This window comes from Carassius auratus, chromosome 39, assembly GCF_003368295.1.
Source record: "Carassius auratus strain Wakin chromosome 39, ASM336829v1, whole genome shotgun sequence".
NCBI lineage: Eukaryota > Metazoa > Chordata > Actinopteri > Cypriniformes > Cyprinidae > Carassius > Carassius auratus.
In genome coordinates this window covers 12,188,783-12,310,769 of record NC_039281.1, presented here as the reverse complement: position 1 = coordinate 12,310,769, position 121,987 = coordinate 12,188,783, and the positions used below count along the sequence as shown (strand labels likewise).

At 38.9% G+C, this 121,987-nt stretch overlaps 6 protein-coding genes and 1 pseudogene across 12 annotated transcripts; all 7 read left to right on the top strand.

Annotated features, from left to right (window-relative positions):
• Nucleotides 1–3,327: 3,327 nt before the first annotated feature.
• On the top strand, nt 3,328–46,169 carry LOC113057955 (glypican-6-like). Its single transcript, XM_026225590.1, has 9 exons — nt 3,328–4,048; nt 31,787–31,945; nt 38,547–38,944; nt 40,570–40,735; nt 41,274–41,404; nt 41,529–41,675; nt 41,796–41,920; nt 43,297–43,469; nt 43,585–46,169. The coding sequence occupies exons 1-9, from the start codon at nt 3,892–3,894 to the stop codon at nt 43,800–43,802; spliced, it is 1,674 nt and encodes a 557-aa protein (XP_026081375.1). The 5' UTR covers nt 3,328–3,891; the 3' UTR covers nt 43,803–46,169.
• A 2,701-nt stretch (nt 46,170–48,870) lies between these two features.
• On the top strand, nt 48,871–53,002 carry LOC113057954 (heparan-sulfate 6-O-sulfotransferase 2-like). 2 transcript variants are annotated; one of them, XM_026225589.1, is made up of 2 exons: nt 48,871–49,755; nt 51,499–53,002. In XM_026225589.1, the coding sequence occupies exons 1-2, from the start codon at nt 49,196–49,198 to the stop codon at nt 52,334–52,336; spliced, it is 1,398 nt and encodes a 465-aa protein (XP_026081374.1). In that variant the 5' UTR covers nt 48,871–49,195; the 3' UTR covers nt 52,337–53,002. The 2 variants fall into 2 exon arrangements, with proteins under 2 accessions (XP_026081374.1, XP_026081372.1); XM_026225587.1 differs by having other exon boundaries at nt 48,874–49,755; nt 51,496–53,002.
• A 1,279-nt stretch (nt 53,003–54,281) lies between these two features.
• mbnl3 (muscleblind-like splicing regulator 3) lies at nt 54,282–100,218 on the top strand. 6 transcript variants are annotated; one of them, XM_026225581.1, is made up of 10 exons: nt 54,282–54,580; nt 66,399–67,484; nt 77,573–77,737; nt 77,837–78,037; nt 79,069–79,302; nt 86,519–86,669; nt 88,427–88,462; nt 90,171–90,278; nt 91,179–91,273; nt 93,760–100,218. In XM_026225581.1, the coding sequence occupies exons 2-10, from the start codon at nt 67,311–67,313 to the stop codon at nt 93,775–93,777; spliced, it is 1,182 nt and encodes a 393-aa protein (XP_026081366.1). In that variant the 5' UTR covers nt 54,282–54,580; nt 66,399–67,310; the 3' UTR covers nt 93,778–100,218. The 6 variants fall into 6 exon arrangements, with proteins under 6 accessions (XP_026081366.1, XP_026081368.1, XP_026081371.1 ...); XM_026225583.1 differs by lacking the exon at nt 90,171–90,278; XM_026225582.1 differs by lacking the exon at nt 88,427–88,462 and having other exon boundaries at nt 54,283–54,580.
• A 2,711-nt stretch (nt 100,219–102,929) lies between these two features.
• On the top strand, nt 102,930–106,719 carry LOC113057952 (ras-related protein Rap-2c-like). The gene is made up of 3 exons (XM_026225580.1): nt 102,930–103,875; nt 104,756–105,060; nt 106,038–106,719. The coding sequence occupies exons 1-2, from the start codon at nt 103,603–103,605 to the stop codon at nt 105,032–105,034; spliced, it is 552 nt and encodes a 183-aa protein (XP_026081365.1). The 5' UTR covers nt 102,930–103,602; the 3' UTR covers nt 105,035–105,060; nt 106,038–106,719.
• Nucleotides 106,720–107,989: 1,270 nt separating this feature from the next.
• On the top strand, nt 107,990–110,104 carry LOC113057951 (UDP-N-acetylglucosamine transferase subunit ALG13 homolog). Its single transcript, XM_026225578.1, has 4 exons — nt 107,990–108,167; nt 108,320–108,479; nt 108,967–109,105; nt 109,206–110,104. Exons 1-4 carry the CDS (start codon nt 108,042–108,044, stop codon nt 109,315–109,317), a joined length of 537 nt encoding a protein of 178 aa, XP_026081363.1. The 5' UTR covers nt 107,990–108,041; the 3' UTR covers nt 109,318–110,104.
• On the top strand, nt 109,565–116,232 carry il2rgb (interleukin 2 receptor, gamma b). The gene is made up of 8 exons (XM_026225577.1): nt 109,565–109,737; nt 110,179–110,266; nt 110,519–110,697; nt 111,073–111,212; nt 111,292–111,442; nt 111,539–111,626; nt 114,066–114,147; nt 114,223–116,232. Exons 1-8 carry the CDS (start codon nt 109,650–109,652, stop codon nt 114,664–114,666), a joined length of 1,260 nt encoding a protein of 419 aa, XP_026081362.1. The 5' UTR covers nt 109,565–109,649; the 3' UTR covers nt 114,667–116,232.
• A 1,107-nt stretch (nt 116,233–117,339) lies between these two features.
• LOC113058162 (uncharacterized protein CXorf65 homolog) lies at nt 117,340–120,052 on the top strand (annotated as a pseudogene).
• The last annotated feature ends 1,935 nt before the right edge of the window (nt 120,053–121,987 follow it).

Genomic DNA, 121,987 nt, shown 5'->3' with positions numbered 1-121,987 from the left:
ATCGATATACAAAAATCTCAGTTTAATTGAAACAAATAGCTTATTGCCACAGTATGCATTAAATGACGGATGTGCTTCTGCCAGTAATGGAATGTGTTGAGTGCCGTAATTAAACTCTGAATTGTGTAATACTGTTTATACTGGTACTGATTGCACAGTGGGTGTGCATTCAAGGGCCATTTGGCACGTCTGACTACTTGAGCTTGGCCTGAGCTGTTCAATAACCAGAGTGACAGGGGTGGGGGATAAAATGGAGCCCTTCATTCACGCCAGGGTACAGTTACTCAGACCTTACATTAATAGAACTGTCCTTCCTGTACCTGCTCTTCTGGGTAACCCAGTGTACAGAATGTTTGGTGGTCAATACTGAACGTTCAGAGTACAAATGCTGTTTATTTGCGACGCTAAAATACATGTGTTTTAATTTTAAAAGTTTCCATGTAAATGATAATCAAATAAAATGTTAAAGTTGCAGTTGTGGTGTTGTTTTTACAGTTTGTTTGTGAAATTCTGTTTTTAATGTTACGCACTAGTGCATAAGGTGAGTATCTGTATGCAGTTCTCATTCCGACCAGTCGAGGGGTGTCTTTTCGACATCCAGTGTCTCAGTAGTATCAAAAAATGCATGTTGACCTAATTACAGAAAGTGAAGGCAACTGAAAAGCATATAATTAACTCATCTCCATTTTGTCTTAATGATCTCCTCTGACTAAAGCTGTCAGACACACCTGTGGTGCCTCACACCTACAGCTGCAAATTAAACCGTATTTAGTCTGCGTGTATTTTCTGTCACCCCTTCCCACCCACCCAAAACACAAACACAACAATCCCCCTGGTGTGTTTAACACACTTTATCTCGTCAATAACCTAATAGACTTCAAGGCTGCTATGCTCTTATTTTCACACTCATGTTTTTCACAGAATCAGATCATGTTGCATGCCTCTGGTCTTTTCTGACCTAAAGCAGTGAAGGGAGGCCAGTTATCAGGCGAGAAAGCAGCAGAGGGGCTGAGCAGGGCTGTTGGTTACTCTGAATGTTAAAGGACGAGTAAGAATGGGCAAACAGGCCCATTGAAATGTGCAGGTTGAATGTTTTCTTAGGGTAATACAGTGCATAATAACCCCTATTTTTAGGACCAACTTGTCTTTTTTTATTTAGAGTGGCACAGTTAGTCTGACTAATTGTGTTCTACAGAAATTGTTAGTAGTTTATTGCTGTTTTTGTGATTCTGTGGGTGAAAATCATCTCTATACTAATGGGCCACCATGATAATGCACTCAAAAAATTGATTTTCATCCATTTTGATAATTAAAACAAGCTAAAACATTTCTTAAATGATTTATCACAAACTCACTGTGCATAATCAATTTAGGTTTGTAAAATGGAAATGTACTTAATATATCGCCATTCAGAATCCATAAATAGGTTTTGTTGTCCAAAGTTAGATGTACAGAAAATGCATGAAATATTAATTGAAGCATTATATTTATTTTAATCTAATTAAGAATTATTTATCTAATACACAACTAAATTAAAATAGTTTGCCAATTATTTGTCTATATTTGTATGTCAGAAAACCCAATAGACAATAGTTGGTCAAATCCAGAAATGGAAAGAAAAATAATAATAATTATAATGTAATGTAGTAATTTAAAAGTAAATAATTAAAAATTTATAGTATTTACTGAAATAATCAGATTTAGTGAACTTAATGAATTAAAATGTATATTATTTCAGAAATATAATGTAGTTAAAATGCACTTTAAAAGTAAATCATATAAATATACTAATTTAGTGACTTCATCACATCTATACTTTATTCATAATTTAAAATGTCAATTTAAACACAAATTTAATACCCACTTTTAAATCTTTTTTTAAGTGTGATTCAATATGGTTTATTTAGAATGTTAAACACTGATTGAAATGCATTTAAAAAATTTACTAACAAAGTTATATTTTATTATATTTCAGATAAAGCAAAATGTTTAATATCAGGAGTATTAAGTGTAATCAGTCAGGGATGGAGGAACTGGCAGGAAAATGAAATGCATTTGTACAACCTTCACTGCACAACTTTTCATGCAGTAACTTCGAGCTATGGATCTGTCCGTTTATAAGTATTCTGGGAAAAAAGTGCTCTCACCTTTTGTTTTCTATTGAGTTTAACATCGGTCCACTCTCTCATATCCACAATCAACAGACCCCAGAACCCCTCCACAGATTCTCATTGGCCACTGGCTTTCCCAGCTTTGGTCACACAGTATGAATGGGGTAGGCTGAGGAATGCGGGGACATAATAGTTGGAATGTCAGTTTGCTAAGAGCTCCCCCTAGACCATACACACACACACACACACACAGCCACAACAACACATAGAAACATACACATGTTCCAGCACATACAGACATGTCAAAGTGTGCTCTCTGTGCTCATTCACTTTAAGATTAACAATGAATGGAAAACAATTAGCAATGTTAATGAGATTAAGAAAAGAAAAAAAAAACAGCATATAATGAAGGCCCCATTTCCACATTTAAAGCATTTGAGAGAAGACCATGCATCATTACTTAATATAGAACAATCTGAAACTCTATGACTTTCTCAGCCATAATATAAAGAACAATAATTGCAAATATATGTTTATCTTAAAACAGATTATTTGCATGCATTATACATAGGGGCCTATATTTGCCACAAATTATCTGTGGTTTAACATCCTTTGCGAAAGAGCTCAAGTCTCAGGAGGTTCAAAACAACCACACTTAAGCACAGTTCAAAATCGCTCTAATTATGGCCTGTGTCGTTGTTGGACAGACAGGCTGCTGACCCTGAGGACTGTCATCATTTAAGTGAGATGTTTTGGTTTTGTTGCTCGTCATGGGAGCCGGGCTGAGATTGCAACGTATGTGTGTGTGTCAAGAGTCAAGAGACATTTATTTGTCATTTGCATAGTTATCACTGGGGAAAACTGGGCAATGAAATGCTTGTAGTTGCTTGTGTGAGGTTAAGTTCTCATCTATGTTTAAAGCCCTTCTTGTGAGCTGTAAATAATGACTGTAATACGAAGAGACTGACTCTATATCTATCATCTATCTATCTATCTATCTATCTATCTATCTATCTATCTATCTATCTATCTATCTATCTATCTATCTATCTATCTATCTATCTATCTATCTTAACCATCAATTAAAGTGGCAAAAACTCCTTTGAAATGTCAGTATTTAAAGGCAGACTGCAAATTCTCAGTCAATGTAACCTCCCGCGCGCTCCATGCTCCACCCCGTGTGTTTCGCGTGGCCAGCTCTTTGGCGTGCTCGCGCAGTACTGAATCTATAGTGAGATCTCGCCGCGCGCAAGCGACTACTCAATCTGCACTCTGCGTCCCGACTGCTCACCAGCGCGACAGGGGGAAAACTTTCTTAAAACTTTTATCGCCATTTTCTCTCTTCTCCTCCTAGAGAGCAGACTGCCTCCCGGATCTCTTAAACCAAAGAAACTGATTTAAGAAGTACCTCACCTTTACAGCACTGAAAGTGCGCGCGTGCATAGAGCTGGACGCAGCGCAGATTTGCTTTAGTTTTTCGTAAATAAAAAAAGTCACTACAAAGAACGTAAAGTCTTGAGTAGGCTACTTTAATGCTTGTTGCGTTTGGTCGCTTTTTATTTGTTTTACTTGTTTCGCTCGTTATTCTTCAGAGGCCCGGTTTTATTGCTCAAGACAATCCAGTTCGCGAGATTCGAGCGACTAAAAGAAGTTGAACAGAAACGCCGCATCCTCATGAGGAAATCAGAAGTAGGCTACGAATCTAAGAGATTTCGTGACTTAACCTTTTAGTTTTCTTTTACTTTGTGCTGTTGCGGCTCGATTGCCCAAGCAGTCCGTGATGAAGAAGATGTTGGTTGTATTCACTGTATGTCTGTCGCTGGTGGTTTTGGCGTCGGCTCAAGCTGATCAGAAGGCAAAGAGCTGCAATGATGTCAGAACTGCTTACAGTTCAAAAGGTTTCAACGTCAACGATGTCCCCAACAAAGGAGTCCATGGTGAGTTACACAGTTTAAATAGTTTTTTCATCGTCAGTCATCGGTCAGTGATTGTCATCCAGAAGCGCTAATGCTCATGTAAATGCAGTGATTTTATCTGGAGCGGGGATGAGGCGGAGGAGTGGAACAAGGTAGCGTTTTTATCTCCACTTCAAGCCTGAACGAGGGGGAGAAACTAGCCTCAGGACACAGTTTGACTATAATCACGGTCTTATTTCCCCGTAAATAAAGGAGAAAGTTTTCCTGATTCGGACGCCAGTTAGGGAGAGTCAGGAAAGGAGACCTTCTTTTATGTTCCCATGTATTTAAGGCTTTGAATCTACACGGAATTGTGCAAATTCGATAAACAAATGCAAAATGCAAAGATATTAAGGAAACTCACTAGATAACTAGCATCTGAAATTGGCATGACATACTCTTTGCTTTATAAAGTGTTATGAGCATGAGGCCACAGGTAATCACAGCCATGCTGATTTTCAGTTCAACAGCACGACTGTATAATACATCATGTAACAAAGCATTTACAATTTAATTATATCCCTGAGAAGAGATGATGCCAACACCTCAGATGATGCCAACCTTCATACAACATACAAAGCAACCAAATTTTGCAATAAGTTTGATAGCAACATATAGTCATTGCTAATAGTGTGCACCATGTTTTTGATTATATGACATTAACTAACGGCTTGATTTTTACCGTAAGGACCTCAACTTGAGATAGTCACCACTGATAAGCTTTTACTAAATATAATGTAGAAACTTTAACTTTCTGTAAAGCTGATTTGCATAGAGAAAAGCGCTACACAAATAAACTTGAACAGAATATTCAGGGGCCTGCAAACAGCTTATCAGTATCACAAAATAATGTGCCTATTTTAATTTTTTTATGATCTCACAAGTGTAACCAAAATATAACATGAGCATTTAATTAAATTCTATAAAAAAAAATTGCAAATGCGTTATCCCTATAAATGTATCAAAAGTGGGTTTTCATAATGAAGCCATAGAAGAATCATTTTTGGTTCCTTAAAAAACCATTCAGCTAACAGTTCTTAAAAAAGCATTTTTTTTTCTGAGTGTGAAAAACATGAATAATCCAAAGAACCTTTTTCCACCATTAAGAACCTTTTGTGCTGTGCAAATGTTCCATATAATGTTCTACAGGTTCTACATGGAACCTTACATGCCAATGAACCTTAATTTTTAGAAGCGGAATATAGAAAAATAATTAATGGAGAAAAAATATCGACTGTTTAATGCTGTGCATCTGTCATATCATTTGTGATTTGTTTGATTTTAGTGTTTTGTAATCAATCCCTTTCAGACACGTTCCGCTCACATACTCTGATCTAGAACGCAGGGAACACATGGTGATATAAACTAAATATCTGTACTCTTGAAACTTTGTTTAATCAAATTTAAAACCAGAATGAATTGTTGCATAATATATAGTGTATTCCTGTGATTCTTCTAAGTGATGGGAAACAATTGAGCCTGAGTCTTTCCTGTACTTTACACCAGCCCGACAGGTCCATTGTCTTCCCAGAGGTGTCATTGTGATGCAAACTTTGAGTGTTCCCCAACATGTCTGCATTTCTCATGTTTTATTGTGTCAAATTTTGTTGTGATGGCTTTAAAGAATGAATTATAAAGGCTCGTTTAGAGGTTTAGTTGCAATGTGCGTGTACCTCTCACAATGGTGCACAATATGTGTCGGGACCCTGCACAAGGCTAACCTTAGTTAGCATGCCTCAGTAAATAAAAGACTGAGATAATTGATACACAGAGAGTGACATGGTCTGCTGTCACTGAGGGGTGGAGGTCCTTAGAAAGCAAAAAAGGAAACATAAATAGCCCTGCTTTGGCTTAACAACGTCTCCTGTTGCCAGGGAGAAATGGTCCACAGGAGAACCTAATAGAACCGGTAGTGGCCCCACGGTTCTGGCTTTCTGAGGTGGCCTTCTTCACCTTGTAGTCAAAACATGTCTTCTTTTTTCTTCTGTAGTCCGGAAGCACAATTCCATCCTCATGGTTTGAGCCAGTCCTACACTTAGCACTTATCAGGCAAATAGTCAAAGTTACATCCCATGCATGATGATTTTTCAGTGTTTCCAGCAACTCATCAGCAAGAAAGGCTGTTTGAACCGGCGGAAATATCAACTTTCTAACTTGAGATCTTATGGTTAAAGGCTTTTTGTACATTATATGGAAGTGAACCTAAAATGAGGGATTCATTTGGTTGCTATCATCATGCATGTCCTACCACAGTTTCCTTCCTGTAATGTTATTTGTCTATTTAAATGTAAGTCAGGAATTTTCAGAAGAAGCCTTTTCATAAAATTAATTATCAAAAAAAAAACTGCTATCATTTACTCACCTTAATGTTGTTCCAAGCCTTTAAAATGTTGAAGGATGTTCTTTTAATTTCACTGTTTGTTCAAAAGTGTTTTTTTTTTATTATTATCTTTAAATAAAGAAATGCATGCAGGTATGGAATGACCCCTTTAAAGCTGTGGCTCTTACAGCCTCTAGCTATTTCTCCAACAAATGTGCTTAATTAAATATTTTAAAATCTAATTGTAAAAGTCAAAGTATCATGTTTAAGACCCCTAGCAAATAAGTTTGCTGAGACCACTTACCACTTGATGCTGCCATTTCCACTAAGCTGCACTCAGGTGGAGGTTGTAATGTGAAATTGGTGTTGGAATCTTTCTGTGTATTTCTCTGCTGGATGAGTCTGGTTTTGAGAGCAGGGATATTTTGGTTGAGCAGAGGTGAGATCTTTCTTCATGCTCCAAGTGCCTCTCTAGATCCTCTCAGTTTGAGAGGACTGTGGATTATTGCACCTTAGGAAGCTTCATAGTTCTTAAAACCGTGAAGTACATAGATCCCTTTTGAGGTCTAAACTGCCCTTATCCTCCAAACCTCAGTTAAACCAAAAGCACCGCCTGGCCCTATAAAAAGCTTCACTGCTGGTGATGGTTTGATTGGCCTAGATGTCGTAAAACACTTGTGTCAAGTGATTCTTGCCCAGTGGTGGCAGGCGGCCCATCTTCAAAGGTTTCAGAGGAGGGGTGGTTAATACTGACCAGATTGGTATCTTGCCTTGTCAACAGCTCCTCATAGTGATCCAGCAGATTGCTTTTCACCGCACTGGAGAAATCTGCTTTGCTTTATGTTGGCGCTTTGCTCTCATGTCATGCATCAGGTATGGACAATGGCAAAGATCAAACACGTTTCCTCCCCCTTTCTCCTGAAAGATTCATCCCACTCTTAATTACTTCAGTAAATTATGAGACTTGGAAAGGCGATGACATCACCTCGCTGGCCTCTTGATATTGTACAGATCAGATCTGAATTGGACATACTTGATCTTTGGCCTATATCTTGGATGCATCAGCATAATATATTTATCTTTGCAGGCCAGTCTTTTATTACGGTTATTATTATTATTATTATTGCTTGCCTTGTATTTTCACTTTAAGAGATAATTGAACGATTGTGTCATTTCATAGCAGGTCTACACTGAACTTTCCAGGAAGTAGTTCTGCCCTTTTCCCTGTCCCTTGTGTGTCTATAAACTACTTCAGCTACTACTTCTTTTTTCAGCTATTGATAGAATTGGTGAACTCTTAACTCTTGTTATTTTTGTGTGTACTTTAACTATATCTGTAATGGAGTTTTGCAGATAAGATTGTAAATGAGATGTAATTAAGCTGTTTTATTTGGGTAAAACATGTTTCCACTGACAGTCAGATGGGTTGAGAGTCACAAGGAGTTGATCATGCCAGTAAGAAGTTAATTTATGCTGTTAATAAGACCTTTGTATGCCACTGTGTCAGATCAGAGCATGCAAGCCCCCTCCTCACCACTCCGGCTAATCAGAGGGTAATCGCTCAAGTGCGATAATGAAAGAACAAATCATGTTTGTTGTCACTATTGGCAGCTGTGTGTACCATGATCAGGGCAGATGTCACTCATTAAATTATATGTTACTGGAATAATAAAGTGAAAATACTTCAGTATTTTGTGAATTAAGTTTTTATTACACATTAACACCTTTCTAATTCTGTTTTAAAGTAGATGACAGGTAACACTTCCATTAACTATTTCTAATGAGATATTACAATTTAAAACAATTGTTCTATGCTAATGTATTGTAAAATGCAATTTATTGCTTTGATGGCAAAGCTGAATCTCTGCATCATTCCTCCAGTCGTCAGTGTCACATGATTCTTCAGAAATCATTCCAATATGCAGATTTGCAGCTCAAGAAACATTTCTTATGATCAGTGCTGAAAACAGTTGGGCTGCTTTATATTTTTGTGGAAACCGTAATTCCAGGATTCTTTGATTGATTTGATTGCGGTTCACGTTTGCCCTGCTGTGGGACAGACTGAAGCGGAGCTGATCTGTGGCAGTGCTCTCAGTGACCTGACCCCTGTGGATAACTGCCTGTAATTGAGTTTGGCTATCAGGAGGAAGTGGTCTTGTGAATGAGAACAGAGCAGTGTTTGGTAATGAGCAGGCAGGAGGAGTAGTGCCATGCGACCGGGCCAACACACTCTCATGGTAATTTGAAACTATTTTAAGTTATGGAAAATTCAAATGAAGTTGTACAATCTCATTAGTACATTTTTGTATGATCTGCTTTGCAGATTTAAGAGTGAAACATCATGCTTATGTTTTTTTTTTAAGGTCATACTTTCCATATAAATCACATCATGATTTTCCTGATCTGTGACTTTTCTCCACACATTTTAAAATGTGTGGAGAAAGTCTCTCTTTCACTGCTTCCTCTCAATCCCCCTCCAAAAATAACCCTGAGAGCGACAGCCTGTGCAGTGTGTGGGAACAATGGGATGCTCCTTTTAGTCTGCCCCCTCTTTAGCGCAGTCCACGGGGGGACCACCAAGACCTCCTCAGTGGGACCTTAGAGACAGGAGCAGCAACAAAGTCTCAGCCGGAGGACCTTCAGCAGAGGATTGACTGACCGTTGAATGAAAGAGAAAGGAGTTTTGACTGACAGAAGAAGGGCGGCAGACAGTGGCAACTTAACATGTTACTAGGAGAAGCTGCCCCCACATTTGATTGAGCCAAAGCGTGTGAACCGCTCACAGGCAATGTGAGGAACGCTTCGGAAAGTGTCCAGGGGCGGGATTTGTGGGCTCTGACTCACCCTGAGTCATCGGTGCACTCGGAATGGGGAGATGTGCACAGACATGAAGAATAAAGCCCCACACTTCTTTTGACATTGTTAGTGTAGTTTGTGGTTTTCCCTGAATAAATCTGGCACAGTACAGAGTGATTTCGGATGGGTGCTGTGTAAAATCCGGCCGTGTGTTTGTGGCTTTCCACACTTGAAGGCAGATACAGGCTGCCACTGAAGTTCCTTGTTAACACTTCCCATTTCCATGCTGTTAAATCGACACTCCCTGGGCTCCCAAACTTGGCTGGTGGGTCTGTTCCTGTTCCTTTGCATCCTGCTGGATAGGGACGGCATTGTATGCAGTGTTTGTATCGAAGCAGCTTTTCTACACTTTTACTTTGGATTTCTAAGTAGTCTTGTCTAAGAGTTATCCCTCCGTTCCTTTCATTTGTCCCACTCTTCTCACCTCCCTATCTGCTCTGTGTGTGGGAAGTTTTCCAGATGATTTTAATACCAAAACAGACTGCTACAGCGAAGGCTGCTGTTTGCTCAAACCTTTCCTCCCATGGCTTTGTTATCAGGCATTAGCATGGCAATATGTGCTGGAGTTGTCGAGCAGATACTGACTAGAGGCTTAAGATTTGGATACAGTTTTCCACTGGGACATTCCCTTAACCTCATTCTTCTGCAGAACTCCCCATGTGTGTTATTTGAGAGCTGGTGGGTCCTTTTTCTTTAGCTGGTTTCAGTCACATTGGTGTTGGTCCCCCAGCTTTGAGCAGATTAATACTTTTATTCTGGAAATGGACATTGAATTGATCAAAAGTGGTAGTAAAGACTTGTATTATATTATTATTCAAATAAATGCTGTTCTTTTGAACTTATTCATTGAATAATCGTGGAAAAAATACACCAAGGCTTCCTCAAAAATATTAACCATCAACTGTTTTCCACATTGATAATTCTTGAGCAGTAGATGGACCACGTGACACTGAAAAATGGAGTAATGATGATGATAAATTCAGCTTTGCCACCAAGAATAAATTACATAAAATATATTCAAATGGAAGTTATTTTACATTGTAAATATTTTTCACAATATTTTTCCCCCCAAGTAAATACAGCCGTGGTGAACAAATAAGACTTCTTTCAAAAACATTACAAATTCTTCCTGACCATAAACTTTTACATGGTTGTAGAAGACATTAAACAAAGCAATATGAATGCCCATACAAATACATATTGTGTTGGTAACACTTTAGAATATAGTTTCATTCATTAATTTTAGTTAATACATTGTCATAAACCAATAATGAACCATTTTACAAGCATTTGTAAAAAAACAAACAACATGTAAAAATATTAATAAATACAGTGAAATTATTGTATCATCAACTAACAGGGAAAATGCATTGACTATTGTTAACAAATGGGACCTCAGTTTTAAAGCGTTACGGAAACATGATATGATTGTATCGTAACTGCCTTAATGTAAATCAGTAATGATAATTTGACTATTATGTCTGTGGTTTTTCTCCCGCCTCTCACAATCATTTGTGGGTTTTGGGCAGAAGCCCTTCACTCTGGGAATGTTCCAGTTTTCCCGTAATCCCTGCTAATTACTCGCACGGCCACAGCCGTGCCTCAGAACAAGACGTTTCAGCCCGCTTGTATGCAGCCAGTTCGATTACCTAATTCTGCACTTCATACACATGAAAAAAAGCCTTTGGAGAGAATGGAGAATTGAGATGGTGTGTTTGGGCAGACGGGTGAAGGTGGTTAAAGAGTTCCCTCGCAGACCTCCATCCCACCTCTGGCTCAAGTTATTTTTTTATTTTCCCCTAGTCTAGTTTGACTGTTCAGTTTGCCACAAGTCACTCAGACAGACCCTGGATAAATGTTTTTGAGGTGGGGCAAAGTCATAGTGATGATTTCACTGAAACATAATGGAAGAGCGGCCTGAAAACCTTAAAATGGCCACATTTGATCTCCTTTCATTCTTTGAGAGCAGAAGATGTCATGATTCTGCCCTCGTGTCCTTGATTTTTCCTAGTCTTGAGGCAGGATCATGACAGACCCATGTTTTGTGTACAAGCGCATGGCCTTGTCTTTGGGCCATGTGCTTGTGTTGTCTCGTTCCCTTGCCCCGCCCCCTTGTTATCCTAGTCGTGTCGTGATTGTCCTATCTGTAACACCTGTTGTGTCTTGATTAGTACCCCTATTTAGATCTCCTAGTGTGCTCTGTCTTGCGTCGGTTCATTGTCATTGTGATTGTACCTCCACGGTGTTCTACAATTGTGATTGTGTGTGAGATTGTGCCGTACCTGCTGAAGTCCTTGTATTACCGTGAGTGTTTATAGTTAGTATTTAGAGTCCTTGTTTATCTTGTCAGTCCAGTCCTGTTTTAGTTATTTAGTCTTTACCTTGCTCCGTGTTTTCCCCCTCGTGGGTTTTTATTTTCCCCTTTTTGTAATAAACCTGTTTGTGTTGTAAATCCTGTCTGCACCTGAGTTCCTCCCTTACCAAGATCCTGACAGAAGATCCCCTTGTTGGTTGATTTATTGACATTCCTGTCCGTATATAATATTCTTGATGGTCGAGATGTCAGTCAAATGCATAGTAAGTTTACTCCCGCTACAGTCACTTATTGCCACCGCTCTTCCCACCAACTTCACGTCTATCCAGTTTCCTAAGCCCAACAGGTCTATCAGAATCATTGTTGCAGGGTTGTAGCTTTGAGGACTTGAAATATGATCTTTGGCCTGACCTCATCCTGGCCATGGGCCTTCTTTTCCTCTGTCTTTCACCATCCCCTCTTCTTTCTTGTGCATTACTTCAATGCTTGTCCGTCAGTTTGGACATCTGCTGGTTTTCAGCCGCTCTTAGATGTCGGTTATAAACACTGACAGAGAACGGTTCGGGCTTCTGCTGCTTTGCTGTACCAAGGGGGATAAGGTGTAGGGCTCCTGCATTAAAACCTTTCATATGCTGAAGGTTAAGGTGATGTTTTGTTTTTAAAAAGTGGATTTTGAGAGTTAGGAAGAATATAAGTGTAAAAATGAAGGGGATCTAGACTTGGAGAGCCACACAATGAGCGCGTTTGTGGTTTCAGTCATATGCGGCTTATGGTGGGCTTGCAAATTTCCAAACAAGACATGCTTTGACCTAGATATAGCCCCCTTTTGAAACTCATATTGTTTGTGTGGATCTATGGCAGTTTGAAGTTAAAAAGCTTTGTTTGGTCTGTTCTGTATTGTAGGAGACTATAACACAGACAGAGAAATATACAGAGTTGAGTTGTGTGGGAAATGCCCTTTTGGTGACTCTTTATACACATTATGATGTACACATGTGCTCAACTAAAACTTCATGTGGTTGGATTGTTGAAAGTAGGTTTCTGTTGAAAGAAACAGTGGCTTTTTAATAGGTTTTTGTGTTGAATATTTAAAGCAATCATAATCGATTGCTCGTAAGCAGTTAATAGCCAGTCACCACTCTATTCAATATTTATATCATTTGCTAAAATTTACCAATTAAGCTTTATTCTAGGGATGCACCGAAATGAAAATTATTGGCCGAAACCGAAAACCGAAAAAGAGAAAACCAAGGCCAAAAACCGAAACCGAAACACCGAAAGAAATTATGCCAATTATTAGCACCATTGCATTTATTGCTATGACCGTGTACTAACTTTACTAAAATTAAGACATTGCAATTGTATAAATTAATATTAAAGTTTCAAAGATAATTACAATTACATAACTTATTTAAAAAAAAACAACATAAAAATAAATAATTACAAATGATGCAAATATTTATTAAGCACATTGCAACAATGCACAGTATAAAATAAAATTCAAACTAAAAATGTATCCCACTCATGTGTATATTTAATAATAATGTACAGGCCTACTGGCCTGCAGAAAGGTTTTTAAATGAACAGTTCTCTCATAAAAACAAAGTGCATTTAGGTGAAGTGCATTTGAAATTTTTCTATGTAGGACTAGAAAGTGCATTACTTCTCCAGTAGGCAAGACTGTTATCACTTCTGGGGATCGGGACTTCAGACAGATAAGGATCTAGCTGTTAAGCAGTTGAGCTTGTCATCTGCCTGACATTTGAGAAATATTTCAGAGAGTGTATTTAAATAGGGCCAGGGCATAAATAAACATTTTTTATCAAATTAAAGCAGAAATCTAGCAGAAAATCTAGCATAAATATGACTACAATCTGATATTATGTATGTATATATGTTTGTGTTTGTGTGTGTGTGTGTGTGTGTATATATATATATATATATATATATATATATATATATATATATATATATATATATATATATATATATAGTAGCCTAAGAACAAAATAGCCAACGTATTATTATTATTTTTTGCAGAATTCCAATGAACATATCAGACAACGATGGTGCATGCCACTCATCTGGTGCAGAGACGAGTCTTTTTTTCTGCGCTCTGATCTGTCTCCTGCGCTTGGCGCTTCTCCGTCTCCACGCGGGTTCTCCGCATCCAGCGCGGCCTGGATCATTTCTCGTGCGCGCTGCCTTATTTCCGCATCCAAGTAATGGTCTTTATAACGCGGATCAAGCACATTCGCGATGAAGTGCAGAGGATCCGACAAGATCTCAGTGAGACGTGTGCTAACAGACTCTATAAGACTGTACTTTTCTTTGTTTTCACTTCGTGGTCCGTCTTAATCTCGTTGTAAGGAGACGTTTTAGTGCTGCGAATAAAGGAATACGAAGAGAGAGAATGTTCTCACTGGTGTTAAGTGAATGTCGCGTGGAGCTCGTGGTCTGCGCTATGCAGGTGCACGGGCAGGTCGCGGTTTCTGTTTGCGTCATCACAACATTTCGGCCGTGTTGTTTCGGTGATAAAAGTCTATCGGCCGAAAACCGAAAAGGCCATTTTCGGCCGAAAATTTTCGGTGGCCGAAATTTCGGTGCATCCCTACTTTATTCACTTTTTCACACTTTTTGTTGCAAAGGGTTGCCAAGAGGTGGAACATTTCTGGAAACTTTTCAAAATTCCTTGGAATATTCCAAAAAGCCTTGGAAATTTTCCAGAATTTATAACATTGTCATGAACAATTGCGAGGAAAGATGTGCTTGAGAAGAGCAACGAACATTATCTTATTACATTTTGATGAGGTGCATTGTGGCATTTTTCTTTTCCCAATGAAGGTTTGAGAAAAAAGTATTTTAAAGATGTATTTTCTTGCCAGAAAAGGGCTACATTCATACAGCCATTCAGTGTTTTCTGTAGATTGCAAGAGAGAAAATATTTTAATTCAGTATTTATACCCTACTCAAATCAGGATACTTCCATCTCAGCTAATCATAATGCATACTCAAGATGCCCATTTAAGGTGTCCAACTGTCCCCTAAATGTGTTTCTAAGTATTTTATGCAAATCATTTAAGAAGCAATGTGTAAAATTTCACACTTGTCTTACACACTAGTACAGTGAAGCAAATAATACCAGTAAAAATAATATTAATTAAGATAAAAATTTAATTTCCTCTACATGCATCAGCCTAGGTTTAGTACTTAGCATAACTTTCACGTTACAGCAAAGCTTTGGTTTGGGATTGTTGATATTTAAGGGGAAAAGTGAGTTTCCTGCAATCCCCCAAAGCGTTTGTTACCATTTGACTGATTATTTTAGGTAATGCATGTATTGTCACTGCTCAGCCAGGCCTACAGTTTTTTACTTTGGACCTTCCCACCCCCTGCCAACCTCTCCACTGTCTTTCATCTGTGTGAGTCTTCATGCAAACATGTGGACAGATGTTCATTTTTGGAGAGGGATTGGGGATTCATTCATTATAGCATCCGAGTGAGCTGTGTCATCAGCTTTTCATGTGTTTGTTTTTCCCCCTTTTCAACCCTCTCTTCCTTCTCGTCTCTTCATAGTCTGTACCTTTTGCCCTCTTTTTCCTCATGGGTAAACATACGGTGCATTCCAGGCTGTCAGTGTCTCTGCTTTCATACAGATTCATTGTAATTTCTTTTATTGTATCTCTGGCTGAAGGTATTAGTTGGAGTTATGTAATTGCTTCCAACTGAACATTGCTCAATTTCATGGAACCGGGTGTGTCCGTTTCTTCACCACGTCCCTTGCTCAGTGGATGAATCAATTATATTAATTGTTATAATGTTGGCTGTTTTTCAACAAAAATGCACCAAATTAAATCATAAGTCATTAGTGTCAGCCAATAAATGAGATTTTGTTAAGTTTTTATTTGATAAATTTTAAAGTCACTGTGACGGACAGATCGCTATGTGGAAATTACACTAAAACAGTCAGGATTATGCAAACGTTTGTCAAATGTGGCTTATCAAATGTCTACTTTAAAACTAAAACAAATACCAATATTTTCAGATGTTATCTAAGCCTTATGAAACATGCACATCCAATGTGGAGATGACGAGTCAGTGTCGTTGACTTCCTCACTGCAGAATTATTATAATTATAAGACAGTCCTCTTGCAGTTTTTTTTCCCTGGCACATTCATAATCATTACTTCTGTGGCACGCATTGGTAAGCTTTATGCATGTGCTTAAACAATTAAAAGCTCATTATTATGAATTATATGGTTTATTAATATATACACGTGACTAATTGTTTAAAATGAGCCACTGCTAGTCCACCAGAAACATCTTTAGTCGAGTGCAGCCCTAACTCAAAACCTATGAACTTTTTTACACTTATCTTTGTGCCAACACTTGATTTTCTCATCACCATGTTGTGCTTGTCTAGTTTCGCCCATGAGATCTGACTCTGCTCAGCCATGAACTGACTTCCATGAAGTTTGTATTAGGATCTTCACACTCCAGCATTCATGAAAGCACAATATAAGTAATGAACAACGGAGATCCGCCGATTCCTCTGTTAAACTCCAAACATGCAGTGTCCTGACTTTTAATGTGTCGTTGAAAGAGCCATTGCAAGTTAAATGATTCACAATGAGGTGACCTGGGAAGTGGTGTAGGCAGGGAGCTTTTGTGAGCAGAGACAAAGCTGGAGACGGCTCGCTGGGGCGGGAGAGGCAGACAGACCCGGAGTGATGTTGTGGAATCTCCCCAGGGACTTCTGGGTAAATGTTCATGGATGGCAGCCTTTTGGAATGCTTACCAGTGGGGAGTTTTAATTGGCCAGAGGCCCTGCTCTGGTTTAGCAATCAGAGATTGACTGGTACAAAAGGATGAGAGCTTGTGGGTGATCACTCAAGTGTGTACATCAATCTAACATATGTGTGTCTCACTGCACCGATTCAGAGTTTTTGAGGATTTACGTGGTATTAAGGCTCCCTGCCTGCCCGGCATCATACCTTACATCTGGTTTATGTTTTGTGTAGTTTTGATGTTGCTCTGCGCCTAAGTGCACCACAGAAGACCAGGAGATTGTTTAACTGCTGTGCTCTTACCCTGGTTAATGATCAAACAGCCGTCTAGACTCATAAGCCTGTTATTAAGAGTCAAACGTTATGGCTCAGTAGTATACGATCGGGACCTTGACTTTTGATGAAAACAACCATATTGCTTTGTTTTCTGTGCATTTATTTCCTCTTCATTAACCCACGTTCCATCTGAAAAGAAAGTGTTGGTGGTTTGGTGTTTTGACAGCTGTGTGGGAGAGCTTTTAATCCCTGATTAATTTAAGGAAGCTTCATTTCTCACACATGCTTTCCTTGGCCTTGTGGCTGACTGCCATGTGTCTTCAACTCTAATTCTCCTCAGATGAATCTCCTAATCTCTGAACCATTTCAAAGTGAATTTTGAGTGCTTGTTTTATACGATTAGAATGAAAGAGCTCAGCAAGAAGTGGATTTAAACATTTCTGTGGGCCCAAATCTTTTTTTGGATGAGATTTATGTGAATTCAGAGTGCAACCAGATGTATGTAGCACAGACTGTAACTCTTGTTCTAAGATGTTTCTACTGAAAACAAAGGTAGTTGGCATTAGATACTTTTTTGGTATGTTAGCACGTCCTTCAGTGCAACATGAAGTAGTCCATCTTAAACTGTTTGTTAAATGTAATTCTAATGCTGTTTTTATGAGCTTATATTAACTGAGAGACTGTGAGGAATATTAATATTTGTAAAGTTGTGATGTAGCTGAAATAGAAGACCTTTTGTTCTGTCAATCGTTTGTTGATCAGATGAAGGCAGATTGGCTAGGCTAAATACAAGTTTAAAGCCCACTGCAATAAAGGGCAGGGTTAAAGCACACTAAATAATTGGAGAAGTCAAGCATACGTTTTAAAACTTTTTAAACTAAATTTAAACTTATGCCTCGATCAGCTGTTCACAATAAGCTTTTAGGAAACAGATAATGCCAACTTTAAAAATGTATTGTCACACTGCAAGGCCATTTCAAATGTAGGTAGAGTCATAAAAAAGTAAATAATCATTTCTTAAAATATGCATTTTCCACTATGCATTAATGTAAAATTGAACCAAAAAAAATTCATGGACATGTTTTGCATCAACTGACCCATAAACCACTGTTGAACATTTGTCACGTTTTTGGCTGCACTATTACCTTTGTTAAACCATTATTAACCATTAACTATTTGAAGGTGAAGGAAAAGTCTCTCTAGTCTAAACTTGTTGTCCTGTTGTGAATTTAAATGTAATATTTTAGCCAAACCGTGATTTGACAGTGTTTTTTTTCACTCTGTGTTGCTTCCTTTATTTCGGCCTTACCGGACACAAGGGCCATAGTTTGCTGAATGAGCCATGTGTCCCTGCTTGGCTGGACTGTACCGTATTATAACTGCACAAGTGTCAGATGGGCCTCTTGGTGTGGGATATCCTGCTCGTTAACTCAGTTCCTCATTAATATGACACTTGCCCCATAGGGCTGCAGAGAGATGTTTCTATCAAGGGATATCACTCGTACCTCCAGATTAAAGACCAGAAGGGTTCAGCTGCACTTGTTCCAAGCGAAGTCTGGTTCATGACCTCTGCGGACGGATCAACCAGATGGAGCAACCCACTATAGAAAATGCCCAGCTTTGGATCAGTAGCATAGCCTGTGAAGTTAGCCTCAGAAGACCAGGGAATAGTTGGTGCTCTCTATGGAGCAAGAGGAGAATGTATCAGGAATGGGAAGGGATGCTGGATTAGAAAAACATGACCTGTGAAATGAATTTTTTGCTAGTGTTTTCATAGTGTTAGACTTGAGGAATGTGTCCTTGAGCACAGACCCCGTTAACAGCATCAACAGAACACGCATGAGTGCATATTTGGGGGAAATAGAACTTTCTTTGCTATATTGAATCAGAGATTGATCTATGTAGGCAAATTCTAAGGTTCATCAAGCTCATTTTTGGGAAATAAGTGGAACAAGTGGGTCATTATAAATGCATCATGGTTATGATGACAGAACTATTTGGCTGCATTTAAAATGGCACAAAAAATCTGATTTGTTTGCTCACATCTAATACAGATTGGATTTTGTTGTGTAAATGAAAAAATCTGCATGAGATACAAAGTGGTTTTAAATCCAGATAATATCTGGACATCCGACCTATGTCTAAAAACTGATTCCCCACAGAACTCTCAATGCGAGGGCGACACATTTGCACATAAAGACTGTGTTTAAATGCTGGTGTGCTGTATGCACTTTGAAATTTAGATTTATACATCATCTTAAACAAGCTGAATAAATAAGTTTATAATTTGTTAGGATCTGAAATATTTTGGCCAAGATGCTGTCAGGAGAAATGGGCAGGATTCAGATGCGGGTTTACGCAAGGCTTTATTTAAAGCAGAGGAGGCAGATCAGATGAGTCACGTTCACAGGATTACTCGTAGTGACTGGAAGAATAGTCGAAGCAGATGAATCAAACCGATGAGTAACGTTCCACAGTTATTTGTACGACCACTGAGACCGGAGGGATGACACTGAAGCTTCCAAGAGCTCTGCACTGGGGAACAGGGGGCAGAGAAAACAGCTAAACACACTGGAGCCTGAGGACAAGACACGACAAAGGTGAGTGCTAAGAACAGCTAGAAGATCCGAGCTATTGAAACGAGTAACAACAGTCTGACAATAGGCAGAGAAACACAGGGAATGATAAAGGTGTAAAATTAGAAGAACATAGAAAACAGGTGGCGAGCAATTAAGGTTCATAACACAGAAACAAGGAGGGCGGGGAAAACTCAAACAGGTACACACGGTGAGCTGACAAGTGATAAACACACACACACACACCAAAAAGGCAGGTGATTAGCCCCGAGACCCGACAGTACCCCCCCTCCCAGGAGCGTCACCTGACGCTCTAGGAAGGGCCCTACCTCGATGTCGCCGGAAGTCCTCAATCAACGAGCGGTCCAGAATGTCCCGGGACGGCACCCAGCACCTCTCCTCTGGGCCATACCCCTCCCAGTCCACAAGATACTGAAACCCCCTGCCGCGGCGCCGCTCATCGAGTAATCTCTTAACCGTATAGGTGGGAGATCCATCCACAAGACGAGGGGGCGGGGGGGTGGGCCGACTACAAGCAGGATTAAGGGGGGAAGAGAACACCGGCTTGACCCTGGAAACATGAAATACCGGGTGAACCCGACCAAAAGTTGGAGGGAGCTTGAGCCTGATCGCCACCGGACTAACCACCTTGGTGATGCGGAATGGCCCAATGAATCTGGGTGCCAGCTTACGAGAAGGCGCCCGGAGAGGCAGATCCTTGGTAGAAAGCCAAACCCGCTGACCACACACATAGGCAGGAGGAGAGGATCGGCGACGATCAGCTGCAGTCTTGGTTCGGCCAGAGGTTTGGATCAGAATCCTCCTGGCTTTCTCCCAGGTGCGACGGCAGCGCTGGACGAAAGCCAGGGCGGATGGAACCGCTGCGTCGGGTTCCTGTGAGGGGAACAAAGGTGGGTTATAACCAACAGAACACTCAAAAGGGGACACACCTGACGCGGCCACCGGAAGTGTGTTATGAGCGTATTCTGCCCATGAGAGCTGCTGGCACCAGGAACTCGGATTGTTGGATGCTAGACAGCGGAGCATTCTTCCTAGATCCTGGTTGGCCCGCTCACACTGCCCATTGGTCTGGGGATGGAAACCCTGAAGACAGACTTGCGGAGGCCCCAATCTGTCTACAAAATTCCCTCCAGAACCGGGAGACGAACTGGGGACCCCTATCAGAAACCACATCCACCGGAAATCCATGGAGACGGAAGACGTGGTCCACCACCAGTTGGGCGGTCTCCCGGGCGGAGGGCAGCTTGGGCAGGGGGATAAAATGAACAGCTTTGGAAAAGCGATCCACCACCGTGAGAACCACAGTGTTACCCTTCGAGGGAGGAAGCCCAGAGACGAAATCAAGGGCAATGTGTGACCAAGGACGGGAAGGGATAGGGAGAGGGGTTAGCAGACCATCAGGAGGACGATTGACCGTCTTACTTTGGGCACATGTGGGGCAGGCCAACACAAACTGTCTAACATCGGCGGCCATAGTAGGCCACCAGAAACGCTGTCGGATGGCAGACAACGTTCTCCGAATACCTGGATGGCAGACTAACCTGGATGAGTGACCCCACTCAAGGACCTCAGAGCGCAGCGCAGCCGGCACCGACAACCTGCCCGCCGGGCACTCTCCTGGCACCTGCACCCCTCGACCGGCCTCCTCAACTCGCTGCTCGATACCCCATGAAAGAGCCCCGACCACCACCCCCTCAGGAAGGATGGCCTCGGCCGCAACCTCCCCCCCTGGAGCATCGAACAGACGAGAGAGGGCATCAGGTTTGGTGTTCTTAGAGCCCGGCCGGTACGAGAGGGTGAAGTTGAACCTGGCAAAGAAGAGCGCCCAACGGGCCTGGCGCGAGCTCAGCCTCTTGGCCGAACGGACGTATTCCAGGTTCTTGTGATCCGTCCAGACCAAGAAGGGCTGCACTGACCCCTCCAACCAGTGACGCCACTCACCCAAGGCCAATCGTACCGCCAACAGTTCTCTATTGCCGATGTCGTAGTTACGTTCTGCAGGGCTGAGACGACGAGAGAAGAATGCACAAGGGTGGAGCTTCCCATCGTGGAGGGAACGCTGAGATAGAACTGCGCCAACCCCGACGTCCGAAGCATCAACCTCCACAACGAATTGGGCCTCAGGATCTGGAACCAACAGAACAGGTGCAGAGACAAAACGGGACTTTAAAATGTCAAAGGCTACCTGCGCCTCCCGGTTCCATCTGAAGGACACCTTGGTGGAGGTTAAGGCTGTGAGCGGTGCAGCGATCTGACCAAAATTTCTGATGAATCGCCGGTAGAAGTTGGCAAAACCCAGGAATCGCTGCAGAGCCTTCCGGGAGTCAGGGACCGGCCACTGGGCGACAGCTTCAATCTTAGCGGGATCTGGCTTGATCCCCTCCGTGGAAATAATGTGGCCAAGGAACGTAACTGACTCAGCGTGGAATTCGCACTTCTCCGCCTTGACAAACAACTGATTTTCTAGTAAGCGCTGGAGAACCCGTCGGACATGCTGGGTGTGTAATTGGAGAGAAGGGGAGAAAATCAAGATATCATCCAAATACACGAAGACAAATTGATTGATCATGTCACCCAACACGCTGTTGACGAGTCCCTGGAAAACGGCTGGAGCATTGGTAAGACCAAACGGAAGAACCAAGTACTCGTAGTGTCCCGAAGGAGTGTTAAACGCCGTCTTCCACTCATCCCCCTCCCGAATGCGCACCAAGTGGTAGGCGTTGCGCAGGTCTAACTTGGTGAAGACGCGAGCTCCCTGTAATAACTCAAAAGCAGAAGACATTAAAGGTAGGGGGTACCTGTTCTTAATAGTAATGTCATTCAAACCTCTGTAATCAATACAGGGGCGCAGGGAGCCGTCCTTCTTCTGAACAAAGAAAAAACCTGCACCAGCGGGAGAGGAGGAATGGCGGATGAGCCCAGCTTGAAGTGACTCACGTATATATTTGTCCATGGCCTCTCTTTCAGGACCCGAAAGGGAATATAAACGACCCTTAGGCGGAGAAGAGCCCGGGAGAAGATCAATGGCACAGTCGTAGGGGCGATGCGGGGGTAGCGAGGTGGCCCGGGCCTTACTGAAGACCGCCCGAAGATCATGGTACTCCGCAGGAACACCGGCCAGGTCCGAGGGATCCTCCTGAGGAAGACAAGACACAGAGACAGGAGGAAAAACAGCACCCAAACATGACACGTGACAAGACTGACTCCAGGCTAACACGGAATTGTTGACCCAGTCAATGTGAGGATTGTGTTTGTGCAGCCATGGGTGTCCCAGAATTAAAGGGGCCTTAGGGGAATCAATAATAAACAACTCGATCAGCTCGCTATGGCTATCAGCAATATGAAGGTTTAACTTGGGGGTGATATGAGTGATGGTGGTAAGGGGACGGCCAGCTAACGACCATGCTGATACGGGACTAACTAAGGGGATAAGTGGTATTCTCCATCGTTGGGCAGAAGCAGCATCGAGGAAGTTCCCCTCAGCCCCTGAATCCACAAGGGCGAGTCCAGCGTGAGATTGACTCTGGACGGAGAGTTGGAACGGCAGCTGAGTCCGTGCTGCAGGAGAGCTTGAACTAAGAACCGTGCCCACCAGGACGCTCCGCCTCACTGGTGGCCCCTGGCCCTTTAACGGACAGTGAAGAGCGAAGTGACCTCCCCCGCCGCAGTATAGACACGCCCCCGACGACAGACGCTCCTGCTTCTGTTGTGGTGTAAGCCGTAAACGACCCAACTGCATGGGCTCCTCCGAGGGCTGTCGGTCGGCTGAACTGGCTGAAGAGGACTCTAGGTGGCGCCACGGGGCGGGAGTTTGCCGTTGCTTGCGGCGGCGGCTGAGACGGCCCTCAATACGGAGCGCGAGATTAATGAGGTTATCCAATTCCTGCGGGAGCTCTATGGCCGCGAGTTCGTATGAAATGGCGAAATCCAACCCCTCAAGAAAGCGGGCGCGCAGCGCGCTCTCATTCCAGCCACAGGCCGCCGCTAAAGTCTGGAACTGGATGGCGTAGTCCGTGACAGAGCTCCTCCCCTGAGTCAGACGCGATAACTGGGCCGCCGCCTCGTCTCCCTGAGCTGAGCGATCAAATAGTTTTGCCATCTCATGACTGAAGTCCGCGAAGGTTGCACAACAGGAAGCCCGCGATCTCCATACGGCAATCCCCCATTCGCGGGCACGGCCCGAAAGAAGTGTAAGTACGTACGCAACTTTGGCCTCTTCTTTTGCGTAACGCCGGGGCTGCAGAGCGAACACCAGCGAGCATTGGGAGAGGAACGCTTGACAGGCGTTAGGATCGCCATCATAGACCGGCGGATTGTTGGCATGAGGTTCGGGCTCGTGGAACATACCGGTGTGAAGAACGGATCCGCTCGTTGCCTCTCGCCGAAGACCGTCCACCCGTGCGATGAGCTCGGAGACCCGGGCAGTGAGAGTGTCCACTTTCCGCGCGGTGGTGCCGAGCTGGGTGGCATGCTGTCCCAACAAAACTCCCTGCTGAACGAGAGCCGAGCGGAGCGGATCAGATCCCGCTGAATCCATGATCTGGTCAGACTGTTATGTCAGGAGAAATGGGCAGGATTCAGATGCGGGTTTACGCAAGGCTTTATTTAAAGCAGAGGAGGCAGATCAGATGAGTCACGTTCACAGGATTACTCGTAGTGACTGGAAGAATAGTCGAAGCAGATGAATCAAACCGATGAGTAACGTTCCACAGTTATTTGTACGACCACTGAGACCGGAGGGATGACACTGAAGCTTCCAAGAGCTCTGCACTGGGGAACAGGGGGCAGAGAAAACAGCTAAACACACTGGAGCCTGAGGACAAGACACGACAAAGGTGAGTGCTAAGAACAGCTAGAAGATCCGAGCTATTGAAACGAGTAACAACAGTCTGACAATAGGCAGAGAAACACAGGGAATGATAAAGGTGTAAAATTAGAAGAACATAGAAAACAGGTGGCGAGCAATTAAGGTTCATAACACAGAAACAAGGAGGGCGGGGAAAACTCAAACAGGTAGACACGGTGAGCTGACAAGTGATAAACACACACACACACACCAAAAAGGCAGGTGATTAGCCCCGAGACCCGACAGATGCAACTGTTTGAAAATCTGGAATCTGAAGGTGCAAAAAAAAAAAAAAAAAACTTTAAAGCTGTCCAGATAAATTTTTAATCAATGCATATTACTAATCAGAAATTAAGTTTTAATACATTTACAGAAGGAAATTTACAAAATATATTTGTGGAACATGATCTTAATATCCTATTGATTTTTAGCATAAAAGAAAAATCATGTATTTTTGACACTTGGTACAAAAATACACCAGCAACTTGATGCATGGCATCAGCTGAGCCTGATCTTAAAACTCCAACAAACATAGCAAAGTTTTGATAATGCCTCAGTGTTTGAGGGGAACCTTTTCCAGAAAATCAGCCTACAAATTGTTTGCTTTTAGTTTAAGCATTATAGTTTCTTTTGAGTATTTTATTTAAACTTCCAACAATAATCATATATTTCAGCTTTAATTTTAGGTACAACAGCAAAACTGCCTTATCATTTTTAAGGGTTAGTGAAAGCAAAAGTAGTCATTAAAAACTGAAAAATTATTGTTTATGGTGCCCTGAAATAAGAAACCTTGACTAGCCTGATAAGTACACTAAAATAGAAAAATTAAATTTAAAAAGAGGTAAAATATGTTAAGAAGGAAAAAGGGTAGTCATTTTAACTAACATTGAGCAAATAAAACCTTGTCTCATTAAATATAGTGAATGTTACAGGAAAATATGGCCTACATGTTAGCGTTAAGTGTCTCCTTACCAGGCCGTTCTGTTTTTTCAGTACTGCACTGCAAGTGCCAATAGTGACCGTACGCACCGGCCAGCTCTGCTGTCATTTCCATTTAGCCGTCCCACATTTATTCCGAGTCTCTGAAAGGCATCATTGTGCTGGCAATAGTGTTGTAAACTTGTCATGGCAGTGTTTGAAAGATGCTGGATTTGATTTGGAGAGAAAGAAAGTAATTCCCCTCTTTATAACCACCATATGAGTAGTTGCTCTGTAATAATGGGTTCCTGTTACAGTTTTCCCATTTGAATACGCACCCATTGCGGTGGGAACTGCACAATGAAAACCAGAGGAGTTGTATCTTTTACCATAAATAGAGAGCGCCAGCTGTTTCCTCATGAACAAGACGCCAGTTGTGGCCTCTCACACTCGTTGAGTGAACCAAAGTATTTAAACTTTTAGGCTCGATTTTAATAAAGAATCTGTGCTAACGGTGAACAAGTCTAGGTGATATAGCTCAAATAAATAATGGTCTAGTTCGGTCTCTATAGATATTTCTTCTGTTTGTTTATTTTTTCATCAAAGTAAATGTCAAATGTTTAATTTTAAGTTAAACACTGGAAAACATGGCTTGGTTTTTATTTATAATTTCTAAGAATAAATGTACACTTTTTTTATTTAACTATTTATCCACAGCTATCAGTTGTAACTTTTTTCACTAAAATGTTTTAATTTAAAAAGTGATTGCAAACAAATAGTCAGTGTTGGGAAAGTTCACTTTCTACATGAACTAGTTCAAAGTTCAATTCACAAACTTTAAAATGAACTAGTTCAGTTCATAGTTCAAACTACAAAATTTTGAACTAAGTTCACTAAGTTCACAGAATGAACTAGTTCATAGTTCTTTTTTTCCATATGTTGCTGCGAACTATTATTTTTCTAAATTATTGCCACTGCCCATATAGAATCACAGACAGCAATTATTTTATCAGTTTTAACAATGAAGCTATGCATCAGATTTCATCTTCATATCCAATTTTGAATCCTTATCCAACCAGGGTTTACATTACCATTGAGGGGACAGCATTTCCCCATTGTTGCTTTAATGCTTTGTCTCCCATTCTCACCGACCTTGTCATAAACATCATAAAATTCTTTTCAATGATCATACGCCTTCTTGCTACATGCTGCTGTCACCTCGATGCTTTTTTTTTTTTTGATGACGTGTTGCGCTTGCGGCGGATGGCGGTGCGACCGGGTGGCTGGTGTTGCCAGATTGGGTGTTTTTCCGCTACATATTAAGACCCGTTTACGGTGTGTTTTAGCCAGGTTTTTGCCTGGAAGGCTCTATAGAAATCTGGCACCCTATTGAACGAAGTTAACCTGAGAGAGCATGCCGTTCACAGACACCAGAATGAACGAGTTGATAGTTACGTTCGTCAGGCAATAATACAGCACGTTCAGTTCACGTTCGCCCAAAATATGAACGAGTTCATGAACTATCGTTCAATGAACGCGTTCAGGCACAACACTGCAAATAGTTGAGTTTCATTGAAATGGGTGGTTTAAATTACCCAGCTCATTCTGGCTTTTGAAATTTACACCAAAAGACTTTATTTGTAGATTGTGGCACAAGGAAAAATTTTCAATTTTGTAACAATATTTAATTACGTCAAACTTGTGTAATGAAATGCACTTTTGGAAACTTAATTGTGAAATAAAAGATAATCACTTTACTTTCATTTTACATTGCCAGCAAATATATTGTGAAAACTCAATATCACCCAGCGCTAGTGATTAACGAAAGTGAAATATAAAACAGTGTTGTCTGGCTCTTGTTGTTTTTGTAAAGCACTGTAACTCTTAAGTAAGTGATTGTTTTGTGTGCTTCATAAATGCTTTAGAGCTGTTTGCGTGATGTCATACTTGTTGATATCGAGGCCCTTGTCCTTTCAGGCTGGTAGACAGAATTCAGGATAGGACGATTGTCAGGAGACATTGTGAAAGCTGTCCTTCCTCCACCCTGTATTCATGACTCTGTAAATGAAGGATGGACTGTCCAAAGATAGCCTCAGGCCACACAAAGAGAGGAGTGCTGAGATCTGCCTTCATGCAGATGGTGTGAATACAGGAGAGTGCATCAGCAAGGACATGCCTGAACATGAAAGGCACATTCTGGAGGAGACAACCATATAATAGAAAGGCTATGATTTTGAAATCAAATATCTAGCTCTGCCTTTTATCCCATTAAAACCGCTCTCATCTCGAAGCTAATAGCTATGCACGAGCGTCCTCTGCCAAAAGGAGGGAGTGTACTCATTAAATGCTCATTCCACAAAGGTTTCAAGCAATACTCATTTGGAGCATTTTCCCGCAAGGTTTGATGTTTTATCACCATCTGCAAGTTGTTGTTTTCCTTATGAAAACTAGCCAAAACAACACATCTGATTTAGTTGGGTCGGGCTGCCTCGAACCCCAGGCCTCACCAGAGAAAAAGCTTCTTGTCAAATAGCAGTTCCCCTCCTTCTGTGGTTACTGAAGCTTGTGTAAAGATGGATCTGGTTTTGGGATGTAAGCCATGTTGTTTTGTAGTCAACTCTCACGGGAGTGTGTGAATCATGTTGTCACTTCCATTTTAAAAGTCTTCCGTCACTTTTTTGCACCTTAAAACAAATGTTTAAACAAGCAAAAGGTATTTTCTTCAGTTTACTATAGTAAAATTAGCTTAACATTCAAGTTTTGACATTTTCAAGATTACAAAATCATCCACTGACTGAAATTTTTCATCTTAACAATTCAAAATAATATGGGCAATTGAAACTACTAAATTTAATTTTTGGTATTTGAAATAATATATAAATATTAGATGAAAAACTTTACTTTCAGTTAGTTGTCAAGGCTAGAACTCTAACTAGAACAATGATGATTCGTCATAACCACCGGAAATGTGTTATTGACACTCGTGCAGGCATGTGGAAATTGACGCATGTGTTTTATTAGGCAGACAACAGTGAAGCCCATTACTCTGTTTCTTTTGGCAACAGCATGATGATGTGGTGGCCAGAGCAATTTATAGTGACAGCCAGCCTGAAATAATCCCCCGGAGAATTTATGACTTGTGACTCCGAGGGTCCGGCCTGTGATTGAGTGAGTGTGTGTGTGGGTGGTGGGACTGCTGGTGAGTCCCTTGCAGGGTCACAGTGCACGACCTGTCTCAGAGGAGTGGCAGTTAACCTTTGACCTCTGTGGTTAATCCTGCTGGCTAGTGGCGTGGGGTTATGGGGGGGTTATGTCTGTCTGGGGCCAGGGGCACATCGTGGTCGGGGCAGAAGGAGAGAGGGGAATGGTGGGGGGGCATCAGGACTAATCTGGGTTTTGTCCACAGGGCAGTTTCCATCCCCTCATCCGTCAGCAAAACAGAATATTCTTGGGCCTCCAGAACAGCAATAGGAAGTGACTTATTGGAGACAGTAATAACAAATCTCTTTTTCAGATATATAGTCAAGTGCTTTAGTCCTAAGGATCACATGGAAATGGATCTTATTGCTGTCAAAAAGTTTGGCCTTGTGTTAAAGCAACATGAAATCAAAAACCTCCCTTTAGCATTTGTCTGCCAAGATTAGCCTGTGCATGCAGCCATACTGAACTCTTAAAAGATGGGTGTATTGATTTATAAATCTATTGAGTAAAACATGAAATATGGTGACTGTTTGTTTCAGCAGGCTGATGTGTCAACTTTGGCATCAGCAAATGACACACTTAATATGTTTTGGATTACATATTAACTCAAGAAGGCTGTATTTTTATGCAAAGCTTAAAATTAGTTACTAAAATCACGTTTTCCCTGCGTTGATTGTTTTGATTAGTTAATGGTCTGTATTGAAATGGTTAAAGGTTCAAATTTGTTTTCCCTGTCCAGTAATTTGCAAAAGCTTTACATTTGGTTCCATTTTCTGTGTTTTTAATAGAATTTTTGCTTTGCTTTTTCAGGTTAGGTTTTCTCTCTCTCTCTCTCTCTCTCCAAATGCCCTTATACAAAGAGCTGTCTGTTGGGCTGAGATATGATGTACAGGTCTTGAATGTACCTGATGCCAAGTGTGTGAAAATAAGTGAGTGATTTGGACGAGGTCCCAGTTGAGTTGAGGGTTACAGCTGGTCTGGGGCCCACGGCAGGGTAAAGGTGTTGCTCTTTTTTAGCTTTACAAACAAATTCCTTAAGACTCCTTATGTATAAAGCCGTAACTTCTGTTCATATATTTTTTGGGGAAATCTCCTTCAATGCAGGATTGATAAGGGCATTTGACATCCCACTGATATCTATTAAAAAGCAGACCATTGCCATGCACAAGATGCCCCATCCCTCACATCAACACACGCTGCCTCTCCTTCCTGCTCCGCCTGTGTAAAACAAGCCCTGGCTGTGGTCAGTGACAATTCCTCTTGGATATTTTGTAAGATGTGATTATGATTATTTGTAAGCTCTCAACAGCTCCTCGCTTTTCACCCACGCCAATGTTTTCAGCAGATGCTCCGATACGAGTCATGCCACAGATATCATGGTGCACATGACAGAATGCACTGCATCCGTTTAGAGACAGAGTAGTGTCAACCCAGGGGCAACCATTATATATAGTCGCTTTTAAATTTTTTTTAAATATTCTTCCACTTTGCTGGCCAAAATCTAATATAAAAATAGTTTGGCTGCTGTGCAAAATAAATTAAAATACATGTTTACTGTTTGCATCAGTGCATTCATTTATTAGATTGATCAATCAATTGAATGGTTCTAATCTGTTTTTCAGTAAATCACTTATGACCATCGGGTGTGCATTGTCGTTTAATTATTATTACATTCCCTCCAGAAAAACGTGGATTTTTTTGTGATTGTTGCGGGCAAAAATCCTTGGTTTTACGGCACGTTTTCTTAAAAAATGCGATGGAATATGCGGGATATTTTTGCAATTTTATGCGATGAAATTGTGTGAACTTGCAAAAACTGCGGTTTGATGAAAAAGAGAAAAAAAGGTGATTCCCCCAACACCTTTTTCTCACTAGGCTACTACCTTAATGTAAAGAGTAATTTCTTATTACTTCCTATGATAAGCGAGCATACTAAATCAAGGAATATTTAAGTTGCAATCTCTTAACGTAAATTATTTTACATAATACTAATATAATTACAACTGTAAGTTTTTGATACTGTTCTGTAACAAAAAAAGTGCAATCTTACAACTGTAAAGTTGCATCAACTTCTGAATGAAACTACAACAGTGTTAGTAGCCTAGTGAGAAGGGGGTGTTGGGGGAATCACCTTTTTTTCTCTATTTCATCAAACCGCAGTTTTCGCAAGTTTTCGCAATATAATTTGGCTCCACTGTCATGTAACAAATCGGGAAACTGCTTCGCGCGTTTTTTTTAGCTTATTTTTTTTTAGCCAAATATGAATGATTTGCGTGCTTCAAGTTTCACCCTGGTTTCACCGCGGGGTTTGCAGATGATTATTCACGTCACGTAATTACGTCACTTCATAAGGTTCCCAAGGCAATAGGGGGACAATGTGTTACTTGTGTGAAGTAAACGCAACATTTTTCAACTTTCTGCTAATATGTTTTTTGCAACGAAAATACAGGGATTATGAAATCATGCTAGTCCCGCATATTTTGCTTTCTGAAATTGGCAATTTATGCAGCAAAAGAGCAACGTATTTGAAAAAATGCGACCCCGCATAAATATGCGGCCTTTGGCTGATTATGCATTAAATCAGGTGATCGCATTATCACGTTTTTCTGGAGGGACTGTTATTAATGCGCAATGCTGATAAGAATCTTTTTAGATTGTTCTTGTGCCCCTATCATCCCTCACAGGAACACTGACCTTCAAAATCAACTACATTTCAGTTAATAAATATAAAATGCATGGAGTGAAATGTATAGCCACACTGAGAAATGGCCCCGGTTTGCAGTATGCTGTCCAAGGTGGCCAGTGTCACTGAACAGCAGCATGGGTAGCCAAACCGCTGGTCGGAGTCCCTTCTACTGAAAGGACCCTTGTGTTCTCTTGAATTCCTACAAATGCATAAAAAAAAAGAGAAAAACAAAACATTATTGCAGCTGTGACTTCACAGTGCGCCCTTCTCACACTCCCAGTGTTAATGTGACGCCTTGTTTAATCCAGCCGCTCGCTGTCCATCTGTGCCGTTCACTTGACGACCGCAGCGCAGACTTGTTTTCTGAATGGACGAATCACGAAGAAAGCCCAGGTTTCCTTAGAAGTACTGAAACATGCGTCCACAGGGTCTTGAATATTCAGTTTTTGCTTTTTCTCTAGGATGACTGTGGCTTGTCAGCTCACTTGATACTGTGAGCACTTTGTGTTCAGTTCTGTTCTTTGTATTGGAAATGAATTTGACGTTAGGTTTTCAGCTTTCAGTTTTCAAAACGTCTAGACATAATTCAATAAAGAATAAGTAAATAAAAGGACTTGCTCTGTAACATTTAAGATTCAAGAGCTTTATTGGCATTGTAAAACAGCTGTATGTTGTCAGTGTTATATTACATGAAGTGAGGTCCAAATGTCTGAGACCACTACTAGAAATGCCTTTCATTTACAAATTACATGGCAAAGCAGTGAAACGTTGGTTTATCTATACTATAATACAATTATTAAATACTATTATACTAATACAATATTATTGTTGTAATTAAATTGTATGAAGGCAGTAAGAAAAACAATGTTTTGTTAGACTGTTTACATTTGGTAACCTTCTCTCTGTTTGCCTTTTCCAGGAAATCATCTGAAGGTGTGTCCTCAAGGTTTCTCCTGCTGTACTCTGGAGATGGAGGAGAAACTGAGTCAGCAGAGCCACATGGACCTGAAAGCCCCCGTTCATCAGCTCAGCTCCAACCTGCGGAAAACCTTCACGCAGAGACACCGTCACTTTGACCGTCAGTACAGCTCTTACACACATTCACGCATGCAAATCTACCAAATCCAACTGTTTTGCTTGTCATTTGCATTCAAATGAGTTGCGATATTGTCTGTTAATCAGTTGTTGATCCGCTCATCCTGCTTTTCCATACACTGCTACAGCTAATTTGACAGACACCCCCGACTGCCAGACACAGTCTATACATCCATTTCTCCACCTGTCCCTCAACATCCCACTGTCATCTGTCATACACACATGCGCGTGCACACTCTCATGCTTGCAGACAGACCACACACACACATGCAGAGGCCTGGCTTCCTCTCTGAGTGCATGTGGCAGTGAATATCAGGCTGGGAGAGAGGGGTCAGGTTTCCCCAGTGCAGGGCAGAGGGGTGCATGGGAACATGCATCGACACTGCTGACTCATTCAGGAGGGGAAAATCCCACAGATGCTATCATACACACACACACACACAGAGAGACACACTCGCCTGGTTTATAATGCATGTTTTATTTGCTCCCTTCTCTTCATGCTATAAAAGTGTGTCAAATGAGGAAAAGTGAGACAAATTAGAGGCCTGGTCACATGCATCTGGATAGACCCAGCTCAAGTTCATCAAGGGAACATTTTAAGGAAAAACATCCCCCTGGGTAGCTGAAAGAGTTAGAATCCAGCCAGGAATGTATTGGGCTGTTGCCTCTGAGATGAAATGGTGAGATGGTGTTTGGATTGATGGTCAATGACTAGACAGACAAGGAAGGATAAATGAAGTGCTGTTGGCACATCTTCCTCCACTTGCACACGATTTGTCATCCATTTGCTCTGAGCCACAGCTATTTATAAATGAGACCCATGTTGACTCTCATGTGGCCATCCAACTTTACCAAAGCCTTGTGTCTCTGGCAGAGCAGCAGGGTGGTTTTAAATGGTTTTCTGGCAAGTTCTGTGAGAGTTGGGGTGTGTTATGATGTAAAAAAAAATTTATTACTATTGATGTTGTTTAATTAATAATAAATTAGGGATGCGATGATACCATTTTTTCAGAACCGATCCAAAAATCTGAGTGTATACATATACACACACACACCCCCACAACATGTAAAATGAAAAGACATTTCTTTTAAATGCCCTGTAAAGTAATGAAGGCAGCAACATATGACTGCAGTAACCAAACTCACACGCAGTTTGAATGCTGAGTGGAGGATGACAGACAGTCACAGCAGGGAGAAGAGTTTGTCAACTTTACTTATATATTAATCTATACTTCACATTAAACTATGGAACAGCTTCAGAACACTTGAACTATAGTGCGCAAAAATGCTTAAAAATAACAGAAAAGTATACGCACTACATCGCATTTGGATCGTTCTCGTCTGACCGATACTGATCTGGCAGAAAATGGCAATATCGGAACCGATACGGATTATCAGATCAATACATCACTATTAATAATATTTGTTGTTGTTTTATCAAAAGTAATTAATAATATTGATATAATCAAAATTTTTAACAAGACAAAATAGCATTTTTACTTATATTTACAAAACTGTATTAATGGAGTGTTTTTTAATTGGTCATATAATGTTTTATTTAATATTAAAAATTAATAAAATAACTGTTTTGTCAATAATTATTATTATTAGCAACTCCATTAACAATAAAAATTAAGTAAAATTTTTTTTTTTAAAGATTTTTAATGTTAATGATATTATTAAAATAATATTTTTTCTATCAGTAATTAGCATTATTACATTAACAAAAAAAAATTATAAAAAGTACTGCATTTTTTACTTTAAAAAAATATTTTATTTTTATTATTTATTTATTTATTTATTTTTTACTGTTAGGTAAAAAATGTTAGCCCGATTGCCTTGTAAGTCGCTTTGGATAAAATCATCTGCTAAATGCATTCATTTAATAATTTTTTATACTTTCCTTCAGTATCATATTGGTTTCACTATGTGGTTTTACGCATTTTTCTTTTTCTTGTCAGTGTTTTATAATAATAATAATAATAATAATAGACAGGTCTTTTAGGCATATTTGGTTTATTATGCATTTATGTTTTAGTAGAATCTTGGTAGTGAAGTATCATCTTTTTACATCCTGTTGCGGAGGATGGGAACAGAATCCGAGGTGATGTCTTCCAGGGAACATTGATGGAAGTGAGAGGTGACCTGGTCGGCTCTCAAGATTGCCTGTTTGTGTGAATTTAAAAAGAAAGTGAGACTTCAGGGAGTAAATGGTAACAGGGATGGTGTGTATTGCAGCCAGATGTGAGCAGGAATGTGACGTGTCGGAATGCGGCAGTGACCAGATCCATCCGCGCCTCTGCTCTTTTTTTTTCTGCTGCCTTTTGTCCCCCGTTCTCCCCCTTTTCTCTCTGCCATAAGTCTGTTATGCCTTTCATTTCTCCTCCATCTCCAGGTTCTCAGGTCTTTTGAACTCTTACCGTGGGAATACACATTGAAACGTCAGTCTGCGTAAAATGTGCACTAGACCCTGGCATGTGACTTAATGAGCTAAACAGCCTTAAAATACCAGTAGCTTTTATGCTTGCAAACCAAGACACTCTCAATGCGTTCTTTCATTAAAACCTAAGTATTTTCTTCGCTTTAGAAATGTCTGTGTAAATGAGATCGCTTTGAGTCTCTTTAAGAGTGTAAAAGAGGTTTTTGCTACAAAAGAAACAGATTTTTCTCGTTTACGCACAAACAGACGTTTCCTCTGCGCTGGACAGGCCTACAGGATGCAGAGATGAATGTATTTATAGTAGTTGGAGATTGTAATGAAGATTTAATGAATTACATGCAACTTGTTCAGCAGGAAATGTGGTAGAACATGTTCGCTATCAACACAGCAGCTAGATGTCATTAAGATTAAATTAATTTCAGCACACACTCTAAAGCGAGTTTGGGTGTGTTTGCACTGGAAGCAGCCTCTGCTTTGAAATCCTTGATGTTGGAGTCACGGGCAATTAAGTCCCTTGCCAGAAATAGTTTTCCTCTAGCGTTTGGTGTGTTTGTTCCTTCCCGTGTGTCCGGTCTGGGTCTGGGTGACCCTGTTTGGAGGAGCTGTGATTGCGCTGTAAGAATTAGGATTTACCCCCTAGCAAGTTCTTATCCTTGATGCCTCTGCAGGGGGGTTGAAATCCCACAAGGACAGAAAGAGGCTGAGCAACTAATTGGCCCAAATGGGGAACAGTAAAGTAGAGTTATCAAAAGGGGATGAGTAGAGGAATAAGCTAGTGTGGAGGGCAGGATAGCGAATAATGGATTTTCCCTCCTCTAGATGTCTGAGGAACATGTTTGAGCGCTCTGGGATTTGGGACCCGTGTTGAGTCCAAACACCACTTTCCATTCCTCCTCATAGATATTGTAATTCTCTCGGCGAGCATCCTCCCAGATAACTTTTCACACACATCTCTAAACCAGTTGTTTTAATAGAAAAATCTGAAGGGAGGTGCGCAGCCTGCTCCTGTGTATCATAAAGTCTTTTAATGACGAAGTAGAATGCCTGAATAACGCCCCTCCAACTGTAACCCTGGGTCCCAGAATCTCAGAAAATGTGTTGGGAAGGATGTAGAGAGGAAGTGGTGTGGGGGATGGTGGATGTTAAGTGAAAAACTTTGCTTTATGCACAAAGAGTCAGAGACAAGGTGTCCACGATAAAGAAAAGGAAAAATCTTTACTTTATTTTTAAGAAGTCCAATAAAAATTCAGTAATTTAAAGTTTTAAGTTGTTTTTTTATTTTTATTTTATTTATTTATGTTTCTGCAAGTTGATTACACCACATGACTTAAGTTTGGCTAACAAAAGTTTTTGGAATAGTAATATTTTAACAAATGTGATTTACAAATTGCATTTAAATGTATTTAAGTCAATTGGTGTATTTGGACCAAAAAAAAAAACATCATGCCATTGACCCATAAACCTTTGCGTTTTTTGCATTTCACTGGGGTATAACTATTGTCTAGTCAAGTCATATATGTCAAGTCATGCCTTGATGCATAAGCACAAAAATCTTCCAAAAACTACAAAAATTCATTTCACTTGACTATGATTTAGCATGCATGTCCTTGAAGTGGTTTTCTAACAAGTGGCTCGTGTAAATTCATGTTTTCTTTGGTAGTAGCACACAGACTTGAAAACCTGGAAAATATTCTCCTCCTCATCCTCACCTCTCTCTCATCCGTTTCCCTCTCCTCGTTCTTTCCTCCTCCCTGGCTTTAAACTTGTGACAGCTCTGGCATTCCTCGGGATCTGGAGGAAGGTGGGTGCGTTGGCCCTTACGGTTTAATCTCTGTCAATGGAGCGTGGAGCTGGGTGCCTTCTATCTCTCTCCCTGTGTGGGGCCAGGGGACGAGGGCCACTCGTAGGAGGGGAACTAAATGCAAGGGCTGCTGTGTTTCCGGTATCCGTGGTGGATGGGGGCATTTAGAAAAGCCCTCAAATACACTCGCATTTCCCTGTCCTTCTCTCACACAAGCACACACACACACCTCTTGCCATTCACCTGACTGGGTGTTAGCTTGAGGTGGAATTGACAGCAGCCTTGTTTGTTTCTAAACCTGAGGTGTCTTGTTTGTGTCGATGAAGCCTGTGGGTAGTGAAAAGACAGTTTACAAGGACACCAGATGACGCTTTCAGATGCATGAACACTTAACACTTCAAAGTCTCACTCATTATGCGCAGGGCATCTGTGCTGCGGGCTGGTGGGCTTCTAGCAAGAGGAGTAAATGGTGCACTTTGCAGGGTGAGCATGTGTGAGAGCGGGATGAGAGGGGAAGCACTTCTTTGGAATTCTCATTTTATTCAGATTAAGAAAATAGGGTTTGGCGGCCCAGGAGAGAGAGAGAGTTTCATGGGAGAGAGGGGCTGGATTATTTTGGGAGGCTGGGAGGGGAACGGGGCCTGACATTCCTCAGGAAGAAATAGGTTATTGTTCCCCGTCTCCAATGAAGAGAGCCTTCTGAAGCCACTGATGGACTGAAAGCAGGAGAGAGTCAGCGAGTGCGAGGGGTTTCAGGGGGGTACAGGTCCGTTTTCAGGGAGGGGGGTCAGCATTATTCAGTAATCCTATTGAAAAGCCTTCTGAAGGATGGAGCAAGAGTGGTGCAGAAAGAAAGAAAAGTGAATGGAATGTGACAACAGGAAAATGCCATTGATAGCGGTCAGCCTCAACCGGCTCGATGGGCGAGACGTTACCTATTGGAACCACGAGCTGCCCTTCATCCTTTCTGCACTCTCAGCTCTTTCTCTTTAGACACAAAAGTTATTTTTCTGGAATGTAGTGAGTGAAAACCTTGCCTTGGGTCAAATGAAATATGCATTAATGTGCTTTTCTAGCCTCCTTGGCAGTTCTGGTAGGTTTTCCAGTCAGTGAGAGCAAGTTAGGCCCAGGGATCTGCGGAGCACTAAACCGCTGTCTCTTGAGTGTCATTGTAATGACAAAGTCATGGACATGATGCCAGCTGACGTTCCACAGTTAACAATTCATTTTATATGTGTCGAAGTTGACAGTCTGTGTGCTTTCTTTCTGCATGCAAACTCTGTTCCATGTTACGCATGTGATCAAATTCAAATCTGTTATGTTTGTGTTCATGGCCAGTATGTGCACATTCTTTTAAAGATAAGATGTAGAGATCTCTTATTTGTTTCTTATTTCTTACACGAGAATTCTTTAAAGATGAGGGCTCACCAACATTACCAATTTGCAAATGTTTCTTCTGAGTGTTAAAACAGTAGTTCTCTCAAAAATGAAAAATATCATCATTTACTCCCAGCTATGTTGTTCCAAATGGAATTTTTAATTAATCTTCTTAGAGATCTTTTCTGACATTGGTCTCATCAGTCTGGATGACTTTGTCTGTATTCCAGGTCTTATGAAGACATTAACTTGTAATAAATTAACAGGTTGGACTTCATCAGTTGTTATAGGCTTATCAGTCGGCTTCAGAAGACTAAGAATATAGTACAACAATTGTATAGCCTACTACTTGGTGCTTTTTACTATAATATTTAGCTATTAGTCTTTTATGGACATTGGAAGTTTTTAGAACATTTGTAATCCTAATATTGAAATGTAGTATATTTAAAATATACATATTATGTCTATTATGAACTAATCTAGTATCAAGTAACAAACTACAGTTTTAAATTATAATCACATACTTTACATGTGCTTTAATATGTTAGTCAACAAGTGTGTACCAACAAATTATTTGACATGATCACAAAGTGCAGTTTTTCTTGTTTTTAAGTGTGTATATAATATATAGTCATATAATTTATAATAAATGTTCCTGTGGCTCAGTGGTAGAGCATTGCGTTAGCAGCACAAAAGGTTGTGGGTTCGATTCCCAGGGAACACGTTAGGTAAAAAGTTTTAGCCTGAATGCACTCTAAGTAGCTTTGGATAAGTGTCTGCTAAATGCATAAACATAAATAAATATATATATATATTTTTTAATTAATTAATTTTATACATTTTTTAATAAATATTTGAAGTACACTACAAGTGCATACTCCACAAAAGGAATGCACCTGAAAACCTTCATCACCATTGACATATTTAAAACTAAACAACTCCCTCGTTATTGTCCTTTGTTCTCAGAGTTCTTCAGAGAGCTGTTGAGCAATGCAGAGAAATCTTTCAAAGACATGTTCGAGCAGACCTATGGCTTGATCTATGTGAAGAACGCCGACCTCTTTGAGAATTTCTTCAGTGAGCTACAGCGCTTCTACAATCATGGTAGCAGCGCCGTCAACCTGGACGACATGCTTACGGATTTCTGGAGGGAGCTTTTGGAGCGCATGTTCCGTCTGGTCAATGTGCACTACGAGTTCAGCGACTCATACATGGAGTGCGTCAGCAGGCACATGGAGCAGCTCAAACCCTTTGGTGACATTCCACGCCAAATGCACCTGCAGTTGACCCGGTCCTTCATCGCAGCTCGCGCGTTCTCCCACGGCCTGGCGCTCATACCTGATATAGTGGGCAAAGTCTCCACGGTGAGCAGATTTGTATTCATTTATTTTTAGGTTTCTTTGAATAGGGAGGGATAAAATTTTCCATTTTCCAAATAATTATTGAATGTGATGCTATAACAAAATAATGAAAATACGTGTCCTTAAGAGCTGCATTCAATAAAATATAAATTAGAATGTTACCAATGTAGTCTGATCCATAAACGAGTGTCTTATGATCGGTTCTTGTAGTGAATTAAAAAAGCACCAGTGTAGTTTTTCATGAAGATGTGAGTGAAAATACAGCGTGATCAGCGTAGCTTGATTCATGAAATGAATGACTCTTAAGAACAGTGCTATTTTTGTATTATTTATATACTAATATAGTTTTATTTCATATTTTGAGTTAGCATTGATTTTAGATTTTTAGTTTTCATTTAACTTTTCTTTTTTTACTCATATTTTTCAGTAGTTTGTGCTTAAACCTAAAGTTAGATTAGAAATGTTGCCTTGGCATTATTATAATATAATCATCCAATAAATTAATTTCAGCTTTATTTCAATTAACAAAATTTAATCTAATAGCTTTAGTATTAGTTAACTCTGCTATGAACAATTTTATTTTATAGAATGCTTCAAAAGGGTCCGTTTGAATCAGAACAGCTTTGTTTGTTACAACAATAGCAAATAGAGAATATTTTTATGTAAGAAATTATAACTGACACACATTCTAATGAATCAGAATCAAATCAAACTATCAAATCTTCATCAGTACCAGCCCTAGAGCTGACTTTGGTTAGCATGGCAACTTATGTTCCTGAAGCAAGTCGGAGATATATGGAATTACATTTGCTTCAATAAAAATGAACGAAACTTTATGAAACGGAACGTAACTTTTTCAGAAACTATCAAAAATATGCCATTACAAAAGAAGAAAAACACAATTAAAATGAAAAAAAAAAGAACTCAGTTGCACAAATGTAACAGGCTCTTCAAATATGCTTCATTTTTGTTAATGTTTTTCAAAGTTTCGTTTTCGCTGATCGTGGATTCTGAATGCATTGCCACAGCTTTCGCTTTTGCTTCACAGTTTTTCGTTTGTAGTTTTGACACAAACTTCTCATGGGGGCGGGGTTAACAGTGATCTACTCTCATTGGATAGTGAGCTTTTGATGGACAGGTGCTCTCTGACCGGGATGAAATGAAGAGCATGTTACATTTGTGCGACTGAGTTCTTTTTATTTATTTTTTTCGTTGTGTTTTTCTTCTTTTGTAATGCAATATGTTTAATAGTTTCTGAAAAGGTTACGTTCAGTTTTATAAAGTTACGTTCATTTATTATTGAACTAAATGTAATTCCATAGAGATAGAGAGTAAAGGTTTTCTGTAGGGTTTATCAGTTATGTGAAGGTGGGCACCTTGATGGACCAATCAGGGCTTATCTTCCAGCATTAAAAGATCAGAGGCCAAGGCTTCTCGGTGTGTGTAGTGAGGTTATAGAAGCAGTTGAAGCTGCAATGACAAATTGAGCAAACAGAACATTAGCAGTGACCTTATAAAGGTTGCAGGGTCGCTGATGCTCTTTGTTCAGAGTTTTATCAGCAACATCAGGCATATGAAATAGGTTACGGACTCATTTGCTCAGTATTCTTATTCATGCTCTCTTCCAGGTTGGTTCCTCTCCGAGTTGTGTGCGTGCGGCTATGAAGATGTTATACTGCCCGTACTGTACCGGCCAGGTGGCACTGAAGCCCTGCAAGAACTACTGCCTCAACGTCATGCGAGGCTGCCTGGCCAATCAGGCCGATCTGGACACCGAGTGGAATAACTTCCTTGGTAAGAGAGTGTTAAATAGCTCAAGTAACTGATTTATCACTGAACCATTCCTAAATGTAATGGAGCCAGCTTTCCACCCTAAGCAGAGGAGTATCATAAGTAAAGATTAGAAATGAACAGGTCACATTAAAGTGGTTTCCACTTGCTCTGAGGCCAAAACAATTTATGTGAAGCATCAGCTTGAAAGCAGAATTGGAGTTGACTTGGAATAGGGCCTCTTGTGACTCTGAAAGGCCGTGTTGTTTAGGTCCCGTCACACTTTCTTATGCACTCTTGCAAAGTGTTCCTGGCTCATGGGACTCTGGGACTGGCTTTGCTCACCCTGCCTGTAAGCTTTGGGGTGAACCTTAATTGTGAGGTGCCTTGTTCATGGCCTCTAACTGTTTAACAAGTCGTTTGCACAACAGGCTTCAGGTTCTTCATGAGCTTAGCCTGGACAAATGACTGTATGCTGCCCTCTAGTGGAGGAAATTACAGCAACTTTTTTTAGGCACGGTTAATTGAAATAATTAATGAAATGGATTGCTTTGAATTTTAGATGCCATGTTGGGACTCGCTGAGAGGCTGCAGGGACCCTTTAACTTTGAAGCAAGCATGGGTCCCATAGCCGTGGAGATCTCACACGCCATCATGAACATGCAGGAGAACAGCGGGGATTTCTCAACGAAGGTATGCTTTTAATTCAAACATGACATTTTGACATTTAAATCAGAAATGCGTGTTTTATTTTTCTCAATTGTGCTATTCTATTTGTTTGTGGTGCTTGTGTATTTATATTTTTTGTCTGTTTCAGGTGTTTCACGGATGTGGGCGGCCCAAGTTCAGCACGGAACAACGAACTCGGCGCTCTCCTAAAGACTCAGGCTTCCCCGGGCGTTTCCGACCCTACATTTCTGATGGAAGACCCACCACTGGTTTTGACATGACCCTGTCCCGAATGGTAAGAATAATGGGCACCCTTACCACTAACATCCCCTCCAGAAACTTTCTTTAAAAACATGTTTATTTATTATACCAGATTAGAAAGGAATGATTGTAAAACAAACTGTTTGTTTCCTAGTTAACAGATGTCAAGAAGAAACTGAACCACACCAAGAAGTTCTGGTCCACACTGCCGGACACTGTGTGTGTTGGAGAACGGATCGCCATTGGTGATGAATGCTGGAATGGTACAGCCAAAAGCAGGTGGGTCACTGAGATGATTTTTTTGAGCAGATCTAAGTTTTTCACAATCACTTAAAAATGCAGTTTATACTCGCTCATCATATGAGAAGTCATTGCATTTTTTTATTATAAAATTACAATGCATAATGTCAAAAACTTCAGTGCGCTAAATCTGTACCCATACCATAATAAGAGAAAGACGCCTCAAATTCAAGAATTTTATTTTTGAAAGGGAAACCTTCATAATGAATCCTAATCAGGATTAATGTTTCTTAGAAAAGCAGCACAAATAAGCAGTGTAGCAACATTTGGAAAACTTTTTGTTCACTAAATCAAAATCAAATGTAGCTAAAAAACGTAAAAATAAGAATAAAAATGAAATTATGTAATGTAGACCCTCATGGCTGTTACTAAATATCTTAAAATATAATTGTTTAAAATTATAAGTTTAATTACATTATGTAAAAATATAAATAAAAATAAAAAATAAATTAGAATTAATTATGGTTGTGCATCTTTTTCTTCCACACTTTTTCGTTCCACTCTTCGTCTGTTAACATGCTTGGATACAGCACTCTGTGAACAGCCGGCTTCTTTGGCAATGAATGTTTGTGGCTTACCCTCCTTGTGAAGGGTGTCAATGATTGTCTTATGGACAACTGTCAGATCAGCAGTCTTCCCCATGATTGTGTAGCCTAGTGAAACAAACTGAGAGACTTTTGAAGGCTCAGGAAACCTTTGCAGGTGTTTAAAGTTGATTAGCTGATTGGCATGTCACCATATTCTGATTTGTTTAGGTAGTGAATTAGTGGGTTTTTGTTAAATGTGAGCCAAAATCATCACAATTAAAAGAACCAAACTTAAACTACTTCAGTCTATGTGCATTGAATTTATTTAATACTTCAGTTTCACAATTTGAGTTGAATTACTAAAATAAATGAACTTTTCCACAGCATTCTAAATTATTGAGATGCACCTGTAGTATTATTTTTTAATTGGTCTTTTTAGAGTCATTATATTACAGTTTTTTTCGATTGCTAAATGACAGTGAGCACAACTGAAAACTGTGTTCAAGCAATGACAAACGAACTAGAGTTTGGTCCACATGAACTGCTGCTGTGCAGACTGTAGTTAGAGTTTTGCACATGTGACTACAGTTGTGCTCACTGTCGTTTGGCAAACGAAAAAAACTGTAAAATACTTCTTGGAAATGGTATATTTAGTTTTTGTAAACCATATGAAACCAATAAAAGTTCAAAGAGTAGGAGCTTGACTGTTTTAAACTAGGTTTTGAAAAGACACTTTTATCGGTCGCTTAACCAGATACAGTAAAATTCCTCCATTTCCTTCCTCACTCAAGCTGCAACTCAAATCTTCCTTCCTTTCTTCGCGTGCAGGTACGAATCTGTCGTCATAGGCAATGGCTTAGCCAATCAGGTGTCTAATCCAGATGTTGAAGTTGACATCACTAAACCAGACATGGTGATTCGGCGGCAGATACCAGTGCTGAAGGAAATGACCAGCCGGCTTAAGGCTGCTTACACTGGCACAGACATCTCATTTGTCAATGGTACAGTGGTCAATTACAATTGTGGTTTAATTCAAGTGAAATTCAGTGTGAAGCATCAAGATGATGTCATACGATCCTGTTTTCAACTTTATCTCTTTCTTTCCTGGCTCTTCAGAGGATGCTGGCAGTGGAGAGGAAAGCGGAAGTGGCTGTGACTCGCCCCCTTGTGACAGTGACATCTACTTCTCCACCCCAGCACCCATTGAACCTCGCATTTTCAATGTTCAACCTAACAGAAAGCCCTCTAGTGGTGGGACACGGTTGGCACCTTTTAGCCTGGCCCTGGCTGTGACAGCGCTTCTCCTCGCCCTGCTCTCCCCACACATGAGATAAGACCGGCCAGGAACAGGAAGTGTGCTTGTACGAATTTGAACAAGAGAGCAGAAAACTGCCATAGGACATTAAAGACACTGCTTTCAGGATCTCCGTCTCCTTGCCATCTGGAAAAAAACAATCAAGCTATTAATATTCAAGTAGCTTCCCTTCAGTGTATTTTTGTGTTTATAAGAAAAGACTACATTTATGTAGGCCACATTTCACATCAGCTGGGTTTCATTCCTCCGTGTCTGTAGTGTCCAGAATCATTGACGACTCATGTTTATTTTGGTTATGGTTTAAATAAGTGTTCATTTGAAAGTAAGACAGACTGAGTGTGTGTTTTGGTGGACGAGTATACTATTGTTGTATATATCATCCGAGCACTTTTTATAAAACGTCAACAATCAACCCATATAACACGCACGATTTCAGCAAATCTGTATGAAGCACTCAGATTTGTTTAAATACATTTTGAGCAGGTGTGTTGGTGTGCATGGAGGCTTCGGTTTGGCTGCAGATCACATATATGTTCCTGAATGTCAGAGGATGATAAAAACTTCACGATGCCTTAAGTACTTCGTAAATGGGCCCTTCGTCTGGGTTGCGACTGACAAAAATGTATACAATGCTGCCTTACGAGAAAACTAGAGGATTTCCAGAGACAAATCTTTGTTTTTTCCTCTATGTTTCCAACTTTCACAATCCCTGTATCATCATCCCAAATATTTTCAGCAGCATAATATATAGTCTTCTGTAATAACTTTATAGTGTGCGATGATGGAGGAGTTTTGGTTAGGTAAAGTCTGTCTGAAAGTTGATTCTTTGAATATCCCTGATGGTTCCCTCAAAGTTGATCCTGTGTTCTGCGTGATGTGGAGGACTGTGTGGCCTGAGTAAAGTTGTTTTTACTGGACACTTCCAGGAAAACCAGCTGGATACGAGTGTATGCTGAAGATGGCTTAAGGCTGAGGTTTCTGGAGGAATTTTACACAGGGTTTTATGGGGAGGTGTTTATTTTGCTTGCTTAAGGTATAAAGCTGTATAATTGGTACTGCAGCAGATTTCACTACACAGTGACAGACCGTGCTGACCGTGGCCTTTTTTAGTTTTGTTTCTGTAATTTCAGTTTGTAACATAAAATGTCCAGCCCTTTCCCCTTACCCGATTGATAACCATAGAAATCGGTGCACATTTAAAACCATTCCTCATTTAGAGAAATATAACAGTGTGTGTGGTACGTTACAACACCAGTTTCAAAAATGGCTATGCATTCGAGTTCCCTTTCATATGGCTGTGTTTGTTGGTTGGTTTAAAAGAAAATCTCTCTCGGCCTCAAGGGCTTTCCACCCACCTCTCAGAAAAACTAGCTCCCCTCGCTCTTGTACAGTAAGTTATTTAACCACATGTCTCTTTGAAAGGCATTCGCAAGCATCGCTTTCCTAGGCGTCTTAAATTCAGTATTCAAAATATTTGTGTCTGTTGATGAATGCATTTTAATGAATTCACAGTTTAACTGATGGTTTTATTTTGTCTTCAGATTTCATGTTGCATGATGTTTCGATTTTGTAAGCCGAGGAACCGTAAGCATTTGATTTGTCGTTACGGTTTTATGTAAGGGATTGTGAAAATTGTACAAGCTGATGCAAGGACAGGGCTGGCCATCGGTCCTTGAGCGTCCCTGATGTCACGTGCACTTTTAATTGGAGTTCAGATACCTCACAGCAAGAGAGTTTTAAATGATGCTTTAAATTGTATCTGCAACATGCATACTTTTTACGTTTTTATTCATTTGAGATTCATTCAGTATCGATGTATGAATGGCCAATCCTCAGAGATGAAAAGGATCGTCACGAGCCTGAAATGAGTAGATATCTATAGCAGCATCTCAGATTGCTTATGTATTGTCTGATGTGCTGCCATGAATAGAAGGCATTGTGTTTTCTATAGATTTGATCCAAAGCTTCCCACTGTCACATGTTAAGATGGCTCTGATGTAATGACCAGGAAAGGAAGTGTCTTTTGCTTAGTATGTTAAGCTACTCTGAGTCAGTGTGAAGATGACATGGACTCTTGAATGAACCTCTGCAGTGTCATCTTTAGATTGATCGCTGACTTCAGGAGGACAGATCGCAGGGCCTGCAGGCCTGTACATCAGTGGAGTCCTCGCTGATGAGGAGTGAGAGAGACTGAAGAAAGAAAACAAATTGTAAATAATGTGCAGTCGTTTTAGTGGTCTCTGAGAGATGTTCATCAGATTTTACCCATTCAGAGTATGTGCTTAATATGGGCGAAAAAAAAGAGATAAATGCTAAAAATGTAAGAGAAAGGTTATATAAAAAAGTTTTTTTAGTCTTGTTGAAATAAAGACTGCAGATATTTAAATGTGTTGTCATTTCTGCTCTGTTGTACTTCACCAGGATAAGTTCTACAAAAATGCTTTGAAAATTAATTTGAGAGACCAATTAGTAAAACACATAAGAAAACAAAGGATGACTTAAAACAATCATGGACACTGATTAATCACAGCCATTAATTAAGCTGCAGTGTTAAATATTCCTTTAGTCAACAAACCGTCAAGATGAGATGTTGTTTTCTTCCAATAGTACAGAAAATAAATGTGAGAGACCGTGTATGGACAGTTCTACACCATCAGAGACCCTTTATTACACAAGATACAAAATGGTCAATTCTAAGTGAAATATTAATCAATTTTAACTTCGATTCCTGGTATTGAAATATTCTCAGATTAAAGAAAACAATATCTAGTATGGGACATTAATAACTTTATATATCCAACAGTTAGTCAATGTTGCTTTCTGATATGCTATTTTGAAGATTTATTTATTCTAACACTATATATACAATATAGCACTTTAAAGATATAATAGACGACAATATCAACCAGCAAAAAATAACTGGTTTTGTCTGTAAAGCAATACTGTCATTCAAATCGAGGTGTGTGCGTGCGTGCGTGTGTGTCTGTGTCCGCATGTATCTGTGTGTGTGTTTGTTCCTAATATTCTCTATGGGGACCAAATTTAGTAATAGCAGTAAATTTTGACCTTGTAGGGACATTAATTTGGTCCCCATGAGGAAACATTATAAATCATACTCAATTATCCTTTCTTTTTCTGTTTTTGCATAAAAATGCATAATGTTGAATGTGAGACGTAGGTTTAGGGGTAGGTTTGGAGTAAGGGGAATAGAAAATACAGTTTTTACAGTATAAAAATCATTCCACCTATGGAATGTCCCCATAAAACATGGAAACCTTTGTGTTTGTTAACAAATATTGTTTTATCAGGATAAATTGTTTTAGCCAGTTAAATGTCTAGAGAGTTCAATTTAATTTCACTTTATTGTTGGAATTTCTTCCAAAAATTGTCTCGCATCCCATGGTGTTTACTGTTTAATTTACATCAATACACATTACACAATTTAGTACACACACACACACACACACAAATAGAAAAATGCTAGAAACTTACGTACAGTATGTTAATGCCCATCCATCTGCAGTGCAAATACCCTTCCATTCCTCAGAATCCCCAATTAGACCCCCAATTCTGATTAATTCATTTTACTGACTGATGAACAAAAGATTTCAGTAATCTGTTCATTCTAGCATATGGTACTCTCAGTCTTCTAGTCGGTGGCAATAATTGATATTCCTCATACATAATTTTACCTGTCAAGGACAACATTTTTTTCTTGTACAACTCATGAAAACTTGGCTAAAGCATTTTACCCACAATCTTAGAACAGTTAGATATCAATCTAGCCAGTCGAACTTTGACTTGAACAGAGAGACAGCTATACCATGCACATATTCCATATTACAACACTCTTTATTACAGATTGAAAAAACATGAGCAAAATCTGTTTGCTCCAGAAGAACTTAGTCTCATGATGAAAATAAATACACTGTTGTACTTTACAACAAACACACGCTATATGTGCACTCCATGATAAAGCAGCGTCCACATAGACACCCAAGTATTTATATGCAGACACTACTTCAATCAGTGTATAATGTATAGACAATCATGTTTGATGCATGTTCTCTGAAAGTCCATAGATATTTTACTTTGTCTTCTTTTCAGTCTTTTCATAATTCCCCAGCCCCAGATTTCTCTGAAAGAGGTATTACATGTGAAGTCTTCCACATATCAGGGATAATGTGAGCATTTAAGGATCTGTGAAAAATAGGCTTCCATACAGGTGCAAGCTCATCTGCAAAAATGTTCTGAATGAATGCACTAAGATTATCTGGTCATAGCCTTCCTCTGATTTAATTGTTTAAAAGTACTTCTGCCCTGTTCAATAGACCAAATCTGACCACTCTAGTAGTCTGACCGAATTAATAATACTCATACTCTGATATGAAATATTGCCTTTATCAAACCTGGAGGAAAATTTATTAATTTGTTTTGCAAGCTTATTGTCTACTAATCTGTGTAGTTGATAATCCAGTCATTCCCTTCATGGTATCCCATACTTGGCTGTTTAGCACAATTGCTTTTAAAAGCATTTTCCAGTTTTTACCCATATGTCATCTTCGCCTCTCATATTTTCCCCTTTAACTAATTTTCTATACACTTTATTTGTTTTGTATCCTTCTTCTTAAAGGCAATCTTTCTCACATGTATCACATGCTTAACTCCTTTAGATATATTCATCTTATTATATGGATAGATTTTTATCTCCTTATTAGTTGCTATATTTCTGATTGCACACAAAAATCTAGTCTGTTATTACTGTGGATATTTAATTTAAGGATCCATGGTAAAACACAGCTCACATATTTCTATTAAAACATGCAAGTCGTTCAATGTTGTCAGAAGACCAAATTCTGATTACTTTTCCCCCTCAGGTTCAATGTTTTTCAGTGACCAGAATGTGCAATTGGTGGCCTTATCCTCGACACATACTATCCACATCTGCAAAACATTTATTCAGTAGATTACTCTTTTTGTTTGCCCCTTCACATATTGCTTAAAACCCGTTATTCGTATATCTATTTGAAAACAGAATTGAAAACAGAATTTGTAAATTAGTTCCAAGTGGGACTTTTATTATGAAGAGTGAAGGGGGCGGGATGGACTACTGGGAAAGAAAAACGAGGAACTGGGAAGAGCGACTACGAGGTAAACAGCAGAAGTTATCTGAAGATCTCAAAGCAATGTGATGCTAGTACGAGCAGGAAAGCATCGTGGAGACATGTAGACTTAAACTATGTTCGACACGAGCAGACCAACATCCAGAATAAGCTCTGGGCGTGTTCATGTTTTGCGGCGCTGAGGCTCGAGTCACAGGTCCTGGTCAACACTCCTCCCGACCGACGCGACGACGCGACGCGGTGGAGGAACCACACAACTGAGGAATGCTTTCACTTTTCCAGCAAGAAGATGGATGAAAAATCCTACTACAGCCGGCTCCTCATCGTACTCCTGATGGTCCTGTGTTTCGGCGTAATTGTATTACAGTACATCTGCCCTACGTCCGACTGCCAGTTGCTTCACCTGGTATCATTGTCCTCGAGACTGGGAAGCCGCGCGCCTGGGAATCGCATGAACGGAGCCGGTGCGGGAGATCCGTACAGCTCGGAGGACGGTGCCTTGGTTCGATTCGTGCCTCGTTTTAATTTCACATCCAAAGACCTTAATCGCGCTGTAGACTTCAACATCAAGGGGGACGATGTTATAGTGTTCCTCCACATTCAGAAAACCGGGGGGACCACGTTCGGCCGTCACCTCGTCCGCAACATCCAGCTGGAGAGGCCGTGCGAGTGCCATGCGGGCCAGAAGAAGTGTACCTGCTACCGGCCGGGCAAACGGGACACCTGGCTGTTCTCCCGGTTCTCCACCGGCTGGAGCTGCGGGCTGCACGCGGACTGGACGGAGCTCACCAACTGCGTGCCCTCCTTCATGGTCAGCCGAGAGTCTCAGGAGAGACGCAGGACTCCCAGGTGAGTTTAAAAATATATATATATATAAATCAGTATATCAAGCTAATTTAGTGTCTATAATGGACTGAGACGCGTCTTGATAAACAAACATATTTATTTTGTTATGGTGCGCTTCGCCTCTCGTTCCCCTCATATTGTTCTTGTTCAGTTCAGTGCTGAAGCCTTTTTTTATATATATATAAATAAGTATATCAAGCTAATTAATGTCTATAATGGACTGAGACCCGTCTTGATAAACAAACTTTTTTCTTTTGTTATGGTGCGCCTCGCCTCTCCTTCCCCTCATATTGTTCTCAGTTCAGTGCTGAAGCCTCTTAGCAAGTCAATTATGGGGCGACAAAAGACTCCAACAGGTCAGGCTTAACCCTAGAGAGTCTGCTTTCATTCAGCGCATTCCTGCAACAGGGGACCCATCATCATCATAATCATTCACCCTTTCAGACACCCGAGGGCAGACAAGCCTGCTGGCACCAGAACATCTGCTATTTTCTCAGGCTTGTCCTTTAAATAAACTCCCTGTAGCATTAATGTTTGAATTCGGAGACATAGGATTTGATGAATAAGTGTTGAGTCTGTTTTTACAATAATGTTCAAATGTTCTTTTTATTCATCAAAGTATCCTGACAAAATCAGTTTCCACAGAACTGTTTTCAACACTGCCGATAATAAATGTTTGTCGAGCAGCAAATCAGCGTATTCGAATGATATCTGAAGGATCTGAAGACTTAAGTAATGAGACTGAAAATTCTGCTTTGCTTTCACATAAATAAAATTCATTTTTAATTGTAGTAATATTTCATAATATTAATGTTTTAACTGTGCTAAGTTCAAATAAATGGCATTAACCATTAATCACTTTTAGTTTACCCTAAGCCTTGCTTGATGATTTCTTTTTAATGGTAAAGCTTGGAAAGAGTTGGGGATTCTGATTTGGCACGTTCCCCATGTTAGTTCATTCTGTAAGCTGTGTGCATCTTTATTGTTTTTGTGCAATCGCAGGGAAAGTGATTTATTAGGAAAGTAAAAAGACAACATTGTAGATGACCTTTTGATTAAATATTCAAACGGCAAATAAAACATCAAGAACTAAAACCAGCTGTTTTAAATTCTATTCTAAGTGAATTTTGGCATCACCACTTAATAAAGGATGCATATCAATTTTGAGATCTGCTTAATAGTGTTTTAAAATGCTAAGTGTTAACATTAGGGTGGGCGTATAGTCTAAATGTATAAATAAAGGAAATTAGCCTGCACAGTTAATTATGCAGACCATTATATACAGATATAAACCACATGTTCTGCTTTTCAGATGGACACAATTAGATCAAATTAAAATCTCATGGGCTCATTGTTGGCTTGTAAGTAAAGGAAAAGTTGAGGCTCTTCAGAGACTTTCTGTCTGCTGTTGTTGAATGCATTTGTCCAGACAGTCTTAATTGATATTCATATGGAAAGTGTTCTGGATGTGAGTTGAAAGATGATTCTTCTCATTCGCTAATTATGCTGAAATGCCCGTAATTAGAGTCAACCAGCAATAATTCATTCCGTTTTCCATCAAGATCGCTCCCCTGACACGCTCCAACAGAAACTACACCATGAATAAATCTGTCAGTGTGAACAAGCACAAAATATGACAACTTTACCCAACTTCATGATTCATATGTGATATTAAATTTCATTTTGTTTCAAGTCAGTTGTGACTGCGTTAGTTTGAACTCTTCTCTTTCCTGTCTCATGTAGTAGAAACTACTATTACATCACAATCTTGAGGGATCCGGTGTGGCGGTACCTGAGCGAATGGAGGCATGTTCAGCGTGGTGCCACCTGGAAGGCCTCTAAACACATGTGTGACAGCCGTTTACCCACTGTGTCTGAGCTGCCTAGCTGTTACACTGGTGACGACTGGTCGGGTTGTTCGTTGGAGGAATTCATGGTGTGTCCTTACAACCTGGCCAACAACAGACAGACCCGTATGCTGGCCGACCTCAGCCTGGTGGGCTGCTATAACCTCTCCGTCATGAGTGAGAGCCAGCGGTGGGCCATGCTATTGGAAAGTGCCAAGCGCAACTTGCGTAACATGGCCTTTTTCGGTCTGACTGAATATCAGCGTAAGACGCAGTACCTTTTTGAGCACACGTTCCGCCTGTCCTTCATCACACCATTCACGCAGCTCAACGGCACGCGTGCTGCGAGCGTAGAGGTGGAACCAGAGACCCAGCGCAGGATTCGAGAGCTTAACCAGTGGGACGTGGAGCTGTACGAATACGCACGGGACCTTTTTCTCCAGCGCTTCCAGTACGCCAGGCAGCAGGAGCGCAGGGAGGCCCGGCAGCGACGCCTCCAGGAGAGACGCAAATTACGTGCCAGGGTGAAGTCTTGGTGGGGGGTGACTGGAAAAGCTGTTTTTAAACCCACCAAGGAGCCCCCAATGACAGAACAATCTCCCGCTTTCTTGGAAGAAAAACAGGCAGATGCTGGACAAACACTGGAGAGCGAGACAGAAGGACAGGTCAACTGGTTAGAGGACGATGACAGTGAAACTATATTGGACTATTTAGAAAACGTAGAGCAGTGGCGGTAGCCACCAGCTATTTGTGAAGAGGTTTGAACTTAATATTGGACTAGAAAATGGTGATTCCATTTGATTACTTTGGGGTACCTATAATCCTTTAAGCCCAAATCACGGCTAAATATTATCGTATACGGGTTGTTAATAAGTGGGCTGCTATATCTGTGACAAATGTATTATGTGGAACGCACATTAAAATTCTCATAAATATCGATTCTTAGCACCAGTTCTCTGTTAGATATCATATCTGAATTACCGTCTTGCAGACTGATGTGTCTTGTGAACTGAAAAGATGATCAAATCCACTGTCCCGTCAACACTATGACCTTGAGAAAGGGCATTTTGACTCCAGGTTACATCTACTGAAAACACTATGGATGAAAAGCATCTGCTTATCGTGAAAGCCAAAGATTGGAATGTTTCAGAAATGCCATTTTCAGACCTTGCTGTTCTGAGGAAGAACCTGATTGCAGCATGTTTTTGTTTACATTCCTACAATGTTAGAATTCAAATATTGCCTTTTTTTTTTTTCAGTGTCCTCAACCATTACAATCCCATGCACATAACAAGTCAGCCTTATGGTGAAGTCCAACATTATTTTTTGATTTAAGATGTTTTGTTATGGGTTAGCTCATATTTTGTTACTTGAAAATAAAAAGCCATTGTGAATCACTTCAACTGCTGAATTAATACCTCACCATAGGTTACATTGAGGAGCGCTGATTGCGTTAAAGGAAAATCAATTACATTTGTGAGTACTGATGAATATGAATATATATATATATATATATATATATATATATATATATATATATATATATATATATATATATATATATATATATAATTATTATTATTTTTTTACAATAATTCAAGTTGGTTGTGGCTAGTTAAACAATCTCAGAGAGGGTGAGTCTTCATTTTTGCTTTACTTTCTCTCTACAGCAGATGGAGCCAAAGTAATACCCGTTGCTTATGAATGAAACCTTACATCCGTGATCTGTAGAACACAATGCTCATTTTATTGGGTTTGTTTAATTTAGTTTGGCCAGTCTATCCAATTAATCCCACTGGTAACATTTGTGACATGTATTTTTTGGGCTTGCAGGTTCTTAAAGTTGTCAGTTGTCAAATTCAAGACCAGTGTGAAAACGTAGTGATACATTGTTGCATTAAATGAAACTATCAAACCTAAAAATAGATTATCATTCTCTTTCCCTAAAATAAAAAAAATGTTCGGGACTTATAGAGCAACGACATCTAGTTACAACTGTGATAAAGTATAAAATATGTATTTTCACTGACCTTTTAAAAACATCTTTAGAAAAGGGTGTAGTTTTATTTATATATATATATATATATATATATATATATATATATATATATATATATATATATATATATATATATGAGTTGTACCATTTTTTTTATTTTTTTCTGGAGCAGACCCATGTTTGTGAGTTTTTTGTTTGTTTGTTTTTTATGCAATGTGTTAACATTTAGTATTCATAATAATTAGACAAATGTATGACACCTCAGGTCACGTGATGTCGTCATGGCTGCGTCCACGAGAGGGCGACCCGCTCCACGTACAGTAAAACGGTCTTTTCTAGAAGAATTATGTCATGTTTGAATAATATTTAGATTTATCTCATTGTGTAAAGTTTTTTCATTAAAACAATTCGGAGTGCCCATTTAAAACGCCCGTTACTCATAAGAAAAATATAATTTATAGAGTGAGGATGGACCTTCTGGTCTAAATATTTACATAGGTCCAGTACTTTAACGATATTTATTGAATGCATTTAAATCCACCCTTCCTAAACCCTTCACGTATTACTTATTATAGGTGTCCTCATCCATAAAGCGCAGTTTGCACTGAGTTCGAGTGGGAATCCCCCTAAAATGGAAGCAATACATGGGAATGCACGTAGTGCCGTGCACACTTTCGCTCTACTCCTCCCTTCTACCCTCCCTCGTCTCGTCTTCTGCCTAGCAGCAGCTAGCAAGTTCGCTTCTCGCTTCCCCACCGCTCGCTTCGTCGTTAAACTCAAAACACCCCGCAGCCGCTGGTCATTGTCTTTTAAAGCAGGAAACTGCGCAAACGAAAGCTCTTGGTTCAACGCGGGAACTTTTGCAACCAAAGCGCGCGCCTCACATCAGCCAATGATCGTGACGTAGTTATTGACAAATCTACATTTCGCTTTGCGCTGCAATTGATGTCACTCGAGCTCTAGTCGCGCGCTGTCTGCACAGGTGAGTCATTCGCTCTCGTAAAGACCAATATTTCATATTCTTTAACCTATCTAGCCGCACATGATAGTGCATTAGTGATTGGTGTAATGCATTGCTCGCTGTCACGACTGACGCTCGCTCGTTTATGGGTCTCCATAGCTAACCTTGCTTTTGCGCACATGGCCTCTTCTCACTGTGACGCATAAGTCTAGAATTTGTATTTCTCCTTATGCTTAGTAGCAAAGTCTCTCATTTGAACTTAAAGCACAAGCTGTCATTTATAAAATAACGCCAGTAACGCAGCTGGGTGTCACGCATTGCTGACAGCTGTTGAGCTTCCCATCAGTGCTGTGTGGTGCCCTGAGCAGCGCCTAGTTTGTAAACAGGTTGGATGGAGATCAAACTCTCCCACGTCAATAGTCAGGTGCAGTGGGCTGTATATCTTTTCTGATGCTGTATTTTTGTGTCTGGCATGTAAAACTAGCAGTCATGCTGACATTTCAAATTGCATGGCCAGGAGTGGGTGCAGTCCCAACCTTAAGATGTTCAGCCACCATGGGAGCTGAATTTGTCCTTGGCTTCCTGGAACATGTAAAAGTTGGTCCTGGAAAAGTGTGTGAGGGTGGTTTTGTATCTTGGTGTGTTGAAGTTAAATGTCCTTTGTCCCGCTAAACCTTAACATCATCGGACATTTGCCAGCACTGACAACTGTCCAGAGCTTTTGTCATCCATCCAGTTGTTGCATAAATTGATAGTCGTGTGTATTCCTTATGCCAAAAAAGGGAGTCTTATGACCTTTATTTTGCACTCCCACACCTGTATATGCTACCTGTTTAGTAACAGGGTCCCACAATCATATATATGAAGACGTTATTAAAAGTTATAGACATTTGTGCACTTGATAATATGGTTCTGTATGACACTAGCTATAATGCAATAGCAAATTTGCGAAACCGGAGAATGTTATATTTACCTGTTCACAAATTAGAAGGGGTCTGGACCTGCCAGTTGTTTCATTGCACCTCATATTAATTTTTTTAATTCATTTTTATCTTATTTGGTTGCATGCCATCGATTTTGTGCAAATAATATAAAAGTTTACATACACAGCAATGCAGTTGCTTTCAGGTCAGTTGCACAACAACGTAGACCCTAGAGTCGTGGTGCGAGAGCACCTGCAGTTGTGTGAGTGACGGTTGACATTCTGTTTGATTTCACACCTTATGATGTGCACTGTCAAAGGTCAGGTCGCAGGAGTCCTGCTGCTTTAGATGCCTGGTGTCTGTCTGACTTCAGTGGCATCACTGCCCTTTTGTTATGTCTGCGATTTAAAGGTCCTCACATAGCTGACAGGTCATATATCTGGTTGGCAATACCTTGGCAATACTCTGCACGTCCCCTGCTTCTCCCTGAGGGGTCTGTTTATCCTCTCACTTCCTGATTTAAACTACAACTAGATCTACATACAGTGAGACAGAACGCTGTGTGACGACAAGCTCCATTAGTTCCCGGTGGTCACGACTGGTCAGGCAGTCGCAAACGTGCGAAATTGAAGCTATACCCTTGTTGGAGGTGTGGGGTTAAATCAGGTGAGCTGCTAAAGACGGCAATATCCCTTCACCACACAAGGAGCAGATAGGGAATAAGATATTAGGAAGCCCCTTACAGTCCGATGTGCACACACTCGCACCTCACATCCGCATATTAACACATGTGCTGAAACTGCACCACAGGTTCAGGCACGTTTGCCACCGCCGTTGTGGACTTTGTTCTCGCTTTCATTCACCCTATAAAATTAATGATAAGAACAGACAGTGAGGTTACTGTATACACAAAGCGCATGTCCTCATTTCACCTCTCCTGCTTTACTGGACCAAATATGGTACGTTATGCCATATGCTTTGAAATGGCAATAAAACGTGGTGCTGGGCTGATAAAGCAAAATGATCAAACACTGAGCGACTACAGAATATTGATTGCGCTGTCATATTTTGATGGCTTGCTGTAAATATTAGTTCTCTACCGAATCTATAAGAACTAGACTATTGGGTTCTATAAATATGGCCACTGCCCTCTTTTTTCGTAAGTAGGTTATGACACGCTCAGATTGAGTTACTCACAAATGAGCTTTTAACCACTATTCTGTAAAGTGCAATGCACCATTTGTCCGTGTGAATATCATTTAGGGCACATTTGTACAAAGAAAAGAGGATTCGCCAAGCATGTGCTTCATTTAAAACCTTGCTTTTGAATGTTTCTGGATATTTAGAATTACATAAAAAAATAGATTTTTCATATTTGATGTCCTGTCTTGTTTCTATAAAGTTCTATGATATGAAATTCAACTTGTGTTTTTTTTTATTGGTTTCATTTAAGTTAAAGGGGGGTGAAATGCTTGTTTTCACTCAATATCCTGTTAATCTTGAGTACCTATAGAGTATAGTACTGCATCCTTCATAACTCCAAAAAGTCTTTAGTTTTATTATATTCATAAGAGAAAGATAGTCTGTACCAATTTTTCCTGGAAAAACACGACCGGCTGGAGGCGTGACGTGTGGGCGGAGCTAAAGAATCACGAGCGCCAGTAGGCTTTTGCGTTGAGAGCGTTTGGAAGTTGTGACATTACCGTGAGGAAAAAAAACCATCATCCAAAACAAACCATGGCTAACAGTCAGATTCAGCCATTTATTTATGATCCAGAATCAGATCCAGAGGCTGAAACTGAACGAGAGCAGCAGCAGCAACGACTCGCTCGGAGTGGGGCTCGAACCGGGTCTCCGGCATGGGAGGCGGACGCACTAACAAGGAGGCAGAGATATTTAAAGCAGTTTTACTCACCGCATGCGGTTCCAACACACGATCGTGACCCTTTTTCGTTGGGATTGCATCATCCTTAAGAAATAAACGATACGCAAATCCGTCGTCAAACTGGGCCTTGTTTGTAAAACAAGCATCTTCGAAATGCAGGGAACAAACAAAAACACTTGCACAACTCCGTCGATGCTCTGTAAAAATAAACTCCATCCACTGGTCCCTTAATGCTGTTTTTTTTTTGGTAATCTGTGCAGGGTTGTCTTGCCCTGGCAACCAAAAACACACTTCTTTTGTGACTTTTCGCGACGCTCTCGCTCTGATCAGTGAATGAATGTCTGTGCTCAGCCTCTCAGTGCTCTGCTATACGGGAGCACGCGCTCTTTCGGCAGACGTGCCCTCAGGACCCATATAAGGAAATTCCGCTCCATCTAACGTCACACAGAGCCATACTCGAAAAAAACTTTCCGAAACTTGTGACAAACTTAATTTTTGAAACTTTGTCCATGTTTAGCATGGGAATCCAACTCTTTAACAGTGTAAAAAACTCAGTATGCATGAAATAGCATTTCACCCCTCCTTTAAGAAATTACTTGCACAACCAAATTTATTCAAAGCAGCGGCTGAACTTAAACTTAAAGTTTTTAAGTTGAAATAAAGGGAAATATATGTTTACATGAGATAATGCACTACCTAACATGAATTTTAGCAACTTTACATTATTAATCTAAGTAAATGTTATTACATACACTAATCTTTACATTCACATTTTAGTTTCGGGACCAATTCTCATTATTAACTTACTATTAACTATGACTTTTGCCTCTATAGACTCCTAATTTGCTGCTTATTAATAGTTAGTAAGGTATTTGCGAAGTTGTATGGCATAGGACTGAGGGATCTAATGATTATGCAGAATAAGGCATTAATATGTGCTTTATAAGTGTTAATAAACAGCCAGTATGCTTGTAATATACATGCTAATAAGCAACTAAGAATTGGTCCCTATATCAAAGTGTTACCATATTTAATTTTAAGTTGCATTAATTGACATTAGTTAAAGGTTTATGAACATATATGAATGAACAATGAACAATAGTATAGTTATGAATTAACATGAAGAATAAATGGATATCGATAGTTCATAATACCTGATACAAGAAAATGTTAACCAATTGTGAAGTGTTACCCTTTTTTGTAATACTCTAAAATATTTAACTGTTTACATAGAGTTTTCTGTTGACTGGTGGTGCATTTAAATTTCTCAACGATGCATTTTTACGCTAAACTGTTTAAGAGTTTAATTTGATATTACATTGAAAATTTGCACTGGCTAAAAGGATGGTCTTTGATAGTGCACTTGCTCCTCACAGTTGTCTTGTTTCAACAGTTCGGTGTTGCATCACAGAGCTGGGCAGAGGGGAAGAGGCTCAGCCTGTTGTAATGTGTCATGTAGCTGTAAGCCTATGATTTTAGAGTTTGTTTGTGCTCTCCAGAGCACCGTACGTGTCTCTGTCCTTGCTGTGAGTTTGTGAGCGTGCTCAGGCAGCTGTGTGTTTTTATGAATGGAGGCAGTGGGGCTGTAATAGGCTGAACGGATTATATATACTTAACCTAATTATTTTCCCCTGTGGCTGGGGGCTTTTCTCCTCTGCCAGTCCTGTCTCACAAGCTCTTGAGTCTCCATCTTAGGCCCTGCATGTCTCCACCTTAAGCTGTCTGAACCGTCCATTTTTGGGGGGTTTTCTTCAGTGAATGCTGCAGGTTTGACTCTGGGGAACAGAGAACTATGTGTCCATGTATTTTTGCATTGTTTCCTTTCATTAAGGGAAGTGCACACATGGCTCAATATCTGTTACATTTGGGTCGTACTTCTGCATGAGATTCTCTGCACTGATCAGGCTTGTACTTTAAATGTCATTCAAACAGGTTGTTCCCTGTAATGGACAGGACAGTGTGTCTGTTCATAGGATTCAAACTTTTAACCTGTTAACTGTCACCCAGTCCCGAATACGGGACGCCTGTGTTGACTATACTATATTACAATCAAATCTAATCTAATCTTGACAAACTATATATCGTTGGAAAGGTCTAAGACTCCCAAATATATATATTTACCAATATTTTTTGTTAAAAATTATGTAGGAAAAGTAATAGATTAATTTATGACAAGAGTGCACCCTCAGAAATCTACATTACAAAAGGAGTTTTGACCTTTGTTAAAAAAAAAAGACTTCCTCGTTGCCTTTTTCTCTATCACATTTTAGAAATCATCAGAAGTTATATATCACTTGAAAACATAAAATCTCAAAATTCATCCTTTAAAACCCATTTTAAAATCAGACATTGCATTACCATATAAATGGCACATCAAAATCATGTCATGAATTATAAAAATTTAGGTTTGTATCACGCACTCAAGTCTATCTTCAAAAACGTGAGTGACAGTTAAGGGGCCATCTTATACTGACTCTTATTCTGAAACTCTTCTTAAAGGAAGCAACAAAAAACTTTTTTTTTTTCTTTTTTTTTTTTTTTTTTTAAGATGTCAATCTCCAAAGTGACAAATGAACAATAAAACTGTCATTTTTATATTAATTTAAATGTCTCAAGTATTATATCTTTGTCTGTTAGCATTTTTTTTTTTTTTTACTAATATTCTTTTGGATTCTGGTGGATTATGAAATATTGAGGGCAGCCCATCGAATCTTGTGAAGTCAATAAGTCTGATTAATGAACAAATCATTTTTGGCTGGACTATTCAAGTAAAAGATTCAAACATTTTAAGAAGCATGCTTCTATTCATTAAAACACTTCTTAAAGGAACAGTCCACCAAATCATGAGAATGCTGCAATCAGTTACTCATCCTTATGTCATTACATATCTGTACACAAATAGTGAATTTCTGAAGTGAGGCTGTCAAGCTCCAATTATCATCGATTGAGTGAGACACACAAGACGATGGTGGATGATTTAGTTTCTAAACGAAAGGAAAAAGCGCATGTTTGGCAATATTTTTGGCTGTTGAATTTTGCTGTGTATCTAAGGTGATTTGGATGATTTGTGGAACTTTATGTAATTTATTTATTTTATTTGACATCAATATTATTATATTATGCAAGTTGACTTATTTTCACTTTATACAAGTTATTTGTTATTTTATATTAGGCATAGCTTTCCCTATAGCAAGGTGTATTTTTTCATTCGTTTTGTTAATACAATTTCTATGTTTTACATATATATATATATATATATATATATATATATATATATATATATATATATATATATATATATATATATATATATATAATAGGCTAAAGTGAGTTTGATGTTGTATTTTGTTGTTGCATTTAAGCAATTGATGCTGAATTGCTGCTAATTCGAAAGTAAAATGCGCTTGGAGATTTTAAAAGCAATTTAAAAGTGTGGATAAAGCGGGTAAATTCAAACGAAATAAAAATGAAGAATTGCTACACACTGAATTGCCGCTATTTGAAAGTGAAAGTAAAATGCACAAGCCACTTTTACAAGCTATTTGAAGGAAAGCGAAGAAAAGATGAAACGCCCCCACAGTGATTCCAGTATTTTCTGTGTTGTCACACGTCGATTAACCTGTGGGAAAATTTCTTCACCGTCACAACCCTACTACGAACCAGATCACTGAGTTTTGAGAGTGGCTTTGTGAACTAGTCCAGCTTTGCTAACCAAATCAACCAAATTAGTTGAAAATATCTGACTCACAAGAAACATTTGCTTATGAATGAGACATTGCTACTTCTCTCATGAACACACCAAGGTCACATAGCATGGATGTGAAGATTTCCAATTAGTAATGATCAAAATGTTTGTTTGTCTGTTCCTCATGCAAAGGCATCACATGAAAAGACTTACAGAATATAGTGCACTGCACAAGTTGTATGGACCTGTTTTATGATTCTTCATGGTGCTTTTTGTCGTTTAGAAGCTTGATAGCTTAATTCTCTTTGGTGAGAGAATAATGCCATAATTTTAAGTGGGAACTGTCGTTTCAAGAAAAGTAAACGATAAACAAACAGCTATTTGAAATCAAACTAAAATGGCAAACCTTGTTAAAATCTCAAATGCTCCAAAGCATGACTCTATTTCTGAGAATAAGTGTGGATTCAGTTTCATTTCTCCTTCTATTTTAGATCTATCTGCCTACGGTTTCAACGGCGCACATGAGACATTTAAAGAAACAGTTCATCCGAAAATAAAAAGTCTGTCACTATTTACTCGTCCTCGTGTCGTTGCAAACCTGACTTTTTATCTTCTGTAGAACACAAAAGAAGTTATTTTTAAAGAATATTGGCAACCAAGCAGTTTTGGTGACCATTGACTTCTCAATAGCATTTGTCAAAATACCTTCTTTTATGTTCCTCAGAAGAAAGTCGTACAGCAAGTCGTGGTTTGGAGCGACATGAGGGTGACTAAATGATTACTGTCTCTAAGAAGTAATGCAAAGGTTAACTGTGAGCTACTGAACTCTCTCCTAGCTGTGAGAAATGCTGCAGTACAAGCTGCAGCAAGCAGAATGCATGTGGGGAGCATGTGCTGTGCTGTGCTGGTGGAGCTGCAGTGTGTGCTGGTCATGCTGGGCTCGCCTGCATGCGTCAGCTCTGTGGTATGAAGGTTATGTTGTGGCGCTCCAGTGCTGCTGAGCGCTGCAGTGCGTTGGAACAGCAGACTCCTCTCTTTCCTGCCCTGACCTCTGCCAACTGACCCTTACACTCCCACTGGCATCTATGCGAACGAGCCAGATTCAGTCATGCATTGGTTCTGCATATCATTCCAGTGTAATTACTTTACTCGCTTTTCTGGGCTTATTTGGAAACTCAGTGCCACATTCCGGTGGAGCGGCAGTCCATGTTGAAAACGCTTGTCGTTTGAATGCAGCGACTCTATGACTTTCATCACGTTCCCAGCATTTCAAGATCAGCTTAAGTTATGATTATGAGCATGGAAGGGCCTCATTGTTACATTTTCCCCATTTCCATGTGAGTCATGTCTCAAAGACTGTGAGCTTTCATGAGAATAAAACATATGAAAGGCCACTTGGCCTTTGGTTTATTTACATGAGCAAAATGTTGAACTCCGCTGGGACCTGAAAAAAGACACGTCTGCAGAATATTGCTTCATCAAGCCTTGAGTTTTTTGTTGGCTGTAAATTATATTGGTCAGCAGGTTTTTACTGTGTTGTAGTCTGTTTTTTTACTTCAATTCAATTAATATTCCTTCTATTACACATAAATGCTTGATTCTGTCAATTCAGTACACGAGTTACAGTAGAAGACTTTTTGAAATTGTTAAAACAGACCTCAAATGAACACTAAACAGTGTTTACTGTAGTAATCACTGTAAGTGTTACACCTAGGTCAGCTGTTGTTATATTGATTTCTATAATCGATAATTCCAAGATCTAAGATTAGCTCATTCAGCAAGCGGGTCTCTAATAGACAACAAACTCTGGACACTGGTTTTCAGGTTTTTAGGGATAGTTCACCCATAAATGAGGGCGAGTAAAAGATTTTCATGTCTTTTATATACCTGTATGACTGTCCTTGTTCTGTGGAACACAACAGAAGATAATTTGTCAAATGTCTGGTTTGCAGGAAAAAATGTATTTCTCACAGACAGACAGTAGGTGTGATTTTTTTTTTTTTTTTTTTTTTTGACTTCTCAAACTGAGATGGCCTCGAACAGCGCGCTATAGCGTCTACAAACACAGCCAAGTGCTGTTAAAAGATATTTGTTTCTCATTCCAGTTATTGACTTTCTCCTTGATTCTTGTGCATGCACATGCGGCGCCTTGAAGGACACTGCTACAAGTGCGATGTGTATATGACTCGGTGACCTTGTAGAAACAATACACACTCGCCACCGCCACACTTCTGATAATTACAGTCTCTATTGTAGATCTGCGCCAGAAACATATATGTATGCCATGCTGTATAGCCTCCTTCCTGCTGTAGAACATCAAAGTAAACTGACTAAACACAACCAGCACTTACACAAGCCTGTATAACAATTGATCTACATATTAATGGCATTATCAGTATCCAGCCCAAGTTTATTTGTTTTCTTGTCCATGCATTAGCGATATTCATTCTGTCTGAAGTTCTATCTATCGGGGGATTTTTTTTTATTTGTATTTATTTGTATATGTATTTTTTTGGGTATTTTTCTTAAAGAAAAATCTACATTTTTTTCAGCTTTTTCCAGGTTTAGTGCAAGTTTTGCTGTATCTAATCTAGCCTATATATTTTTCCATTAGTGTGTTTGTAGCCCTGTAGTGTGGCTTTTCCATTAACAAGTTAGTTTTTCCACTATACACATGAAAACAACTGCATTGCTGTTTTTTAATGTCACAATGTATTGCATGCTCAGCCTGAGTAAGCTGGGACAATTCAGATTCTGATTCATTTTTGCATCGTTCAGATGGTTTATGAAACATTAAATAAACTGATTACAGTTTCTGGTATCATTGTATTTCTGGGTGCATGATACATCCATCAGTATCTAATCAATCATCGTTTTTTTTCTCTATGATATTGCTTTTTTTAACTGTAAATGCGCATTTCTCCTATTTTTTACATTTAAATGACCTTTACTATAATCTAATGATATTTTTCATCTCTTTTTATCCTATTTTCTTTTTAAATGCATGTTACCAATCTCATTGTGTACAGTGCATCCATGTGTTTCATAAAAAAAAAATTGACCATGTTATTTTTAGTCAAGATGTCATAGATTGATCTTCCAGTGAACTGACAGTCTTTCTCTGGTGATGTATGCTGGACTTCCCCAATCAATTAGGTTGCACCTTTTCTTACAAATGACTGCAAACTTGCGTTCAGATCAGCCTCCATCCAAACAAAAACCAATGGAAAGTCCACAACCTACACATTTTTCAGGTTTCACATTAACACACATCTCACTCTTGATAATGCATTTCACATTGCAGAAGTAAAAAATCCCTGCTTTAGTTTCATTGTGATCGTAAATATCCAAAACTGACCTATACATTCAATATAGACAGATAAAGATAAACTAAATTCAATTGTTTATCTTGTAATAACTGTAGGCTAGATGTACACCAACTAGTCGGGATGTGTTTCCTCTTTCTTCTTTGCATTAATAATTTACTTAATCACATTGGGAAATCAGTTTGAGACCAGTCCCATTGTTTCGGACTGTGTGTGATTGTTAGCTCTACAAGCCGCGAATATAAAAATCCTCCAATTTGGGAAATAGCGATGACTATCATTGCGAAGGGGAATTAGCAATCATCAGGCGGGTGATGCTTTTACTACACATTAGGGTAATAGCAGCATCTGCGGAGGGACTCAGACGCAGCAGCTGACGTCACGGCCACATGTTCTCTTCACGGATCACCTCTCCGTTCACCTGCCTACATATAAATGAGATAATTGGCCTTTGCTTTTTGCGTGCAGGAAGCAGGTGTGGCTGAGTACCATGCTGCTCCGCTCTGAGACAGAGATGAGCGAACTTCATTGCTGATGAACGGCTCACCCGGGGGGGTGGTCTTCATCGATCTTACTGTAGGGCTGATATTGGGGGAGGGTGCACGTCAGCCTGCTGTAAAACCGACTTTCTGCTTTTCACGGTGTTATGTTGCTCTGCATTTAGTGCCTTTGTTCTTGTATTTGGAGGTGGGTGTCATTAATTCAATTTCCATCTTCTCTTGCTCAGTTTCACTCCCGATCTCCCTCACCGCATTGCTCTCCTTCAGGACCGTCTGTCTGCGTGCTCCGATCACGCGCTCACCAACCCCCCCCCACCCCTTCCACCTGCCGCCTCCTCCGTCTGTGTCTGTCGCTGTGAGACACGGGGACAGATATCATCTGCCTTAACCTCTCCTCTAATCCCCTCACTGTCTGCTCGTTCACCTCTGCTTTATTTGTTTTCATTTTCCTGTCCTTTTATTCATTTATCCATCCCTCCCTCCCACATCGGTTCAAGTATGCTTGGTCATCACGCCATTGATTATTCTTCACTGTACTGTCTCTCTCTCTCTATTTTTCTCTCTCTCTCTCTCTCTCTCTCTCTCTCTCTCTCTCAAGGGACGGCATATCAAATGCCAGACTCACCCTAAACACCCACTCTCATTTCCTTGTGGAACAACCCCCTCCCCCTTCACCCCACACACCTTCCCGTGTAGAATGGGTGCGATTTAACCATAGATTCACTTCTCCTTTCTCTTCCCTTCATCATCCCACCTGTGATCGCCTGTACCCTGATAATGCTCCAGGAAAGCTAGAGAGCCACTCTCCTTCGAATCAGCCAAGGAGCAGTGCAATGACAAAGAGGGTGGGGAGACTAACGATCAATACATCAGGCTCCTCCCGATTGGCTGATCCACATTGCCCGGTTGCATCTCAGCTGCTGATTGGCTGTTGCAGTGTATGCTAACTGCAGCTATGGGGATTTGCCCTCCCTGTTGGCTGCTCTACTTCCTTTTTCAATCGTTTAGATCCTGAACTCTGAGAATGCGATCGGCGCGTGGTTTATGGCCTTGCTCTTTTGTCGCTTCCATCTGCCCCAGAGTCGTAAAGTGACGTTGCTGTCTCCCATGTGCGCTCTCTCTCTCTCTCTCTCTCTCTCTCTCCTTTTCCCTGCCTCCTCCCTCTTTTCCCTCCCTCCCTGTATCTCTTAATCAAGACACAGCCTACCCTTTCCTTTGCATTGCTGCCTGCCTCCCGTCTGCACTCCTCCTCCACCTCTCGTGCACTCTCTCACTCGCGCTTTCTGCCATGCGCTTCCAGCCTCTCTCTCTGTTTGTCGCTCACTCACCTCTGTATTCCCCAGTTACAGGTTTGCAACATAAACAGCTGTGGCTTCAGGGATGTTCTTTGTTGTTTTGTACTTTTATCGCTTGTATTTTGCTAAATATTTATTTCGCGAAGTGTTTTGGCTGTTCTAAAGGGACAGGCTGTGTTAACTGAGTTTGTTGCTTTTGTTTTTTGTGTATTTTCGCAAAGACAGGTCTCCTGCCGCAAAGGACTCTCTTAGAAGTGCGCGAGGACACGTCACAGTCTGATGAAAGGTACGCAGGGGGAGCAGGAGGGATGAGAAAGCGATTTAAGTGAAAGAAGACTAACATCACCATAAAGTGCCTCATCTGGATGCTGCGGAAGCCCTTCTCCTGACTGGTCTGCACTTCGGAGTGCTCTCTTCCGCACTGACTTGTGCGTGTGCGCTTGGCCTTGGCTCAGGCTATATTTCACCGTGACAGTCAATCAACCCATTTGCCTGTTCCTCAATTCCAGCTCCGCCTGCTCGCCATTTCACCTTTTAATACAAGGACGCCTGTCGATTAGTTTCCTTATTGGGTTCTCAAAGTGTCTCTCTCTTCACTTCTGCAGTCTCTCCATCCCTTGCGACTCAGATATGCGAGTATCTTTAGGGACTGCTGTGCCTATGGCAACAGGGCAAGGAGTTTCGGAAGCCTAAATTTAGAGAAAGTCCATTTAACATCAATGCAAGAGGTCTATTTTAAACCCAGAGCTCTGGAGGGTGAGTCTAGACAGTGGGGCGACCACTGCAGACAAATACAAAGTGCCGCTCTACTCTACTTTTAATGCCTTGTTTTCCTGAACGGCAGCCGAAGATGCACCGCAGCATGTCACATTGACCTACTCCACCTCATCACACTCGATTCATCGTCCTCCCTGCCTGACTTTAAACAGATCTCATACTCTCGTCATACTTCCTCACTGGCTGATCAACAGACTATGCCCCCTTCCTGTTCATAAGAGAGTTCGGTTTTCATTTCTAGACTGGTAGTCTGAGGATCTCCTTGCCACTGTGCTCATTTTTTGCAGCCCTTGTGCTTCATCACGCCTGGCTGCCACACCCCAGCCCTCCGCTCACCCGCCGCTTGCCCGAGGGTCTGCCATGGCCGTCAATGTGACCATGGGTCGCGACACCAAGTGGCTGACGCTGGAGGTGTGCAGAGAGTTCCAGCGAGGAACCTGCTCACGTTCGGACGCTGAATGCAAGTTCGCTCACCCCTCTCGCACCTGCCACGTGGAGAACGGCCGAGTCATCGCCTGTTTCGACTCTCTCAAGGTAACCTGGATGCATGTGCACACAGACACAAGTGTTTGTTTTACTATTGCACTGATATATTAACCATGAGAGCATTATTTGATGTTTTGGTGCAGATTTCATCATTCACACACGCTATTTGGACTTTTTGTCAGATATCTCTAACACCTGCAAGCTCTTTTGCTGAGTAGTGATCTCTCTCCTGTCCTGAAATCAGCCCTTGAGTGTATTTTTCTGTCAGATTCGGACTAAAACACTCCAATTTCTGGTCATGGATTGGTCAATTCTTATATAAGAAGTACCACCATGGGACAGTTAACAAATATTCAGTATGAGGTTAGGATTAGCAAATGTCAAAGCATATTGAAAAAAGCATATTGATGGACTACCAAAGAATTCTGAGAGTGTTTTACTTCCCAGAGTATTTATTAAAGTACTATGGTATATCCAAAAAACAAGCTAATGTCATAGGGTTATCTACTTAACCATATATGGTAATTTTTGGTACATTTTATGTTTAAATAATGCTTCTCTTTGGAAGCATGATGAAGCCATTTTAGAGGGAACGGGAACAGTTCATTAAAAAAAAATAATAATAATCTGTCATCATTAAATCTCCCTCATGTCACCCAACTTTTATGAATTTCTTCTATGGAACTCAAAAGGAGGAATTTTGAAGAATTTACTGGAGTTTACCTTTTTGTGATGCTGTTATACAGAATGGGAACTGGAGATTTGATGCTTCAAAAAGTTGGTCAGTAAGTAAGAATGTAACAATTAAAAGCGAACCGGTTGAAAATGTATTCAAATATGTGATGATTCAATTAGGGGTATAAGTTTATATCAGTGTATGTCTGAGGGGAACTTACTGTCTTTAGAAAAATGTAGATGGTATTTTTTCTTTTCATCTTGCCATAAGTGCAGCCCTGCTTTGTTTACAGCAGAAACCAAGGAAACGCTTTAAGCGCCACCTGCTGGCAGAAAGTAAATCTGTGTCTCCTTCAGCTTGTCTGCTATTTCTGTTTCATGCAGATATTTTTTATGTATTGTTCCACAAAACTGATTTTAAATCATTCTGTTTTTGCTTCAAAATTTCAAAATTATACATCTGATTTAGATTATAAACTGCTCATGTTGCATGTATGTAGCGTCTTTGTTTGGATTGTGATTAATATGCAGTGGTTGCCTGCCTCTAATTTTAAATGGAAAGAGCATAGACAAAGCCTTATTTGGTTTATATTAAGAGATTTCTTTTGTGTTACTTATTTGATTTGGTTCTTGTTTTAAAATTTCAGTTTCATAAAAGAAACATGCAGCATTTTGTCAAAGCAATAATAAAAGGAAACATTTAATCAGAATCAGATTGAGCTTTATTGCCAGGTATGTTTACACATACAAGGAATTTGTTTTTGTGATAGAAGCTCCGCAGTACAACAGAATGACAGTGACAGAACAAAAAAACACATAATAAAAGAATAAAATACAAAAAATACAAATAAGTAGGTAAAGAATGACAATATACAAATTGACAAGTGTACACTAAGTATGTGTATTTAAATATAAATAGTGTAGTGTAGTGTGTTCCACAGTCATTATCAATTGTTAATTAGATGGATTGCTTGAGGGAAGAAACTGTTCCTGTGTCTGGTCGTTCTGGTGCTCAGTGCTCTGTAGCGTAGACCAGATCGCAACAGTTCAAAGAGGAAATGTGTTCGATGTGAGGGGTCCAGAGTGATTTTACTGGCCCTTTTGCCCACTTTGGATAAGTACAGTTCTTGAATAGAAGGAAGGGTTGTACCGATGATTCTCTCAACAGTTCGGACTACACTCTGTAATCTTCTGAGGTCAGATTTTGATGCTGAGCTGAACCAGACATTTACTGAAGTGATTTAATTTATAATTTGTCTTAAATCTAATTTTGTAAAAAAAAAATCATGAATAGAATCATGACTTGAGTGAATCGTTAAATCCCTATGTTCAAATAGAAATAAGGTTATTTTAAATTGCAATAATATTTCACTACATTACTGTTCTAACTGCATTTCTGATCAAATAAGTGCAGCTTTGGTGAGCAGTGAATATGAATTCAATGTCAGTCTGATTCATGAATGAATCATTCATGGCTTTATGAATCAGATTCATTTCAATGTGAGTCTCAGTCTCAGACATCATTCCCACAGTCTGTTGGCTGAATGTCTGATGCATATTGCAGACAATATTGGAAACACGTCAGGATTTTTATAGTCGTCATCGGATTTGTTGAATTGTCACGTTCTTTAACATTCCCCCTGGAAACAAAGATGCCATAATGCCAAACTCCCTCAATGAAAAAGAAAGCTGTCGTGTTTACAACTATGACAATAAGCGCGTATCAGGATCAACTAAATACTGGCTTTTCAAAAGTTTGTGAAATATGTAAAGTTTGCGAGATAGACTTATATGACTTATATTGCGAGATAGACTTAAATATGTACAAGAGTTTTACACACCACTCTGTTATTGTGGGAATAGATGAAGCACAAAAAACACAACATGATTGGATGCTTTACCTGTCTGTAAAATGGCCTGTTGAGTGGTCCTTGGTAGGGCAGGGCGGTTTGACTGTATATATCATTACCACAAAATAAAGTTTCTATCTTTAGAGATTTTGCTATATCATGTGTTCTACGGTATGCAAATATATCTGACTAACACAGTACTGCTTAAACGTTATTCACCTTTTGAGCAACAAGGAAACATTCATGAATGAGAAAATATAGAGTGGGACGCGCTTGGTAGAGTCATTATTTGCAATAAGCAGTGGAAAATAACTCAATGCGGTCCGATGCAGCCGAAGCGTGCGCACTAAAAGCCCCTCTCTCGACAGGATGCGATCGCGAAAAAACAAATCTCTTTTGTGTTTTATTGTGCTTGAATGGTAAATACGCACACAGTAATGTCATAATGCCCGTCATGTGGAGTATTTAAGAAAACACTGTCGGTTGTATGTTAAATAAATGTAAAACAGTTGGGTGAAAAGCGGATGTGTTTCACTATATTGGATCCGTGCAGCCGGTCTTAAAGGGACAGCAGCCTTATTTACCTGCTGCTGTCTGTCATTATTAATGTTAATCATGTTTGATTGATAGAGTGAAGACTATGCAGTGTTTTTGTGCTTGTAATTTGCTTTTTTTTCCTTAATTTTAATATATATATATATATATATATTAAATAAATAAATAAATATATATGTTTATTGATGTACATATCGTTGTCGTGAAACAAGATTTTGGTCATACTACCACCCCAGTCCTTGGCCATTCAAAGCAGACAAGGTCCCCAGTCCTTCTGCTGTCAGTCTGAATGTCAATGGTGGATGTAAAAACTTAAAAATAATTTTATTTTTTCCACATACTCCTTGTACGACATCTTGAAATAAGGCACACAAGCCATATTCATTATTTTTATGATGCATCAGTGATGTTTTTGAATACTTTTGGAACTTTCAGTCCTCAGTCCCCATTCATTGGAACTGAATGAAAAGTAACAAACAGAACATCAGAAAACTTCTCTTTTGTGAATATTCTCGGTTTAAAATGAGATGGCCATTCTAAATTATATTTTGAACAAAGAAAATTGGATGAATTTTCATAAATAGGATCTTTTGTCAGTTCATCAATTTATAAACTCACGCTCGTTATACCTTTTATTTTCTGATTTGTCCATGTTAATCTGAGGAAGCAGAAGCACTCTGGACTGGACGGCTCAATCAGGACTCAAATGTGTTTGTGTGTTTATATCTCTGCGTATGTGTTTATGTGCAGCGAATGAGCCAGACAAGGCCCTCTCTGTCTGAGTGCAGCAGCTGTCTCCTCCTTTATTGAGCTAGAATGTATTATTTGGCCATTTTTTGGCTGTGTGCAGCATGTGAGGGGGAGCTCGGGAGGAGGAGGAGTGAAAGAGAAAGAAAGCTACATGAGGCCTAGCAACAGCGCCGACCGACTGGATACAGTAATCTCTCTGAACTGTGTTACAGTTGTTAGCACTGGGCGCCAGTGACCTGTGTAGATTATGTACTCATCCAATTGTTTGACTGTTTTTATCAGAACCGTAAACGCAGCCAGCCGTCACTATCTAAAAACTCAGGGTTAGATTGCTGTTATGACTGAGAGAGGGAGGGAGATAAAATAAAGCTATAGAAAATAAATGAGAGAAATCCTTTGTGATGTGTGCGTCTCTGAGGAGATTTAATGGTGCCTGCTGAAGTGCTGAGGAGAGGTGCGCTTAAAGTCGGCATGAAACAGAAATTGTGATCATCTTTTCTCCACTGTTAGGACATATCTGAGTGAAAAGCATTCTTGAGCAAGAAAAAATGTAGCGGGGGACTTGATTTTGTCTGTCTGAAATTGATTGGATTGTTGTCGCTTTCCTTTCATGAATAAATAATGATAAGTAGCACTTTATATTATAGTCCTGTTCCACATGTCCATGCTATGTACTTATTATAGTAATTGCAATAACTTTGTAATAGCTAAGTATTAACCCCGAACCTACCCCTAAACCTGAACTTGGAATGGTTTCCTCAAAAACCTTCATTTCTTTGCCACCAAGGACAGAAATATGTAAAAATCTTTTTTTTTTCGGCATTTCCAGAAAAACCTTAGTGCTAAAAACTTGCTTATGTTTTATCATTTATGTATATCTCATTTAAGATCTCAGGTGTATTCTCCTTCAGTCATGATCATTGGTTGTTTTATGTTAAATAAGTGTCTTCAACATGTATCTCCAGACCCAGTCTCACCCCCCCAGGCCTCTCTGTCCTCTGTGTCCTTCCACAGCACCATATCTCTGCTAATTTATCGACATGCCCTAATGGCAACTACTGTGTCCTTCCTTCAACCAGTCCCTGCTTTTGCTTTTTTGCTGTTCATTGACCATTAATCTGGTTCGGTTTGCTTGAAAACATATAATAGATGCATAAATTAGGCAGTCAGCTAGTCTATGTAAATGTGATTCAGATATTGAAGTAACACTGGTGCTGGCACAGGCTTCTGTCTGAAAAACTAAATCGGCAGGTTCTGTCATTGGCTACGTCTAATTCACATGAACATGAGTTGACAAGCTATTTTTAGGAAATAGGACAACTAAATGGACACTGAAGAGACACTGTTCCAGGAAGTACATTTAATGGGGACATATCATGGAAAACTGAATACTCTTTGCAGAATTTATGTATTAATTTGATCAGAAATACAGTAAAAACAGTATTGTAAGCTAGTATTGCCGTTTAGAATTACTGTGTTTTATTGTAGTATAATTTAAGATATAATTTATTCCTGTGATAGCAAAGCTGAATTTTCAGCATCATGATCCTTCAAAAATAATTCTAATTTGCTGATTTGCTGCTCAGGAAACATCTGTTATTATTTTTGGGGAATCAGTGATACAATTTTTTCAGATTCTTTGATGAATAGACTGTAGGGGTGTGCGATATTGACCAAACATGATATCTTAATATATTGGGATTAATATATTGGGATTTTGTCATTAATTATAATTCAACAATATTTGCTGAGTGTGTTTTTGTGCTGGTACCTTGGCTGATTTAGGCCTATCATGAATAAATAAACGTGTCACTTTAACCGCCAGTAGGTGGCAGCAAGTTTCTGTCTTCATGAGTGATTGATTGTATCATTCATTTAAACAATTTGCTTGAAATGGCTGATTAATTATAAATTAAGCAGATGAATGACTTTCTGAATTATTGACTCAAATAATTTGTTAAAAAACTGATTCATTCAGGAGCAAAAACACCGCGGCATTATTGCTCTGAGACCAACAAATTTTCTGCTCTGAATTCTGCTCTTTTTGTTGTTGAAACATAAAAAATGAACCGATAATATTATGTCAAATGTAACTTACTCACTATTAGCTTCTTTTTTGTTGAACTGTGTAAAATCAATATCACATTAACGATTGCGATCACATGCTGCTATTGAGGAAAACTGCACTTATGCTTGTGTGATATTACTAAACTATATTTTATCTTTTAAATATAAACAAAAACCCATACAGGGATATTTTTGCTTTATTATATTAAATTATTGGGGCATTCAGACTGAAATCAAATAGAGATTATCACACAGTAAATGCTGTTTTGACATGTTTTTGTTTGTGTTTTGCAAAGTGAGCGACATGCTCAATGTCAGCTTGCACATCGTTAAAACAACATTTACAATGTTATCGGACATGATAAACATTGCACACCCCTAATATTTCATTTATTTGAAAATGGAACATTTATAATCGTCTATACTGTCATTTCTGATCAATTGAATGCAATTTGTGCACTAGAAATATTGGCTTTCTAGCTGACTTCAAGAAGGACAAATAGAATTATCAAGAATACAGTCTGTTTAAGAATTAGCTTTTTGTACAGGAGAATTCACCACGAAAAGGTTCAGCGCTTAGATTTTAATTGAAGAATACTGTGGTTTAATCAGATACGCAGTCTGCTTTCTTCATTTGTGCATTCTCTCATTTTCTTCCTCCCTCTCCCTTTCTTCTTCTCTGGCCAATCATTAGCGAGGAGACCGTATGAGGCAAAACTTACTCTCTGTTGCCGGGTGTGTAACCATGACTACGCAAAGGAGATCCCTGACCTAGTCCATCCTACATGACATGACTTCCAGCTTTTCATCTCCCGCGTTTCTCAGCTCGTGGGGACTCTGTCAGAGCCCTCAGCAAGTTTCCCGCATCTTTCAGTATCATTGTGTACTATTGAAATGAGCGGCGTGTTCTCACTGATTTCCCGAATATTAAAGCTTGGCTGTGAGGCTGTTTCTCATGTGTGCTTTGGCAGGATCACCTGTCTGCTCCTTTGAGACGGTTTGCTCATTACCCACACACTCCCACAACACATGCCGCTGATGCAATTGCGCTCAATGTCAGTGTGTGAAAGCGTCGTACAAGTGTCAGGGCATACAATTAACAAATGTTGCTCATATCTGTGACATCTCTGTATGCGAGTGTCTTGCCTGTGATTGCTTTATTAAGAAGACTTGTAGTGATGTGTTATGTATTGCATCAGCCGCGGACGCCACACCCAGTGACCAATCACTACCCCAGTCTGTTCATAGACTGGCTGATGCATATTAGCCACAAAAATACTTTCTTGGTTTGAAAAGCTCCAATCTCATTAAAAGAAAATTTATGAGTTATGTATCTGCAGTCAAGTTAATAATCAATCACTAACATTAATACAGCCAAATGCATGTGAAAAACATTTATTAATTGCAATATTTTTTATTTTAATACATTATGTGTCTTAAACACATATACATGTTTCTATTGATAGTTTAATAACGTTACATAAATATGGTAATTACACTCCTCAAAAAATTAAGCGTCAGTAAGATTTAAGAATAAAAGTATACTTTTATACAGCAAGGATTCATTACGCTTGCTCAAAAGTGACCGCAAAGATTTCAAATGTTAAAATGAAGATTTTTTCTATTTCAAATAAACACAGTTCTGTTTCCATAAAAAATATTTAGCTGCACAACTGTTTTTAACATTGGTGCTCATGTAACATTTTAATATTGGCAGTCAGCTTATTAGAATGACTTCTGATGGGTCATGTGACACTGAAGACGGGAGTAATCGTAGGAATCATAGAAATAAATAACATTTTAAAATATTTTAAAGTATAAAACAGTTCTCTAAATTTTGATAATATTTCTGATTTTACTTCATTTTAAGTAAACACAGCCTTGGTGAGCATGAGAGATATTCAGAAACCTAATAAATTATTGCCCCCAAACTTGTGAAATGTGGTGTATAATTACAAATTTATAACATTTAAACTGTTTAGTATTCATTTTGTTTGATTAAATGATTAATGCATTTTATAACAATGTTTGTGTATATACAATACTGAAATGTTTAGACATTACATTAGACTTTGAATTGAAGTTAAAGGATATCAAGCATACTTCAAGTGAGATTCTCAGATGCATACTCTTCCAGTGAGCACTAGCATGATTCTCAGATTGGATGATGCTGTGAGACTAACATATGAACATTGCTTGTTGTCATGTTGTACTTTAACACATTATCAGTTTTTGAAGTGAATGAAATCTTTATTATAGAGAAACACTCCAATTCTGATTATATTGAGCCTGCTTTATTGGGCAGTTCTTGGCCAGAACAGGCTGCAGTGTGGACCACACTTTATGCCGATTAGTCAAAGGTCTGGCTACGTGTGACTAGGTGTCATATGGAGCTACATGTGTGGGAGTTGCACTGAATGATGCAGTAGTTAGATGGTGAACCATCTCCAAGTCCTCGACAGCACACATTGATCACACGGCCCCTGCACGCTGACACTCCAGACACCCACTTTCATCTTCATTAATTGCAACACATCACCCTGGCCAGCAAAGAGACACCCCCACACTCGCTCACTTAAAATTTTGTTAGGGCTTCATCACTGTTAAAAGATGCCCCGAGGTTGTTGAAGACACAGGAAAGTGTTTAAATTGCTGTAGCTGGTGGACGGTTACACATCTCATTCATATGGAGTGACACTTGGGCATTCCATCTGAACAGATACCATTGGGATTCATTGTTTCAAATTCCATGGAATGCATTGGGATTCCATTCAGATTCCATCCCGTTGGAACCATGCATTCCTTGATAAGCAGTTCAGTTCAGTTTGTGAAACTGTGGTGACATGAGACAAAAAGTATTTTACACCCCAAAATAATAAAATAAAATAAAATAATAATAATAATTGAAGTTTTAACAGCAAAAAGTAATCGTTGCCTTATGTTCTGGTATGTGGTTTTTGCAAGAGCAATGTTAAGCATTTATACATTTCAACTCTTCCTGCCACAAAGATCTGAATGTATTAAAGGAAGACATGCAGTGCAGTTTTTGTGAGCATTGAAAAGTAGCATAAGGATTACAAATCTTCTTTAAGAATAAACCGTTAGAAGTTAGACCTGAATCTAAATCCTGCTTCTGCTTTATCATGTATTTTGTGTTTTACAGAAGAAAGAAAATCATAAAGAAAAACAATAGTAATGACAGAAATTGTGTTTTAGCATGAACTGTCCCTTTTCTTTTTTTTATTTTCTTTTTTTTATATTTGTGTTTATTATTTTTCAAAAAAATGTACTTCCCCAACTCTCAAACACATTTCTTTTTCAGCTGATGTCGCCAGTGACTTTGACTTTTCTTAACCCCTCCCCTTAAACCATTTATTTATTTAAAAAACAATCTAGATGATTTAACAGCTAGTCAATTATTCAACCATTCTGACCAATGCCTACATATTACAGGCTAGATTAAACATGCAATTCTCAGTTTTGTACCGTACACAACAGGGGTTCCTGCTTCATCCCTCTGTCTCCCCAAGAGCTCCTTGACCTGTAAAAGGTATAAAATTGCCTAAAGGAACAAAATAAATGTGTATTAAGGGAAACCGGGACAGTTTATCAACAGACCATCAGCAGAAGTATTTAACTCTTGAACTGATGGAATGACATCTTTCCCTTCTGGGTTATTACAGTACCTTACACATTGCAGAACAAATGGTGTCGCTCCATGGGTTCATTGAGTTTGTCTCGCAGCTAATCGACCCCGCTCATGAACGTTTGGTGTGTGTATTTAACCGCGTCTGCTGCTTACTGTTCAACATGTTGCTCGGACAGCTGGGTGATAAACAAAGCTATATGTCCGACCCATATGTAGTATGAGCATGTACAACAGCCACAAGGGCTCTATAATCTGTCAGACGCACAGAAGCGCAGATTGTTGATGCAAACAGACAGACAAAGAGAGAAAAGCCATCACCGTCAATTCAGTTAGAGGTATTGAAATTTTTCGTTTGAAGTTTATATCTTCCAGTACTCCTGAGATTATGCCGTTTTCTTTTCATTTGACGGGGTTTTGAAAGTTGGAATCATTACGCTTGAATGTCAAGGGATTCTTGTTTAATTTATCCTCTCAATCATGGCGCCCTTATCTTCCTGTCACGCAGTCTCGGATCTTTTAGTAGCTGAGATTCAGTGCAATTCATCTTTCTGTCCCTGTCTCTCTGTGTCTCCCTCTTCAACCCCTCTAAGGGTCGCTGTACACGTGATAACTGTAAGTACCTGCATCCTCCGCCTCATCTCAAGACCCAGCTGGAGATAAACGGCAGGAACAACCTGATCCAGCAGAAGACCGCAGCCGCCATGCTGGCCCAGCAGATGCAGTTCATGCTGCCTGGAGCTCAGCTGCAGCCAATAGTGAGATCTGAATTTAATAACCAATAACGTCACGACCGTTTCTCTTGGCTTGAAAGCATTGCTTTATTATCCCTTGTTGTCTTTTTGTCTCTCATCCAGACATCGTTCCCAGTAACGCCTTCCTTGGCCAACAGTCCGAGCATGGCTTTCAGCCCATACCTGAGCCACATGAGCCCGGGAATCAGTCTCATGCCCGAACTTCTGCCCAGCGCCCCCGTGCTGGTCCCGGGGAGCCCCACTGGCATCGCCATGGGCAATGGAAATTCAACGCAGAAACATGTTCGCACAGACAAGCTTGAGGTGTTAAACACAGTTAACAACTTGCTTTTTCTCTTGAAATATCTCTATAACGGTTGCAAAATTGATTCGGCGTGCAACTCATTCTTAACCATTTGTGATAAAGACTTAAAAAGCATTTCAAAATGTGTGCTGTGACTTTTCTAAAAGTTAGGAGACAAATGACAGATGAAATTAGTATTTGTTCTAAAATCAGCTCATGATATCAAAGGTGTCTGATATCCTCAGACAGGATTGAAACATCTTCTGAAGTTTAAAGAAATCTGTGAAATCTGTCATCTAACTGCACGAGATTTGCAGTGTGGCTCTGGCTTTTGCCATCTATCGCTGACTCTTCCAGACTGTCGATCAGGGCAAAAATCTGTGTGAAAGTCATGAAGTGTATTCCAGCTTGTATTCATTAGACTTTAGACCATATTTAGCCAATGTTTGCCAATAAAACAAGTGTAAATGGTGAACCAATCCTGTAACACAATAGCCGTAAATGAGTAATCATATACTAAATTATACCTAAATACATACCTAAATTAAATATTAGTTTAATATAATGTATTGATGAGTTAAGGCATGTACTAATCAAGAACTATTTTTTAAGTCCGACATGAGTCATATGAATTCATGTGCCCAAAGTGTTAATTAACTCATTATTATAATCATAATCTTTATTCACACATCAATTCGTATGACTCATGTCATGGTTACAATTAACTATTTTTTATTTAATTTAGGTATTCGTACATGATTAATCATGTACTGTTATTGTATAGTGTTGTAAAGACTTGCATTGAATGAGTCAAAAATAACAACATTGGGGCTGGGCCATGAGTAAACACCTAACAACCAGCCAAAGCAACTACAAAGTAACACGCTAAAAGAATCTTTCACCCTAATAGAAATAGAATTAGAAGTCCACGCATCTTTTAACAAATGTAAAAGTGTAGTTTATATCGCTATTGTGTCTTGAGAAGAATTGAAATGACTGTCACAAAGCCTGACTAATGGGTGATGTTAAATCACTGTTGTCCTGGTCCCAGGTGTGTCGAGAATTCCAGCGTGGGAACTGCACACGCGGGGAGAACGACTGCCGCTATGCCCACCCTATGGAGGCCGCCATGGTGGATGGCAGTGAGAACTCCGTCATTGTTTGCATGGATTACATCAAGGGCCGATGCACCCGTGACAAATGCAAGTACTTTCACCCTCCGGCTCACTTACAGGCCCGGATAAAGGCGGCGCAGCACCAAGCCAGCCAGAATGCTGCTGCCATGGTGAGTTACAGAGACGATCCCATTACGATGACATCACAAGCACTAACTCCCATAATTATGACAATCACACATCCCAGTACAGAAGATAATACTCTGTGGAAAAATGCCTTGTGTAAAGACAATATGGCAACACCATGAACTAGTTGTCATATTGATAATTAAGCTACATAATTTGTGATTTGTATTTTTATTGTATTAATACATATAAATCAAAATTATTTTAATTACAAATATCATATATAAAAGTCATTTTAATTTGTTACACATCTAAATAATGTCTGACCATTTATTAAAAGCAGCTTGTTGTGGCATAAATCAAACTGAATCAAAATGTGTAAAACTTGTGAATGAATGTTAAAATGAATCAAGAGTGAGCTAATCATTTATTCTTTATTAATAACATTCGTGATTACCATTCGTTATTTAATGATATTGCATCACACCATTCAAAGGTTTGGGGTCAGTAAGGGTTTTTTGTGTTTTTGAGAGTCTCTGCCGCCCACTACGAACAGTAATATTATGGAAATGTTATTACAATTGACAATAATGTGAGCAAATTTTGAAAAGTTGTTTGTTTCTGTGACGGTAATGAATTTTCAGCATCATTACTCCAGTCTTCAGGGTCACATGATCCCAGTCTAATATTCTCATTTACTCAAGAAACATTTTTTATCATCAGTGCTGAAAACATTGTTTACAGTATACAGTATATATCATACAGTAAACTTTCTGACCCCCAAATTTTTAACTGTAATGTATGCATCATTATCATTTATTTGTATTGTATTAGTTAGATTTTAATTAATTTCATTTTAACTTCTCACTCTTGCATCAGCTTATGCAGCTAATGATCATAATCAAATTACGTGTGATGTTCAAATTTGTTTTCAAACTCGTAAGTCTCACAAACAAAGACCTCAATGTATTACATAAGTAGTAAGATCGTCACTGCACCACTTTGCTGGAAAATTAGGTATATGTAAAAAAAAATATATATATATATATATATATATATATTGTAATATGTGGGTAGTAATTTATCACATCTCGTGTCACTCTGGGCCATTTTAGCATCTGGTTTTATCCAAGTCAGCTTTCACTACACATATTTTAGAAACAGTCCCACTAGTAATCTAGAGTTCGGTGACCAGAAGCCTTCGTTTTTGCCAGTATGCCATTTTCAGTAAGCTCTACTAGTGTCAGATGAAGGTGTGTGTATTTATAACTCACTTTCCACGCACCTTCAATGTGAGGTTCATGAGTGTATTAAATAATTCAGATCCCCGGCAGGAGGGTGTGTGTGTGTGTCTGCAGGCGAGCTCTTTGTCTCCTGTGTGATGCATGAAGACCTGGGCACAGTGATCGGTTGCAAACGATGTCTGCAGTGCAGGTGCAGGAGAGAAAAACGATAAGAACGGAAAAAACAAGCAATTCGTCAACAGAAACCTCTACTGCGGACAATTTCTCTTTAATAATGTGTCATTTTTATCCTGGCTCCCAAGTCTTATCATGTAGCATTTCTACGAAGGTTTATTTACAGTGCACAGATGTGGGGATGTTTTCTAGAAATCCTCCTCTTCTGCCTGCAGTCACCTGGTCTGCCTGAGGCTTTATCATTTGCTGGCTATATTTGACTCCTTCTCGGTTCATGCTGTCATTCTTTTTGAACACTGCTTGTTTGTCTTAACATCCTCACAGCTCTCTTTGTTGTCCTACAAGCTTATTACCCAGCTTTCTCTCTAACCTCAGCTGCATCTGTTCCTTCACGGCTCATTCTCTTGTCTCGTGTTTATGTCTACTGTATTTGATTGGTTTGCCATCGTCATGTGGTCACTGCTCACTTACCCAGTCCTCAGAGCGTCCTCTAAAGCACAGCCTGCAATCAACTTTCAATCTGGTACATTCATCTTATACCCACTTTTGTGTCTTTTTTCATATAATTTGCTGATTTGTTTGTTTCTAATAGCTTAGTTTTTTTCTGGGTGAAAGTGTAAATGCTGCAGGAAACCAGCAACAATTTCTGTGTAAACTAATCCCCGTGTCAGAAGAGAAATTACACTTTAATAAATTTAGTAGTCTGGGTTCTAGAAGTATTTTCTTCACAGGAACTTCAGAAACTTTGAATCAAACCAAGTAGCTCAGAAAGGAATCACTGTCATTTGATTACATTTTGAATTTCTGAATGTATTTAAAAGTTTAGATGCATTCCATATTGGCTGTCATCCAATAATAGTTCTTTACGTATTATTTAATATTGGATTTTTAATTGTTCATCATGCTAATTTCTTCTATTTTTACATTTACATTTACATTTGCTTTCATCTATCACTTACTTAAAATTAACACTGTTAAATGTAATCTTTAACAAATTTCAAAATATAAATTTCCATTCTGTACATTATAATGTAATGCAAGTTTGAATTGTATTTAAAACGATTGATTTGAATCATTTATTTACATTTTTTTTTAATGTATTTATTTATCATCGTTTTAGAGGTTAAATATGCCATTACATGAAAATAGTTTTCAGCTCTTAAGTATTGGCCAGAAATTTCATATCCTGTCTTGTTTTTAATAAGGGATTAATGAATCCTCTTTCCATTTATTTACTGGGAAAGGATGTTTTCTTTCAAGGAGATTAAAAAATTAAATATCTGTCATCATTTACTCAGCCTCGTGTCATTCCCAACCTTTTTCTCTTCTGTGGAATAGAATGGTTGGTGACCATTGACAAAAAACACTCAAGACATTTCTCAAACAATGCCCCACAGAAGAAAGAAATCCATTTAGGTTTGGAATGACATGAGGGTGAGTGATTGATTTACTTTTTTATGCATTTTCTAATTAGAAAATTTCCGCTCTTACACTACAACATCTGTTAATAACTAACAAGGTAAGGTTAGGTAGGCTACGGAACAATAATATAGAGAGATATACAAAAAAAATCATCTCACAACGGAATTGTGGGTAGTGCCATACCTCATCTGTAATTAATTTGGCAGTTAAGCAGCAGTTTAAATCAATGGCTTATGTAATCTACAGAAACATACATCAACGTCTTAGTTACCTTAGTGCTCATAGGTGGTCTTTCTTGGAAGGCTTATGCATTATTGTTTAATATTAGACCTAGATGGAGATTTTTACTTCAGGAACCGAGGGTTGAGCTCTATAGAGTATAGCGGATTATTATTGTTTTTTTTGGATTGAGTTCACTCGTGTAAATCATGAGGTTGGACTGCTCCCCAATCATCTCTCAGTTAGTGAATCACAGATATCCTCTTTCCTGCTGACCTTGCTCTTATCTTGTTGCATATCAGTCTTCAGACAGAATTACACAGTGGAAAACTGGTATACATCCTCTTCTTTATGCCTTCATCTAGACCGAGCATTCTGTGTTTAATTATCAGAGGCAGATAAGGACGCCTCACCTCAATTTCTCTTTCTGATATCGCTCTTCCTCATGCAAGGCTGCATGTGTCTGACGCCCCTTTTAGAAAAATGGAGAAGAAGACCTAAATATTTTCCAGAGAAGAAGCAGAGCATGCTTTGCGTCCATTTTTTTTTTTTAGCACACCAGGGTGACTATAAACAATAAATTGTACAGCCATGACTTCCTGTTTCACAGAAGTATAAATATGAGGAACACAAAGGCCAAATTCCCTTAATCATCCATCACAAATGAGTAAATCCAAAGAAAAAACTGACTGTTAGAAAATAGCTAAAGCATTGAAAATTTCCATTGCCATTATGGCAAGAAGTTTGAATCAACAGGAAGTGTTACATATCCTCCTGGAAGCGGATGTGTGTCTGTATCATCCTAATGCATGGTGAGGAGGAACGTTTGAGTGGCCAAAGTCTCACAAAGGATCACAGCTGGAGAATTGCAGACATTAGTTGTGTCTTTAGGTCAGAAAGCCTCAAAAAATGTTCAACTGCACCTACATCACCACGTTGTTGCAAGAAAAAATCCTCTGCTCTCATCAAAAACGAACTCCAGCATATTCCATTGTCAAACATGACTGGAACTTCAAATAGGACCCGGTTCTATGGTCAGATATGGTCAGAAAATAAATACCCAATGTCCACAGTTAAATATACTGCTGGATCTTTAATGTTGTGCACCTGTTTTTCTATCTGAGCATCTTGTTCAGTTATTGGAATCGTGGATTCTATCAGATACCAATAGATAAAAAAAAGCTGACTGTCTCTGCTAGAAATCTTATAAAGGGTTGTGGTTAGATCATCCAAACATGACAGTGATCCAAAACTGAGCACAACTGGGTCACTGAGCTTAAAATAATCGTGCTGCCATGGCCACCAGTCCTCTGATCTCAACCCTATAGACATTTAGTGGTGTGTACTGAAGAGAAGGGTGTACCAACATGAACCTTGAAGGAGATGGAGAGCTTTTGCATTGAAGAATGGTCTCTGATCTCTTGCCAGGTGTTCTCCAAATTCCTCAGGCATTATAGGAGAAGAGTCTTACCTTGTTCTTATTTCACCAAATGGATGTTGCAAAAATTTTTAAATAAAATGGGGCCAATAATTGTGGCCAAAAACGTTTATTTTATAATCAAATTTCCCCCCAATTTAAATTATTTTGCATCAATTAAAGGCTAGATTTTTATGTATATTTTGATATTCATGTTGATATTGATTTATTTTCTCAACCTTCTTTGAAAATATTTATCAAGGGGGGCAATAATTCTGACCGTAACTATATATATATATATATATATATATATATATATATATATATATATGTAATAAACAAATCTCCATATTCATCGGGAAGAAGGAGGCGGGAACCGGCGCACAATCAAAAAGCACTTTAATATCCAAAATAAATACAAAACGGCGCACCAGCCCCTCACGGCCGACTGGTGCGCATAAATAAAAAGCACACACATTAAAATAATGTCCCAGGCCTGGTCCTCTCTCGTCCTTCACGGTCGTCGCTCCAGTTTTATATCCTTCCATCTCCTACGTGGGACTCGATACTAGCGGTGGGGCTCAGGTGTAGCTCATCTCCAATCACTACACCTGGCCTCACTCCTCGTTCCCACGCCTCTCGGCCCCGCCCCACTCGCCACATACCTCCATCGCCCCTCGCAGGCCGGGGGGTACTCCCGAGACTGCGCTCTACTCCCCCCCCCCCCCCTTCCCTCCGGGGGAGACCGCTCACGGGGACTTGCGGGAACCTGGGGGTAGGACAGACGAGGCGAGAGAAAAGGAGATGGAAGGAGGAGCGACAGGGACGAGAGAGGGGAGAGAGGAAAAAAAAAAAAAAAAAAAAAAATCCGGTTCCCAGACGCACTGCTGCTCGGCCCTCCACCAGCTGGGTGATCTCCTCCGCGGTGCCCGGCGGTGGCACTGGACGGCCCTCGGCGGACGGCACGACACTCCTCCGCCGCCCGGTGGACGGCGACGGCTCCTCCGATTTTGGGCAGCGGCAGGAGTCCCCCGTTCCCTGCCCCTCCGGATTCCGTCACGGAGGCGGCAGGCTCCGGCCCCCTGGCGAACGGCGCCGACTCCTCCGCTCCCTCACGGACGGCAGCCGCCCCTCCTTGTCGTGGGCGGTCGGCAGCGAGCTCGCCCGTCCCCGGCAACTCGCTCCAGCCCACCGCCTCGAGCGTCCATGGCGGCACATACCTCGCCTGCTCGAGGGCACCGCGGATTCACCACAGCTGCGAGGGATCTTCAGCAGCGCGTCCCTCCTTCTCCCGGGCTTCGGCACCACTGTAACGATAAAGACTTCTTACTCATCAGGAAGAAGGAGGCGGGAACCGGCGCACAATCAAAAAGCACTTTAATATCCAAAATAAATACAAAACGGCGCACCAGCCCCTCACGGCCGACTGGTGCGCATAAATAAAAAGCACACACATTAAAATAATGTCCCAGGCCTGGTCCTCTCTCGTCCTTCACGGTCGTCGCTCCAGTTTTATATCCTTCCATCTCCTACGTGGGACTCGATACTAGCGGTGGGGCTCAGGTGTAGCTCATCTCCAATCACTACACCTGGCCTCACTCCTCGTTCCCACGCCTCTCGGCCCCGCCCCACTCGCCACAATATAATAATATGATTATATACTGACAGCATTGTTGGGCAAAGTTACTTTTTTATGCATTACAGTATTGAGTTACTCTTTATGGTAATGCATTGCATTACTTTTGCGTTACTTTTTTCACCTGGGCTGGGCTTGTTTACTCATGGGTCACAGGAGGACATGCTCCCAATCAGATTACTTAGGCTAAGCATCAGAATTCACAAACCACAGTCCACTGTCTTTTTTTTTTTTTTAACAGAAAATAATGCAACGAGCTCATAATCATGACTTCATTAACAGGAAGATTCCGATAGCATGTGAAGACAGCAGAGAAGTGCTTGCTCAGTACCGTGGAGTGCATTGTTTTGTTAACTTTGTGGTTTATTATTTAGAGTTGTATTGGACACATTAACGCACGTCCCATTCATAATATATTGCTTTATAGATCTATCTCTTTTGTCGCTCAGAAATATTCACACAATCATGCAGCACATATAAGATCTGCGCTCAGAATGTGAGCACACCCTAAATATTCTCCCACATCCTGCACACACGAGTCTCTACACACCCATCAAGTCTTGTCCTGCACCGCACTCTGCTGCGATGTGTCCCACAATCGTGCAGGTCTCTACTCAGAAGATGCCTGTTATAATGTTATGATCGAGGTTCTGGACTCTGAGCGTAACTTGTTTTTCTATAACAAACTATAAAATATTTTCTATTAAAAGGTTAATGTCCTGGCTGTGACAAATAGCTTTTTTTTATATTTAATTTAATCACATTGATGTTATGAGTTACGATTGACAAGAAATATTTTAACTGGAATAAAAAGAATACTGCTGTAAAAAAGCACCTTATTTGTTTCAAGTGTTTGCAAACCAAATGTTATTGCACTTTTGTTCATATTAGCAGTACTTTTAAATGACAAAAGTGTGCAATACACTAATTTTGAATGCATTATTATTAGTTATGCCCAGCACTATTTTATATATATATATATATATATATATATATATATATATATATATATATATATATACACACACACACAAAGTACAACATTTCCTGTAGCTAAGTATCTTGCAAGTCTTTTATGTCTTCCTCTGCCCACCATCTTTCTTTATCTTTTTTTCCCTCTTTCTTCTTTGTCATCCCGATCACTTTAGGCTCTGCCACCAGGAGCCATGCAACAGCTACCAAAGAGACCGACCCTGGAGAAGACTAACGGCGCGGCTGCCGTCTTCAACCCCAGCATGTTCCAGTACCAGCAGGCTTTGGCCAGCATGCAGCTGCAGCAGCCAGCGTTCATTCCCACAGGTGAGCTCACGCAGACGGATGATACCCCCCTCAGCTGCGTTCTAATATCACCATATTCCCGTAATAGTTTGGCTTGCATACATACAGCACTTTAAAGACAAAGTGCCTGGCTAGATGAGGACTTGAGCAATTTTCTGCTTGCCATCTCTCTCCCTGTAGGCCCACTTGTTCTCTTTATTTCATAGTAGTCCACTCTATGCACTTCATGCTAATTAGTCCCATGATGCATACAGTTTTGCGTCTCTTCATGCACCTGCACCTGAGCATTAGCTACTCTTTTTCTGATGCTGCACTGCACTATGCTCACTATTCTCACATAATCAGTAAAAAAGCTACATTGTGTTTTTCCTAAATGACTGTAGCAGCGACCCTTTGGAATTCTAAAGGGGATAGTTACAGTACGTTTGCCACCCAGCAGAGAGTTTTAATGACCAGTGAAATCAAAGTAGGAGCTCTGTGGCTTTTAATTCCAAGTCTATAGAGTGCTGCAGTGATTGACATATTTATGTAGGCCAACCTGTAAGTTAGCATCACCCTGGTTCCCTTGACACAAGCTCAGTAGGATTTTTCAATTGGTTTGGGAATATTGCAAAAAATAAGCTCTGTGACCAACAGTGATATATGATCCTTGTTCATCATGATAACCATGAAGTGTTAATGCAATCACCAGAAATGAAAAGCTAAACATATGCTAAAAATGAACTGCATCAGGATGATGGAACTGTGCTAAAATGCTATGTAGTTTCTGGGTTTTGGCCTACAAAAATATGTCATCCCTGCAGCACTCGATTACTTTTAAGAATAGCTACATGCTAGTGCTTCCTGTAAGATGATAAAACTAACATTTTCTTCTGTGAAAATGAACCAAACAGAAAAATGAATGACTAATTTGTGCTACACAGATTTGTTTCCAATAAAATGCTGGCTAGATTTAAAACCATTCCTCTAATTCCACCTGCCATTGACTAATATTACAGTGTAGTAAATAATGGTTCACAGCTGTGACATAAACCGTTATATTGGCAGTATAAAAAATACCCCACCTGAACATTTTGTTTCAGTAGCAAATACATCAAAACAGGAAAGAAAACTCCCATTTAATGATTCTTTATAGGCAACATGAAATCAAAATAGGCCCTTTGAACTTTTTAAATAAATGTTTTTACTTGATGATGCAGTTATTTTAAAGCAAGAAAATATTTTTTTCTTGTTGTAAAATTGCTTTTTACTGTTGGCATAACAATAGATGTATCATAGCCAAACTTAGAAATTTTTGCACCTTACTTATTCAATCAAATCCTGATGGATGAAATGAATCCCAATACTAGATTTTATCCTGCTGAATTTTCTGTTTAACTACAATATAAGGCACATTTCGAAATGTAAATGTGTTGTGAATGCTGTTGCAAAAATCAAGCCGAACTTGTTAGCATTAGGCTAATCAGATGACAAGACAAGAAAGTGTATCAGTACAACAACAAATTGGCATCCAAGTTAACATCCCCTTCCGGATGAGGACCTTTCCACTAGCAGGTTTCATTTCCTCTTGGTTTCTCCCAGCTCTGTGTCCTTGTCTCCATCTCGCCACCATGTTGCCCATAATGACGGTCATCACTCTCTTTCACTGTGTGTCACTAACTCTAAAGTTGTTTTGTCTTGTTCTCATTCTGCTTTCACTCCCCCTTCTCCACATCTCTTCCACTCCTCCATCCTCCTCGGCCTCTCTTCTCCTGGGCTCTTTGTGCATGGTGTTGCAGGCTCCGTATTCTGCATGGCTCCATCTGGAGGCATTGGTAGGTCACTTCCCAGTCTTTCTGGTTCAGCCGTCACCTTACAGCAACATCTCAGATATGTGACAGACAGGAAGGTGATCCAAAATATTAACTCCCAGCAGGCCCAGCCGTGTATCATGGGGTGTTTCTTTAGCTTGGGACACTTTTGTTTTGTTTAGATTTTGAATTTTGTAGTTTGTTGTTGTTTTTTTACCATCCTTCTATTTTTTTTTTTTTTCAAGGTTAGTTTTGTTTTAATGTTTGTTTTTAATTAAGCTTTGGTTTGGTTAGGTGTAGTTTTGTTTTTTCTTTGTTTTTTCATGTTTTGCTTTTTCTTTGGATTGGTTTATTGTCTGGTTTTGTTTGATTTGGTTTGGATTGGATTTTTTTGGTGCAATTTAGTGTTTTGTTTAGTTTTTTGTTAAAACTTACCATCCTTTCATTTTTATTCATGTTTTGTTTAGATTTTTGCTTTTAGTTTTGGTTTGTTTTTTTTTTTTGTTTTTTTTTGGTTTATTGTTTGGTGTTTTGTTTTGTTTGATCTGGTTTAGGTTGGTTTTTCTTTGGTGTTTTTTTTTTTGTTGTTGTTGTTAAAACGTACCATCCTTTATGTACCATGTTTTTTTCGATTTTTGCTTTTAGTTGTGGTTTGGTTAGGTTTTGTTTGGTTTGGTTTATTTATTTATTTATTTTTTTTTAATGTTTTGTTTTGTTTTGGTGCAATTTGGTGTTATGTTTAGTTTTTTGTTAAAACTTACCATCCTTTCATTTTTATTCATGTTTTGTTTAGATTTTTGCTTTTAGTTTTGGTTTGGTTAGGTTTTGTTTGGTTTGGTTTCTTTGGGGGGGGGGGGTTGGTTTATTGTTTGGTGTTTTGTTTTGTTTGATTTGGTTTAGCTTGGTTTTTCTTTGGTGTTTTTTTGTTTTTGTTAAAACGTACCATCCTTTACTTTTTATTCGTGTTTTGTTTTGATTTTTGGTTTGGTTTGGTTAGGTTTAGTATGTTTTTTCTTTGGCTTGGTTTTTCTTTGTTTTTGTTTGGTTTTGTTAAAATGTACCATCCCTATATCTTGCTATTTTTCACATGTCTATTATGTATAGATTACATTGTTTTACTCTTGTCCCAGCCAGGCATTCAATTCAAAATATAACATTTCATCATAAAATGAGAAAAAAATATATATATATTACATTTCAAGTATGATTAATCTAAACAAAGAAATAATATTATAAACCTTTATAAATAAATTACCTTGAACCATTTCCATTTCAATTCTAAATAATTGTGGAAATAACTATGAATCATTAACACATTATGACTGCATTGTTTACAGCTACTTATTAAATAAATACAAGTAAAAAATAATAAATAATAAGTATATAATGAAATAAAGGTAAATGACGAGGACAGCTTAACATGTGCACCCTACACAGTCATTTTCCTCAATAGGTCTCAAACTAGAGGCCCAAACCTGTCCTGTCCGTCACTGCGTTTACACCCAACCTGTCTGCTTTCACCGCTTCTTATCATTTGCTCATTATTTTGGCTTGTCGTATGCATTTGTGCATGCATGTGTGCGTGTGATTTTATGTGCAGCTGACAGCACAGTGTGGGCACAAACAAGCAAGGCCAAAAGCCTTCAGAGAGACTCATTAAGACTGGTTCCTTTTCTTTGTGCCCTTTCCTTCTCATCCTCTCCTTTCCCTCACCCCCTAAAATCTATTATAGGCTTTTTCAAACCCCCAGGCCCTATGACAGATGGCCGCTGGGAGAGGCGGGACTGGACCAGCTGCAGGGTCCCCCAAAGCCGTTACCTGTTAGGGCCTGGACATACTGGTGAGGGTAGAGTCTAGGTCCCCTCCCCTCACAAACACACACACACTCACCATTTACCTGTTTAGAAAGGTAGAAATCAACCCTCAGGTTTCTGCTCACTTTCAGTGTTAATATTCCCAATCTAATTTTATCAGAAATGCAGTTGCACACACATTTCCATGCCCATAGACGAATAGGGATCTTTTTTATTTTTTATCTAGAATAGTTAAATTAACAGTCATTTAGCTGGGTAACAATCAGATCAAACACTAGATCTGTGCTGAACCAGTGTGTCATTGTGTGCCTGTACGCATGTCTGTATTTTTTATTTTATGACATTATTTGACATCTGTGATGCTGTCTACATATCATGCTGTGCTAATTTGTAGTTTTCCCTATAATATGACCTTTATCTCTTTATCTTTAGCTTACAGGTGTTCTAGAATTATATGTCATTCATTATCAGGTTAACTCAAAACCAAAGAAGTAAAGTGTCATATTATTTTAAGGCAATATTTGAATGGGAATGAACTGCATCGTTGCATTCCCCTTCTTTTCCCCAATCTGTATATTTATCCATTCTCCGGCCCCCATCAAAATATGACAGTCAGACGTTCCTGTCTGTTTCAAATGTGTGTGATTTTGATGATGGCCATGTTTTTATTTTACCCATTAGAGGTTGCCTTATAGTTTTATCTAAATTTAATGGCGATCAGATAAAACTCTCTAAGCTAAAACGTAATGAAACCAAATGTTTTTACGTTTAAGTTCTGTTTGCATGTTTGTTCTTAAGTGAATACATCATCTTTGCAGTACATGAAGACGTTGTTGCCATGATATTATGTCATGGTACTCATAACATTCCTCCTCCCCTCCACCTTTCCCCTTCCCCTGTTTTTTGTCTGACTCGCCTGAAAAAAGTTCCCATGATGCACGGTGCCACCACTTCCACTGTTTCGTCGGCTACGACCCCAGTCACCAATGTTCCTTTTGCTGAATCAGCCACCTCCAACCAGGTTTGCCCCTTCATTTTGGCCTCTCCTTTTTACAGCTGTAAGGCATCCGACTCTGGTCCATAGACAACAATAATTTTAATTTATTTTATTTTTTATAAATAAAAAACTTTAACAAAACACTTGAAAATTTAAATGCAATGTCTGAAGGTGCGATCCGAGTTCAGAGAATGTTAATGAAATTGTTCTCTGATTCCAAATGGCAGAAATGACGGGCTTGAGTCATTGAGTTCTCTATGGACCAGTGAGGAGTCTCTTTACCTCTTTAGCACAATGTCCCAGTTTCGCCATGTGTCTGTGTGTGTGTGTTCACATCTCTGTCGGTCTGTTTCAGTGTCTTCACTGTATTAGAGAGAAAACAGCTACATTTAAAGCAATAGTTCGCCCAAAAAAGACATTTCTGTCATTAATAACTCACCCTCTTGTCGTTCCATACCTGTATGCTGTTATTTTTTTCATGGAACACAACATTAGACATTAATAATGAATCATTAGCCAACTCTTTCCATACCACAACAGGTTATAGTGACCACATTAATGGGAAAAAATAAATAAAAAGGCACTTACAATTTTATTCCAATTCATCTGAAGTTAAATGATAGTTTATATGAAGAGATAATCAGTTCTTTTCAATTAACTGTTTGATTAGATTCCAAAACGACTTTATTATTATTTTGAATGTATTTAATTTTGTAATGGTTATTAATGAATTATTGATTAATGAATTGGTGCAATTAGTTCAGTTCAAGTGGATTTAATAGATTATTATTTTGGTGTTAGTGGGTTAATTTTGAAGATTAACAAATGTAGTCACTATGACCTGTTGATGTATGAAATAAACGGTATAATGATACTTCAAAACATTGCTTTTTGTGCTCTACAGGAGAAGGAAAATTTGAAACAACATGAGGGCGAGTAAATGATGACAGATGTATTTTTTTTAACAAATTATTCCCTTAAGTGCTAAAGCTCAAAAGTTCATTGTCTTTTCTCCTCCTTTCACCGTGATTTAAGAATTTTGAACTGGAGAAAGTTGTTTTTGTGGCTCACATTAGAGTGAGATGGTATATGTGTCCTCTGCATTTTTCTGTGAATGTTTTTAGATGACAGTCCTCTGGATTTTTGTTTGTCCTTTCTTCTTCATTGTTTGAATTCAGAATACATAATGTGAGGAAACAGAGTTCACCTTTTAGTCTGTTCGGTTAATGAGTTAATCATACGGTTAAACAGGCAAGCAACAAGCTTGACCAAGCCAAACTTTTTGCAGAAAGGACATCTTTTGCTTGCCTCTTCATTTCTTGAAGAGCTACATTGTGGATTGTTTACTGGGTTCCTACACAGAATATAATTGATTTTAGTCATTTCCACATATGGATATTTATGAAAAAAAAAGAAAAGAAAATGGACTATTGAAAAAGTTTGTGTTTCCAGACTATTGCCCAATTCTGTTTTTCATGGAAGTGTTAAAGTGTGTCAAACACAATGCTATATTTTTAGCTCAGCAGAATTATGAATATCTATATTCACCGATGCCCATGTGCTTGCCGTATTTGTGAGCATCAAAGGTTTCTGTTTACAATGTGTTTTTGAAGCGTTGAGCATTGTAGCAAAATGCTTAAGTATTTATTTCAGTTTTTATGATTCTAAGTACACACTGCAAATAGTTCCAGTAGTTTTTGCTCTGGTACAAAGAACCAGGAAATCTTACTGATATTGGTACCGACTTGGTGACATTAGTTTTTGTGATGGCATCAAATTGGGAATTCAATATTGAGAATTGAACTTTTAATCGTTTCACTCTAAATAATTTATTTTACACTATGAATTGTGGTCCAAAAAAATCCACAGAGAAGTCTGGAATTTGAAATTGTGGAGGAACCCTGTGTTAAAGGCAGGGTAGGTAAAAAAATATTTAAAACTTTTTTTCCAAATTTGTTTAAACTTTATTTATATATCAATACATAATTAAAATGTAAGTACTCTGAAAAAGAAAGTATAAAAATTAAGTATCTGTAGACCTCTCACGACTGTTTTAAAGACAGCTCATTATTTCCATTCACTCCACCCCCTCCCTTCCCTACCTACCCTGCCTTTAAGCATTATGTAAGCTGCGAAATGTTCAGTGTGGTTTTCATCTCTAGTTTAGCATCTAATGGTAATTCTGGAGTACAGGTATAGACTAATAATGTTGCACAGACCTGAGATGTCAGCTCTCATTTCCTGCTTCGCTTGCATTTTGCTGAAATACATCTTGCAAAATTACAATGGAATTGCAGGTCTGTGCCTACAGTCTCAAGATAACTAATGCAATATTGCACGTTATTTATTCATTCCCTTGTAATTCTTTTTCTCATTTTTGAAATGAAATGCTGGTTTGATGTTCCAGTAGATAAGATAAGAATTGATTATATTCTCTTTGCATATTGCTTGTTTGACCGTAAGAGGTTCACCTCCTTATCTCTGGCTTGTTTGTACCTGTCTTCCAGTAGACGCCGCCGAGGTACTGAGCGCCGACTCCATGGACCTCCAGTGCGTTCCCATGGAGGCCCATTTCTGTCCCGTTCCTAAACTCCTGGTGGCTGCACCAATGACGCTGAATCCAGTAAGCCTCTCCCACAATCCCACAACCTAATCAGGCCCATCTCTCATGCAACATGTGCCCCAACAACAGAAAAATGAATGCAACAAAACGTGTGCCTAATCAGTACGTCCTTAACGGGCAATACATTCATCCTCATATCAGAGATTCCCACTTCATTTGACGTCAACAGAGGTTTGTTGATCTTGAAACAGGCAATACTTAAGCTTGGACCTACAACTGTTTAAGGAAGCATGCCATCTCGATTCAAGGAGACGTAAGGAGCGTGCGGATGCTGAATCAGGAGACGGAGCGCTCTCGTAACTCACAGCCATACGAAAACATGCAAACCAATTAGCTGAGAAGAATGACTTCTCTGGAGATGAACATTAGATTTCAGAACCGACTTATCTAATGTATGGTAAGAGGTGGAGTCGTTGCAGATCATCAGCAGACAGAATGTGTAAACCCAGAGTGTGTGAGAGTGGCTCCTAATGCTAATGATATTTTACATAGTTGTGGTGGTGGTGGTAATTTCTTTCACATTTAATTATGATTAATGAACGTGGCACGTTTTATTTCATGTTTACATTTCAAAATGTCAAAAAAAAAGGTTATTTGAAAATGATTGATGCTTTTGTAAGATAATCTGATACTGATACACGATACTGATTTAGGTTTTTTGTTAAGAGGTTTTCAAAATGTTGATGTTCGTGCCTTTGAGTTACAAGTTTGTGGACATCTTTTTCCCCCCAGTTCTTCTGACTCACATTTTATCATCGACTCAGAAAGTATACCTGTGTAGCCTTTCAGAATTAATGTGTCGTTCATCCGTCGTCTTAGGGATGTGTGTTGTTGTGAGGTTTTCTTGAAAGAGTGTTATTTATTTAATGACTGTCCAACTGGCTAAAACTGGTCTACTGAGATAAGTGTTACTATTCATGCCTGAAGTATCTCACCTCGCATTTCAAGCTCCACATCGAGATGGTCAAACAGAAGATTGGTTCCCATACACATACCTCCATTTTAAAAATAGAACTGCCTTAAGCAGACTAAATATGAGCACTTCATGTTGCACAGTGTGATGCACACTGAAAGGTAAGGTCTGATTGCAGGCCTTCTGGGTGTAAAAGGAAATTTTACCTGGACTTTATTTTTGTTCCAGCTGGTCTTCATTAATTAATGTTTCTTGCATATATATTACTCCGCTATAGCTTGACGTCCTGGATATTCAAATTCAGTAAAAATTGTCATGTTTATTTGCTTTTTAGATTATTAGCATATAACATTTCTTTTATTACTGGGTGAATTTCATGAAAACAGTCACACACAAAAAAAACTACATATAAAAATACATATATTTATATTTATATTACATCCCAAAAGCAGAAGAAAAAAAATTTGCTAAAACAAATTTTTATGACAATTAAGCACTCCTATTGTCATTGCCAAAATGCAAAAAAAAATTACTTTTATGGCTAATACACAATAAGTAACTACATTTAAATGTGTCATGGTTGTATTTTTTGTAAACAATTATATATTAAAAAAAAAAATTATATAGTAAAAAAAAATCACTATGTGCTCATGAAAATAATAAAAAAAAACATGCAATTGCTCCAGTGCAAAAACATGCAGTGCATTACAGAAATGTGGTTTAATTGTCATAAACTTTTAAAAAAGAGGCTTCATATTCTTTATGCAAAGTCAAATTTTCATTATTTTGATTTTGGTGTTAAATGTGATATTTTCTTAAGATTCACCCTATTACCATGTCTATCTCTTATAAACAAACCCTTTCTGATGGCTGGACGGTCTCTGCCAAAATCCAAGCTCTGCCCCACCTGCTGTGTGACAGTCTGTTCGTCTCCACTTTTTGTTGAGCCATGTTTGGTGCATCCCCAGTTTTTAGTGTACGTCAGTTGCCAAAATGATTTTTTAAACTGCTTGCTTAGCGGTTTACACACTCATTAATAACAGATTGGCACACGTACGTTAAATCCTGAACATCAAAATCACAAGGAGATCTGCAAAATCCTTTCTTGAAGTCACAAACTGGTACCTGATTTGAATATCCAGTGTCTCTCCTATTAGTTTGCTGTATTCAGCAGCATATGCGACCCCCTGCGCAGACATGTCAAGTGCCCTGCCTTTGTGCCAATGACTCTCAGACAGGTCACCCTGTGCCAATCACTGGAGATCTCAGACTGCACAATCAGGCCTTGACATGCCAAGGTCATGAGCCAGATGGATTTAAATTGCAATATTGCAAATGTGCCCACCCAAGCAACAAATCTAAATCTATGTGTCCATTCAAGCAAGCTATAATCTTGTGCTTTGTTTTGAAACATCTCCGTTATTGCTACCGTTCATTAAGCGATTGCTACAGTTGGGAAAATCACAGTAGGGTGGTTTTCAGCAGCTGTTTTTATTACTGCATCAGTGGATGCCGTGTGCACCCACTAATAGAGTTCCAGTCTCAGCCAACCAAGAGCTCGATTAGATTATTGCCGTAATACATTATTGATAGTTTATCCATGGAGAAACATGAAAACTGCGTCAGACAGATGACACACAGAGGTCTGCAATCCATTAGGGTCCTGCTGGAGTTTCTTTGCCCATTTTGACTTTGAGATCGAGGCTGATTGAATTCTAACTATTTAAGTTGTTCTTGTGTTTGTCGTGTTCATGTGCAGAGTGTGAACAGGTTTAAATCACTGACTGTGTCCTTACTTTCAAAAGTCGGCAGACTCTAAAATGCAAGGGCGTAGATGACCGTGTGACATCTGGATATTATCTGTTTGGACTGTGAGCTGGAAGCTGCGGCTCTCGTGTAGACATGTTACAAATAAAAAAACAAAAAAAAAGATTATTTTCTGACTGGAAACTTAGAAAAGGCCCTCGTCAGCCAAAGCTTCATTTACAAGACATTTATCCGCCCATCACGGGCCTTTACATGAATATATGAATGTGACATTTAAGACAGAGAGAATGTCACGAGAGGTTTTGGATGACTGTCTCACCATTTCTCTCGAACGAAACTACAACCTTTCTCAACATATCAAGGAAGTGAAAGCCTCCCAATGCCATCCACTGTTGATGTACAAACAAACAAAAACAACAACAAAAAAAAGCGTTTTTCATCACTTGTCTCAAAGACCCTTCTCTAAACCGTTGTCTCCTTTGGGACAGCCATGTTGTTTCAACAGCATAACCCCAAGAGAGCCATAAAGCTGATTTCATGTGATAGCCTGACCTAAAAACATCATTGCAACTTTTTTTTTGCTGATCAGCACACACTATCTAGGCCAAATGCAAGTGAAGCGATAAACAATGGTGGTCTAAACCAAGCAAGATGGTACTATACTGTGCTATGACTGAAACAGTATCTGTATTGTAAACATCTCTGTATAATGGTCATGTGTTTTAAGGTTGTTTAAAGAAATACTGGGGCAAATATGTGCGGATTGCTTTAGGAACGAACTCTACTGTTTATTGATGTGTTGGATTGTGTTTTGTAATCAAGTTCCATTGCCCAGCCAAGGTTTAGAAGCTCCTCTCTCTCTCTCTCTCTCTCTCTCTCTCTCTCTCTCTCTCTTTCTCTCTTTCTCTCATATAAAGAATTATGCCTTCTCCAACTGCAATCCAGCTGGAATCAACGAAATACTTGATAAAGAAAAAACAATGTGCCTCATCGGGGGCTTTAGCATTTTAAGAACTCACTTTTTAAAAAGTGTGCATACCTGCATAAAGTAGTTAGCTAGAATAATCTATGTGTATGTATTACGAACGCATCATCATCGTCATTCTAGTTTTTATCGAAACACATTATTGTATTCGTAACGGTAGCTGTTTTAACTTTATACTCACCACTTCAGTCACGTTACGGTGTGTTGTTTTGACACAGCTGTCAATAGTAGTTTGAGTTTGATCATTAGCGCTACTTGGTTAATTATCTTACATCGTAAACTCTGTTATTGCATGAAATGAGAATAATCTGAATAATCTACATCATAGTTTGTGCAGTTAGTGGTTTAAGATTAAAAAAATACCTAATCTGTATATCTATATATCAATATACACATTTGTATGTATTACAATGATAGATTCATTGTTACCTATGATAGTACGTTCTTGTTGCTATGGCAACAAAACTACAACATGGCTACCTTTGTATATCTTAATTGTGAATTTTTTCACACTTCAAGTGAAATAATGTACAACGTTAACTTATTCAGAAAGGGAATGTGTTCTTAAGTTGTCTTGGAAAAAGAGATGATTGACTATTTTGTAAAATTATATATATATATAAACGTATATACAGATTTGTGAGATACTTTAAGTCCAAAGGCCCTTCGGAGACATCATATGTTATTTCTGTTTTAATGATTATTATTTTTCTATTGGGGTTGCTGATCACTTTTAGATAAAAAAACAGATCTTTATGTAAACAGCATCTTAGCTTTTGAACTAATCTGATGGATCCATTTGGGAGAAAGAGACTTTTTAGTCTCATATTTGGTCCGAGAAGGTTTGGCGATGCATTCACAATGGTGCATTCCAAAAAAAAAAAAATTTTTTATAAATAATGCAGCCCGGTGATGTCAGTAACAGGATGGTATCAGCCATAAGTGAGCCCCTGATTTATGTCTCTGTCCCCCTCTGGCCCACCCAGACTGCACCCCAGCTGTGCTGGGACCTGGTGACTCGCGTCACCCCATCGGTGTACGAATGTGTGTTATTCACCTTGTTTGCACTTATGTACATAACTGATTCAAAATATTCAGAATTTATTTTGAATATACATAGATGAATAAATATATATATATATGTGTGTGTAGAAGAGCAGATTCAAATCAAATGTCTGTATTGTTCGGAATACAGGTAAACAGTTATCCTTTTTAAGGGTCGTCAAACAGATAGATGCTGTTTTGCTGGGTTGTTGAGGAATTGTTGTTTGTTCTGTTTGCCAATGCCCACGTTCTCATTGTTAAGCATGTTATTGAATTTTGCAGAGAACATGATGTCAAAAAAGGCTTTGTAGTTTTGCATAGCTTACAAAAGCGCTGCGGCCTGAGCTCTGCATCCGCTTGCGTCTGATCCTGTGGTGTGGTTGTGTCCAGAAACCAAAGAACGGTCAGCTTGTTTCTCTTTTACCTCTCCGTCGTGTGAGCTTCAGGCTCACTGTTTTGTTTTCTGTGTAGTCCTATGGGATGCTATGAAAAAGGGGGGTTTAATAACACTCTGCCCCCTACAGGAAGACCAGGATGGTAGCATAAAGAGCACCTCAGGATCAGACTGCTGCTGGAAAGCTTTGCTGCAGGTTATACAAAATAACCTATTTCAGTTTTCATTTTGGTTTGGTTGTTGACGGACATTTTCCATTCTTGTGCACTCACCAAGACCAACAAATAACCTGAAAATCTCACAGGATATCCTCAATCAAAATTGCTCCAAAAATCCGACGTGAAATCGCCAGACAGAACACTCTGTTGAAGAAAACTTGTACATTCTGTGCTCTACAGTTGCTTTGGAAGCCAATGATTTTGTTGCCATGGCACTTGCCCTATTAGTGAGGGAGAGACTGAGTCTTTTGTAGGTTCTTGCATATAGACGCACCTTTGGACCAATCGATTATGGTCCTCAGCTTTTTGACTGTAAAGCTGAGGTAGCACTTAGGACTTAGCATAGACTAAGGGGTCCCAGCTTGCATCCAGAAGTTGAATGCGAACATGCGGGATGCTCCTTTTACCACTGTGCTTGACAGAGAAAATCGACAAACACTCTTCTGCTGTCCATTATCCTGTGCCTAAACATTCGGTGTGATGTGAAGGGACTGGTCTGTAAAGAAAGCCATTGAGGTTAGACTTCCACCTAACTGTGCCCTACATTCAGTCATGTCCTCATCATTTCTATGACTGGAACCCTAACGTCAATGGTTCGTGTTTTAACGTGTAGAAGTCACTGAGACTGGAGCATCACATTAATGTTGTACAAAGCTGTATAGTTTTGAATGAAATCACTCATTGATGCAGAGGTTATGTCCCTTTAAAGGCATCGGCTGACATTCGGTGGCCAACGCTGATGCCTGTGTAAATGCTATTGTGTGTGTGGAACCGTTCAAAGAATGTCTACATTGTTTCAAAGCCATATGTAATAGATTCCTCTCTCTCCCACTGTAGGACAAGATAAATCTGAATGCTTTTACTCTTTATATGAAATGCTTCTCTTTCTATTTAGCTTATTGTGCTTGTATGTGCTTCAAGAACTGTGCTTCTTGTCAATCCCTTTGCGATATATAAATGTATGGAATATATACATAAGACTTCTGTTCTTTTTGTTTGACATTTTAATAAAGCACTCAAAGGCAGTTTTGGACTGTTTGGTGTGTGTTTTTCTCGGTAGTATTCACAGACTGCTCTAGAGATGTCAACAAAACAAATAATCGGATTTAAAAATTAGAGTGTCTTAAGTAAATATTCTTAACTGTTCAAAACTATTTGAATCACTGGACATGCTATGATAATGTCATTAGTTGTAACTTTTTCCTGATGCCCAAGGTGAGTCTACGAACAGAGACAGCTCTTTGACCACTTCACAATTACATGTTTTAAATGGCCAATTATATATATGTATGTATACATACATGTATGCATGTATACAAACAGACAGAAATCTGTTTGGAGAAGATCAACAGCAGTTCAGACTATGAAAAGACAAAGCTGAAAATTGTGCTTAACTGTTTAGAAGCAGATCTCTTAGAATTGGTAAACACCTCACTTCTTTCTGGGACATTTTCAAACTCCCTGAAAACTGCAGTTGTAAAGCCCCTCCTGAAAAAGAGCAATCTTGATAACACCATTTTGAGCAATAATAGACCAATATCTAATCTTCCTTTTATAGGCAAAATTATAGAAAAGGTAGTTTTTAATCAGCTGAACAAATACTTAAACTCAAATGGATACCTGGACAATTTTCAAAGAGACAGCACTCATTAAGATAAATGATATTCGCTTAAATTCTGACTCTGGCAAAATATCAGTGCTGGTATTGCTAGATCTCAGTACTGCGTTTGACACTGTCGATCATAACATACTACTAGAGAGACTGGAAAACTGGGTCGGGCTTTCTGTGATGGAACTTAAATGGTTCAGGTCATACTTAGAAGTCAGAGGTTATTATGTGAGTCTAGGAGAGCATAAGTCTAAGTGGACGTCCATGACATGCGGAGTCCCACAAGGCTCAATTCTTGAACCGCTCTTGTTAGGCCTGTATATGCTCCCACTAAGTCAAATAATGAGAAAGAACCAAATTGCCTATCACAGCTATACTGATTATACACAGATTTACATAGCCGTATCTCCAAATTACTACAACCTGTATTGATGAAATTAATAGTTGGATGTGCCATAACTCTTCAGTTATACAAGGAAAACAACTTTTTCAAATACAACTTTCAAAAAAAGTTATTGCATTTGGAAACAAAGATGAAGTTTTCAAGGTGAATGCATACCTTGACTCTAGGGGTTAAACATTATTTTAAGTCAGGATTCTTGGAGAAACTTGCCTTGCCTTTATCACCAGCAGGGTGGACTATTGAAATGGTCCCTCACCGGCCTTCCCAAGAAGACCATTAGACAGCTGCAGCTCATCCAGAACGCTGCTGCCAGGATTCTGACTAGAACCAGAAAATCTGAGCATATCACACCAGTCCTCAGGTCCTTACACTGGCTCCCCGTTACATTTAGGATTGATTTTAAAGCACTTGTTTATAAATCACTCAATGACCTAGGACCAAAATATATTGCAGATATGATTACTGAATATAAACCTAACAGAGCACTGAGATCACTACGATCAAGTCTGTTAGAAATACCAAGGGTTCACACAAAACAAGGGGAGTCCGCCTTTAGTTACTATGCCGCCCGTAGTTGGAATCAGCTTCCATAAAAGATCAGATGTGCTAAAACATTAGTCACATTTAAATCTAGACTCAAAACTCATCCGTTTAGCTGTGCATTTATTGAATTAGCTCTGTGCGATGTACGAACTGATTGCACTGTATTTTATGCATTCACTGTATTTTATATAAATCGTTTTCTATTTTTAACTGTTTTAAATTCATTTTAAATAAGTCAATTTTTAAATAATTTCCAAAGTTTTAAAATGGCTTGTTTTTATTTTTATTATTTTTCTTCATGATTATTTTACTTTCTTTTATGTAAAGCACTCCGAATTGTCATTGTGTACGAAATGTGCTATATAAATAAACATGCTCTTCTCATATGAAAACACGGAAACAGTATTTACAGACAGATGAAGTACAACTGAGTTTTTTATAATCTATACTTAGTTGTACTTTATCTGTCTGTAAATATTGTTTCAGTCTTTAAATATCTAAAATATATTGGAGGGTTTTATATGAAAAGAGCGATTAAAGAACAAGAATAACATAAAAAAGCAATATTATTATAAATTATATCAATTATTTTATGTCATATGCAGTAATTAGATTCCAGTATTTGGCAAAGATTGGAGAAGTTTTTGCCACAAATTTCCCTTCAGATGACGGTGGGTAAATTTCAAATTTTTGTAATGGTGATGTGATTTCCGGCGGATGTTTATTGGTCAGTTTGAGGCGTGTGAGAAAAAGGAGTGAGAAAAAGGAGCTCCTCTCCGGGGCCGTCATTTTAGCGAATCGGTTCTTTCGAACAGTTCGTTTCAATTTCTTTCATGCGTGTCATTGCAGTTTGTTACAGACATTATTAAGAATACAAAGCAAAGTTGTTTAAAAGATAACATTAATCAGTACTAAAATTACTATTTAATGTCTGTTGGGAAATATTAGTTAGTAAAAACAATGAATTGTTAATAAAACTGCCATGCTATCAAGTCTTAAACTTATGACCTTTTTTTTCTTTTAACATTTCTGCTAATTGGCTATTAACTCAACGCCAATCAAATACTTGCCTCCAAATGCTCTTTCAAATTAAACATGTTCGAAATAGACGGATCCCGTTTAAACTGACCCGAGAACCACTTGGACCCATTTCAGTCCGATTCGCTTAATCCGTGAATCAATTGAACCGATTCAATGACAGATCCGAGATTCATTCGAACAGTTCGTTAACGCTAGCGTGAGAGAGGATCTCCGCTGCGGGGCCGCTGTTGCTGCTGTCTGGGGCCGATATGCAGAGGCGGGCCGGGGAAAACAGACACAAGAGAGGAAAGCAATGCTGGATTCAGAGGCGGCGTGTATGAGTTAAGGATCTCAGAGAGCAAGAGCAAGAAACCTGAACCCGGTGATTATATTCGTCGCTCAGAAGCGGTATTAAAACAGGAAAAAGGCCGTTTGTATAGTACAGCCTCGCTCTCTTTGAGAAGCACTAGCCAGCTAAAGCTAGTCATGTAGCGATCCATTCACACGGACGCCAAACATGGACACGACTGCACACTATACTTGTGTTTTACATCGCCTCTGTGGCTAACAAACTCTAGGATGAACGGATCCCAATGGCGATAGAGTGCAAATGGAGGGGCGTTGTGGATTTAGCTAGACATTCACGCAGAGAAAACACTCGTCCTCTGTTGAATCTGTGGGCTTTGGTTCCCTCGAACCCGATAAAAGTGCTCCTCCGTTGTTGTTTTTGTCAGAAAGCTCTTCAATAACAAGTGCTGCGGGGTTTTTATGTTTTTTTTATGGCCGTTGCCGAGCAGATAAAGTTAGCTGTAGCTTAATCCTGTATCAGAGCAAATGAAGGAGTATAAGGTGGTTGTGTTGGGCAGCGGCGGCGTGGGCAAATCCGCACTCACGGTCCAGTTTGTGACCGGGACATTCATAGAGAAATATGACCCGACCATTGAGGACTTCTATAGGAAGGAGATCGAGGTGGATTCGTCTCCCTCGGTGCTGGAGATCCTAGACACCGCTGGGACCGAGCAGTTTGCATCCATGCGAGATCTGTACATCAAAAACGGCCAAGGCTTCATTTTAGTCTACAGCCTTGTCAATCAGCAGTCATTTCAGGTGAGTATTGCATCCCACGTCTGGCTATATAAGTTTCACAAATAGACTTTTGAAGTTTGAATTAGGACATGCTTACCACTTTTATCATATTACCACAAGTGAGGTCAGAAAATCACTCTAGCAAGATAACTCCTGTGATTTAGTAGTGCACCAAACTTTAGCCTTCTCAGCCAAACTGAAAATGACAGAAAATCTTAAATTGCCTCTTTTAAAAGTTGCTTATGGCATATATGCAACAGGTTAAAACTTACATTCAAATACACTTTTCCCAATCATTGTGATCTCACACACCCACTTTTTATCATTTTATGTTGGATATTTCATCTTATCTTTATTGTCCCACCCTTTTTTTCGCATTTTTCATTATCAGCCATAAGCAATGCATGCACGTATGTTGTTCACATGAGGTACTATATAATATGTTGTATTGCATATGATCACAAGAAAAAGTGTTTTAATCAAAAATCAGAAAAAGAAAAATACGATATAAAGAACAACAGCACTGGAAGGGATCCTAATACAAAAAAGTAAAACACTATGATTATTTGTTAACAAGCCTTCTATTCATCTGTTCATGTTTCATTTTTAGAAATAGTTTAATCAGTCCCATTATTTAGTCAGCTTAAACCCGCTCCTTGCCTTCACTTGTGAGCCTCAGAATCCAATCAACAAGCAATGCACACGACCAAGGCTCTGCCCAATGTTTTAATTTGTTAATCCATTTCACTTGGATGCATGTCACAATACGGAAGAAAGGATCTGTCACCTCTTCCATTTCATTTTCAACTTTAGAAGTGTTCATTTCTCCACAAACTGACTTATCTGGAGTCTTAAACTGTTTTATATTAAACATTATCTTATCTCTGACTGGGCTCCGCAGGACATCAGACCAATGCGGGACCAGATTGTTCGTGTGAAGCGCTTCGAGAAGGTGCCTCTGATCTTGGTGGGGAATAAGGTGGACCTGGAGTCAGAGCGGGAGGTGGCGGGCTCTGACGGACGTGCCCTCGCACAAGAGTGGGGCTGCCCCTTTATAGAGACCTCAGCCAAGAGCAAGAGCATGGTTGATGAGCTGTTCGCTGAGATTGTGAGGCAGATGAACTACACCACTTTGCCCGAGAAGCAAGAGCAGTGCTGCAATGCCTGCATTGTGCAGTGAGAATCCTGGCCTTACTTGCAGTCCAGGTATGAGAGTGCAAGTTAATGTGTGTAAAAATAAAAAAATAAAAAATAAAACTCAGGTTTTCTAGTGCAGCATTCTTATTGAGTGCATGATGCTTGACTTTTCAAGATACAAACATTGAAATATATTTACATATAATTGTGTGTGAGATATATATAAATTGATGACAGCTCTCAGACTGACTCATCTCTGTTATCATTGGAATGAACCAAGAATGTGGTGTGAAGAATAAAACTGCTTAATCCCAATACCAGTGAGATGAAGCATGAAGAGACTGCGCTCTCTGGACTAGCAGTCAGACGCATGAGAACAGGGCCAATCCTTGTGAATAAAGAGGAAAACCGAACATCCTGAATGGAAAGTGATCTCGCAAAACAGGAAATGGTGTTCTGGAGAACTTTAGAATGACCTAGATGTGCCATTTCAGTGGTGTCTTTATGCAAACTATTTTTATAGCCTTATAAAATATTTTGGTTGATTTGAAGATGATCTTTATTTAAACGTCCTATATTTGGAAGTTAAATTCCAAAGACAATGGGTAGTATCATAATGCTATAGATATGTTCTCCACCTTCTTTTTCAATACAAAAGAAAGCTATTTTCTGTGAATGTGCAAGACTTCTGATTTAGAAAAACAAAGTGCAGTAAAAGGTATGGTTTGTGGTCTACAAAACTGTGTGTTGTTAGAAACATGATTTCTTTATTCTGTTGAACACAAAATATATTTTGAAGATTTTTGGTAACCAAAGAATTGCTTCTCGCCATTGGCTTCAGTAGTATGGAAGAAAATACTATGGAAGTCAATGGCTGCCAGCAACTATTTGGTTACCAACATTCTTCAAAAAAACTAAGAGAATAACAACATTTTTTGTACAGATAACATAACCAGAAGCGGATGACACCAGAAGCACTTAAAAATGTAAAATGTTTTTTTTTTTTCTTGTGACCACAGTACACTTTTCTCATTTCTGTTTCTTAGACACATGATCCAGATGGATGCTCTCTTGAACCAGCCTCTGATCACATGACCCTCTGAGCCACACCTGTGCCACTGAGCCCCTTGAACTCTGACACTTCGGACATGCTGTCCGGAAATAAATCATCGCAGGGTCTTCAAAACTCAAATCCGCTGGGTCTGGATGGTAGAGCACATATACAATATCTTCAAGTTATGTTTTGGTTACCTGGAAACAAGTCAAGTCTGCAAATGGGAGCACAGAAAACTTTGGGGAATGGGGATATCTGTGACAGGGCTATTAATAGCTATTTTTCTTATATAGGGAATCGGGATAAGGGTTATGACGAGCAGGTCAGCTCAGGGCTATAATACCCCTGGAGATGCCCTGTTGAAAATGTTCCCTGTTTTTCTTTTAACATATTAAGTTTGATATCTAATTATTAAGCTGTAACAGCCATTATGCAGGTTTGAGACCTCAATATCTAACGTCACCCCCCCCCTTTTTGATTTTTTTTTTTTTAAACTACTGGTATGTATTGCTTTCTCTCCTAATACTCTATTTATTAAAGTCTTTAATTACCAATATAGATAAATATTGCATTTTTATATTCTGTTGGCTGTTTTGGCTTTTTGTGACTACAGTATGCATTGTTTCTGAAGTACAGCATTGATGATGCCTTAAATGATTACAGTCTGAAACCCCTATTGAGTCCGTGCTTTTTTTCTTGAATTTTATTTTCATGTTTCTTGCATATTATTTGTGCCCAACAAGTTACAATTGGACACAGTTCCACCATTGCTTAAATAGAAACTTAAAATATGAATAGTCCATTCAGCACAGTGTTACGGATATTACTTTTGGCTTTTATCACTGTAAGCACATAAAATGTACAAATGCCAAAGTTGGTTATCAATGACATTTGAGACATTTAAACCAAAATAACTAAACAAAGAACTCGAAATCAATGCTTGCAATTCCTCACAATAGGCTTTTGATAATGACCTTTAAGTTGCCTGGAAATCAGCCATCTATCAGTTCCCTACAATCTGTCTTATTGTGGTGGAAATCCGATGTCTGAAATGTGAGGATCTTGTGATGAGCTTGAAAAAAGTCTGTTTGCTTGCTGAGTTCAGATGAAATGGGTGTTTGCCAACTAAAACATTAAATTCCATTTAAAAAGGTTGCATTTTGATAAAGGCTTGTGATCATATATGTATATATGCCATCTGGAATCTCTGAATGTCCATGGGTCAAAAAACCAGATTTCTCTATCCAGTCTACTACTGATTTAGAGAATATATTTATATAAATGTGTGTGTGTGTGTGTGTATATACATTTGAGACTGCAATTACCTGCTATAAAAGCTTGTAATCTTTGCTTTAACTGAAGTAATTTATACATTTTAATGATAATTTTATTAATAATTATAATATATTCATTTAAATTATTTTAAATCATCCTACTACCCCCTTGCAATCTTTTTGAGGGTCCCTGTCTGAGAACCACTTAATAGTCAAAAGGGTGCTGAATAAGTTTTAATAGAAAATGTTTTAATAGTTTTTAATGAGTTACTGGAGTTATGCAGTACCGTGTGAGCTTTTATATGCCTGTTTTTATGGACATATTTCTATGAAAATGTATATTTAAAGTGAACGTTTAAAACTCACCCCATGTTCACCTACAGTAATTATGATATTTTGATAATAGAACATGATTGTAATATTTTTTTTAAGTGCAGTGTTTATTGTAATCTATAAAGATATGTGAAGGGGAGCTGAAAATGTAGTATACATTACAGATAGATTAAAGTCTTTTTTAAGTTTTTTTTTTCTTCTTTTTTTTACAAAATGCAAATAAATAATTTGTTTAAAACCAAAATAAGAAGAAAAGGAAAGAAAAAAATAATTTTAGAGACAAATCCCACCTTATTCTTCAGTAGTTCCATTATAAGCGTTTAGGACTTTTATTTTGAATGATGTCATGTTAAGAGACCTTTTTAAGAGTCTCTTTTTTTTCATTTTTCATGTTCATGTCTGTTACATTTAATAAAGCCTGCCTTATTGATACAATGAAAACTGTATTCGTAACTGTCGGAACGACAAGTTTTGATGATCTGATTGGCTCTGTGACTTCAGATGAATCCGTGAAGGTAAGAAAGTCATTCAAGCATAGTGTGAAGAAGTGCAAAGTAAACGTCAGCTAAGTGTGACACAAATACTTGCCAGTGATCGTGAGCTATTCTTATAAGCAATAATATCTCCTGTTACACTTTAATGACTGTGTCCATGTTTCTGAATGAAGGCATTAATCGGTCGTGGCTACACAGACATGGTGCTTCAGGTCGGCAGAGGTTCAGTTCCTGATCCAGACAGATGTCCAGGACTTTCATTTCAAGTGTTTCATTACAAAGACTCAATCGCCGAGGACATGAGAAACTCAGATCTGGTCATCAGTCATGCTGGTGTGTTGAAGCTCCCAATGCCCCAAACACTAAATACAGTACAGTTAATTATTTAGATTAATTCTGATGCAGCCAAATTAAGAAAACTTAACAATAATCACCTGATAACACATCAATGGTTAATTTATTTGACGAATATAAATGTCAAACAATGTTTTTACTTTAAAATGTGTGATATCTGCATTAGTTGTGTCTGTAAAAAAAAGTATTATATAATAAAGGGGTTTTCAAACTGGTGGCTGCAAGGTAATGCTAAGGGACACAGGAAATGGTTAGAATAAAAATATTAAATAAATACAAATATGACACATTGATATAAATAAAGGCATATATTTTAAAATATGTTTTTCAAATAAACAATACATCAAATAGTGCAGTACCACTAATCTGCTTATATCTAATCTATAGTAATAACACAACATTTGTTAAAGATGAACTCGGATTAGAAATTAGTTTTAGATCATAATACCTGCTGTGTCCCCATTAGGAGCAGGAAGCTGTTTGGAAGCACTCGGAGCAAATAAAGCTCTCCTCGTGGTGGTCAATGATAAATTAATGGACAATCACCAGCTGGAGCTCGCAAAGCAGCTCCAGGCAGATTCACATCTTATCTACTGCACATGCAGGTTTGTTTCATGGGCATTCACTTTCTCAACTGTCTCTACTGTTATTATTAAAAGGATGTGCTGACTGCACATGTCATGCATTTTTAACTCTTCATCGCAGTACTCTGTCTCAGACTTTGAGGGATATGGATCTGTCTGCTCTGACAACCTATGTGCCTGGTCAACCGCAGAACTTCGCCAACTTTTTAGACAAGGCTGTTGGACTTGTTTGAAAGCTCTCTCTTGAACCGGGACGATTACCGAGGAGAATTTGGGCCAAGGCTTACTGGGAAATCCCGCACTGGACCCCTCAGGAGATGATTGTTTGAAAACAGCAGTTTTTTTTGCCTAACTCATTTTGTATAATTAAACTAATAATTGTCCTGGAGGATTGTATTATGATGGTACAGACACAAGTGGTCCTCCTTTGACTTTTTTTCCTATAAAGTGACAATGAAACTGTCAGGTTGCTTAAAGAAGCGGAAGTTGTTAAGGAAACTTGCTGTAGTGAACATCCTGTGTAGTATTAGACCACAGTCATTTGTTACTCAGACGCTCAGAGAGCATGACTTACATTCACACATCAAGACTACATTTTGGGCTTTTGTTCTTAATTCTGACCTTTCTACGATGCTGCTCAGCAGGTGATCCGAGTAAGTATATAATTACACACAACACCATCCTGAATAGTTTTTGTGGTTAATGATGTTATAAACTAAAGGTAAGCAAATTGTCATAAAATTATCATGAGTTATCATAAAATCGGGATTATAATTCTTACCGAAAATATAGTTTGTTTAAGAGTTTTCTGATTGTATGTTTGCATTTAGAGTTGGTTTTCTAAGAGCAAAATGTTTGAGAGATACATTTGGAAGGTTTTAGTGGGGATTTCCACGGTTTTTCTCTCATGTGTCATTTGTGTCTATGGTGGTTGTGATGATGCTGAGGTTTGAGATTATGATACTGATAAGGTTTATGTGTATGTGGGTGGCAGGAAACAAGTTCAAAATAAAAAAAAATGTGAAAAAAATATGGCAAAAAAATTATTAATGAGTTGTTACGTGAATGAATTTCAATCATGTTTGCCCATGTAGGTGTACAGTGTAAAATCATCAACCTTCAGTATGTGGAGTGCTTCTGGCACCCAAACACACCAACAATGAATTATACCTTCAGCAGTGCGTAAGTCACAGCCCTTTCACTCACATTCTCTGATGCATTTGTCCCAACTGTGTGTGTGTGTGTGTGTGTGTGTGTGTGTGTGTGTGTGTGTGTGTGTGTGTATATATATATATATATATATATATATATATATATATACACACACACACACACACACACACACACACATATATATATATATGTAATGACTATTGTTTTGTGGTAGTTGATAAATCAGAGATAATATATGGCAATATTTATTTTTTTTGTCAGATTTAAAAACAATCAATCTGTCGAAGACTGTCGAGAATACATAATGGAGCACAATTACACTGAAGGCTGCAGAATTCCTCTTCGAGACGCTGATAACAAGTTTGATCGATTTTATACGAAAGTATCCAGTGACGGAAGCCACATTGTTTCAAAAACCTTTGAATCGCTCAAAAGAAAAGGTAAGAAAACAAAAAAGATTTATAACGTTTCAACGGTCTGTCAAAAAATGCTTGTGAATCTACCCTACCATTCAAAATATATATATATATTTTTTTTTTTTTGAGCAGTAGTGTAGTTTATCAATTTGCAGAATTCCCCCACCCTTCCCTATCATTATATTTTTCATAATGAGCAACAAACCGTAAGCTATAGCCATTCTCCCAGGGAACAGATTTCAACCGTGCTACAGTAGTTCTAGATGTCCTCTTGTCATTTTTTTTTTCTGAATACAATAATTTCAACTTAATTCGTTTTTTGGCCAATTTAACATGTCGTATCAGACATTATTATATCCAAACCAGTGGCTCATTTGTTTGTGTTATATATTGGTTTAGTGCAGCTAAACCCTCCCTGTAACCTCTCAGTGATGTGGAATGAGCAGGACAGCACACTTTTACTGCAGTGGAACAGTAGTTACCCCGGCAAAACTAAATGTGTTGTCTATATGGTGCGCAACCAGAAAGACACAAGCCAGGTGAGACAAGAGATATAATATTACCATTTTACATTCGAACTGAACAACTCTCTCATCTTCCTCTGTCTTTTTCTCCCAGTCCTCAAACGTGACAGGTACGTCATACACTCTGTCTCAGGTCTCAAAGAACAAGCACTATGTTTTCCAAGTGCGGAGCACAGTTGCTGAAGCCTGTGGTGGTTCAGATTTCTGGAGTAACTGGAGTGTTCCGGTGGAGTGGGGCAGCACAGGTGAGATACTATAAACACACAGTGAGGGACATGGATAGATTTGCTCTCATTCGTCTTCTTACAGTTTTTTTTCCACCATGTTTCTGTGTTATGTAGGGAACAGCAGCAGACAAGACTGGTCGTATGTTATTGTTCCAGTCCTTCTGCTGTTTCTCCTGTGTTTCTTGTTGTGTTATTGTGAGAGGTGAGAAATGTTTTAGACTTTTCACTTGTACTGTCCAGAACATAAAATTTTAGTTATTAATTTATTAAGACGGGGGTGACCAACGTTGGTACTGGAGTCCGGAAGAGTTTTTCGCCAACCTTGGTCATTATTTTTTAACCTCACCTGACTGTAGCTTTGTAGTAATCCTTAAAGGGGGGGTGAAATTCTATTTCATGCATACAGAGTTTTTTACACTGTTAAAGAGTTGGATTCCCATGCTAAACATGGACAAAGTGTCAAAAATTAAGTTGTACGTTTGAAGGAGTATTTTTGTTCCAAAAAAACCTCTTCCGGTTTGTCACAAGTTTCGGAAAGTTTTTTTCGAGTATGGCTCTGTGTGACGTTAGATGGAGCGGAATTTCCTTATATGGGTCCTAAGGGCCCGTCTGTCGGAAGAGCGCACGCTCCCGTATAGCAGAGCACTGAGAGCACAGACATTCACTGATCAGAGCGAGAGCGTCGCGAAATGTCACAAAAGGAGTGTGTTTTTGGTTGCCAGGGCAAGACAACCCTGCACAGATTACCAAAAGAGAAACAGCATTAAGGGACCAGTGGATGGAGTTTATTTTTACAGAGCATCAACGGAGCTGTGCAAGTGTTTTTGTTTGTTCCCTGCATTTCGGATTGCACATCGTTTATTTCTTAAGGATAATGCAGTCCCAACTAAAAAGGGTCACGATCGTGTGTTGGAACCGCATGCGGTGAGTAAAACTGCTTCAAATATCTCTGTGTTGTTAACTTAGCTATCGGCGCGTAAGCACATCAAGTAAACAACATGCGATGTTGTCCTCAAACTGCACTTTCCACATGTACAGCTTAAAAAAAAAAAAAAAGACGACATAAAGTGGAACTTAGTCATTTTCCAAAACCGCTAAGCAAATATATACAGTTTTAGTACATACCACATAGCATACCGCCTTTGCTGATGCTGCTCTTGATAAATTTCAGCCTCTGGATCTGTGTCACAGCTTCCACATGCTCTCAACTCAAAAGCTTACTCGCGCTCGTGATTCTTTAGCTCCGCCCACACATCACGCCTCTAGGCGCTCGTGTTTTTCCGGGAAAAATCGGTACAGACTATCTTTCTCTTATAAATATAATAAAAATAAAGACTTTTTGGAGTTATGAAGGATGTAGTACTACTCTATAGGTACTCAAGATTAACAGGATATTGAGTAAAAACGAGCATTTCACCCCCCCTTTAAATCTTGATTAGCTTTTATAAGGTGTGTCTGCAGGACTGTCAGTGAAGCTGAGTCATTTGAATTTGAATTTACTTCACAACTGTTTAAGTGTGTTCTATATATTATGAATGTGACGAGTGGGGCGGGGACGAGAGCCGTGGAAACGGAGCGATTAGAACAGAGCTGATTGGAAATCAGCGTGTCTGGGAACCGGAACTAGTTTTTTTGACAATAAAATTACTCTAATAATCAAAATAAAGACAAAACAGCGCGGCAGCCCCTCACGGACGACTGCCGCTCAAAAACAAAATCAAAACACAACTAAAATCCAGGCCTGGTCCTATCTCTCGTCCTTCACTTTCGACGCTCCTGTTTTATATCCTTCCAATCTCCTCCGTGGGACACGAGACCGGTGAGTGTCGCAGATGTCGCTGATTTCCAATCACTCCACCGGCCTCGCTCCGTTCCCACGGCTCTCGGCCCCGCCCCACTCGTCACATAGAATATGACTGAAATTCAGACGTAATATTTCCACCGTATTGTTACTGTCACATGACCTGCTTCATTTGCATTCGTAATTCCTGTCCTGTGGCCTCATGGGATAATAAAGTGTCCATCAAATGTACACCTCAGAATCCAGGTGGAAGAAGGTCATCGGCTTCTGTTTTTCAAATGTAATGAATTCAGAATTTCTTCTTGCCTCACATACTTTTTCCACATACTATATAGCAGGGAAGTATGTGATTTCTAACACAGCTTGGAGCTCTTCAGGACCGATGTTGGTCACTCCTGTAATAAGACTTCATATTAAATTTATGTTATCAAGACACATTTGCTTGAGATACAAAATGGAGGTTATAAAGTCCTGTTTTCTGAGAAACTGAACAAAAATGTATGATGTAATTTTGCTTCCTAAGTAAATGTATCTTACAGAATGTAAGGTAAAAAGTATTTGCATATAGTGGTTGACAGCTTAATTATTCAAGCCTTAATCAATTGTTTTCGTAAAATGAACTTAAAAGTAATGTTATAAGTAAAAAAAAAATAATAATTACAATTAAAACATATTTATTGGATACATAGAGAACATATTGATGTATTGTGTTCCCTTTGGCTTATGCTTTAAATTTTACTTACTTGGTCTTAAAATTAAATTTTTTGAAAAGGCTTATATTTACCCTCAGAAATCCTGTGTAATAATAATTCAATAATTTATTTATTTATTTACCTCCAGGAAAAACATCTTTCTTCCGGTTGTGCCTGACCCTAGCAAAAACCTACAGGATTTGTTTCATAAACATGATGGAAATGTTGAGGTATCCATTCTTTTAACACTCCTACTCCTACTTCTCAGATTTGGATACGCTGTAACCCTCTCGTTTTATTCTCAGAGCTGGGTTCACATCTCCAGAGAGCTGAAGGAAGCTTTTGAGCCTGACTACACAGAGCAGTCCTGTGATGTGTGTGAGGTTACACCCTCTTGTGACACCGGTCCTGCTTCTCAAACCGACAACTGTGATGAACCAAACACTGAAAAAAAGCACGCAGATGAAGCAAGCAATGAAGGAGAGCATGCAGATGAAGCAAGCAATGAAGGAGAGCATGCAGATGAACCAAGCAAAGAAAAACAGCATGCATATGAATCAAGCAATGAAGGAGAGCATGCAGATGAACCAAACAAAGAAAAAGAGCATGCAGAAGAACCAAGCAATGAAGGAGAGCATGCAGATGAACCAAACAAAGAAAAAGAGCATGCAGAAGAACCAAGCAATGAAGGAGAGCATGCAGATGAACCAAGCAATGAAGGAGAGCATGCAGGACAGCAGAGTTTATAAGCCAAAGTGCCACTAACCATTCACCTGCACTGTCATCTAATTCTTACTGAACATTTAAATGTTTTCTTTTGCACGTTTATTTTACCTCATTCATTTTTAATTGTATGCAGAGTTTATGTATAATATGGATGAAAAAAATAATTGTTGACATTTCTAAATCAATATTACATTGTACCCAAAGGTTTAGGGTTGTTATGTTGACAAAGGCTGCTTTTATTTGAACAGAATACAGTAGAAAATGGTAATATTGTAAAATACAATTACATTTTTCTTTCTGAATAAATTATAAAATGTAATGCCAAAGCTGAATTTTTATGCATCATTGTTTGGCTTAGTAAAGGTGCATCTCAACAAATTTAATATCATGGAAAAGGTCTTTAATGTTTGTCATTTAATTTAAAAAAAATCTTATATTCAAGATTCATTGTATACAAACAGAAATATTTCAAGAGTTTTTAAAAAAAAATTTATTCTGATCATTACGACTTACGGCTCAAAATTTTAATATTCCATTTACAGCTTTATTAGTTTAATTTTGAGTATAAATACTGGGTACGTCTTTCAAAATTATAGGAAAGACTACTGACTTGGCAATGGTCCAGAAGACAATCATCAACACCATCACCCAAGGAGGTTAAGCCACAGAAGGTAATTGCTGAAAGGGTTGGCCGTACTATATCGAGTGCTGTATCAAAATATATTCATAGAAAGTTGACTGTTGGAAAAGGTGCACAAGCAACAGGGATGACCACAGCCTTGAAAAACTTGACATCATGGGTCACCATGCTCAGATGTCTTCAGGAAATGGGCTATAGTTGTCACATTCCTAGAACCAAGCCACTCCTGAACCAGAAAATACCTCAGAAGCATTTCACCTAAGGAGAGAACTAACTAGACTGTTGCTCAGTGGTCCAGTGCCCCATTTCAAATGAAAGTAAATTTATCTTTTCATTCGGAAATCAAGGTCTGGATTCTGGAGGAAGACTGGAGAGGCACAGAATCGAATGTCCAGTGTGAAGTTTCTTAAGTCAGTGATTTGGGTTGTCGTGACGTCTGCTGGTGCTGGTCCATTGTGCTTTATCAAGTCCAGAGTCAATGCAGCCATCTACAAGGAGATCTGCTGACAAGCTTTATGGAGATGCTGATTTCATTTTGCGGCAGGAATTTAGCACCTGCCTACAGTGCCAAAACCACTTCCATGATATTACTGCGCTTGGTTGGCCAGCCAACATGCCTGACCTGAACCTCACAGAGAATCTATGGTGTATTATGAAGAGGAAGATAAGTAACATCTGACAAACAATACAGAGGAGCTGAAGGCTGCTATCAAAGCAATCTGGGCTTCAATAATGCCTCAGCAGTGCCACAGGCTGATCGCCTTCATGCCACGCCACTGAAGCAGTAATATATGCAAAAGGAGCCACAACAAAGTATTGAGTGCATAATTAAACCTGCTTTGGAGATCTTGAACAGTTTTGTTTTGTAAATCATCTGAAATCAATGATCTTTAAGAAAATATTCACATTTTTTGAGATACTGAATTTTTAATTTTCCTAAGCTGTAAATCGTAACCATCAGAATTACAATTTTTTTATATTTTTTTATAAATATAAAGTTAATTTATTAGAGCAACATTTATAGGAAATAGAAATCTTTAGCCATTATTAACGTCTTAACTGTAAGTAGTTTTGATCAATTAAATGTGTCCTTGCTGAATAAACGTAAACTTGAACCAAGCTAACTTTATAAATCCACTATGAATAATAATAACACAGAGTTTGATACAAATACATTAAAAATACACTTCAAAATAAAATATATTGTCGATCTTAATGATCACGCTGCAAAGCCTCTTTCTATTAAAAATGTTGATTTATCAGTCGACTGGGAGAGGGTGTGGTCTTAACTTCTAAAAACTTGACTCATCGTTTTATCCATTTCAAAGTTATCTATACAGCATACATAACTCCTTACAAGAGGTTTACAATGAAAACTGCAATCGAACTTTAACTGTCATATCTGTAACACTGTATCATCAGGTACTTTTCTCCACATGTTTTGGGAATGTCCAATTGTTGTCAACCTATGGACTCATGTAAATCCTGTTTTGTCTTTTTTACTTCAAATTGATTGCATGCCTAATCCAGGTTTATGTCTTCTCAATCTAATACATGTATAATTTACTTAAAGAAGAGAATGCTGTTTGCTGGTTTTACAGCTGCAAGACAATAATACAAAACTGGTTTACTCCGCACATGTGTGCAAAAATATATAAAGGAATGACCATAACGGCTTTTTTTTTTTATGCTTGTTTTTTTTTTCAGATTGGAAAATTATTGACGTCTCCTGCTTTCCCTTTCCTGTTTTGTTTGTTTGAATTTATGTTGTTTTGTTAAATAAAAATTTTAAAAAAAATGTTTATCACAAAAAATAAATGTTTGGTAGCTTTCATTTGTACATAACGATTAATAAAACTGCAGTTTTCTATTCTTGCCCTAGTTTAAATGTGTTTTTCCTCATCTCGCTCTGATTCCATGTCATTGTGATATCACAGTCTTTATGATTATGTTACTCTTTGTCTGCTCTGTTGCTAGTTTCTTAGCCCGGCTACAGCAGACAGCATCTTAAAAACTGAACAGCAGTCAGCGAGGTGTCAAGTTCTCTTCTGCCACAATGTTTATTTACATTAAACATGGAAGTAAGGATCTCAGTCATGTCTTTGATGAGAAAATGTATTGAATTGCTTAAATATCTGTGCAAAATGTGCATTCTATGTTTAGATCTATATATGGCTTAGTAACTGACAATGTATATTTTTTTTTCTCTATTTGATCTGTTTATGTAAACGACAAAAAGCTGATATTAATGTGATGTTTGTGTGTTTAGATAATAACCACTCTTATGAAACAAAAATATATTGCAGTATATTGGAAAATATCATGTAATATATTAGCATATATTCTTATATATATTTATTTTTTTCCAATATATTGCAATATATTGAAAGCGGCAATCATTTGTATATTTTGCAATATATTATATAATATATGTATCATCAATATATTATTAAATGTATTCGAAAATATAAAATATTAGAAAATAAAAAGGGAAAATAATATATTTCAATATATCACAATATATTTTAAGAAATATATTGGTAAATATATTTTCCTTTCGTAAGGGCAGTTCCTGGTTAATACCAACTGTCCAATCGTTGTGCTCATGAAGTACATAAAAACCAGGTTGGGACTTGCTGAGTCAGGTATGTACAGGGTATTTTTCATACATCAGGATATCAGAAGCCAGAATCAGTCTAACTATATTTATAGTTATTTTACAGTTCAAGACTTTAATTTAACAGAAACTTAAATAGTGATTGTCAGCAGAATAAACATTTAAGGATACTTACAGTCATTCCAGAGTTGTTCAAGTGCTTCAAATTCTAAGTGGACATTCAACATCATAGAAGTGGTCTGGTCTTCAGTTCCACTGTGCTATTTTTACACAATTTTTCTGTGTGAACACTTGCTAGACCTCATGAGGTATTTATCCTTTTTGCAACATCTCATGCAAGACAAAACAGCGCTCAGGTTAAAATAAGTTTAACTTATTACAAGACTTTTGATCCCCCCCCCCCTCCATGCAAAAACATGTTCTATGTGAATGGCCACTTAGGATATTTTAAAATATTCTAGCTCAAGCAGGTTGTGCTAGACTTTCTCTAGAGATCTCAGGTCAGAGGAGGTTAGCTGAGCCCAGCGTGGCCCTCAAACCCGGCGTGACCTTAGTGCATGAGGTTGTGGATCTCGGGCGTTAATATTTCACACTCTCTCTAGCACATACTCCTTGTAGTCAGTGTCTGATTACATCTGTGGCATGAAGTAAGGAACATTACCTGGGATCAGCCCATCACTAATGGAGCACTCATTACCACTGTCATTAACACGGTCCTTCTCCTAATGTGCGTGCAAAAATATTCATCCATTGAGGTTACTCACCCAAATCTGTGTGTGTGTGTGTGTGTGTATGTTTCAGAGCTTGTAGACCTGTGTGATGAACGAGGAGTTCTGAAATTCCTCTTTCAGCTCCAGAATTCACAGGAATCTGCTCGTAGACTGCTAAAGGCAAAAGAGTCATTCACTGTTTGCATTATTTAGCGTAGGTTTGAGTTTATCCCTTGATGTTTATTGAGAAGCTGAAGCTTACTGTTTCTGTATAGTCTGATAGTAAAAAGTTAATGCAAAGAAACAGTCAAGGCATTATTTTTTGTGGGTTTTTCATGTACAGGTACATCTGATGGGGCTTATACCTCTGTCACATCTCTGCTGTCCAGTGTTGACTCTGCTCTAACAGGTACCATTGCACATAAGCTGCAAAAATACTTTTTTTTTTTTTTTTAAATCAGTTTTATATTTAAACATAATTGACTTTTTAGAAGAAATAATAAAATTTTAATACAACAGTTTTAAATACATTGTTTTGAGAGAATATATGTACACATTAATTTAATTTATTATTAAATTAATCTTTTTGAATAATCTAAATTGTTTAATATAATATTATATAGAAACTCTGTATATATAATTATTAGTAGTACTGTGTGTGTGTGTGTGTGTATATATATATATATATATATATATATATATATATATATATATATATATATATATATATAAACACAAAGTAATCTTGTTTATTTATTCATTAATGAATATCATTCTCAGTTACTGATTAAGCTAAATTGTTTGTATCATTTGCATTGTATTATGTATTGCTTTCACACTACTGCTTGTTTAATATGTGTGCATGTGTGTAATGTTTATGTCTTCCAGAGTCCCTGCAGACTCAGATTAACAATCTTGAGAAAACCCGTCTGAAGCAGCTTCATATTGCGGAGGCTCGTGTGGCTACATCAGAGGAAATCAATGCTCAGGCTTTGGCTACTAAATCTGTGAGTGTCCTAGAGCCACATCTGAACCTCAGTTCTCTCTTATTTGTTCACCTGCTCTCACCTTGTGTATTATTCAGCCTAAAATTCGGCTACACTGCACTACATATGAGTGACGCTGTTTCATTCATTATGGGGGACTCTTTGGTGCTTGTGATATGGGGATATAATTAAATGTGAATAATAATCTTGTGTATTGTTTTCTTGTGTCTCTGCAGACTAAAAAGCGCAAGAAAGTTACACATGCCAGTACCCCTGATGAAGAAGTCCAGCACCACACAGAGGACAGGAAGAGCAGGAACTGAACAAACGCCCTCACATCCCAGCATTCAGCATTCATGAGTTCCAGTTTAATTCATTCAAATTACACACATGTTCATCAACAAATGCTGTTGTCTTTTTATTATTATTATTATTCTTTAACTTTTTTTATGCAGTGACCCAGGAAAGTTACTACATTGATTTTATAACATTACATGAAACATTTGATAAAAATATGGGAATTTTCCACTGGTCCCTTGAAATTAAGCAACAGATGAGGTCATCCTTGCCTCTGATTGGTTAGTATGAATACCTGTTTGTTACCAAGCTTTTCCCAGCTGGGAGCAAATTGAGAGAGAATCTAAGGAATATTTATAGCTTGGTGTGTTTGTGTAGTTACTGAACACACATTTATGCTTGGATCTATGTTTGGTAAGCAGTCAAGCTGTCTGAATGCTGACAGAGTGGGTGTAAACTGTATTTTTGAAATAAGTTTTATGTCAGAGGCACGAAGATATCTTGATATATAATTCAAGATCACTATCTTGTTTGACTCACTCGTCCATGCAGCTGCAGACTTTCAGCAAAACGTATGTAGGCCTTGCAGGAGCAGGGACTTTATGATGTGTTACTCAGCACATAGATTTTTTCTTCTCAGTGTTTCACCAGAGCTGGATGTGGGTGGAATGCAGCCATTAGACAGGAACGAGTGGGTGCAATGTTAGTTAACCGTTTACCGCCTTATGGCCATTATATCTTTCATGACATCCTATGTTGTACAGCAGCACACATATCTCCTATTTGTATTTTTTCCTTTTAAAACCTTTGTTGTGAAATTTGAAAATGTCAAATGTTAGTTATTCTGGAAGTTATAGTCATACTGTGTGATGAGATTGAATTAGATTGACAGCATTGAACAGAAACTGTCTTACTGGCCTATATTACACACCGAAGGTTGCAGCTGCCAGCGCGTCTGCGATCAAAGTATAATGCCTCACTTCCTTTTTGAACTACAGATTATCTATAGTTTTATACGGCTTCTTTCGTATATTTAATGTCTAAATTCTCATCAGTCAACATTCTCAGATGTTATATGTATACGGGAGGGATTTTTAATGAGATACTAGTTGATGGTGCTGGTATAAAATAGAAGTGTCATGATGATATTTTCAAGTTGGATCTACATTCTTACTGTATTTTAAATAAGCTCTATTGAATATTGCCAAAGTTATATATTAACTGTCATGCAAGACAAGAAACTAATACTTTTATAAATGTTCAAAACAGCAATAATGTATAAATGTTTAATGTATAAAACTATTCAAAATGAAGTTGTATAAATTGCCCCCTTGTGGTTATACTTTTAAGAAACTGCAGTAATAGTGAAAATAAAAGCATATTTATTAATGTATAGTGTTCTAGACTTGAATATGTTTATAATATTATTATTAGCTCGTTCGTTAGAAAACCTTTTTTGTTTTGTTTATCGGATGTATAGTTTTAACATATTCGTTATCTTCAATGTTATTATTGGCATTAGGAAAATTAAGCCTATTTTTTTGGATTTCTTGTATTAGCTTTTTATGATAATTAACCTCATTACCCCCCCCCCCCACCCCCATTCCCCAATTCTCAAGAATTTGCTGCAAAACAATATATAAATCTTACTCCTCACTGCAATCATTAAAAAGCTGTATATTTAATCATATGCACAAATGTACTCTAATTAATTGTAATGTACATTTATAAAATAAGTGTTTTATACATTGCTGCTTTTATGCATTAGTTTGTGCCATTGTGGGTTTCTGTATGTTTTATCTTATCTGTATTTTCTATAGTCTGTTATTTACTGTTAACACAACACGAGTCCCTTCTCCTTGTGGGACAGAGGCTCTTATTTTTTAAGCATTCACTGCGCTCTGGGTCACCCTCAATACTTATGATGCAGTAACTGGCACTTTTGAGGGTTTGAGTAGAGTGAGGCAGCTGAATCGACTGCTTGTTCTGCCTCAAATAGAGCAAAAGACACTTGTATTTGTTTTCAGTGCACCCTCCATTTAGGAAAATATATGGTGATTTACAAAACAAAGTGTGTTCTGTGCCATTTGCTTT

What these genes read in the sequence shown, in the direction of transcription:
- LOC113057951 (XM_026225578.1), top strand. Translation starts at nt 108,042, where the DNA reads ATGTTCATGTCTGTTACATTTAATAAAGCCTGCCTTATTGATACAATG. An exon ending in CTTCAGATGAATCCGTGAAG is followed by an intron (nt 108,168 to 108,319) that starts GTAAGAAAGTCA and finishes TTCTGAATGAAG; the next exon opens with GCATTAATCGGTCGTGGCTA. An exon ending in TCTGGTCATCAGTCATGCTG is followed by an intron (nt 108,480 to 108,966) that starts GTGTGTTGAAGC and finishes TGTCCCCATTAG; the next exon opens with GAGCAGGAAGCTGTTTGGAA.
- il2rgb (XM_026225577.1), top strand. Translation starts at nt 109,650, where the DNA reads ATGACTTACATTCACACATCAAGACTACATTTTGGGCTTTTGTTCTTA. An exon ending in AATTATACCTTCAGCAGTGC is followed by an intron (nt 110,267 to 110,518) that starts GTAAGTCACAGC and finishes TTTTTTTGTCAG; the next exon opens with ATTTAAAAACAATCAATCTG. An exon ending in TTGTTGTGTTATTGTGAGAG is followed by an intron (nt 111,627 to 114,065) that starts GTGAGAAATGTT and finishes ATTTACCTCCAG; the next exon opens with GAAAAACATCTTTCTTCCGG.
- mbnl3 (XM_026225581.1), top strand. Translation starts at nt 67,311, where the DNA reads ATGGCCGTCAATGTGACCATGGGTCGCGACACCAAGTGGCTGACGCTG. An exon ending in GCCAGCGTTCATTCCCACAG is followed by an intron (nt 86,670 to 88,426) that starts GTGAGCTCACGC and finishes ATGGTGTTGCAG; the next exon opens with GCTCCGTATTCTGCATGGCT. An exon ending in GTTAGGGCCTGGACATACTG is followed by an intron (nt 90,279 to 91,178) that starts GTGAGGGTAGAG and finishes GCCTGAAAAAAG; the next exon opens with TTCCCATGATGCACGGTGCC.
- LOC113057952 (XM_026225580.1), top strand. Translation starts at nt 103,603, where the DNA reads ATGAAGGAGTATAAGGTGGTTGTGTTGGGCAGCGGCGGCGTGGGCAAA. An exon ending in TCAATCAGCAGTCATTTCAG is followed by an intron (nt 103,876 to 104,755) that starts GTGAGTATTGCA and finishes TGGGCTCCGCAG; the next exon opens with GACATCAGACCAATGCGGGA.
- LOC113057955 (XM_026225590.1), top strand. Translation starts at nt 3,892, where the DNA reads ATGAAGAAGATGTTGGTTGTATTCACTGTATGTCTGTCGCTGGTGGTT. An exon ending in GAGACACCGTCACTTTGACC is followed by an intron (nt 31,946 to 38,546) that starts GTCAGTACAGCT and finishes CTTTGTTCTCAG; the next exon opens with AGTTCTTCAGAGAGCTGTTG. An exon ending in ACATGACCCTGTCCCGAATG is followed by an intron (nt 41,676 to 41,795) that starts GTAAGAATAATG and finishes TTTGTTTCCTAG; the next exon opens with TTAACAGATGTCAAGAAGAA.
- LOC113057954 (XM_026225587.1), top strand. Translation starts at nt 49,196, where the DNA reads ATGGATGAAAAATCCTACTACAGCCGGCTCCTCATCGTACTCCTGATG. An exon ending in GAGAGACGCAGGACTCCCAG is followed by an intron (nt 49,756 to 51,495) that starts GTGAGTTTAAAA and finishes TGTCTCATGTAG; the next exon opens with TAGAAACTACTATTACATCA.